The sequence below is a fragment of the Lepisosteus oculatus genome, chromosome 6, assembly GCF_040954835.1.
Source record: "Lepisosteus oculatus isolate fLepOcu1 chromosome 6, fLepOcu1.hap2, whole genome shotgun sequence".
Taxonomy (NCBI): Eukaryota; Metazoa; Chordata; class Actinopteri; order Semionotiformes; family Lepisosteidae; genus Lepisosteus; species Lepisosteus oculatus.
This window is the reverse complement of record NC_090701.1, coordinates 41733534-41872509: the sequence shown is the minus strand read 5'-3', so window position 1 is coordinate 41872509 and position 138976 is coordinate 41733534. Positions and strand designations below refer to the sequence as shown.

The 138976-nt window shown below is 50.5% G+C and overlaps 7 protein-coding genes, 1 long non-coding RNA gene and 1 gene segment (V, D, J or C); 4 read left to right on the top strand and 5 right to left on the bottom strand.

Moving 5' to 3' along the window:
- Nucleotides 1-13641: 13641 nt before the first annotated feature.
- LOC138239460 (uncharacterized) lies at nt 13642-23544 on the bottom strand. Its single transcript, XM_069191665.1, has 6 exons — nt 23225-23544; nt 22502-22668; nt 19957-20099; nt 17222-17408; nt 15371-15427; nt 13642-14592 (listed from the first exon to the last, which is right to left on the bottom strand). Exons 1-6 carry the CDS (start codon nt 23542-23544, stop codon nt 14498-14500), a joined length of 969 nt encoding a protein of 322 aa, XP_069047766.1. The 3' UTR covers nt 13642-14497.
- A 1438-nt stretch (nt 23545-24982) lies between these two features.
- On the bottom strand, nt 24983-28091 carry LOC107078177 (Ig kappa chain V region BS-5-like). The segment is given in 2 exon segments: nt 24983-27149; nt 27927-28091. Coding segments are annotated over 2 exon segments (495 nt in total).
- A 12668-nt stretch (nt 28092-40759) lies between these two features.
- Nucleotides 40760-46231, top strand: selenoh (selenoprotein H). Its single transcript, XM_069191328.1, has 5 exons — nt 40760-40882; nt 42508-42625; nt 43186-43331; nt 44552-44663; nt 45861-46231. The coding sequence occupies exons 1-4, from the start codon at nt 40861-40863 to the stop codon at nt 44647-44649; spliced, it is 384 nt and encodes a 127-aa protein (XP_069047429.1). The 5' UTR covers nt 40760-40860; the 3' UTR covers nt 44650-44663; nt 45861-46231.
- Nucleotides 46232-48297: 2066 nt separating this feature from the next.
- Nucleotides 48298-49887, bottom strand: LOC138239426 (uncharacterized). Of its 2 annotated transcripts, none has more exons than XR_011189905.1 (2): nt 49844-49887; nt 48298-48521 (listed from the first exon to the last, which is right to left on the bottom strand). It is a non-coding gene; the product is annotated as an uncharacterized lncRNA (long non-coding RNA). The 2 variants fall into 2 exon arrangements; XR_011189906.1 differs by lacking the exon at nt 49844-49887 and adding an exon at nt 49135-49417.
- On the top strand, nt 49883-58380 carry clp1 (cleavage factor polyribonucleotide kinase subunit 1). Its single transcript, XM_069191327.1, has 6 exons — nt 49883-49983; nt 51860-52107; nt 52662-52769; nt 53041-53298; nt 54157-54402; nt 56971-58380. Coding segments are annotated over exons 1-6 (1323 nt in total). The 5' UTR covers nt 49883-49982; the 3' UTR covers nt 57433-58380.
- Nucleotides 58381-59291: 911 nt separating this feature from the next.
- zdhhc5a (zinc finger DHHC-type palmitoyltransferase 5a) lies at nt 59292-89966 on the top strand. Of its 9 annotated transcripts, none has more exons than XM_069191325.1 (13): nt 59292-60287; nt 69342-71121; nt 73643-73819; nt 75125-75246; nt 75469-75626; nt 76241-76413; nt 76875-76977; nt 80240-80331; nt 80728-80860; nt 80953-81076; nt 82245-82357; nt 85188-86216; nt 87972-88059. In XM_069191325.1, the coding sequence occupies exons 3-12, from the start codon at nt 73686-73688 to the stop codon at nt 86193-86195; spliced, it is 2160 nt and encodes a 719-aa protein (XP_069047426.1). In that variant the 5' UTR covers nt 59292-60287; nt 69342-71121; nt 73643-73685; the 3' UTR covers nt 86196-86216; nt 87972-88059. The 9 variants fall into 9 exon arrangements, with proteins under 9 accessions (XP_069047426.1, XP_069047425.1, XP_069047422.1 ...); XM_069191324.1 differs by having other exon boundaries at nt 59293-60287; nt 69342-69870; nt 73679-73819; nt 85188-86191; nt 87972-89966; XM_069191321.1 differs by having other exon boundaries at nt 59293-60287; nt 69342-69870; nt 85188-86191; nt 87972-89966.
- Nucleotides 89967-90403: 437 nt separating this feature from the next.
- Nucleotides 90404-97116, bottom strand: tmx2b (thioredoxin-related transmembrane protein 2b). Its single transcript, XM_069191326.1, has 8 exons — nt 96790-97116; nt 95623-95683; nt 94621-94734; nt 94088-94164; nt 92772-92878; nt 92485-92550; nt 92165-92294; nt 90404-91930 (listed from the first exon to the last, which is right to left on the bottom strand). The coding sequence occupies exons 1-8, from the start codon at nt 96976-96978 to the stop codon at nt 91763-91765; spliced, it is 912 nt and encodes a 303-aa protein (XP_069047427.1). The 5' UTR covers nt 96979-97116; the 3' UTR covers nt 90404-91762.
- Nucleotides 97117-98934: 1818 nt separating this feature from the next.
- On the top strand, nt 98935-105461 carry med19b (mediator complex subunit 19b). Of its 2 annotated transcripts, XM_069191316.1 has the most exons (7): nt 98935-99023; nt 99142-99326; nt 100661-100783; nt 102294-102427; nt 102813-102909; nt 103270-103364; nt 104665-105461. In XM_069191316.1, exons 2-7 carry the CDS (start codon nt 99227-99229, stop codon nt 104731-104733), a joined length of 618 nt encoding a protein of 205 aa, XP_069047417.1. In that variant the 5' UTR covers nt 98935-99023; nt 99142-99226; the 3' UTR covers nt 104734-105461. The 2 variants fall into 2 exon arrangements, with proteins under 2 accessions (XP_069047417.1, XP_069047416.1); XM_069191315.1 differs by having other exon boundaries at nt 98979-99326.
- A 499-nt stretch (nt 105462-105960) lies between these two features.
- Nucleotides 105961-133731, bottom strand: slc43a1b (solute carrier family 43 member 1b). 2 transcript variants are annotated; one of them, XM_069191314.1, is made up of 15 exons: nt 133429-133731; nt 126419-126573; nt 125926-126097; nt 125726-125781; nt 122883-122959; nt 117108-117200; nt 116535-116668; nt 115271-115425; nt 114279-114425; nt 112946-112981; nt 112639-112774; nt 111993-112122; nt 110795-110868; nt 110483-110606; nt 105961-110154 (listed from the first exon to the last, which is right to left on the bottom strand). In XM_069191314.1, the coding sequence occupies exons 2-15, from the start codon at nt 126570-126572 to the stop codon at nt 109975-109977; spliced, it is 1668 nt and encodes a 555-aa protein (XP_069047415.1). In that variant the 5' UTR covers nt 126573; nt 133429-133731; the 3' UTR covers nt 105961-109974. The 2 variants fall into 2 exon arrangements, with proteins under 2 accessions (XP_069047415.1, XP_069047414.1); XM_069191313.1 differs by having other exon boundaries at nt 133454-133731.
- Between the last annotated feature and the right edge of the window lie 5245 nt (nt 133732-138976).

Below are 138976 nucleotides of genomic sequence, written 5' to 3'. Positions count from 1 at the left end.
GATGAGCGAATTAGGCTGAAAAAAATTGAGCCAATGAGGTTTCAAGTGATGGAAGGGTGACCTCAGTGCTGTGAAGTAGCAGGTGTCTGTCCCTAAATCGAGAGGCAGTATCACACCCCTCTCCCTGGAGCACTCTGGAGCTCGACAGGCTGTGTCCCGCCCGGCTGCAGATTGCCGTGGGCGCCAGTGATTGTGTAAGAGTGTCAGTGTGTCAGCCTCTCAGTGTGTTACAGTGTCAGTTTGTCAGTCTGTAAGTGTGGCAGACTGTCAGTGTGTTCCTCAGTGTGTCAGAGTGTCAGTGTGTCAGAGTGTCAATCTGTCAGAGTGTCAGTATGTCATTCAGTGTGTCACACAGATCACCAGAGCGCCATTAAACTGAGCGCAGTCCTATTGTTGACTTGTTCACTTTATAAAATAAAGCTGATATTTTGGGAAATTTGCTGCAAACCAATTTATTTTAAATTTCCATGCAGCTGTTCTTTATGAAACCATGTTTGGGAGGTTTTTGATCAAGAAACCCTTGTGATCTACCTGGTCTTCCTCCACGACATCCTGAGAATCAGTTTCTCCCTCTGTAGACCGTCTCACCTGTGAGTGTAACCTCACATAGGAGCAACTCCACCAATCACAGCCCCTGGCTTCTGTTTGTTTTTGTTGGAAACATCCTTGAAAAGCTTTTCCAGCTCCCAGGTTCTCACCTCCTGCTCCGGGGACACAACAGTGAAGTCAAGCTGAGGTCAGCTGATCCCTGTGCTTCTGCTAGACCAGGCTGGAGCTGAGAGCTCGGTGGGGAGCTGAACACTGGAGACTGGAGCCCGGGAAGGGAGTCAACAGGACCGGAGCAGAGTCTGGAGGGAGGCAGCCAGCCGTCCCCGATCCCGTCACATGCGCGATCCCCCCTCTCTTCCCACGTTTCGCTCCCCTCCACCTGCGGCGGCCTGTGAGCGGGGCCGAGCTCTGTCTGATGTCACCGGTCTGGAATGAGAGACAGGAGGGGTGGGTGTGGGTGTGTGTGTGTGTGTGTGTGGGTGTGTGTGTGTGGGTGTGGGTGGGTGTGTGTGTGTCCCAGCCCCGTCCCGCCTCCTTCCCTTTATAGACTCACTATAAAGCCCCGAGCTTCCTGGAGCAGCAGACTGAGCCAAACAGCCCTGCTGCTCGAACGCCTGACTGAGCACAGAGCCTGCTGATTTCAGGACGCGGGAGCCAGGGGTGAAGACAGGGGGGGGGGTGGGTCCTGAGTCCACCTGCCCACCCTCCAGCATGCCTCTGCATCAAGACCCCCTCCCAGGGTCTGCGCAGCACACAGCACACAGCACACAGCACACAGCGGCTTTTCCTTCTGCGGCGCGGTAAGCTGGGAGCTCAGGCACGGCAGTCTGACCCACAGCCACTGTGAAGGTAAGCCAGCGGTCTGTACACCCAGACCCTTTTCGCGCCCGGGTTCGCCACGCCCAGGCAGAGGGGACAGGAGAGCCATCTCTGTGTCGAGCAGGAAGGCAAGAATTCAGCTTTAGCTGGAGGGCCGAGCAGCTCCTTGCACAGTGCCACCACCCTTGGAGTCAATTCGTGCCGCATGTTTTTAGTGCAAAAAAATGCTTGTGGCTCACAAGCAGCGTTAGGAAGCTGGAGATCAGCTCTCAGGTTGTCTAACCCCTAAAGCTCGGAGGCTGGGGCAGCACTCGCTGCAGCTCTGCGATGAGTGAGCTCTTTGCTTCCGTGTGCGGCGAGTAGCTGTCTGCAGGGCGTAAGACTGACTGCAGCAGACACTGTCTCAGCCGCTGCTGGTGCTCCTCAGCGGTTGTGCTTTCTGAGTGAGGACATCATTATAGAAAATCAGGGTGATCCTTCTTCGTCATGTTGTATAGTTACAGTACTCCAGCTTGGACAAAAAAGGCCTCTCAGGAGGCTGTTGAAAGCCTCTTGCTGGATACAGTGCCCAGTTAGTGGCTCTGTGCCTTTTCAGCAGGGGGCCACAGAGGCCCCTGGTCTTCCCCTGACTGTGGCCCCCTCCACTACAGACACAGCCTGGAACACAGGAATGGCACAGAGTTGACAGCAATAACAGTGAGCTGAAAAAAACATTGAAATGCACACCTAGAATAGAGAATTGCCATTCATTTACCAATTACTAAGAACTTGTTTTGATAAGGACAACAGAAGACCTGGGAGTCTTCCAGCCTCATGGCTGGGAAGCATGATGAGGCAATGCGATTGCGAGACACCGAGCCAATGAGATCGCGAGATATTGAGCAAATGAAGTTGTGAGCCAATGGGGCTGAAAGACAATCAGCCAATGAGGTTTCAAGTGATGGAAGGGTGACCTCAGTGCTGTGAAGTAGCAGGTGTCTGTCCCTAAATCGAGAGGCAGTATCACACCGCTCCTCCCTGCAGCACTCTGGAGCTCGGCAGGCTGTGTCCCGCCCGGCTGCAGATTTCCGTGGGCGCCAGTGCTCTCCTGCTGAGCTGGAATGTGTCGGGAAGGTGTGCGTGTCTCACATGAGTGACCACACTTCCCCTGCAGACAGATTCAGGACGGGGGAGCTGAGCTTTTCCACTCGCGCTGCTCTGAGCTCGGCGCTCACGGTGGCGTTCCTCAGTGTGAAAGAGTGGGGCAACAGTGGGGACTGTTTTCCCATCTTGGACATTTCCATGTGTTTGTCCTCACTCCAGAGACATAGTGGTGTTTTTTTCCAGGTAGGAGGATAGAGGAGCATGAGCATGTCTTCAGGGGAGAATGCGAAGTCATGGGCTGGCAAGGAGTCTGGCACAGAGCTGGGCAGTCTGACTGAGTCTTTTCCCAGGTAAGAGAGTGAGAGCAGAGCAAGCAGCACATCTGGATCACACACTCTGTACACAGTACAAGCAGCACACCTGGATCACACACTGTGTACACAGTACAAGCAGCACACCTGGATAACACACTGTGTACACAGTACAAGCAGCACACCTGGATCACACACTGTGTACACAGTACAAGCAGCACAGCTGGATCACACACTCTGGACACAGTACAAGCAGCTCCCCTGGATCACACAGTAGTATACTGCAGACAGACAGGCTATAAACACACAATTGTATACAGGTCTACAAATCGACACAAATATGGGTAATGACTTCTAGTCTCTATAGCAGAATTATATAAGAGAGTTAGAAAGGTTTGCTATGGCCTTCCGGCATGATGTGTTACTGTTTTTCCCTAGATTACATAACAAGAAAAAACATCAGACAGGTCAGAAATGAGAAGAGCCTGTTTAGCCTGTTTGGTTACTAGTAGATTTTTTTTTATCTCAGAAACTCATTCAGCTGTTTTCTGAAAAAAGCCAGCTTGTTCCACACTCCCACATCCCTTTGTCTACAGAATGTATATTTTTTTTTGACTGGGGGTTCACAGGTAAGGTGCCCCCTGTATGGACACTGCTTACATGCAATGTGCAGAAATGCTCTATGAACACTCTCTGTCCAGGTGGGCTTGACGATCTATCTGTCTTTAAACAGCCTCGCAGCCGGCCTCTGGAGGAAGGAGTCAGAGCCAGGATCAAGGACCAGATCTGGCACGAGGACGTTGTGGAAGTCGTCTTCCATGGAGTACCCCCTTAATTTCTGCACTGGCACTGGAATCGGTGGATAGGTGCTTCTGGAGTCAAGGCCAGCTGCACAACTGTACCAGGTTATTTTTCTATTTGCTTCACTGTAACAGTCTTTGTCCACTAATCCCACACACCCCACCCATATGTTTTTGGTAGCCTTTTTATCCTTAGAGGGCTGTGGACTGCTGGACTTTGAGCCAATAGCACAGGTCCCAAGGAGGGATAGACACTGTGCAGCATGCCAGTCCTGACAATGGTCTGCTCTGAGTGTGTGTGAACGTGTGTGTAAATGGACTGGTCTGAGTGTGTGTGAAGGAGTGTGTGAACGGTCTGGTCTGAGTGTGTGTGAAGGTGTGTGTGTGAACGGTCTGGTCTGAGTGTGTGTGAAGGAGTGTGTGTGAACAGTCTGGTCTGAGTGTGTGTGAAGGTGTGTGAATGGTCTGGTCTGAGTGTGTGTGAAGGTGTGTGTGTGAATGGTCTGGTCTGAGTGTGTGTGAAGGTGTGTGTGTGAACGGTCTGGTCTGAGTGTGTGTGAAGGTGTGTGTGTGAATGGTCTGGTCTGAGTGTGTGTGAAGGTGTGTGTGTGAACGGTCTGGTCTGAGTGTGTGTGAAGGTGTGTGTGTGAATGGTCTGGTCTGAGTGTGTGTGAAGGAGTGTGTGTGAATGGTCTGGTCTGAGTGTGTGTGAAGGTGTGTGTGTGAACGGTCTGGTCTGAGTGTGTGTGAAGGTGTGTGAATGGTCTGGTCTGAGTGTGTGTGAAGGTGTGTGTGTGAATGGTCTGGTCTGAGTGTGTGTGTGAAGGTGTGTGTGTGAAGGGACTGGTCTGAGTGTGAGTGTGAAGGTGTGTGTGTGAACGGTCTGGTCTGAGTGTGTGTGAAGGAGTGTGTGAACGGTCTGGTCTGAGTGTGTGTGAAGGTGTGTGTGTGAATGGTCTGGTCTGAGTGTGTGTGAAGGTGTGTGTGTGAACGGTCTGGTCTGAGTGTGTGAGTGTGGTGTGTGTGTGAATGGTCTGGTCTGAGTGTGTGTGTGAAGGTGTGTGTGTGAATGGTCTGGTCTGAGTGTGTGTGAAGGTGTGTGTGTGAATGGTCTGGTCTGAGTGTGTGTGTGGTGTGTGTGTGAATGGTCTGGTCTGAGTGTGTGTGAAGGTGTGTGTGTGAATGGTCTGGTCTGAGTGTGTGTGAAGGTGTGTGTGTGAATGGTCTGGTCTGAGTGTGAGTGTGGTGTGTGTGTGAATGGTCTGGTCTGAGTGTGTGTGGTGTGTGTGATTGGTCTGGTCTGAGTGTGTGTGAAGGTGTGTGAATGGTCTGGTCTGAGTGTGTGTGAAGGTGTGTGTGTGAATGGTCTGGTCGGAGTGTGTGTGAAGGTGTGTTTGTGATTGGTCTGGTCTGAGTGTGTGTGAAGGTGTGTGTGTGAATGGTCTGGTCTGAGTGTGTGTGAAGGTGTGTGTGTGAATGGTCTGGTCTGAGTGTGTGTGAAGGTGTGTGTGTGAACGGTCTGGTCTGAGTGTGAGTGTGAAGGAGTGTGTGTGAACGGTCTGCTCTGAGTGTGTGTGAAGGTGTGTGTGTGAATGGTCTGGTCTGAGTGCGTGTGAAGGAGTGTGTGTGAACAGTCTGGTCTGAGTGTGTGTGAAGGTGTGTGAATGGTCTGGTCTGAGTGTGTGTGAAGGTGTGTGTGTGAATGGTCTGGTCTGAGTGTGTGTGAAGGTGTGTGTGTGAACGGTCTGGTCTGAGTGTGTGTGAAGGTGTGTGTGTGAATGGTCTGGTCTGAGTGTGTGTGAAGGTGTGTGTGTGAACGGTCTGGTCTGAGTGTGTGTGAAGGTGTGTGTGTGAATGGTCTGGTCTGAGTGTGTGTGAAGGAGTGTGTGTGAATGGTCTGGTCTGAGTGTGTGTGAAGGTGTGTGTGTGAACGGTCTGGTCTGAGTGTGTGTGAAGGTGTGTGAATGGTCTGGTCTGAGTGTGTGTGAAGGTGTGTGTGTGAATGGTCTGGTCTGAGTGTGTGTGTGAAGGTGTGTGTGTGAAGGGACTGGTCTGAGTGTGAGTGTGAAGGTGTGTGTGTGAACGGTCTGGTCTGAGTGTGTGTGAAGGAGTGTGTGAACGGTCTGGTCTGAGTGTGTGTGAAGGTGTGTGTGTGAATGGTCTGGTCTGAGTGTGTGTGAAGGTGTGTGTGTGAACGGTCTGGTCTGAGTGTGTGAGTGTGGTGTGTGTGTGAATGGTCTGGTCTGAGTGTGTGTGTGAAGGTGTGTGTGTGAATGGTCTGGTCTGAGTGTGTGTGAAGGTGTGTGTGTGAATGGTCTGGTCTGAGTGTGTGTGTGGTGTGTGTGTGAATGGTCTGGTCTGAGTGTGTGTGAAGGTGTGTGTGTGAATGGTCTGGTCTGAGTGTGTGTGAAGGTGTGTGTGTGAATGGTCTGGTCTGAGTGTGAGTGTGGTGTGTGTGTGAATGGTCTGGTCTGAGTGTGTGTGGTGTGTGTGATTGGTCTGGTCTGAGTGTGTGTGAAGGTGTGTGAATGGTCTGGTCTGAGTGTGTGTGAAGGTGTGTGTGTGAATGGTCTGGTCGGAGTGTGTGTGAAGGTGTGTTTGTGATTGGTCTGGTCTGAGTGTGTGTGAAGGTGTGTGTGTGAATGGTCTGGTCTGAGTGTGTGTGAAGGTGTGTGTGTGAATGGTCTGGTCTGAGTGTGTGTGAAGGTGTGTGTGTGAACGGTCTGGTCTGAGTGTGAGTGTGAAGGAGTGTGTGTGAACGGTCTGCTCTGAGTGTGTGTGAAGGTGTGTGTGTGAATGGTCTGGTCTGAGTGCGTGTGAAGGAGTGTGTGTGAACAGTCTGGTCTGAGTGTGTGTGAAGGTGTGTGAATGGTCTGGTCTGAGTGTGTGTGAAGGTGTGTGTGTGAATGGTCTGGTCTGAGTGTGTGTGAAGGTGTGTGTGTGAACGGTCTGGTCTGAGTGTGTGTGAAGGTGTGTGTGTGAACGGTCTGGTCTGAGTGTGTGTGAAGGAGTGTGTGAACGGTCTGGTCTGAGTGTGTGTGAAGGTGTGTGTGTGAACGGTCTGGTCTGAGTGTGTGTGAAGGTGTGTGAATGGTCTGGTCTGAGTGTGTGTGAAGGTGTGTTTGTGATTGGTCTGGTCTGACTGTGTGTGAAGGTGTGTTTGTGATTGGTCTGGTCTGAGTGTGTGTGAAGGTGTGTGTGTGAACGGTCTGGTCTGAGTGTGAGTGTGGTGTGTGTGTGAACGGTCTGGTCTGAGTGTGTGTGAAGGTGTGTGAATGGTCTGGTCTGAGTGTGTGTGAAGGTGTGTGAACGGTCTGGTCTGAGTGTGTGTGTGAAGGTGTGTGTGTGAATGGTCTGGTCTGAGTGTGTGTGAAGGTGTGTGTGTGAACGGTCTGGTCTGAGTGTGTGTGAAGGTGTGTGAATGGTCTGGTCTGAGTGTGTGTGAAGGTGTGTGTGTGAATGGTCTGGTCTGAGTGTGTGTGAAGGTGTGTGTGTGAATGGTCTGGTCTGAGTGTGTGTGAAGGTGTGTGTGTGAACGGTCTGGTCTGAGTGTGTGTGAAGGTGTGTGTGTGAACGGTCTGGTCTGAGTGTGTGTGAAGGTGTGTGTGTGAACGGTCTGGTCTGAGTGTGTGTGAAGGAGTGTGTGAACGGTCTGGTCTGAGTGTGTGTGAAGGTGTGTGTGTGAACGGTCTGGTCTGAGTGTGTGTGAAGGTGTGTGAATGGTCTGGTCTGAGTGTGTGTGAAGGTGTGTGTGTGAATGGTCTGGTCTGAGTGTGTGTGTGAAGGTGTGTGTGTGAAGGGACTGGTCTGAGTGTGAGTGTGAAGGTGTGTGTGTGAACGGTCTGGTCTGAGTGTGTGTGAAGGTGTGTGTGTGAATGGTCTGGTCTGACTGTGTGTGAAGGTGTGTGTGTGAATGGTCTGGTCTGAGTGTGTGTGAAGGTGTGTGTGTGAATGGTCTGGTCTGAGTGTGTGTGAAGGTGTGTGTGTGAATGGTCTGGTCGGAGTGTGTGTGAAGGTGTGTGTGTGAATGGTCTGGTCTGAGTGTGTGTGAAGGTGTGTGTGTGAATGGTCTGGTCTGAGTGTGTGTGTGGTGTGTGTGTGAATGGTCTGGTCTGAGTGTGTGTGAAGGTGTGTGTGTGAATGGTCTGGTCTGAGTGTGTGTGAAGGTGTGTGTGTGAATGGTCTGGTCGGAGTGTGTGTGAAGGTGTGTGTGTGAATGGTCTGGTCTGAGTGTGTGTGAAGGTGTGTGTGTGAATGGTCTGGTCTGAGTGTGTGTGTGGTGTGTGTGTGAATGGTCTGGTCTGAGTGTGTGTGGTGTGTGTGATTGGTCTGGTCTGAGTGTGTGTGAAGGTGTGTGAATGGTCTGGTCTGAGTGTGTGTGAAGGTGTGTGTGTGAATGGTCTGGTCGGAGTGTGTGTGAAGGTGTGTTTGTGATTGGTCTGGTCTGAGTGTGTGTGAAGGTGTGTGTGTGAATGGTCTGGTCTGAGTGTGTGTGAAGGTGTGTGTGTGAATGGTCTGGTCTGACTGTGTGTGAAGGTGTGTGTGTGAACGGTCTTGTCGGAGTGTGTGTGAAGGTGTGTTTGTGATTGGTCTGGTCTGAGTGTGTGTGAAGGTGTGTGTGTGAACGGTCTGGTCTGAGTGTGAGTGTGGTGTGTGTGTGAACGGTCTGGTCTGAGTGTGTGTGAAGGTGTGTGAATGGTCTGGTCTGAGTGTGTGTGAAGGTGTGTGAACGGTCTGGTCTGAGTGTGTGTGTGAAGGTGTGTGTGTGAATGGTCTGGTCTGAGTGTGTGTGAAGGTGTGTGTGTGAACGGTCTGGTCTGAGTGTGTGTGAAGGTGTGTGTGTGAACGGTCTGGTCTGAGTGTGTGTGAAGGTGTGTGTGTGAATGGTCTGGTCTGAGTGTGTGTGAAGGTGTGTGTGTGAACGGTCTGGTCTGAGTGTGTGTGAAGGTGTGTGTGTGAATGGTCTGGTCTGAGTGTGTGTGAAGGTGTGTGTGTGAACGGTCTGGTCTGAGTGTGTGTGAAGGAGTGTGTGAACGGTCTGGTCTGAGTGTGTGTGAAGGTGTGTGTGTGAACGGTCTGGTCTGAGTGTGTGTGAAGGTGTGTGAATGGTCTGGTCTGAGTGTGTGTGAAGGTGTGTGTGTGAATGGTCTGGTCTGAGTGTGTGTGAAGGTGTGTGTGTGAATGGTCTGGTCTGAGTGTGTGTGAAGGTGTGTGTGTGAACGGTCTGGTCTGAGTGTGTGTGAAGGTGTGTGTGTGAATGGTCTGGTCTGAGTGTGTGTGAAGGTGTGTGTGTGAACGGTCTGGTCTGAGTGTGTGTGAAGGAGTGTGTGAACGGTCTGGTCTGAGTGTGTGTGAAGGTGTGTGTGTGAACGGTCTGGTCTGAGTGTGTGTGAAGGTGTGTGAATGGTCTGGTCTGAGTGTGTGTGAAGGTGTGTGTGTGAATGGTCTGGTCTGAGTGTGTGTGTGAAGGTGTGTGTGTGAAGGGACTGGTCTGAGTGTGAGTGTGAAGGTGTGTGTGTGAATGGTCTGGTCTGAGTGTGTGTGAAGGTGTGTGTGTGAATGGTCTGGTCTGAGTGTGTGTGAAGGTGTGTGTGTGAATGGTCTGGTCGGAGTGTGTGTGAAGGTGTGTGTGTGAATGGTCTGGTCTGAGTGTGTGTGAAGGTGTGTGTGTGAATGGTCTGGTCTGAGTGTGTGTGTGGTGTGTGTGTGAATGGTCTGGTCTGAGTGTGTGTGGTGTGTGTGATTGGTCTGGTCTGAGTGTGTGTGAAGGTGTGTGAATGGTCTGGTCTGAGTGTGTGTGAAGGTGTGTGTGTGAATGGTCTGGTCGGAGTGTGTGTGAAGGTGTGTTTGTGATTGGTCTGGTCTGAGTGTGTGTGAAGGTGTGTGTGTGAATGGTCTGGTCTGAGTGTGTGTGAAGGTGTGTGTGTGAATGGTCTGGTCTGACTGTGTGTGAAGGTGTGTGTGTGAACGGTCTTGTCGGAGTGTGTGTGAAGGTGTGTTTGTGATTGGTCTGGTCTGAGTGTGTGTGAAGGTGTGTGTGTGAACGGTCTGGTCTGAGTGTGAGTGTGGTGTGTGTGTGAACGGTCTGGTCTGAGTGTGTGTGAAGGTGTGTGAATGGTCTGGTCTGAGTGTGTGTGAAGGTGTGTGAACGGTCTGGTCTGAGTGTGTGTGTGAAGGTGTGTGTGTGAATGGTCTGGTCTGAGTGTGTGTGAAGGTGTGTGTGTGAACGGTCTGGTCTGAGTGTGTGTGAAGGTGTGTGTGTGAACGGTCTGGTCTGAGTGTGTGTGAAGGTGTGTGTGTGAACGGTCTGGTCTGAGTGTGTGTGAAGGTGTGTGTGTGAATGGTCTGGTCTGAGTGTGTGTGAAGGTGTGTGTGTGAACGGTCTGGTCTGAGTGTGTGTGAAGGAGTGTGTGAACGGTCTGGTCTGAGTGTGTGTGAAGGTGTGTGTGTGAATGGTCTGGTCTGAGTGTGTGTGAAGGTGTGTGTGTGAACGGTCTGGTCTGAGTGTGTGTGAAGGTGTGTGAACGGTCTGGTCTGAGTGTGTGTGAAGGTGTGTGAATGGTCTGGTCTGAGTGTGTGTGAAGGTGTGTGTGTGAATGGTCTGGTCTGAGTGTGTGTGAAGGTGTGTGTGTGAATGGTCTGGTCTGAGTGTGTGTGAAGGTGTGTGTGTGAATGGTCTGGTCTGAGTGTGAGTGTGAAGGTGTGTGTGTGAATGGTCTGGTCTGAGTGTGTGTGTGGTGTGTGTGTGAACGGTCTGGTCTGAGTGTGTGTGAAGGTGTGTGTGTGAATGGTCTGGTCTGAGTGTGAGTGTGAAGGTGTGTGTGTGAATGGTCTGGTCTGAGTGTGTGTGTGGTGTGTGTGTGAACGGTCTTGTCGGAGTGTGTGTGAAGGTGTGTGTGAATGGTCTGGTCTGAGTGTGTGTGTGGTGTGTGTGTGAATGGTCTGGTCTGAGTGTGTGTGAAGGAGTGTGTGTGAATGGTCTGGTCTGAGTGTGTGTGAAGGTGTGTGTGAATGGTCTGCTCTGAGTGTGTGTGAAGGAGTGTGTGAACGGTCTGGTCTGAGTGTGTGTGAAGGTGTGTGTGAACGGTCTGGTCTGAGTGTGAGTGTGGTGTGTGTGAACGGTCTTGTCGGAGTGTGTGTGAAGGTGTGTGTGAATGGTCTGGTCTGAGTGTGTGTGTGGTGTGTGTGTGAATGGTCTGGTCTGAGTGTGAGTGTGGTGTGTGTGTGAACGGTCTTGTCGGAGTGTGTGTGAAGGTGTGTGTGAACGGTCTTGTCGGAGTGTGTGTGTGGTCTGTGTGCGAATGGTCTGGTCTGAGTGTGTGTGAAGGTGTGTGTGTGAACGGTCTTGTCGGAGTGTGTGTGAAGGTGTGTGTCTGCCGTGTGATCTCACTGCTCTTTATCGCCTTTCCAGCTCTGGTTCTGACCTGGTCATCCCTCCCATCCTGAGAGCGCCTGCATGGAAAGAATCCGACACCGGGGGCCTCTCCCAGCCCTGCCCTCGAACCCGCTGCTGCCTCTGGACTGGCTTCCCACTCCACCATCCCACCCGGTTTTCCCAGACCCGGCACCTCTGTGTCTTCTCGCTCTCACTGGGACCGGACTCTGGGTCACAGTACCGAGCCCTTGCGGGCCTCGCCGACACGCCGAGCAGATCCAGATGTCTCCGCTGGTGTTCCTGGTTGCAGGGCTCGAGATCGGTGACATCACTGACCCCGGCTGCTGACCTCTGACCTCTGACCTCTGACCCCTTGTTCTGCTCAAAGGCGAGGGGGCAGAAAGGCAGGAGGGGGATAGCAGCATCAGGCAGGGGGCATTTCCGTCTGGATGAAAAACCACAAACATTGCTTCCCTGGAAATCTCAAGTCTAGAATCTCCATGCTTCCAGCACGCAGGAAGGACTAATTATGTGAAACTGATCTCTAATTGAAAGAACTCAGCTGGAGCAACAGAGGACACTGAACTTCTGAGTGCGACAGTACGGGTGGAACCAGGACCAGGAATTTTAGCCCATCTGAACCTGACCAGCAGAAGGACACAAGCAAGTTTGGGATGGGCTTTGAGATGGTGAGATGGAGGGCTGGTTTGGTTTAGGCTGAGGGAGTCCAAATGGATCTGGGCAGTCCCCTGTGTAGAGAGCAGTCTCACTGTCCCCACACTGTGGTAGGGCTGCAATGACCAGGGGCTGCCACTAGATGGCCTCAAGCACTAGGTATGTGAATACAGTATGTGCTTGTTTTTAATACAGCTGTGGGCTGTAGCTGTTCAGTGGGATTGTGGGGACTTACACATGGGTGCCATTTGTATAAAAGGGTATATTCAGGTCTATTCTTAGCGTAGCTACTGACAAAGCTTGGAAAGACACAGTCGAGCTGCCCGAAACATGGATGCTTTACGGGACTTTTTCACCTCTGGCTCATTTCATCCCCCCTCTCTCGGCCCTGGCACCCGTGTGAACGAGTGTGTTAGTCTCACGGGCGGCCTCTCGGGGCAACGACGAGAAGCTCTAATGAGCAGACCGTTTCCAGACGGACGTCAGTTTTAAATGGAAAGACCACACAGCAAACAATTTCACATGCCACTCATTTCAGTCTGCTGCACATGTGTCACAATAGTTACACTGTGTCTGCAGGAGGCTGTGACTGTAGTAGAGTCCTTTCTGAGTAACGCCCACAGTAGAGTAGAGTTCCTTCTGAGTAAGGCTTAATGCAGATTGCAGTACCTTCTGAGTAAGGCCCACAGTAGAGTAGAGTTCCTTCTGAGTAAGGCTTAATGCAGATTGCAGTGGCTTCTGAGTAAGGTACACACTAGAGTAGAGGACCTTCTGAGTAAGGCTTAATGCAGATTGCAGAACCTTCTGAGAAAGTTCCACAGTGGAGTAGAGGACCTTCTGAGTAAGGCTTAATGCAGAGTTCAGTGGCTTCTGAGTAAGGTCCACACTAGAGTAGAGTACCTTCTGAGTAAGGCTTAATGCAGATTATAGTACCTTCTGAGTAAGGCCCACAGTAAATACCTTCTGAGTAAGGCTTAATGCAGATTATAGTACCTTCTGAGTAAGGCCCACAGTAAATACCTTCTGAGTAAGGCTTAATGCAGATTATAGTACCTTCCGAGTAAGGCCCACAGTAAATACCTTCTGAGTAAGGCTTAATGCAGATTACAGTGGCTTCTGAGTAAGGCTCAGAGTAGATAACCTTCTGATTTAGGCTCACAGTAGAGTAGAGTATCCATTGAGTAGTCCTCTCAGTATAAGTAAAGAACATAAAACATTCATATTGAATGAGAGGAGCTGTCAGCTCACCCGGTCCCTTTGGTAGTTAGTATTTAATTCCACACTCCCACCACCCTTTGTGTAAAGGAGTGCCTCCTGTTCTTAGTTTTAGAAACTTCCATGTAGTTTCCACTTGTGGCTTATGGATCGAGTCAAGAATCTCAGACTTTGTAAATGCGAGGGTCTCATCCAGAGCAAATCCCACCTGTGTCCATACAGCACCAGCTGGAAGTGAAGATGGCCTGTCAGTGCACACCTGTGTAAGAGTCAATAACAATAAGAGTGTGTGTAAGTGTGGGTGAGTCTGTGAGAGAGGGTCTGTGAGTGTGTGTAGGTGTGGGTGAGTCTGTGAGAGAGGGTGTGTGAGTGTGTGTGAGTGTGTGTAGGTGTGGGTGTGTCTGAAAGAGGGTCTGTGAGCGGATGTAGGTGTGTGTCAGTGATAGAGTGAGAGTGATAGAGTTCTCACAGTAGGTGTGGCTGTGAGAATTTGTGTGAGTGTGTTTGTGGGTGTGAATGAGTGTGTCTAAGTGTGTGTGAGTAGGTCTGGGTGTGAGAGTTTGTGAGAATGTGAGAGTTGGTGTGTTTGAGTGTGTGTGAGTAGGTGTGGCTGTGAGAGAGTGTGTGTGAGAGAGTGCGAGTGTGAGTGTGTGTGAGAGAGTGTCCTATAATTTTTTTCTCCTCGTCAGGCTGCTTTAGAAGAGAACCTCCAGACCAGAGGTAATGAAGACTCAGGCAGACTGCCTTTGCATATATAATTGTGTACAGTGAAGAAATAATTTTGTTAAAGTGATATTTTCATAATCTGCATTAATTCATGGTGCATTAATTCTTTATTTTGCAAAGCAAAACAATTTAAGCATGCATATTTACTTTACCTTAAAGTGTAAAAAGACATGATTGCTCAGAAAGTTGGTTTCATGACTTGATTGTGGCAAAGATATGATAGCCAATAGAAAATAATAAAAAAATAATTAAAATAATTGCGTACACTTATATAGCGCTTTTCTGGACACTCCACTCAAAGCGCTTTACAGGTAATGGGGACTCCCCTCCACCACCAGCAGTGTGCAGCCCCACCTGGATGATGTGACAGATATATATACAGTATATATGATAACTATTAGGTGTGCTTAAATATAAATATTTATCTGATATTTATATTTACTGTTTGTGTGATATGATATAAAGGTATGGTACCTATCAGATGGGATATATCCGTCTGCGGTGATATCTCTGTGATATACATACAGTATGCCTGATATGACGTACAGGTATGATATCTATCAGCTGTGAAAGGTGTGTGATTTACACCTCGAGAAAGTGACGGCTCACTCCTCACACCCTCCTGATGCTGTGAGTACGGTCACGCGGAGGGGTAGGGATGCTGTGCTGTGTGGCTCCAGGGTGACGAGGCAGGTGATCTGAGGGGGGAGCTGAGTCTGATCATCTCTGGGGGAGGGTGGGGAGACACCGCTGGGGGGAGAAACTTGTTACAATGTTCTTGCTTATTTTGGTGACTGTTCTGATGTTCTTTGTTCAAACCAGAATACAAATTTGATCAAAAATGAGACGTGATCGCGTCGTCCTTTTCTCTTTTTCCCCAGCCTGTATTAGCACGTTCGCCAATTTAAAGAAAAAGCATAAATCAAAGCCAAAGGTGGTCCCCTTCAGCCCAGGTGGGCACAGGTGGGCCCGGCGTGTCCCTGTGTCTGTTGCTCACGGAAGCCGACCCCTACAGTGACTTCCTCCACAGCCTGGCGCCCTGGGGGAGAGAGGGGTGGAGGTCACTGACAGCACTGAGGCCTGGTCATGTGTTAGACTCGGGTTCTCCAAGCTCCCCTGACCTGACTGATCAAACCCACACCAGCTAGAAGGACATACACAGCTCATCACTGAGGCTGCAGGTCTCGGAGGACTTTCAAGCAGGACAGTCGTCTTCAGTGTGTCCAGTGTGGAACAGCTTTACAGTGGTGTTCGGCGTGTCCATTGTGGAACAGCTGTAGAGTGGTGTTCAGCGTGTCCATTGTGGAACAGCTGTAGAGTGGTGTTCAGCGTGTCCAGTGTGGAACAGCTGTAGAGTGGTGTTCAGCGTGTCCAGTGTATAACAGCAGTACAGTGGTCTTCAGTGTGTCCAGTGTGTAACATCGGTACAGTGGTGTCCAGTGTGTCCAGTGTGCAACAGCTGTACAGTGGTGTTCAGTGTGTATAGTGCATAACAGCGATACAGTGGTCTTCAGTGTGGCCAGTGTGTAACAGCGATACAGTGGTGTGCAGTGTGGCCAGTGTGTGTCAGAGGTACAGTGGTGTCCAGTGTGTACAGTGTGTAACAGCAGTACAGCGGTGTTCAGTGTGTCTCAGCGGTACAGTGGTGTTCAGTGTGTCCAGTGTGTATAGTGTGTAAAAGCGATACAGTGGTCTTCAGTGTGCCCAGTGTGTCTCAGTGGTACAGAGGTGTCCAGTGTGTCTCAGCGGTACAGTGGTGTTCAGTGTGTACAGTACCTGCAGGACGTTGATAAGGCAACAGTACATCAGGCTCTTACACAGCATCAAAATGAAGGACAGTTTGGTCACGTTCAGAGTTGGCCAGATGAAGTTTTCTGGAAACACACAGATCACAGTGATTTGTCATCAGCACCATCACCGTAATACTCTTCTTATTATTAAAGTTAACATCCATCCAATTTCTAATCGCTGCTTCTAATTCGAGGTTGTTATGGAGCTGGGAACCTATCCCAGCAAGCAACGGGTGCAAGCCGGGACACTCTCTGGACAGGACGTCAGTCCATTATAAGGCACACACACAAACACAAACACACAGACACACTCTCATGTGAAACAGGGCCAATTTTCCCAGAAGCCAATTGACCCACCAGTATGTCTTTAGACTGTGGGAGAAAACCTGAAGGGAGAACATACAAACTCCACACAGACAGCACCCAAGGACTTGAACTCAGACCTTAGCACTGCAAGGCAGCCATTGTGCCGCCACGATTATTATCAGTAGCAGTGTCAGAAGCAGGATCACCAATAGCAGTAGAAGCTGTAGCAGCAGTAGGAGCAGTAGCAGTGTCAGTGTCAGTAGCAGCAGCATAAGCAGTGTCAGTAGCAGTAGTGGAAGCAGAAGAAGTTGTAGCAGTAGCAGCAGTAGGAGTTGCAGTAGTACTAGCAGTAGCAGCAGTAGCAGTGTCAGTAGCAGTAGAAGTTGTAACAGTAGCAGTAGCAGTAGTGTAGTGTCAGTAGCAGCAGTAGCACTAGCAGTAGGAGCAGTGTCAGTAGCAGTTGAAGTTGTAGCAGTGTCAGTGTCAGTAGCAGTAGGAGTAGTAGCAGTTCGAGTACAAGTAGGAGTAGCAGTACGGGTACGGGTAACAGCAGTTCGAGTACAAGTGGCAGTAGCAGTACGGGTAACAGTTCGAGTACAAGTGGCAGTAGCAGTACGAGTAGAAGTAGCAGTTCGAGTACGGGTAGCAGTACGGGTAACAGTTCGAGTACAAGTGCCAGTAGCAGTACGAGTAGAAGTAGCAGTATGAGTAACAGTACGAGTCGTAGTAGGAGTAGCAGTGTCAGTGTCAGTAGCAGTAGCAGTGTCAGTGTCAGTAGCAGTAGCAGTGTCAGTAGCAGTAGAAGTTGTAACAGCAGTAGCAGTGTCAGTAGCAGTAGAAGTTGTAGAAGTAGCAGTGTCAGTGTCAGTAGGAGTAGCAGTGTCAGTAGCAGTAGAAGTTGTAGCAGCAGTAGCAGTGTCAGTAGCAGTAGAAGTTGTAGAAGTAGCAGTGTCAGTGTCAGTAGGAGTAGCAGTGTCAGTAGCAGTAGAAGTTGTAGCAGCAGTAGCAGTGTCAGTAGCAGTAGAAGTTGTAGAAGTAGCAGTGTCAGTGTCAGTAGGAGTAGCAGTGTCAGTAGCAGTAGAAGTTGTAGCAGAAGCAGTGCCAGTGTCAGTAGCAGTAGCAGTGTCAGTAGCAGTAGAAGTTGTAGAAGTAGCAGTGTCAGTAGCAGTAGAAGTTGTAGCAGAAGCAGTGTCAGTGTCAGTAGCAGTACGAGTAGCAGTAGCAGTTCGGGTAACAGTTCGAGTACAAGTGCCAGTAGCAGTACGAGTAGAAGTAGCAGTTTGAGTAACAGTACGAGTCGTAGTAGGAGTAGCAGTGTCAGTGTCAGTAGCAGTGTCAGTGTCAGTAGCAGTAGAAGTTGTAGCAGCAGTAGCAGTGTCAGTAGCAGTAGCAGTAGAAGTTGTAGCAGTAGCAGAAACAGTGTCAGTAGCAGTAGCAGTAGAAGTTGTAGCAGTAGCAGAAACAGTGTCAGTGTCAGTGTCAGTAACGGTAAAGGTAACGGTAGAAGCTGTAGCAGCAGTAGCAGTGTCAGTAGCAGTAGCAGTATCGATTGTGACTATGGCCTGCACACACCTGGGGCTGTGATGCTCCTGACAACAGGCTGGCTGAGGCTCCTGTGCTGGACTTCACAGGAGAACGTCCCGCCCCTCAGCCACACCTTCTCTGGCACCGTCAGTCTGGCAGTGGTGGAGAACAGCCTCGCACTCCCACCTGCTGCATTTCTGATTGGCTCTGCCAGGTGAGTCCCCTTGTCAATCACCTTCCCCACGCAAACACAGACACAAAGACAGGTCACACATGACAGAAGGCCACTCAGCCCATCCAGCCTGTTTGATAATTAGTAACTATTTGATCTGAGGATCACTTCCAGCTGGTCATTGACAGAAGTCAGGGTATCAGCTGGACAGCTGGTTACACACACCCACCAGCCTTTGTGTAAAGAAATGCCTCCATTTCCAACTGGAGGATCTCATCCAGCTGTGTCTGGAAATAATCCAGGGCATCAGCTTCAACAACTTGTGTGAGACAAGCTGACATTTACTGGAATCAGTTTACTATAATAATAAAGAAGGTGCTCCTAAGCACAAACCAATGCCTTTATTTATTGTTGTTATAGCACAAAACGCCCAGCAGGTGGCACTGCAGCAGCACTTTCGCTAGCATCACAATGAAACATTCATTAAAAGAATGACACTGGTGGAACAGGAATGGCAGGAACAGAGCACCGCAGCCAGACCCTGGCAGTGCCCCCCGCACACAGAGATGGGCAGCAGCATTGGCACCCTGTTGCCTGGCTGGGTCGGGTCATGAAGCTGAGTAAAACTGGGCCTGGACAGTCCTGGGTTTGGGCACCTCAAGGCAAAGTCAGGTTTGCTGCTGTAACCAGTGCTGGCCGACCAGCAGGTGGCACTCTTCCAGCCGTGTTGTGCGGTCTCTCCATCACTAGAGGGCGCTGGTGAGCCAGCAGCACAGGGGCCTAGCGGACAGAAGACTCTCGCTGGCTCCTGTGTGTTCTGTGAGGCACGAGGCCTCCGCAGCTGCCTCTGTCCTGCCCGTTAACCACAGAGAACCGGCCAGGCTAACAGCGGAGAATTCACCCAGCGCTACACATAGCCCCTGCATGAATAAACCCTCTTACACCCTCAGTTCTGCAAACTGAGCTGGGAGCGTGGGCGATGCACGTTCTGCAGTAGCGCCAGAACCTTTGAAAATCACCCTGTTGACATCACACAGGTCTGCAAAGGAACAGGTGAAGGTTTATTGCCCACTGAAAAGAAACGCAGCGGTTTGGCTGCAGAGCCCCCTGCGGGTGGGAGAGAGAGAGGAAAGATGGCAGCTGATAAAGCAGGGAGAAGGAAAGGCGGGAGTGGAGAGGAGGCGGGGGGCAGGAGAGACGCAGAGTGGGCACTCCGGGGGTGTGAAGTCGAAACCTGCAGATGAACAGATGGAAACGAGTCTCTTGTTGAGAGACAAGGGGGAAGCTGTGATCCTCCTCTTCACTCCCAGCTTCTTCGGGCAAGACATCCTGAAAATTATCCTGAAACTGGGATCACACTTCACACCACCTGAGTGACCCTGGAACTCGGATTGATCACCTGAGTGATCCTGAAACTGGGATCACACTTCACACCACCTGAGGGATCCCGAAACTGGGATCACACTTCACACCACCTGAGTGATCCTGGAACTCGGATTGATCACCTGAGTGATCCTGAAACTGGGATCACACTTCACACCACCTGAGTGATCCTGGAACTCGAACTGATCACCTGAGTGATCCTGAAACTGGGATTGCACTTCACACCACCTGAGTGATCCTGAAACTGGGATCGCACTTCACACCACCTGAGGGATCCCGAAACTGGGATCGCACTTCACACCACCTGAGGGATCCCGAAACTGGGATCACACTTCACACCACCTGAGGGATCCTGAAACTGGGATCACACTTCACACCACCTGAGGGATCCTGAAACTGGGATCGCACTTCACACCACCTGAGGGATCCTGAAACTGGGATCGCACTTCACACCACCTGAGTGATCCTGGAACTCGGACTGATCACCTGAGTGATCCTGAAACTGGGATCACACTTCACACCACCTGAGGGATCCCGAAACTGGGATCACACTTCACACCACCTGAGGGATCCCGAAACTGGGATCACACTTCACACCACCTGAGGGATCCCGAAACTGGGATCGCACTTCACACCACCTGAGTGATCCTGAAACTGGGATTGCACTTCACACCACCTGAGGGATCCCGAAACTGGGATCGCACTTCACACCACCTGAGTGATCCTGAAACTGGGATCACACTTCACACCACCTGAGGGATCCCGAAACTGGGATCACACTTCACACCACCTGAGGGATCCTGAAACTGGGATCACACTTCACACCACCTGAGTGATCCTGGAACTCAGACTGATCACCTGAGTGATCCTGAAACTGGGATCGCACTTCACACCACCTGAGTGTCGACACTGCTGGTTTTCCTCTCTCCCTCATACCTAGAGAAGGCTCCACAGCCGAAACCTTGTCTCTTTTCTTTTCCTTTCAGCAGGGAATAAACCTTCACCTGTTCCTTTGCAGCCTACGGATCCTGACGCAGCTCCCTGCTGGATCTTCACCACACAGGTCCGTGCCAGGAGACCGACTTCACTAACCTCACCGGCGGCGGCGGCAGGGATCCAGCGCCTGCTCGTACCCTTGACCGCCAGCCCAGTGACAGCAGCCAGGGGCGGGATCCGAGCCCAGAGCCGGCCGCAGGTGAACCCCGCACTGCCGCGGCCGGCACCCTACCTTGCTGCCGATCCTCCACACCACGCCGATGGCCTCTGGGTAGAAGTCCGTAACGATGCAGACCAGGGTGAGACGCTGCCGGTCCCGCAGCTCCCGGCAGGAGGGCGGCAGGAGAGACACCGAGGGGGCGCTGTCCTCTCCCTCTGCAGCCGGGGGGGGGACAGGAGGACAGGAGGCAGTCAGGGCGCGGAGACAGGCAGGAGACGGGTTCGAAACTGCGCTTCCTCGGTGTGTACCTTCCGGATTAACCGATCCACTGAACTGGCAGTTACCCCGTCAGAGCTGTCTGGACTGCTCAGGATTGCTTGTAATCATCTTCATCCTCATCATCGGAGCTCTCTATTCCCTGCTCCGAAACATGTGGGAGCTTTAACCCTGGATTAGTCCCGCCCCTGAACGCAGTGCGCTCGCTGTTGGCTCCTAGGTTTCAGATTCACCGTCCCGAGGACACAGACACGAGTGGAAATTACACTGTAGCCTACATCAGTACTGCTGGTCCTCAGGCTCCGGACACCGGTTGTTCGTATGTTTCAGATTCACCGTCCCGATGACGGCCGAGACACAGACACGAGTGGAAATTACATTGTAACCTACACTCTTATAAATTGCATCAGTACTGCTGGTCCTCAGGCTCCGGACACAGGTCATTGAAAACACACAGATGTATGTGTCAGCTCCTTTCACACACGTACAGCTCATTTTATTGTGGCTGGTTCATTTTTAAGACAACGGGTGTTGACGTTAAAGCGGGTTTCAAAGCTTCGCCCGAGCGCCTGGACTGGCCGGGTGCGAACGCGTCAGTGACCCGGGACCGCTGGGGAGACGCGCCGGCTCAGTCAGTCGTGGGCGACAGGACGGGGCTGGAGGCGGGCTCGATTGGGTTTCTGGTAAAGTAGTATAAAATACGAGCGCGCCTCCCACCCGTAAAATGCAGTACACGCCATTCTTCATCAAGACACGCGGGACTCCGCGACTCAGTCACGCTTGTAAACCTGAGTGTTTTTCCCAGAGAAGTCGGAGTTTTAGTTATAGAACTTTATGCAAATGTTAAGAATATAAATATATATTGAAAGAGTTAGTTTCTAACACCGGTCCCGCAGATCTTCAGCTGGTTCAGTCCGAATCTCATCAGTCTCCTTCATTGGGAAAGAGAGAGAGGAGTTTATTTGCCTTATGTGCAGTACAGGCGCGCGCACTGGGGTTCTACTCGCGCTGTCCTCTCTGGACAGCAGACAACGCCGAGGTACAGAAACACGGGCTTGAAGTAATTAGTTCATGAAGTAATTAGCTTGTGAAGTACGCGAATTGCTCGTTTAGTCAGGCGAACTCTGGCACTGCGGGGCTGAAGAGTCTTCAGTATTTTATCTCTCATTAACTCAACACTAACTAGTTGATCACCTCCTCCCGGTTCACGGATAAGACTCCGAATATGAGATGTATATATGACAGGTATGAATATTAAATAAACCTTAGTCTGTGTATATTCTCAACATAATACATTCATGAGTGTGGTTGTTTTACTATATTTATTCTTTCCTTTACATTCCTAAGAAAACAGAGGGTGGTGTTCAGTTCCATATCTACTATTGTTTTACGGTATTTTTCACAATATGTCAAATCGTAAACATGTCAAATTCATGTAAATGTTAAGTTGATCGTTATGAACGCAGTTTTCGTCTGGAGGATTGTCGATCGGTTGTGACGAAATCTCCCGCGGAATGAATAATGGAATCGTAAACGCGCCATCTGAGCCGAGACCTTCCTCAGAAGCGCAGATGACCGTTTAACTGGGAAATAAAACCAGGAATCTGTCTGTTTAAAGCGGTCTCGGACAATGTTTCTTTTCAGAGAAACATACATTTAATTACAATGGACAATCTGATTATAAATTCAGCTACATCTAGTCCAAATAATAATAATAATAATAATAATAATAATAATAATAATAATAATAATTATTATTATAATTATATTGTTGTTGTTGTTGTTGTGCTTTTACATGTAAAGAGATTCGATTGTGCTCAGCTACACAAGACGTTAATATCAAATCCCTCACTTGACAGAGAGCAGGACAGGGGTGTTTACATTATACAATAAGCGTTTAATATCAGCTAATCTCAATTCACAAATTATTTTTGCAGTCCACTTTCACAGGGGTACTCCGGATTTCTGGTTAGTAAAGCATGTTTCAGTCCAGCCCTGGTTTTTGAAGCTGACATTCCACTCCATTCGAGTAGGTGACGATTAGCGTCCTGCTCTGGTTGTTGGGATGATGTCTGTTTTTAACTTTTAAAATGGGTATTTTTCCTAGCAATACAGAGGCGCTAACTGATGTTACAGCTTCTGATAAGGAAACAGTCGATGTGTTCGGAGCAGCGAGTCTGCTCCGGAGTACGGCGTATCTACTCTCTGAAAGACGTCATCGATTTCTCTAAACTCGTGGGTCATCCCCCTTTCGGCCACGCGCCGGGGTGGGTGACCCCTGATTTGACCCCACGCGGTCAGGGGCGCGGGTGCAGTGAGGGGTCGGACAGGAGAAACTCACCTGTGACGATCAGACGAGTGCCGCTTCCGAAGTAGGCAGGACACGGTGAGTCGCGCGGGGAACCCGGTAGCACAGAAACTGCCTCCGTGGGCTTCCACGCGGAACGACAACCCGCCCGCGCTTCCCACCCGTGCACAAACCATCCCCAAAGTGGGAAATCGTCCTGTTTTTAGCTGAAACGTCCCCACGTGTCGCCGGGAACAGAAGGCGGAGACCCCGCAAGGGATATTTCACTTTTTGGTAGTTTTTGACACTCGAGACTTATTGTAAAGCGCGATATCGCTGTGCTGAGTTGTTGACACGCTAGGAAGCCGTGTTACAAAAACTGGGACGCGTTGCGGGTCCATGAAAATAATATTAAAACCCTCAGTTGTAAAAAAAATTCCGCGTTTCCTGGGGAGCGTTGGAGCAGGACACCCGCTTGAGGAAACATTAAAAGAATATTGACCCACCAACTAAGACACTCGAGTCTACAGTCGTATTTTGTACAACCCGCATATCAAAAGACTGACGCGCCTTTTAGTGCAGAAAAGCGTCAAGATGTCTTTAAAATCGAACATCTGGGGCTCTCTCTCCCTTGTTTGTCTGCGGATAGCAGCGAAGGCTGGTGTTCAGCCGGGCTGTGTTTGTGTTCTCCGACCCGAACGGGGAGAAAACCGGACCGGGCCGATATTGCACGGCGGGCGAGTTGAAGTGAGTCACCGTGCTCCCCCCATAACCCACCGTGCTACAGCTCGTGACAAAAACGCCCGTGTGTCTGGCGCGGGCGCGGGAGAGCTCCGGCGGCGACAGGACACGAGTCCGGGTCTCTCCGCGTGTCTGCGTGTGCGGCGGCGATCCGGACAGCTCGGCGCGGAGGCGCCAGGCGGGTCTGACGAGCTCCCGGACCGCAGGGAAGCGCCTGTTCGACTGCGCCCGTCTGCGGGCGTGCTATCCAGCTCAGTCTCCCCCGGAGACCTGTACCCCCCTCTGTAGCGCACGCCCTCATGCGAGCTGTAAACCTCCCCAGCTTGTATGATGACATAGGCGGCTCCCGCCGGCATGTTTGTGCCTTGGCTTGTTAGGATGTGGATAACAAAAAGGAGCCTGTTGCGTTGTTCGCGTGTGTTTATGTCGATTTTCTTTCTCGGTGTATCTCATGCGTTTGCTAGAACAACTGTTAAAAAGTACCGTCACGTAAAGGCAAATCTGAGGCAGGGGAGCCCGAAAGAGCGCACACCAAGGCTCTGCGAGCCTTTTATGCTTATGTGTCACTTGTAAATCGTTTTATATGTGGAGGCTGAGAAAACCAAACTGTCGTAACATGTCGGGAGTGGGGAGGGGGAGGTGGGGGTGATGTGATGCAGATTTCCAGGGGAGACAGAACTGGGTGCGACACCTTCACCGAGTCCGTCAGTTCAGACAGACATGTGCAGAATCGACAGGAGGATACACAAGACATGAGGAATACATGGGCAAGGACAGAGAGAGGAGATAACAGGGGGCTACAGACAAGTACAGGACAGGACAGGAGACACAGAGAGAGGAGATAACAGGAATAGAGCAGGTGATACAGTTAGACTACAGGACAGGAGAGACAGGGGAGATAACAGGGGAATATAGACAGGTACAGGACAGGAGACACAGTGAGAGGAGATAACAGGAATAGAGCAGGTGATACAAACAGGCACAGGACAGGAGACAGTGAGAGGAGATAACAGGGGAATATAGACAGATACAGGACAGGACAGGAGACACAGTGAGAGGAGATAACAGGAATAGAGCAGGTGATACAAACAGGCACAGGACAGGAGACAGTGAGAGGAGATAACAGGGGAATATAGACAGATACAGGACAGGACAGGAGACACAGTGAGAGGAGATAACAGGAATAGAGCAGGTGATACAAACAGGCACAGGACAGGAGACAGTGAGATGAGATAACAGGGGAATATAGACAGATACAGGACAGGACAGGAGACACAGTGAGAGGAGATAACAGGAATAGGACAGGTGAGACAGACAGTTACAGTACAGGACAGGAGACACAGTGAGAGGAGATAACAGTGAGCCCATCCATTTTCTAACCATCTCAGGGTTAGATTCAGGGTCGAAGAGGCGCTGAAGGCTGTCCCGACGAGCTACAAGCACAAGGCGGGTCACTCCCTGGGCAGGACGCCAGTCCATGGCAGGGCACACACAGACACACACACTCACACAAGGGTCAGCTTCCACAGAAGCCAATTAACACACCAGTAAGTCTTCAGACTGGGGAGAACATACAAACTCCACGCAGACTGCACAGGGCGTCCAACAATAGTTATTCTTATATTGATGTTTCACAAGAATCCCTTGAAGTGCTGAGTAGCAGAAAAGTGGTTGAAGATTGAAATAAATACATCTGGGAAAAAACTGCAGGAACAGGAAAATCTCAATCAAAGAGGCACTGAGAAAAAAATCACTTGTATATAATTAAATTTAAATAAACACAAACAGGTAGAATGCAATTTACACAGTATTTAAAGTTTAATTTTATTTCTGTTAACAACAAATAACACTGTACTGGGCTACTGAGTCATTACTGGGGTACTATGGTACTGTACTGGGGTACAGAGTCAGTACTGGAGTACTGTACTGGGCTACTGAGTCAGTACTGGGGTACTACGGTACTGTACTGGAGTAGAGAGTCATTACTGGAGTACTGTACTGGGCTACTGAGTCAGTACTGGGGTACTATGGTACTGTACTGGGGTACAGAGTCAGTACTGGAGTACTGGGCTACTGTTCTGGGGTACTGGGGTATCAGTGAAGAGAGAAGTAGAACAATCTAACTCTGATATCAGAAGGCAGATATCAGGCTTTGCCTGGGTTTTATCTGGACAGTAATGTGCCTGACAAGCAGCTGGAAGAAAAGGTCTCAATCAATAACCCCCATATGTCTCATCTCAGCCTTCCAGGTACTGGAGAAGCCACAATGGGCTCTATCACGAACTGTTTGTGTTTTTAGGTTTCAGAAGCACCGGTTTCAACTGTGCTTAACCTCAAAAAGACGTCTGTTTTTTCATCAGATACTGTGACTGACACTTACCTGGTGTGACAAATTTAGCTGACTATCACCATGGCGACGCAAGTTCACCTAAACGTTTCGAGCAGCAGCCCCAGGGGCTCCACATGAAGACAAAACACTGAAGGGGAACATATAGACTCCACGCAGGCACAGGCCTCGAACATTAATCGAACCCAGGACTCCATAGCTGTGACACAGTAGTGCCGATCCCCACCTTAGATATAGGTCCTCTACACTGTGTCAGTCCTCACATGATGGGATCACCTCCAAGAGAGGAACACAGCTTCTAAACTGCTACATTCATGTACAAGTGTGTTCCCACCCAGATATCTGAGAAGAGACTGAATGATCTGCACATGACACTACAGTGAACTAACTGCATGTACTGTACCACTCACTCTCCAGTTAACACCTACAGGAAATAAGAGACATGCAAGCACATGTACAGTAACTGACTTACCTGGTAACATAAAGGATCAGGTGTGAAAAATAGTAACATACAGTACAGGACAGGAGACACAGTGAGAGGAGATAACAGGGGAGTATAGACTGTTTTACAGTACAGAACAGGAGACACAGGGAGACGAGATAACAGGGGAATATAAACTGTTCTACAGTACAGGACAGGAGACACAGTGAGAGGAGATAACAGGGGAATATAGACTGTTTTACAGTACAGGACAGGAGACACAGTGAGAGGAGATAACAGGGGAATATAGACTATTTTACAGTACAGGACAGGAGACACAGGGACAGGAGATAACAGGGGAATATAGACTGTTTTACAGTACAGGACAGGAGACACAGGGAGACGAGATAACAGGGGAATATAGACTGTTTTACAGTACAGGACAGGAGACACAGGGAGACGAGATAACAGGGGAATATAGACTGTTTTACAGTACAGGACAGGAGACACAGGGATACGAGATAACAGGGGAATATAGACCGTTTTACAGTACAGGACAGGAGACACAGGGAGACGAGATAACAGGGGAATATAGACTTTTACAGTACAGGACAGGAGACACAGGGAGACGAGATAACAGGGGAATATAGACTGTTTTACAGTACAGGACAGGAGACACAGGGAGACGAGATAACAGGGGAATATAGACCGTTTTACAGTACAGGACAGGAGACACAGGGACAGGAGATAACAGGGGAATATAGACTTTTACAGTACAGGACAGCTGCTGTACTGGCTCACGTGCTCACGATCCCCGAGCACCCTCGCTCTTATCTGCACGCCCCTCCCGCGCGCCGGCAGCGCTGTGTCTCGGCTCGCGCACAGGTACAGCGCCGAGTCGTTCCCCAGCAGCCCGGACAGCGTCAGGTTCACCGACCGGTCGCTCAGCCGGACCGAACCGATCCGGGACCCCAGGCTGGGGTCCTGCGACTTCTCGCTGGCTTGTTCTTTGTCATAGGAGTAGAACTCCAGCAGCGGTACCAGCTCGGCCCCGCCAGGAATCTGGCGGTACCAGAAGAAGTTATAGTTGGCCTGGTTCACGGTGCACGAGAAGCTCACGGAACCGCCGCTGGGCTCGGTAACGGCGGACGCGGGGAACTGAGAGACCAGGACGTTCGTCTGGGACCGACAGGCTGTAACATAAGCAGGGGGGGGAGTTGGGGAGGACAGAGACACACCGGTGAGAGATTATCGGGGTACAGTGAGTGAGAACCGGGGGACAGACGGTGTAAAAGCTGGCGGGAAAGGGCAGAACCGACACGCGAGACGACTTTGGGTGAGGAGAGTTTTCCCTCCAGCCTGTTAATGAAGAGCCGTGCGCCTCTTCTTGTTCCTCCGAGTTTATGTCCGAGTGAAGCCTCTTTTTGTTAAAAAAGAAAAGAAAACGCGCCCTTTCCCCTGTCGCGAGCGGCGCGGCTGTTCCTGCACGGACCCGCGCCGCTCTCGCGCCGCCGTGCGTCTCTGGCTGCGCAGTAGTACCACGCGCTGTCCGCGGGCCGCAGGTCCTTCACGGTCAGGCTCAGCTCGGCTCTGGTCCGGACGGACTCGATTCGGTCCCGCACGTCCTGCGGGGCGTCCTTCAGCTCGGTGTCGGAGGTCGAAGTGTAGGAGAAGGACAGCAGCTCCAGCCCCGTCGCTCTGCCCGTGTCGGGCCGGCGGTGTCGGTACCACATCAGGCTGTTGCTGTCGGACTCCGTGCTGCACTGGAGCTTCATGCTGTCGCCGGGTTTGAGCAGCTGCGGCCCGGTGGGCTTCTGCGTGGCGCTGACTTGCTGCTGGCCGCCGGCGACTGAGAGAGGACAGCGCGGAGAGACACTGAATAACCGTCGCGACCGCTCTGAGCCTCGGCAGACACCCCGAGACACACAGGCCGGCGCCTCCGGGGGATATCCGCCTCGCGGGATACTTACAGGGCAGCGCGAGCAGCGCCGCGACCGCGAGGAGCAGAGCGCGGGTCTGGTGCGAGCCCGTCGTGGCCATCCCGGGTGCGCGATCAGGTCTGCTGGGAACCTCTTGCTTCTCTCAGTCTGTCTCTCTCCGTGGGTGTAAATCTGCTGTATGTCCCCCTCCCTCTCTCCCCCCCCCCGTCTCGCGGTCTCTCTCTCTCCCGCGTAACGGAAACTGCGCAGGTGCTGAACCCGCGCGCTCTGTTTCAGGTCGACCCACGCGCTCACTCACCCGGAGACACACAGAGAGAAACAGATAACCTGGTCCTGCTGTCGCCCACAGCCTGGCACTGCTGGAGCAGTACTCTCAGACCCGGGCACTGCCAGTCCATCTGGACCCAGAGCAGGGGCTTCAGTAGAGCCTGGCACTGCTGGAGCAGTACTCTCAGACCTGGGCACTGCCAGCCCATCTGGACCCAGAGCAGGGGCTTCAGTAGAGCCTGGCACTGCTGGAGCAGTACTCTCAGACCCAGGCACTGCCAGTCCATCTGGACCCAGAGCAGGGGCTTCAGTAGAGCCTGGCACTGCAGGAGCAGTACTCTCAGACCTGGGCACTGCCAGTCCATCTGGACCCAGAGCAGGGGCTTCAGTAGAGCCTGGCACTGCTGGAGCAGTACTCTCAGACCCAGGCACTGCCAGTCCATCTGGACCCAGAGCAGGGGCTTCAGTAGAGCCTGGCACTGCTGGAGCAGTACTCTCAGACCTGGGCACTGCCAGTCCATCTGGACCCAGAGCAGGGGCTTCAGTAGAGCCTGGCACTGCTGGAGCAGTACTCTCAGACCTGGGCACTGCCAGTCCATCTGGACCCAGAGCAGGGGCTTCAGTAGAGCCTGGCACTGCTGGAGCAGTACTCTCAGACCTGGGCACTGCCAGTCCATCTGGACCCAGAGCAGGGGCTTCAGTAGAGCCTGGCACTGCAGGAGCAGTACTCTCAGACCTGGGCACTGCCAGTCCATCTGGACCCAGAGCAGGGGCTTCAGTAGAGCCTGGCACTGCTGGAGCAGTACTCTCAGACCCGGGCACTGCCAGTCCATCTGGACCCAGAGCAGGGGCTTCAGTAGAGCCTGGCACTGCTGGAGCAGTACTCTCAGACCTGGGCACTGCCAGTCCATTTGGACCCAGAGCAGGGGCTTCAGTAGAGCCTGGCACTGCTGGAGCAGTACTCTCAGACCTGGGCACTGCCAGTCCATTTGGACCCAGAGCAGGGGCTTCAGTAGAGCCTGGCACTGCTGGAGCAGTACTCTCAGACCTGGGCACTGCCAGTCCATTTGGACCCAGAGCAGGGGCTTCAGTAGAGCCTGGCACTGCTGGAGCAGTACTCACAGACCTGGCCACTGCTGGTGCAGTACTGTCAGTACTGGGCATTGCCAGCCCATCTGGACTCAGAACACAGGCTGCAGCAGAGCTTGGCACTGCTGTCCGAGCAGTGATGGCACTGTGGGGACTGAAGGAGACGGCACTCAGGGCTTTCTGCTTCATTAGAAGCACTACAACATCAACCCGCCCCACCCCCATTAACATCTGCCGACGAATATCTGAAAGTGTGATCCAACCCATTTCTCTATATAGCAGAGAAGTGTGGGGTTACAGGGCCCTACACAGACGACGCACACTAGCCGAGTATCGGAGCAGGGTGAGAGACAGCAAAGAGAAACAGACCCTGACGAAGTACAGCCTGCCTGTCCAGGATAAAAACAGAAAGCTGTCCGAATCTGAAGGACATTGAACTGGAGAGAGGCAGGGAGGGAGACAGGGGCAGGGAGAGAAGGCGAGAGGGGGCAGACAGAGAGAAACAAGCAAACGAGCCAGAGAAGAGAACACACAAAGACAGAGACCCGGTGACCCTGTGTCAACTGTAAAGAAGTGCAGCGTGTTACACTAATAATCTTGCAAAAGGTCTCTTGGGAATAAAATGATTATAGCCCACCTGGCCGTACACCTGTGCGCAAGAGACAGAATTCAATTAACCGCATTTAACTACTTTTTATATACCTTATGTAAGAAGTGTCACCTGCATCGTAATGCATTTTTAACGTAACTATATACAGTAAATGAATAGTGCAAGAGTTTGAATAGGAGGCTGCAGTGCACAGTGCGAGTATATGACATAGAAAATTGAGTTCTTCTGTTGCACGTAACGCAGCCTGAAACATAAATGCTCCCTTTCATTCTTATGAAGAGTGTAAGTTGCAGGGTCCACCGCAGACTGTGCGCGCTCGCAGCGTATAGTCTGTTATCTGTGTTACGCAGAAGATCACACAGCTCGAGCGCGGTTAAGCGAGCCAGTACGTCATCGCCGTGTGGTTACAGCTGGCCCGCGCGCGGCACCTGCGCAGCGAGCTCGAGGCTCCGCATCCTGTTGTTCAACAAACCGCTTCCCGTCTCCAGCAAAAACACCGCGCCTCTTCGGTGGGGGCGAACACAAAAACAGCTCAAACAGAAAGCAACTTGCTAAAAGAAGCTTAAAAACATCTACTGACGCAGCTGTCGACACCTGACCCACATTGCGAGCGAGGAGACCTAACGGCTCGTGTATCTGAAAATAGAGCAGTACTTTGGTGACCTGAATACGCTAAAGATATTAACAAGTCAGAAGACGCTGGGACACTTCAACAGATCTGTCAGTTTAACAGTACAGCGCTACTGGTCCTGCTGCTACTACAACCACACTGCAATTACTACCATTACAGTTACTACCGCCACTACTGCTAGTCTTGCTACCACTAATACCGCTAAACGTCCTACTGCTAATACTACAATTACAACTACCAGTTACTACCAATCTACCAATAAATCTATGAATTGGCTACATTACTCTGCTCTCCTCCCCACTGATAGCTGATGTGTGGTGAGCGTTCTGGCGCACTATAGCTGCCGTCGCATCATCCAGGTGGGGCTGCACATTGGTGGTGGTGGAGGGGAGTCCCCATTACTTGTAAAGCGCTTTGAGTGGAGTGTCCAGAAAAGCGCTATACAAGTGTAAGCAATTATTATTATTATTATTATTATTATTATTATTATTATTATTATTATTATTACCACTACTACTATGACTACAATTGCTAGCACTAATACTACAATGACCCCTGAGTTCCACTGCTACAATGACCACCTCTAGCACTACAGCTACAATACAGCCGCCGAAGCGTGGGAGCAGGTAGAACTGTGGTTGTTTGAGATGTGAAGACTTGGTCGAGCCCGCTCGGCTGAGGGCCAAGCTCCCGGCCCCTGGACGGGGAGGAGAGGGCCCCCTTGTGACCGAGGAGGGGGAGACGCGACACGGAACACGAGCGAGGGAGACGAGAGGGTGACGTGTGGTATACATGCAGACTGAGCGCTGAACGCGAGTTGCAGCAGCTGAGTTTAATTAGTCCGGCTGCCTTCATCCCTCCCGAGCTTCCGTTAAAAACTCCATTACCACTGATACTACAATTAGTACAGCTACTATAATTTCTTGTAATTTCGAGAAGAGTAGGGGTGTTACCCCGGTGTCCTGGGAAAATTGTCCCCTGGCCTTTACCCATCATTGCCTCCTAATAATCCCCCTCTCTGAAGTGGCTTCATCACTCTGCTCTCCTCCCCACTGAGAGCTGGTGTGTGGGGACAGTACTGGAGCATCATCCAGGTGGGGCTGGACGTTGTGTTTCTGTTCTTCTCTTTTCAATACTGTACCACTATAATTACCGGCACTGATACTACCACCACTGCGTTCTGAATAGAAGAACTCGACAGCGGTCGATCTACATTTCATCTAAACTCGAGCAGCGCTGTTTGGGTTCAGCAATGATCCGGGATAATGAAGTGCTTAGCGGTCACCAGTGGCTCCGAGGTGAGGCTGGTTAAATGCTGCAAAGAGCATGAGTGCTGATTAATACTCTTTCAACAACAAACATATTTATCCCAAGGACAAACTTGTTACCCATTGGGAGAAGAAGTAAAAATATTAATATTTAACATGTCCGGTTCCACGAGGTAGGCACGGGATTCGCGGGAGTTCCGCGTCACTTCTGTTACCAGGGTAACCGTCCCGCTCGCTGACAAGGGACTTCGTCTCTCGCGGCACTTACCTGTCACCCCGAGAAGCTTAATGTCTATAAGCTTATTACATGTAAACAAATATTCCAGGAAAGTATATTAAGCAAAAATTGGATAGGAGCGCAATGTGATTCGGCTAAAAAAACAGTAAAAACGAGCAGGGCTCTTTCACCAGGAAGGGACTCGACCAGGTCTTACACTTTCAATCAGGTTTTGTTCCGGAATTGTCCTACATCTGCGGAAGCAAATTGTTATATTGTCTGTAGCTCAAGATTTAAATATTGTCCGTAGCTCAACATGAAGCGTGTGGACGGTTACAAACGAGAGGCCATTTGGTTTTCAGTTGCTAATTGAATCAAGGATCTCATCTAGCTGTTCCCTGAAAGAAACCAGGGTATCGGCCTCAACAATATGGCTGAGCAGCTTGGTCCACACTCCCACCACCCTTTGTGTAAAGACATGACTCCTGTTCTCAGTTTTAAGTGCTCTCCCAAGTAGTGTTTTCAAACATAAGGGCCTTTTTACTGGGAGAGTCTAGTTTCTCTGCTTTCTTCTGATCTGAGGGATTTGAGATGCTGTAACCTCTTACACAATGAAATTTGCGATTTGCAGTGAGATTAAAAACAACCCCAACCCCGTTTATATAAAAAATATGAAAATATGTGAAATGACATCCGCATACATTACTACCTAAAAACGGTGCTCCCAGCGGTGCAGCCTCTCCTTCCTCCAAAAGTGAGCTGGCACAGCTCGAGCGCTCCCTCTAGCGGCGGCTCCGAAACCCTGCAGCCACGCGCGATTCCACGAGACGACGGCGCCGTGCGGTTCAATGAGAAATAAGTCGAAATCAGGGCCCGGGATCATTTCAGACCTTCACCGCCCCAGCATCTCCTTCCAGCCCCGTCTCTTCAACAGAGTGGGCAGGCCAGGAAGGAACGGCCGCAGTCCTGGACCTTCAATATGGTACCTTTCCACTTTTGGAAGGCTTCTGATCAAGTGCCCCGTAAAACACGAAATCTCACATTCCAGGCAGTAGGCTTTCAAGGTAAAGCACGGATCTGGATTTTGAAATGGTTAGTGGACAGGAGATAGGGGTGAATGCCCACTCTGGGGTGGCATCATTCGTTAAACAGCTGGATGAGATCCTCCAGTCAGGACAGGAGGCTTTTCTGTACACAAAGGGTGGTGGGGGTGTGGAACAAGCTGCCAAGCCACGTTGTTGTTGAAGCTGATACCTTGACATCTTTCAGGAAACAGCTGTGATAGATCCCTGGACTACCTGTGTAGGCTGAATGGCTTCTTCTCATTTCTTCTGTTCTTAAAGATTTAAGGTAACGGGTTTTCAATTTGTTCAAAGAAGGAAATAATTATATACTATTCATTCCCTGCATTTACATTTTTCTCTGAATGTTTTTTTTTCAGTCGAACAATTTGTGTTTGTGGTCGTGAAATTATTATGAATGATAAGTACAATAAGATACTGGATTTATTTGGGGGTAATTTTCTGCACACTTGTGATCACAATAGAACAAACACATACTTTGTGCTCATCCAGGTGATTTCAAGTGGAGTCCTAGGAAATCTTCACAGTAAGAAAACGCAGGCTGAGTTAGGAGGAGAATGGCACCTCTCAATGACAGCACAGGACATGCACAGACACACACAAAACACTCACAGAACAGGACACACACAGACACACAAAACACTCACAGGACAGGACATACACAGACATACGGGACCTGCACGGAAACACAAACACATTGACAATAACCTAAACATACACAGGGTGTGCAAACACTGCTAAGTGGAGGCAAGCTGGTTAGTACTTTCACACGATAAAACGGATTCAGATGTGTCTGTTGAGTCTGTAGCATGTGGTAACAAACCTGCCCACAGGATGGCAGCCCACAGTAAGAGACCGGAGGACTGGCTGCGCTCTGCGGCCTGTCTCGATCGCTGTCTGTGGGTGGCTCAGGAAGACGTGGCAGTGATGGGACAGACGTTTCCCTCAAGTATCTCCTGGGCACGATCAGAGGTACGACCGCCAGCTGCCCGAGTCCACAGGGACATTCGCGCGCCCGAGATAATAGCATGCGCCCGTGCAGGACCCAACAGTCTGTCTCCCTCTGCAGCGCTTCTCGCCACAGTCACTCTCACAGCAAGTTCTTCCATGTGCACTCATTCACACACATACACACGCACACACAAGTGCACACAAACATGCATGTGCACTGACGAGCACACAAACATACACAGGTACACACACGCATACAGTGCACTGACGAGCACACAGATGTACACACAAGGTGCAAACACATACTGTACATGTGCATTGCTAAGCACACACACACAAACACAGGTGCACACAAATACATGCTGTAATGGAAAGTTACTGAGAAAATGATGTTTTATCCTTAAAAATGTTCTTTACGGGCAGAGCTGTGTTGCAGAAGCAGCTGGATTCTTAGAACAAAGTGTGATAGCACCCAGCTCGTCAAGGGCACGGGATGTTTTAATAATGTTTATCTCTGCTGCTTGAAAAAGGGAGTACGAGAAACTATTTGAATAACTACTCTTTTCTTTGCTTAAAGCAGAAACCCATAAGGAATGGAAAATTACTGCTTCGCCTGTCCTTGAAGTGTTGCATGAGCTTAAAAAAGATAGAAAACAAGGGGCTCTCCCTGCTTGCTTTTGAATCAGCCTTCACTTCCCTGCACAGACCAGTGATGTCTTTTTCCCATATTGCAATATGAATAAAGACCTTTCTGAGTGAATGAGAATACCTCTCCGGGCTCCCCTTTGATAAAATTCCACGACAATGTGCACTGACATGCACATGCACACTGAAATGAGGAACTAGTGAAGACACAGAAGGTAAAATAATGTTGATGTGTGACATATCCAGCAGTCAAATGCTGTTAGACTGCTGTAAGTAGAGTAACAGTACAGATGTGTGACTGTCACACTGGTCCTTGAAATGAGCAAGACTGCTTCCTGTCGTGCTGAGTGACGGATTTGGACACAGGTGCTGAAATCCAGGAGCGCTTCTACGCAGATGAAGGTGGCTTCAGCCTGACCAAGCAGAGAGCTGCAGTAGATGTGCAGGGACAGCGAGGAGGTGCACCCTCTGAGAATACTGTAGCCTGAGAGTCTGAGGGACACACAAAACAGGCCATGGGTTAAATTCCTGGACGTGTCACACACTCGCCTTGCTCAGCCTTAGTATGGATGGTGTGGACTGGAACAGTGTGCACATCCATCCTGCACTAGTACTGCACCAGTTCCCTTCTGCACACCCACGGTGCACGTTTGTGACCACCCTTATGCGCAGGTCACCCTCATCCAAACCACAGACGAAGCATGTGAAGACAACGCAGCACAACAGTCCCAGGGCTGCTGGGAAGGACACCCTTCCCAGGCTGCCTTGCAAACAAAGACATGGGATATGATGTTGACGTGAACATTGTGGCCACATGCAGAAGAACAGCAAGATGGTTGACAGCTTACTGTCTGTTTGATCCGTGTGTTTACACTATATACATGTTGATTTGTGGTATTTGTGCATTACCTGCATTCGAAGAGATCCTTGGATTGATTTGCTTGAAAACACGACTCAAGTACAGTTTACTGTGTTTTGGAGCCTATGATTTTGTGTTTGACAAACCAATTAACGAATCAACCTTTTTCTTATTTTGTATGAATTATTAAAATGTATTGTGCACAGTTATTACTGTTCTGATACAATTCATTTCATTTACAATATAAACTAATATGACTGAATTCAGCACTTCCAGTTTGCGCTGGTTATAGAATTTTGTGGCCAGTTTAAATAGTTTTCTATTAAGAGTTTTGCACATAAGACGAGTGTTGTGGATAATGAGTAAAACTATTTTATAACCCAAACATGTTTACCAGAGAAAAAGCAAAGTACAGGTAAGGAGGGAAAGCTCAAATTGGGGTGATGCAATTAGTGGGTACCAGAGGGGTCTGCACTGGAACCGCTGGTCTTCTTAATTATATCAATGATGTAATTAGCGGAGTACCACAGGGGTATGTACTGGAACCACTGCTGTTCTTAATTATATCAGTAATGTAATTAGTGGAGAACCATGGGGGTCTGTACTGGGACCAGTGCTGTTTTTAATTATATCAGTAATGTAATTAGTGGAGAACCACAGGTGTCTGCACTGGGACCAGTGCTCTTTTTAATTTGTATCAATGATATGGATGCTGATATTGTTAGTAAACCAGTCAGGTTTGCAGGTGATACCAAATCAGTAGGATTAGCAAAAACTGGAGAAGCAGCAAATGAATTCCAGTAAGTTTTAGATGGGACACACAGTTCAGTTCATAAATATTAAAGCCACACTGGTCAATACAGCTGCTGATTCTGCGGGAGAGATAAAGAACGCAAACAGGAAACCAAAGAGGAAGCAAGAAGAGTAGAAAAAAAAAGTCTGTTGCAAGCAGTCTAGCCTGTGTTGAGCTGTCTCACACCCACAACCAGGGTGTCTGTAGCCCTGCTGAGACTAAGGTTTAGAAATTAAAATGAAAGATTTGAACATCCAAAACTTAATCCCCCATAATTTATCCTAGGACACACTGACTGGACACTACAGGACATTAACACTGCACTTAGAGAGAGGGGTTAATACAGTCCAGACACACTGACTGGACACTACAGTATATTAACACTGCATTGAGAGAGAGGGGTTAATACAGTCCAGACACACTGACTGGACACTACAGGACATTAACACTGCACTGAGAGAGAGGGGTTAATACAGTCCAGACACACTGACTGGACACTACAGGACATTAACACTGCACTGAGAGAGAGGGGTTAATACAGTCCAGACACACTGACTGGACACTACAGGACATTAACACTGCACTGAGAGAGTCATTGAGATAGGAAAGTATCGAGATGTGTGTGCATTCTTATACCTTGTAGTGCCCTAGTGCTCTCAAGTCTTAGTGATATAAGAGTATAATATTTAATTGTTTATACATTATGAAAGGACATGATACAAGATGATGAGACAAGACAAAAATGTCTACAGGAAATCTTTTATTCCCTGTGTAATTGGCATATTAAACACAGCTAAGTGACTGTTTCCTGTATTGAGCTAGCGGATTGTGTGTAATGAGAGTGTGATGTGTGTTTATGTGTTGTTGCATGTCTATGATTATTATTTGTTTTTAATCTCTATTTTGAGTGTTGTTTTTTGTAGTTTTGTACGGTCATGCCAAAGAAAAATCTCATATCTCATATCTCAACATTTTGTCTCATACTGGTTCCCCACACCGTCTCGAAGATGTAAATTAGATCGGTGGTCCCAGTACAGATCTCTGGGGTACTCCTCTAATTTCATTACGCTAATTAGAGTATTCACCTCTTATCTGTTCCCTCTGTTTTAGATTTAATAGCTAATTCTCTATCCAGACACATTTCCCTCAATGCCTACCACCTTACAACTTGAGAATTAATTGTTTTTGGGGAACTTTACAAAAGTGCTTCTGAAAATCTTAACACTCCATACCAAATGCCCTATGTGTATCTATGTGTATCTGTTGCTGTTGTTGCGAGTTCAAAGATCTCTAACAAGGTGAGACAGGAGCTACCTTTTCTAAATCATTGCTGAGTATATTTCATCCAGGTCCTCTAGTTCAGTTCTAATGTTTCCATTACTTTACATGCAAGAGGAGTCGGATGTCTTGGTCTACAAGCACCTGGTTCAGTTTTGTCTCCTGTCTGCTTTATGAGAAAGGAGTTACAGGAGCTATTCTCCAGTCTCTGGGTCCTGTCTCTGTGTTTAGGGACTGTTGGAAGACCACTGCTCTTCTCTCATTGCTTGGAGACAATAATGGTGAGATCCCACCGGGCCCTGGGGAATTATTAACTCTGGGGGCTTCTGGGACTGAAACTCTTCCTTTTCGCCGCTGTACAGTATATCAGTCACGTGACTCTTCCGCCATCGCAGGGGACCTGGGTGACGTCACACCCTGAAGAAAGAAGACGCAATATCTTGATAACGAAACGTGTTTCAGCTTCAGAAAGCGGCAGAAACGCGACTTTCAGCAGCACAACCCGGCACAGACAAGTGACGTTGTGTATGCTGGTTGATATAAAAAGCTTCACGGAGCTCTGGGCTGCGTTAGGACATAAACCAGAAATTCCGGGTGTTAGTCTCGAGGGAGGCCAGTCAGCTATCAGACCGGATCGTCGGGAGTGGCAAAGTCACACCATGTCGCGAATTCCTGAGATGCAATGGCGAGCAGGGATGTAGACTGTATATTATATTCTAGATGGATCACAGGGAGTGTATATTCTAGCTGGACTGTAGACTGTATATAATATTCTAGATAGATCACAGTGAGTGTATATTCTAGCTGGACTGTAGACTATATAATATTCTAGATAGATCACAGTGGGTGTATATTCTAGCTGGACTGTTGACTGTATATAATATTCTAGATGGATCACAGGGAGTGTATATTCTAGCTGGACTGTAGACTGTATATAATATTCTAGATAGATCACAGGGAGTGTATATTCTAGCTGGACTGTAGACTATATAATATTCTAGATAGATCACAGGGAGTGTATATTCTAGCTGGACTGTAGACTGTATATTATATTCTAGATAGATCACAGTGAGTGTATATTCTAGCTGGACTGTAGACTGTATATAATATTCTAGATAGATCACAGTGGGTGTATATTCTAGCTGGACTGTAGACTGTATATAATATTCTAGATAGATCACAGGGAGTGTATATTCTAGCTGGACTGTAGACTGTATATAATATTCTAGATAGATCACAGTGAGTGTATATTCTAGCTGGACTGTAGACTATATTATATTCTAGATAGATCACAGTGGGTGTATATTCTAGCTGGACTGTAGACTGTATATTATATTCTAGATAGATCACAGGGAGTGTATATTCTAGCAGGACTGTAGACTGTATATAATATTCTAGATAGATCACAGTGAGTGTATATTCTAGCTGCACTGTAGACTGTATATAATATTCTAGATAGATCACAGTGGGTGTATATTCTAGCTGGACTGTAGACTGTATATAATATTCTAAATAGATCACAGGGAGTGTATATTCTAGCAGGACTGTAGACTGTATATAATATTCTAGATAGATCACAGTGGGTGTATATTCTAGCAGGACTGTAGAGTGTATATAATATTCTAGATAGATCACAGTGAGTGTATATTCTAGCTGGACTGTAGGTCGCATGTGTCACACCTCCAGATAGACTGTCCATCTCACCTCGTTCCGCAGGAGCGCCGGACGCCGGGGCCAGAGGGAGGCCGGAGGGCCGCAGCCGCTGCACAGTGGAGCGGACGGTGCGGCCCGGAGCTTCCCTCCAGGACTCTCCCGGCACCGGAGAGGTGCGCGCCCTCGTCCCGCCGGAGGCCGGCGCCCCGCTCCCGCGGGCAGTGTCCAGGCCATCCGGAAACGGGAGTGCGGCGCCCTGCAGTCATGGCCAGAAGCTCTCCCGGCTCCAGCAGGCCGCCGGTACGGCCGTCATCCGCGCAAGCTCCGTAGCCGATCTGCTGATCCTGTCGTTGGGTCCCGGGATCACCAATGACCAGAACGGACCCGCTGATCATCCAACTTCATCCTCCTCCTCCTCAGGCCTGTCAAACATCGTGGAGGACATCGTCACTGGGCTGCTCTGGACAGTGGCCCCGGCGTGCACTCCGCCCGACTCGGCCCTGCTGGAGAGCTGGACAGGCCGCCCAGCCTGCTCTGTGTGTTCCAGTTACCTCAGACAGCGGCAGGACAGGCCCAGGAGGAGCGTCCCGGGGACACGCCTGTGGGTAAGTCCTGTCCAGAGCCGCAGCCCAGCCTGACTGCGTCCCTGACTCCACACTCGGGCAGGAGGGGGCTTCCTACCTCCAGAGTCACGGGCAGGAGACTGGGGCCGGTGTGCAGCTTTGATCGAGGCTCCTGGGATTGATTCGGCTCGTTTGATGTCAGCTGATAACGCGCCTGTCAGGCTCTCAAAGGCCCACGCTTGAGGGGTCAGGCCCGGCTGCCCAGGTTTAGAGCACCAGTCTCCAGGCGGCCCCCCTCTCCACTCTTCTCAGATCTGTGAGGCGATTCCAGGGTGCGGGTGTCGGGGGGGGGGAGTTTTTGGGGCACAGTTTGTGCACATGCCACATGGAATGTGTGTTTACACTTTTCTGCACACTGTTAAAAGCACTGTCACATGGTTTCTACTTGTCTTCAGGCATCAAAACGATTCTCTAATTGAACAAACAGGTTGCCTGACAGGAACCTTTTGAAAATGTTTTTTCTGCTCGGAAGCTGAAGACGTCTAAGTGATTTACGAAACGTAGTGATTGAAAGAAGACCTCCCACATGTGCAGGGGCTGAATGTCTAAAAGAGCTCAAACAATTAAAGACCTCAAATTAGTCCTATTATTAGGTTAATTAAGGGATTAGTTACGTCATAGGTCACCCTGCTGGAGTGGGGACATTCCGGTGATGGGGGACCCCACCCCAGAAACAAACCACCAGCCGGGCACACGCCCCGTTTCTGAACCCCGATCACTCTCACCAGGTTATGAGCAGAACCAACCCAAATGTACTGAATTCTGTAAAAAAGTACCAAGTAGTCAATATTGTGACGTCACAGTCCGTATTCCGCTAAATGAAAACTACAACAACGTGTGCGGCGCGGTTTTCGGGACAGAAAAGCGTGCTCCCCCGGTCTTCTAATTTAATTTAAGCCTTGAGGATGCAGTGGTTTGCTCCGTTCCTCTACCCCCCACCTCCCCTCTCGTGTTGGTAGGCTCCAGCCTGGGCAGGGAGCGCGCGACTGAACGCAGCGATGGCGCCTGGTACCAAATCAGGTAACTTTTATAAGCATGCAAACGCCAAACGACTGTATTTTTTAGGGTATTTATGAATGCCTTTTTTAAAAAAGAAGTTGTTGTTATGCATGCTGTCGGATATGACTTGTTTACGTTGTTTCACGCATCGGACGAGGTATCTGTTGCCTGGTTCTGCAGCTGGGCTGTTTTGGAATTTTTCAGACGTGTTTAAGTTAAAACGTCTTCTCACGGCTCGGGTTTCTACTTGTGACTGGTGCCCGTCTGGGCTCGCAGGCAGGAAGGAGTCTATGGACCGCAGCCAAATTTCGGGCTCCGCGGTTTTTTTTTAGGGGTGAGTGTAGTACCATGAAATGGGTTTCCTCATTAGTGCAGTGTCTTCACGTGTAGGAGGTCTGTTAGTCTCCTCCATCTGTACCTCTGCTCGCTCTGTACAGGCTGAGGGGGGAAAAGGTTTTATCGTTACGTGATTTCGACTCCTAAATCGGGTTCCACCCCAGCCATAGAAGCCCCCTGCTCTATAAGTCCTCTCATAGTCGGTGGTCCAGCGTTCCTGACGTCACCATTATAAACTTATAACGACGGTTCACATGATTTTTAAACTGGTAATTTGATAGTCCCTTACCACTTGAGGTCTATGGGACTGCGGTTCTCTTTGAGTCCTGTCCCTGAGGACCAGAGTCCAGCAGGAGTGAGTATCCCTGGAGTAGAAACACAGGTGCACAGCTCCAGAGTCCAGCAGGAGTGAGTATCCCTGGAGTAGAAACACAGGTGCACAGCTCCAGTCCCTGAGGACCAGAGTCCAGCAGGAGTGAGTATCCCTGGAGTAGAAACACAGGTGCACAGCTCCAGAGTCCAGCAGGAGTGAGTATCCCTGGAGTAGAAACACAGGTGCACAGCTCCAGAGTCCAGCAGGAGTGAGTATCCCTGGAGTAGAAACACAGGTGCACAGCTCCAGAGTCCAGCAGGAGTGAGTATCCCTGGAGTAGAAACACAGGTGCACAGCTCCAGAGTCCAGCAGGAGTGAGTATCCCTGGAGTAGACACACAGGTGCACAGCTCCAGTCCCTGAGGACCAGAGTCCAGCAGGAGTGAGTATCCCTGGAGTAGAAACACAGGTGCACAGCTCCAGAGTCCAGCAGGAGTGAGTATCCCTGGAGTAGACACACAGGTGTACAGCTCCAGTCCCTGAGGACCAGAGTCCAGCAGAAGTAAGTATCCCTGGAGTAGACACACAGGTGCACAGCTCCAGTCCCTGAGGACCAGAGTCCAGCAGGAGTGAGTATCTCTGGAGTAGACACACAGGTGTACAGCTCCAGTCCCTGAGGACCACAGTCCAGCAGGAGTGAGTATCCCTGGAGTAGACACACAGGTGCACAGCTCCAGTCCCTGAGGACCAGAGTCCAGCAGGAGTGAGTATCTCTGGAGTAGACACACAGGTGTACAGCTCCAGAGTCCAGCAGGAGTGAGTATCCCTGGAGTCGACACACAGAGACCGGCGGCAGAGATACTCAGTGGAGTGGGAGTCTAAGCGGTTCTCCAGGTCTCTCTCCGCCATCATCCTAACCTTTGACCTCGGGAGGAGCAGAGGTGGGAGGGGGAGCTGTGCCTCCTGTCCCTGTGACGCCCCTGTTCCTCTCTCTCCAGCCTCACGGGGGCGCAAGCGCAAGGCGGAGCCCGAGCCCCCGACCGTGCCGAGGGAGGGAGAGGAGCCCAAGAGGGAGAGGCGGGAGGGGGCAGGCCGGAGGGTCGTCATCGAGCACTGGTGAGGAGGGGCTGCTGGGATAGAACCGTAGTCGCCACCCCGGGCATGAGCTCTTCACCCCACTGCCCTCAGGCAAGAGATATAAGAGCATACGGACACTGACTACCAGATTCCTCAACAGCTTCTATCCACAAGCAGTGTGATTGGTGAACACATTTAGCCATCCCCCTCGGACCACACCTACACCCTCTACCTCAATATGATTTCTTATTTATTGCACATCTCCAGTCATTGTTTACACGTCTGTATTGTTTACATTCAAACTGTTTACTTGTACATTGTCTACTGTTTGTTTGTATATTGTCTTGATGCACTGTTTGCACTTTGTGTTTTTACACTTGTTTTAACAATCGAGAGACTTTCTGTGAGTAAGAATTCCATTGTACCAGTACATGTACCGGTTACATATGGCAATAAAGTTCAAGTTCCTGCGTCTGTCGCTCCAGACCCCAGCCCCGCGGGGCTCTGCTGGGGCGGAGGGGTCGTTCTACTGCCACCAGGGTCCTGGAGCGTGCCTGACCGCGGCCGTGTGTGTGTGTGTGTGTGTGTGTCTACCACAGCAAGAGCTGACGAGTGTACGGGCGCCAGGCGGAGGCTGTGCGAGAGGCCATCGCCGGACAGCACCCCGACGTCGCCGTGGAGCTGAACCCCGAGAAGCCCCGGCGGAACAGCTTCGAAGTCACCCTCGTAGACGAGAAGGGGGAGAGTGAGTTCCCGCCGTCCGCTCCTCCCCCCCGGTCCCCAGCGGGTCGGCCTGCAGCTCCAGAGTCGCACCGAGCATGCGTATCGCAGGGGCTCTGGGGTCCCCTGCCTCTGCTAGGGTGTCATTCTGTCTGGGCCCTTAATTACTGCCAGCAGTAATAGCACTCTGCAACTCGCAACTGGCAGCCCGCTGGAGCTAGGAGGGGAGACTCCTGGGAAAGCTAAGGCTGCTGCTTAGAGGTGTTAGTGGGGCCAGCAGGGGGCGCTCACCCTGCGGTCTGTGTGGGTCCTAATGCCCCAGTATAGTGACGGGGACACTACACTGTAAACAGTCGCCGTCCTTTGGATCCTTCGGATAAGACGGAAAACCGAGGTCCTGACTCTCTGTGGTCATTAAAAATTCCAGGGTGTTACCCCGGCTTCCTGGCCAAATTTCCCCCTGGCCCTTACCAATCGGCCTCCTAATAATCCCCCTCTATGAATTGGCTACATTACTCTGCTCTCCTCCCCACTGATAGCTGATGTGTGGTGAGCGTTCTGGCGCACTATGGCTGCTGTCGCATCATCCAGGTGGGGCTGCACATTGGTGGTGGTGGAGGGGAGACCCCAACCTTTAAAGTGCTTTGAGTGGAGTGTCCAGAAAAGCGCTATATACGTGTAAGCTATTAATAATAATAATAATAATATTACTGTACTGGATTGCTGCTGGTATTTGGTCCACTAGGTTAGACTGTCCATGGTATAAGACATGCCCACACTGGGAGGGGCCTTGTCGAGAGCCCACTCCCACAGTGGGAGGGGCTCCGTGGCAAATCCTGAAACTAATTACAATGGAGTTCCTTCCTTTAAAGATCTGCAAGCAAACATTTTAAAAAGCCATAAAATGTAGAATTTGAATCGGCATGGGCTGATAACTGAGAACTGGGGTCGAACAAATACCCGTGTCTTCTGATATCACCAGGACTGGAACCCTTAACTTAGATGTTAGATGTTAGATTTAAGCAGTCTCAAAGACCTTACACAGATGTCAGTGTGTCTGGACTGTATTAACCCCTCTCTCTCAGTGCAGTGTTAATGTCCTGTAGTGTCCAGTCAGTGTGTCTGCACTGTATTAACCCCTCTCTCTCAGTGCAGTGTTAATGTCCTGGAGTGTCCAGTCAGTGTGTCTGGACTGTATTAACTCCTCTCTCTCAGTGCAGTGTTAACTTCTTGTCTTCTCTGCAGAGATCTCTCTGTGGTCTGGTATAAAGAAAGGGCCGCCTCGCAAGCTGAAGTTTCCTGATCCTGCTGTAGTGCTGTCTGCGCTGGAGGAGGCGCTGTAGAGCATGTGACTCAGGTGAGCTCTGTCTGAAAGTCTAGTCCTGAGGGTCACGGCTCTGTTCTGCCGGTTCAAGAATCTGGCAGCTTTTCCATGTTTCCTTATGTTCTGAACAGCTGGACACCTGGAAATAGTTTAGAAAAGATCTTAATCAATGGATCAGTTTATCCCTTAAAGGAGAGCTGCAGTCTGAATTTCTCCGACTGGTTATTACATCTCGGTAACAAAATTAATTAATTGATGTTATAGGAAAAAAATTACAAATTTCAGATTAAGCACAAAACTGCTCATTGTTATGGGTTTAAAAGAGATGGTAAACAAGCAGGCTTGTTTACCATGTCATAGGGCCGCCACATGTCACCGGAAGTTTTGTTGCCTTTTTCTGATTTGCAGAACATGGTGCCGTGCATAACTGGGGAAGTTTGGTCTATTTTGTGATGTGACAAGTACCCAGTAACGTGTATGGGAGGTTTTACAGATTACTGTGTATATTTTACTTTTAATGCAGATTCAGATGTACTCATCAATGCTTGTTCTTTCTGACCCTGAAATATGAAAATAGTATTGCAGTTCTGTTTTAATCAGAGCTTTCTGCTGCTGAAGATTACAGACATGGAAAAATCCACTGGATTCTGGAATTAGTGGACCAGGGTTGGGAATCACTGGGAATAGTGAAACAGTCACAGACAGACATCCCCTGCTGTAGACACAGCGCCCCCTCCAGGACTGGGACTAGACATCCCCTGCTGTAGACACAGCGCCCCCTCCAGGACTGGGACTGGACACCCTGCTGTAGACACAGCGCCCCCTCCAGGACTGGGACTAGACATCCCCTGCTGTAGACACAGCGCCCCCTCCAGGACTGGACACCCTGCTGTAGACACAGCGCCCCCTCCAGGACCAGGACTGGACACCCTGCTGTAGACACAGCGCCCCCTCCAGGACTGGACACCCTGCTGTAGACACAGCGCCCCCTCCAGGACAGGGACTGGTTTAGTACAAAGCTGCTGAGATCTGATCCCTCTTGCACAACTGGCCTCTAGTGTATCGGCTTGATAAACGTATCCTACCTGTTCATGGTAATAACTGTAGGAACAGTATTAAATTTACTGACGATCGAGAGAGTACCTGTGTAGGACTCAAATTGTTCTAATCGAAAATTGAATTGGTTGTAGAGACTGACTGACTGGACTTTTTTTTTTCCTTCCCTTATAGCCAAGTCACCTCCAGAACCGCTGTTGCTGGCTGCATTATGATGAGGACGGACCAATGGGGAACCAGCCCAGTTTTTCCTCGGATGACCTTGCTGCCCTGCCTGCGGAGCTGGCTGTGTGGCGACGCACAGCGATCACAAAGCTCAGTGCTCAGTGCTCAGTGCTCAGTGCTCAGTGCTCAGTGCTCAGTGCTCAGTGCTCAGTGCTCAGTGCTCAGTGCTCAGTGCTCAGTGCTCAGTGCTCAGTGCTCAGTGCTCAGTGCTCAGTGCTCAGTGCTCAGTGCTCAGTGTACACTGGTTCTTTTTTTTTTTTTAATGCTTGTTGCAAACCTTGTGTTTGGTATTCTGCGCCAATAAATCTTCTCTTCGTTCATTGGTGGTTTTGCTTTATTTTTCCAGTCCGAAGGAAAGCACAGCATGATGTTTTGGGCAGCGGGACAGGAGAGAGGAGCAGCCCCTGGGTATCTGGTGCTGGTCACTAAAGAGTGTCCAGCACTAGTGTCCAGTAGTCTGCGGTCACTCTTTTCCCCCGGCGGGGCCAGCGATCGCGCACACACCTCCTTGCGGGGGAGTCATCAATAATTCAGTGTTTTTCTTCCCAGTCAACATGCTCTTCCTTCCAAAAATAAGTCGGTAAAAATACAAGTTGCTTCCAGGACAGGACGGGAGGGAGAGTACAACAGTATCCTCTCTCTGCGATACTCGAGGAGGACGATCCTTCCCGCTGTCACCCTGGTTCCCGCCAGTGCTGATCTCGGCGAGAGTTTAAATGATGGTAACAGCCGTCAGCCACACGCAAAACAAGGAAGAGGTTCTAGGATCCAGTTTTAAAATGATGGAATCCTAATTTCGAACCGCTGGGGCGTTTTCTTTTTAAACCGAAGGCATGCTCCACTTCAGTACGGTCCCAGCTGTAGGAGCCTCTGGGGGGGAAAGTGTTTCATGGCGCCAGACCGATACTACGGAACAAGGAAGTCTTACTGGAGTTCAGAGATACTCGACAGCGAGAGACACTGCAGTGGAGGTGAAAGATCACCCGCGTTACTCTTACACCTGGAGCTGCAGGGGTGTCTCGGCTGTTCTGCACCCCATTTTTGTAGAGGATTTTTAAATTGATTTGATTCCCCCCCCCCCCATTATTTTGCTGCTTATTTTCACCCAATTTTTGACCGATTGCAATTAACATTACTAATGTTACCCAACGAGCTGGCGAGACAGTATGTTAAGATGCATGAAGTGACACGCAGAAAAGTCTCAATATAGTCCTAACTTAAAATAGCTGAGTTTCCTGACGGGGGGGGAAAGGTCTCTTTTGGCCTTTTCATGAATCGTGTCACATCTGTCCCATTGCAGGTTTTTGGCTATGAATCCAGTCCCAAGTGCTTGTGGTCTTTGACACTGTTTATTAATTAGAGCAGTGTGGAGCAGTGTTGCATTTGAACTAAAATCATTGACCAGTTCCTTGTTTTCAAGAGGTAGCTCCAGGGAGAAGTCATCATGCCATTTAGTAAAATTATTTAAATGGGGTCCCCTATAATTTTCTGGGTTCGTTAATAAGCTGATTAGGGCTTCTTGATAGGGTCGTCAGCAGACTGAATGAGATGTTTGCTCTTCCAGTCTCCGCAGCGAGGGACAAGACAGCTCTGCGGGGAGCCGGGGGCAGTATGGTGAATGTCAGATAACCAGTTCCCCAATTTGAACTGCTGAGAGCTGTTTCTTGAGATGTCTAGGACCCATTTGATCGAGTTACTGTTTACATTGAAGTGGTTTTGTATTGAAAGCCGAGGGGAAAAAATCAACAAATAAGATCCTTAAAAAAAGTCTGTACTTGGTCAAGACGCTGACAGACCAGATTCACGGATGTGCGTGTTGCATCGTCCGCTCCCCTCCTTTCTCCGTGTGCGTCTGCAGGGGGTCAGTCAGGTCCTGTGTTCTCTGTGATGGGCTGCTTCACACTGCTCTTCCCAGACTTTTCACTGGGAGAGACAGCATCTGGCCTGGCAGCTGCAGGAACGGAGGGAGGGGATGAATTTGTAAATCTAAGGACATCTGAAAAAGCAAGCTTAAAATATCTCACCCGGATCACCACAAGATTGCCGAACTCTTCCGCACACAGTATCTGGACTTCCATTTTTCCTTACATTCATTATCCCAGACCACCTGGGCACCTCCAACGTGTCCATTTTTATCATCTCTCTGGATAGGTGGAGATCAGCACTATTAGCTGAGGTGGCTGGGGGTTTTAGTTCCAAACTGAAATATAAAACCACATTCAAATCATGTGCCAGCTGTTGCCCATCCCTGCCCCATAGCACAGGTACAGCTGCCACAGATTGAATGCCCTGTCATGCCCTCTGGTATCCCCCATACAGCCATGGCATTCTCCAGTGCGGATCCTTGGCTTCAGAACAAGGACAAACCACACGGAATGCAGATGGGTCACATGATCTACACCTTTATTGTTTTTACGCTCGATCTACGTGACTGTTCCCGAATCGGGTGCTCAGTTTCCGCGAGGCTTGGCTCTTCAGTTTCCCCGAGTCCAGTCTGGCTCCCCCGGGGCTGAGCAAGACCCCGGCGCTGCTGACCGCGGGAGAGGCGGCAGAGCCTGCGGGCGCACAGGAGTGCCGGACTCTCCGCCTGCCGCCCGCTGTCATCCCCGCCTGGAAGGGAAAGTGAACCGTCTCTGCTCTCACTTAAAACACAGACACAACGCTGAAGACGGAACGTTAACAAACACGTGTCGTTTCTAAAACAAGACATAACCGGGTGTTTCCTTATATTTAAAAAACGATCTAGAAACATTTCTGGGGTGGGTGGTTACCAGACAATATTACAAGTGTGAGTTAAATGAACTCGGCAATTTGTTTTCCCCAAAGCAGAAAACAGTCCTGGCCCTGGAGCCCTGCGAGAGGTTTTACTGAGAGACAGATGTGACCTTGAGCTCTCCTGTGATCCAGGGCAGGACCCCAAACCTATGAGTTAGCAGTTAAGCCCTCAAGACCTGTTTCACTGTTCTGTGCATGTCCAGCTGGCCTAGCTTTCCCCAAGCTCTCCTGAGTGGAGGTGTAACTCGTCTGTGCTACACTGGGGTTAATAACATGAAAGGGAACAGGGGTCTGGGTTATTCGCCCACGTCCCTGTTTATACCTTATATTCTAACAAACTGTTACTGACCAATCATAAAAATGTTTATGTATGAACATTTTGCTCATCTTCAAGAACAAACGCCTGCTGCTGGTCTCATAAAAGGGCCTCTACCAGGGGGCCACTGACCTCAGTGGTCAGCTTGATCCTCTCGGGTTTGAGAGTCCAGCTGGCACAGCTAGCAGCAGCCATTCCGGCTGCGTGTTTTTCGCAGTCTGAGTGGTAAACAAAGGCATTGAAAAAGATCTCTGAGGTAAGGCCAAGGGTGACCGATGCCGCTCACTGCCGCCTTCGATATAACTTGCATACATATACACAGAACTAATCACTGCAAGACACACGTGTGCACCATTGCTGCATTCCCGCTTGCTGAGCGGCTGTTTTCAAAAACACCACGATACGCGGTTGGGCGTCCTGAAAGCAAACAAAGCGTTTGCGCATGCACTTCTGTCTCTTGTTCGCCCAATCAGAATTGGAGCCCGTGGCAACGTCATCCAAACAGATTGAACGAGTTACGGAGAGCCTTCTGGGAAATGTAGTAGAGTACCGCCTTTTCTAAACCGTTTTTCTCAATTAAACGTTAAAGTAACTTGAAAGTTAAATATTTATGTAAAGTACAGATCTCAGAACACTGTACTTAGTGTAATGTAGAGAAGTTTTTCTATTTCATTACTTCGCAACCTCAGCATACTTGTGTTTACTACTCCTTATGAAGAGGTTACCAACATTAACTCAACATTTATTTATTTAAGGTTATCAAAATTGTAGTACACAAGAAAGATTTAGCACGCCTGACTAGCATGAACACTCAAATCCACTTTCTAAATTCAACACCAACCTGCAGCAGCCTCTGAACACTGGTTGGTCTTTGTGTGTGTCGTCATCATCATGCGACGGAACGTGCTGCAGAAGGTGGCTCGAGGTGCTCTTCGGTTGTTTTTAAACAGCGGCGTGGGGCGCTAACGGCAAATTCATGAAGTAAGATTTGATTTATTGATATTTTATAAGTACTTTTCAGATGATTGTTATACAGGTTTTTTATCTTGCTTTCCTGTCAAGTATCATTCAAGTCATAGAAATTATTAAAATGTTGACTAGATAAACGCTGCGTTTAATCGTGACCTGTCTTTACTGAACTCAAGTTACATTTTGATTATCTTTAATTGAGAAATCCAGAGTTTTTAGGCATACCAAAGATGACCTTTCGCTTGTAAATTATGGAATAGTGTCTTGGTCGATATCATGTAGAACTAAGCAGCCAGATATTTGATTCTTGTCGCCTGCGCTGGAACCATAAGTATTTCCTACTCCAGTCATAGGTGGCTGTAGAGGAGCCGGGGACGAGGATCTGTATAAAAAATATTTACACTCGCTCTGTACCTTGTTTTTGTGAACGGAACTGCAGTTACATAAAGTGAAAAGACGAGGTCTTTCCGTGACTTATAGGAATGTTTTCTTGTGAATGGGTTTATTGCTGCAGTAAGTTGTATGAGCCACGTACATTGACGTGAGCGGACGGAGACAGAACGCGAAGTGTCTAGTTGAACTCAAAAACACGTATCAGTTACTCGTATACGTGTAACAACACCCTTGGAGAATCTGCATTCACTGATGTTTATTGAGCAGGATCAAATCTTGGCTACAAAGTTAAAACTAGAGGTTAGTTTCACTCTGAACAGTTGAAAAAATAACATTATGGGTGTCACGCCTTCTTCAGGTCTGTCTCTGTCCAGTGTCTGTACTGTATTAACCCCTCTCTCTCAGTGCAGTGTTAATGTACTGAAGTGTCCAGTCAGTGTGTCTGGACTGTATTAACCCCTCTCTCCCAGTGCAGTGTTAATGTCCTGTAGTGTCCAGTCAGTGTGTCTGGACTGTATTAACCCCTCTCTCCCAGTGCAGTGTTAATGTCCTGTAGTGTCCAGTCAGTGTGTCTGGACTGTATTAACCCCTCTCTCTCAGTGCAGTGTTAATGTCCTGTAGTGTCCAGTCAGTGTGTCTGGACTGTATTAACCCCTCTCTCTCAGTGCAGTGTTAATGTCCTGTAGTGTCCAGTCAGTGTGTCTGGACTGTATTAACCCCTCTCTCTCAGTGCAGTGTTAATGTCCTGTAGTGTCCAGTCAGTGTGTCTGGACTGTATTAACCCCTCTCTCTCAGTGCAGTGTTAATGTACTGAAGTGTCCAGTCAGTGTGTCTGGACTGTATTAACCCCTCTCTCTCAGTGCAGTGTTAATGTACTGGAGTGTCCAGTCAGTGTGTCTGGACTGTATTAACCCCTCTCTCTCAGTGCAGTGTTAATGTACTGGAGTGTCCAGTCAGTGTGTCTGGACTGTATTAACCCCTCTCTCTCAGTGCAGTGTTAATGTACTGAAGTGTCCAGTCAGTGTGTCTGGACTGTATTAACCCCTCTCTCTCAGTGCAGTGTTAATGTCCTGTAGTGTCCAGTCAGTGTGTCTGGACTGTATTAACCCCTCTCTCTCATTGCAGTGTTAATGTCCTGTAGTGTCCAGTCAGTGTGTCTGGACTGTATTAACCCCTCTCTCTCAATGCAGTGTTAATGTCCTGTAGTGTCCAGTCAGTGTGTCTGGACTGTATTAACCCCTCTCTCCCAGTGCAGTGTTAATGTCCTGTAGTGTCCAGTCAGTGTGTCTGGACTGTATTAACCCCTCTCTCTCAGTGCAGTGTTAATGTCCTGTAGTGTCCAGTCAGTGTGTCTGGACTGTATTAACCCCTCTCTCTCAGTGCAGTGTTAATGTCCTGGAGTGTCCAGTCAGTGTGTCTGGACTGTATTAACCCCTCTCTCTCAGTGCAGTGTTAATGTCCTGGAGTGAACAGTCAGTCTCTCTCTCTCCCTCAGTGATGACCGCAGAAGGGGAGCGGGGCAGTGATGAGAGTACTGGTGTGCGCTTCGAGTTGGAGCGAGAGACGGAGCTGCGGTTCGAGGTGGAGTCCGGAGAGCGGGTGCAGATGGAGCTGCTTTCTGGTCTGGCTGAGGTGTTTGGGTCAGAACTGAACCGCAACAAGAAGTACAGCTTTGGGCCCGGCTCCAAGATCGCAGTGTTCACCTGGCAGGGCTGCACCGTCAGCCTCACTGGCAAGACTGAGGTACACCAGCCTGTTCTGCGGTTGTCTGGGCTGATACTGAAAGGCCCTCAGGAGCCCATTTACAGCAGGGTGTCCAGTCCTGGTCCTGGAGGGGGCGCTGTGTCTACAGCAGGGTGTCCAGTCCTGGTCCTGGAGGGGGTGCTGTGTCTACAGCAGGGTGTCCAGTCCTGGAGGGGGCACTGTGTCTACAGCAGGGTGTCCAGTCCTGGTCCTGGAGGGGGTGCTGTGTCTACAGCAGGGTGTGCAGTCCTGGAGGGGGCGCTGTGTCTACAGCAGGGTGTCCAGTCCCAGTCCTGTAGGGGGCGCTGTGTCTACAGCAGGGTGTCCAGTCCTGGAGGGGGCGCTGTGTCTACAGCAGGGTGTCCAGTCCTGGAGGGGGCGCTGTGTCTACAGCAGGGTGTCCAGTCCTGGAGGGGGCGCTGTGTCTACAGCAGGGTGTCCAGTCCTGGTCCTGGAAGGGGCGCTGTGTCTACAGCAGGGCATCCAGTCCTTTGTGAAATTTTGTACAAATTCAACTGAATTGAATGACCTTTTCTCTCCTCTCTGTCTCTCAGGTGGCTTATGTGTCCAGGGACACTCCGATGCTGCTGTATCTCAACACTCATGCTGCGCTGGAGCAGATGAGGCAGCAGGCTGAGAGAGACAACGAGAGAGGGCCCAGGGTTAGCCTGTCTGTTTCTGTGTATTTCTTTACATTTCACATTAAAACATCATTTATTCATCTTCATACAGTATTTACAAGTTTTTGAGTTGACACAAGTGTGTCTGTACTGTATTAACCCCTCTCTCTCAGTGCAGTGTTAATGTCCTGTAGTGTCCAGTCAGTGTGTCTGGACTGTATTAACCCCTCTCTCTCAGTGCAGTGTTAATGTCCTGTAGTGTCCAGTCAGTGTGTCTGGACTGTATTAACCCCTCTCTTTCTGTACCTCTCAGGTGATGGTTGTCGGCCCCACAGATGTTGGGAAGTCCACTCTGTGCAGGCTGCTCCTCAGCTGGGCGGTGCGGGTCGGCCGGCGCCCCACGCTGGTGGAGCTGGATGTGGGTCAGAGCGGTGTGTCTGTCCCTGGCACTGTGTCTGCCCTGTGCATTGAGAGGCCCGCCGACATCGAGGAAGGCTTCTCTGTCCAGGCGCCCCTGGTCTATCACTTCGGCTCCACCACTCCCGGCACCAACATCAAGCTGTACAACAAGGTAGGTGGCTTCGTCAGCACCTGCAGGTGCACAGTGCTGCCTGCTCTTAGCTGTCCACCTGGATGTTTACTGAGCATGGGTGTCTCTGTAGATGCTGCGCTGTGCTGCGTGCTTCTCTCTGTAGATGCTGCGCTGTGTGCGTGTGGCTCTCTGTAGGAGGTGTGCTCGTGGCTCTGTCGGCCCTGTGCTGTGTGTGGCTCTCTGTAGATGCTGCGCTGTGTGCGTGTGGCTCTCTGTAGGAGGTGTGCTGTGTGCACGTGGCTCTGTCGGTGTTGTGCTGCGTGTAGCTCTCTGTAGATGCTGCGCTGTGTGTGGCTCTCTGTAGACTCTGTGCTGTGTGCTCATGGTTCTGTAGACGCTGTGTGTGTGGCTCCCCAGTCCTGTGTGTGTATGTATGGGGGTGACCCTGTCTCCCCAGTCCTGTGTGTGTATGTATGGGGGTGACCCTGTCTCCCCAGTCCTGTGTGTGTATGTATGTATGGGGGTGACCCTGTCTCCCCAGTCCTGTGTGTGTATGTATGTATGGGGGTGAAGTGTCTCCCCAGTCCTGTGTGTGTATGTATGTATGGGGGTGAAGTGTCTCCCCAGTCCTGTGTGTGCATGTATGGGGGGTGTCCCTGATTCCCCAGTCCTCTGTGTGCATGTATGAGGGGTGACCCTGACTCCCCAGTCCTGTGTGTGTATGTATGGGGGTGACGTGACTCCCCAGTCCTGTGTGTGTATGTATGGGGGGTGACCCTGATTCCCCAGTCGTGTGTGTGTGTTTTAGTGTGGGGGTAACCCTGACCCTCTCTCTCCAGTCTTGTGTGTGTGTATTAGTATTGGGGTACCCCTGACCCTGACCCCCTGTCCCCCCAGCTGACGTCCTGCCTGGCGGAGGTCTTCTCCCAGCGCTGCGAGGTGAACCGGCGGGCCAGCGTGGGCGGCTGTGTCATCAACACCTGCGGCTGGGTGAAGGGCGCGGGCTACCAGGCGCTGGTGCACTGCGCCTCTGCCTTCGAGGTGGACGTGGTGCTGGTGCTGGACCAGGAGCGCCTCTACAACGAGCTCAAGCGGGACCTGCCGCACTTCGTCAAGGTGGTGCTGCTGCCCAAGTCTGGGGGGGTACGTCTGCGCCGACCGCTGGCTTGCCACCAAGAGTCCTCCGTCATACCCCACTCTCTCTGGGGCGGTCTGGTATTGCCCCAGGAGTCCTCTGTCATACCCCACTCTCTCTGGGGCGGTCTGGTATTGCCCCAGGAGTCCTCTGTCATACCCCACTCTCTCTGGGGCGGTCTGGTATTGCCCCAGGAGTCCTCTGTCATACCCCACTCTCTCTGGGGCAGTCTGGTATTGCTCCAGGAGCCTCTGTCATACCCCACTCTCTCTGGGGCTGTCTAGTATTGCCCCAGGAGTCCTCTGTGATACCCCACTCTCTCTGGGGCTGTCTAGTATTGCTCCAGGAGTCCTCTATCATACCCCACACTCTGCAGGGAAGTCTGGTATTGCTCCAGGAGCCTCTGTCATACCCCACTCTCTCTGGGCCAATCTAATATTGCCCCAGGAGTCCTCTGTCATACCTCACTCTCTCTGGGGCAGTCTAGTATTGCCCCAGGAGTCCTCTGTGATACCCCACTCTCTCTGGGGCTGTCTAGTATTGCTCCAGGAGCCTCTGTCATACCCCACTCTCTCTGGGCCAGTCTAGTATTGCCCCAGGAGTCCTCTGTGATACCCCACTCTCTCTGGGGCTGTCTAGTATTGCCCCAGGAGTCCTCTGTGATACCCCACTCTCTCTGGGGCTGTCTAGTATTGCCCCAGGAGTCCTCTGTCATACCTCACTCTCTCTGGGCCAGTCTAGTATTGCCCCAGGAGTCCTCTGTGATACCCCACTCTCTCTGGGGCTGTCTAGTATTGCCCCAGGAGTCCTCTGTGATACCCCACTCTCTCTGGGGCTGTCTAGTATTGCTCCAGGAGTCCTCTGTCATACCCCACTCTCTCTGGGGCTGTCTAGTATTGCTCCAGGAGTCCTCTGTCATACCCCACACTCTGCAGGGAAGTCTGGTATTACCCCAGGAGTCCTCAGTGATACCCCACTCTCTCTGGGGCGGTCTGGTATTGCCCCAGGAGTCCTCGGTGATACCCCACTCTCTCTGTGGCGGTCTGGTATTGCCCCAGGAGTCCTCGGTGATACCCCACTCTCTCAGGGGCAGTCTGGTGTTGTTCCAGGAGTCCTTGGTGATACCCTGCACTGCGGGGAAGTCTGGTATTGCCCCAGGAGTCCTCAGTGATACCCCACTCTCTCTGGGGTGGTCTGGTATTGCCCCAGGAGTCCTCAGTGATACCCCAAGTGTTCTTAAAAACAGGGAGTGCCGTTCCACTGAGGATGCCCAGGGGCAGTGTTCTTACAGGGCTCTATTTATGGCTCTGTAGTGCTTCCTTCAGAGCTTTTCGCTGTGGAGAATAGGAGTTTTATTTTCATTTCTGGAGTGTGGATTTAATCCCCGAGTAATTCTAATTTTGTTGCAGAATTCAGTGTTGCAGCACTGAGCCCAGCAGTGCGGGGAACTAGGCAGAGGTTATAAACACTGTGCAGGCCCAGGGCCCAGGGCTCAGGAGGACACACTGACAGAAAACCACTGTAGGAACGAACTGCACTCACGGCTTGACTTCGGGCAATTTTCATGATTATCGCATCACACCGCTGGTGCTCCAGTGCTGCTTCAGTGCTCATGCACCCCAGTGGGAGTATTGTAAGAGTACTCATAAGGCTTTGGTGATGCCTCTGGGATCTATGATGAAACCCATTTAATTTATTTTCCCCTGTCATTGTCCTTTAAGCCCAGGAATATAAGTGGCCACACTGCAGTGTCAAAGTACTTTAAATGGGGCCTCTGTGGTCCGCTGTACAGTCTTGCTTCAGTGTGTGATAATTGGAAACAAGCTGACCAGTCAGGCTGCCCACTCCGTCAAGCTGTCCTGACTTCTTTCAGGACGCAGCTGGACGAGATCCTCCAGTCAGGACACGAGGCACTTCTTTACACGAAGGGTGGTGGGAGTGTGGAACAAGCTGCCCAGCCGTGGCGTTGAAGCTGGTACCTTGGCTTCTTTCAAAACCCAGCCGGATGAGATCTTTGGATCAATTTGTCATGAACTACCAAAAGGGCTGAATGGCCTCCTCTCATTGTTGTTATGGTCCCTCGATGTAAATTCTACACTTCTGGCGACATGTCCTCTCGCTGGGTAACTGCTGGCCCACGGTGGGAGATGGTGGTGGTGTCGACACCAAGGGCTGTCTTTCTCAAAAGTAGCCTCCTGTATCTCGGCGTCCTCCCTGCTAACACGAGCGTGCTCAAGCAGCAAGAGAGTCACGCCAGCGTGGCCAGGCACTCGCAGCTCGTTAACATAACATAACATCACTTTATTGGCCATATACAATTTCTTGCTTTAGGAATTTGTCTTTTCGCATACCCCAGCTTGCTCTCCATGAGACACACAGACAGGGAGAGAGAAGCTGGGGGTCAGAGCGCAGGGTCAGCCATTTATACGGCGTCCCTGGAGCAGCTGGGGTTAAGGGCCTTGCTCAGGGGCCCAACAGAGTAGGATTTGACGTTCCAGCCACAGGCGCACATCCTTAGCCACAGAGCCACTGCTCCTCCCCAATAACTCATTAACTACTTAACCCCTCTCTTCCAGGTGGTGGAGCGCTCCAAGGAGTGCCGTCGCGAGGCGCGAGACGAGAAGATCCGGGAGTACTTCTACGGCTTCCGCGGGGTCTCCTTCTTCCCCCACGCCTTCGACGTGCGCTTCTCGGACGTGCGGATCTACAAGATTGGCGCCCCCTCCATCCCGGACTCCTGCCTGCCGCTGGGCATGTCCCAGGACGACACGCAGCTCAAGCTGGTGCCCGTCACGCCCGGGCGGGACCTGGCGCACCACGTGCTGAGCGTGAGCTGCGGGGGCGAGGAGGGCGGGGCCGAGGCGGGGGGCGGGAAGGCGGCCGGGGGCGGGATCCTGGACAGCCCCGTGTGCGGCTTCATCGTGGTGACGGCGGTGGACACGCAGAACCAGGTCATGACCGTGCTGTCCCCCGCGCCCCGGCCCCTCCCGCGCCACGTGCTGCTCATCATGGACATCCGCTTCATTGACCTGAAGTGAGCGCCGGGCCGGCTTGGCTCAGGCGGTCTCGCGCACGGACAGTGACCGTTTTAAAGCCCGGTTTGGGGGGTTGGGGGGGGGGGGGGCGGTTCCCAGGAGCCCCTGCAGCAGCTTGACGTCCAGGGGCTTGAACGGAGACAGAGACGTGGAGCCAGCAGTGACCTTGCCCCAGTACTTTCATGACGGGCTCTGAGTAAGTCAGCGGAGATTGTGTTTTTTATCATCACCCCACCCAGAAACACATCCAGGAGCTGCCACGGTTTCTTACTCAGCAGCGGGAAATTCTGTTTTTTGTCTTTCCTGGAAACAGCTCTTTTACAGATTTGGCACTCTGACTGCACAAATCAGAAGGTTTGCTTGTTTTAACAAAGCTGATTTTTTTTTCTGGAGTATTTTTAATAAAAAAATTATTTGCTACAAAAAAGCTGTTCATTTTGCATTAGTGAGAGGTGTAGCAAAGTCACTGTTTGAATCAACCGATTCAGGAGAAAGGCAGTTGAATGCCGTTTTATACAGTTTTTAAGACGGGTGTTGAGAGTTCTGTGCAAAAGCACCAGATCAGAAAAACACTTCTAAACTAGAGGATCAGTTCTAAATTGCGGCCCATCTAGGCTGATTGATAATTTATCTAATAATCTCATTCATGTGTCTTGAAAGAAACCAGACAACAACGTGCCTGGGAAGCTTGTTCCACACTCCCACAACCCTTTGTGTAAAGAATGGCCTCCCATTTTTGGTTTTAAATGCTCTTCGCTGTAGTTTCCATTGGACTCTTCTTGTTCCTGTTTATCTGCTGATTCTTCTAGGTTAGAACTGTCAATGTGTTTTTCAGGATTGTGAATACTCGTATCAGGTCTCCTCACGGTCCAAAAGGCTCAATTCCTTTGGCCTGTCAAGTTAGGACATTCCTTTCAGCTGTGGAATTAAAGAGTGTTGGTCAGCACATCATTCAGTGTCTGTGCGTTTGTCACACTGGGAGTCAATAATGGTCACTCAGACTCTGTTAGTCCTTCACTTTGTCACATTCAGATTCGAAGAGCTTTATTGGCCTGACTGATGAGTTATAGCAAATACAGATATCACTATTTATACACATTTACAGTACAAATATATTATTGGACATTTATGTACAACACATAAAACATTCTTGTCCGTTCCTGAGATCACATACTGAAGTGGTCACTGAGCCTGTCCTCTCTGGACAGACAGGTCTGTCTGTGTCCAGTTTCTGTGTCCAGGCTGTGGTCACACAGAGCTGCACAGGGTCTCTTTCTCTTTGCCTGGTTAGGTGCTCATCTAGTGTGTATCACTAAGGGTTCTATAGCATTCCAGTTGTTGTTATGTTTGTGTGTGAGTCCCAGTGAGAGGGGTAGTGTTGTTTGGCTTGTGTTGTGATTTGGTTGACTGATTCATGCTGTTTTAGCTGTGCTGGCGTGAGACAGGTTGGTGTCAGTGAGCCTCAGGACCAGCTGGCTGAGGGGGCTCTTCTCTGGGCTCAGCAGGGTCTTGTGGTTTTAGGAATTCTGGTTACAGAATTAACACAGCTGGTTGTGTGATCCAACATGTTTGCTAAATGTGACAGTCCTTCAGTGTGACAGGCACTCATCACAAACATCTGTTATGAAAAACCAGTATGATATTGGATCTGCATATGTAGTTCAAGTAGATAGCTGCGTCAGCATGTGTAGGCTGCAAAGGAACAAGTTAAAGGTTTATTCCATGCTGAAAAGAGAAGAAAGGAGACAACGTTTCGACTGTGGAGTCTTCTTCGGTTGTGACATTTATATGTTTAAATGTATATGTAATAATTAACTTCTTGACAGAAAATGGTCTACACATCTATGTATTTTGAATGTTATCACACCCACGTCCCCGAAGTGCACACACATCACATTAATCATGGAGTGTGAACTGAATCAAAGTGGGAGGGATTAAGGTCACCTATTTTCTTAACCCATTTGGCTGTCAGTCGCAGCGCTCCAGGCACCTCACTGGCTGTGTTGTTTTGGAGTGACGAGCTGGTTCAGCCAATGGCAGCTGCGGGGAGGCGGGGCTTCCAGCGTGTCCTCGGGAGTTGAGCAGAGGGGGGGGGGGCGAAACCTGAAGTGTTGCTCGTGCCGGATTTTCTGGGCTCGTTTTTTTTTTAAACCAGCGGAGTGTCGCGCACGAGCCCAGCGGCCGATAACCGCAGATTTGAAGAAAAGCTCCGCTCCCGCTCTCCGCTCGTTTCGAAGAGCGGATCAGAGACGAGACCGGGAGGGACGACTGCCTGCGGAGGGGAGGACAGTTCGTTGATGAAACCCAAATAAACATCAATTGGAAGAGACGGCGAGTGGCCCCCCTGAGCTTGGACCGGGACTGTCGCGTCTCCTTCTTCGAGTAACAGAATCTGTTCAAGTCCGCCTCGGCGAGACGGGCAGGAGGAAGAGCGGGGCTCGGCCGAGGCTCAGCGGCTCCTCCGGCGGGTTGTAGCCCCGTCGTGTCGGGTGTTTCGGGTCCGGACGGGACGTGTGGAGAAACCTGCCCTCTTCCTGCGGGGGGGGGGCGGCCGCACACGGGGTTGTTTTGCCGGGGTCTCGGTGGATACCATGAGAGGGAAGACCCGTCTGTAAGCTTCTGGGGCATCATCCCCACCTCCCGGCATCGTCAGCCGAGGCCCCCCCGGAGTCCGCGGGCTGTGCGGCTTGGCCCAGCCCGGCGGCGGGGCTCGCACGCCGGCGGAGAACGTCGAGGAGAGCTCGGGGATCAGTCCCGGGGCCTTCGTTCACTGCCACTCGGAACTGCTCATAGACGGCGACACACCACCAAAAATTAAAGAAAGGTCACCCGGCGCCGCGGCGGAGGGGCGAGAGGAGGTGAGCCCGTTTGTTGTTACGCTGTTCTCTCGTGTGTGTCTACCAGACCTTGTGTGTTATTGAGCCCAGGCGGCAGGGCGCACAGTCCCGGCTCGGGACGGCCTCTGCCGCCGGTGAGGAGCTGGGAGTGGGGTGGTGGGGGCAAGCCGGGCGGGAGGTGTCGGTTCTGCTCGGACAGCTCAGCCCGACCCGGTTTGGACCGCGGCCAGCGTGTTAAGGTCGGGGGTTTGGGCGTCCCGGGTCGCCGCTCGGACCTGTGTGGGCTGTGTCGGTGCCACGGCAGGCCGTCAGCTTGTTTGTTTTCTGCTCCCCTGGGATGGGAAGGGAATTCCCCCGGCCGGGATGCCGGAGGGGTCCCGGCTGCTTGTGGGAGCTGCTGGCGAGGAGGGTGGCTCTCTGAAGAGCTTGCTCTGGACCTATGACGTGTGGACTGGAGTGGAAGTGGGTTTCAGCGGCGTGTCTGGAGTTGTGCTTCTCTCTCTCTCTCGTGTGTGTGTGTGTTTTTGGCAGGGATCCGCAGGAAGACATGCGGGGCGGCGTTCAGACGAGCTGACCCTTGTGACACAGGTGTGGTGTCTTGACCCCCGTGTCAGATGGGAACGCTGCTCTCCCTGATCGGAACCAAATTCTCATTCAGCCAGTTAGCTCAGTGCCCCCCACCTCCCTCGTCCCCTCTCCCCCCTTTTTTGTGAGATGCTGTGGGGATCTGCGAGCTCAAGAGTAACTTCAGTAACTGAGTGGTAAAGTGGGAGTCAGCCGTGATGTGGGGGTGGGGGGTCCCACTCTTAGATGAGGTGAAAGCTGCAGTCTGGGGACCTGCGGTTTGTTATAACCTGAGGCCACCATTAAGCAATTAACCTCATTATTTTTTTTAGCCATATAGGACTCAAAGTCCTTTACACCTAATTAATTTTATGACAGCTACCAGCCTGACCCTGGCGCTGGTGGGGCCAGTGTATCTGCAGGTTTTCAAGCCAAATCAGCCTGAGCTGGACTGGGTGGTTACTTGTTCAACTGGGCCACTTCAGCAGCGTCTCCCAACTTTTCTGCTGCCGGTGCTGATGTAAGGAGACCTTGAAACCCCCTCGACAAGTGTCCCCTCCGGGGCTGCGGTTGTAGTCTGATTAATAAGTGCCGCAACGTGAATTTTATTCATTAATCTTTTTATACCCTGCCTTTTGTGACATACTTCGCAGTGACGGAAAGGCAACACCGGAGACGCGCGCAACACGAGTAAATTAAACGGAGGGAAAAGCCGTAGTGCGAAAGAGACCTCTGAGAGGCGTCGGGGAGAGCGGAGTGACTTGCGCAGTTCCGCTGAGGGCTGGGAGCGCTGGGACGTGAGAGCAGAGCCGAGTCCGAAGAGCACAGGTGTATAGGGTGTTGGCTGTAGTCAGGGGCCCAACCCTTCAAGCCCTCAGCAGGATTTTCAGTCCTGTTCTGGAGTAAAGAGTGCGGGAGGCTGCAACACGAAGGGAGTGCAGGAGGGGGCTGTGTGTCTCCCAGGTGGGGACGCTGGTGCAGGAGGGGGCTGTGTGTCTCCCAGGTGGGGCCGCTGGTGCAGGAGGGGGCTGTGTGTCTCCCAGGTGGGGCCGCTGGTGCAGGAGGGGGCTGTGTGTCTCCCAGGAGGGGCCGCTGGTGCTGGAGGGGGCTGTGTGTCTCCCAGGAGGGGCCGCTGGTGCAGGAGGGGGCTCCCATTGCCACTGATGAGTAAATTAAAAAGACGAAGAGGTAAAGAACGCTTGTCATGGTGCTTTTGTCAGGTTTCTGTAGATCAGGTGAAGCTCACTTGCATTGAAATGGGCCAGGTTTTTAGTCTTTCGACCACCAGCTGTCTCCAGTCACCATTCGTCGCGGGCGAATCGCGAATCCCGGCGGGGCATTCCTGTGCCAGGGCTGGTGGGGTTTAAAACGAGCCGGGCGGGACTGGGTCTCAGCGCAGGCCTGTACACCCAAGACCTCGGCCGTGCTGGATGTGTCAAACGGGAATCCCGCGGTTCCTGCTCCGGGGTGCCGTGACACGGCCTGCCTGGAGGTGTGAACGCGGCAGGGCCCGCGTGCAGCGAGCTCGCCGAGACGCTCAGGACCTCACCAAGTGATTCACAGACACTTCAGTGCTCCGCGCGGCTGAGTGGAGAGCTGGGAGAGGAACCCACTTTGCTCTGTTGCTATGACTCACAGCCATGCTCGCACCCTAATTCGATAGGTTGCTAGGGCGCTGCGGAAGCAGACCTCTCCGCTGGGGACTGGGGACTCGGAGTTCATGGCTGAACAGATGAGCCTGAAAGTAAATTCCAATTTGATTTTTTTTTGCCAGACAAGAGACGGTTGAGTGTGTGCAGATTTTGATTAGAGGGGCGTTTTTATAAACTTGGAAGGGAAAAAGAAACGGAAGGTGTTGTTGACACACGTAGGCTTATTTGTGTTCCCGTAACAAAGAACATAAGGTTAGAAGTGAGAGTAGGCTGTTTGGCCCACCTGGTGTAGAAAAATAGCTTTTTTTGACTTGAGGATCTCATACAGTTGTTTCCTGAAGGAAGCAAGGTTATCGGTTTCAGCAACATGGTTGTTACACACTCCCGCCACCCTTTGTGTAAATAAGTGCCTCCTGTTCTGACTGGAGCTACATGGCTGCAGTTGTAATGAGCCGACGGCCCGTGTGTTAACGTTCCTGCCTAGAGAATAATTCGCCACCATGTCTGTGCCCCCGAAGAGTCAACTCGTTTTTGATTTGGGCTGGCTGAAAAAGATCAGGGGCGGCTAAAAGCTGTGGTGGGTCGTGTTTCCCCACAAGCGTGCGGGGAGCTCCCAGCCGTGTGTCAGCTGGAATCGTATGACACACTGGTAAGGTCTCATGTCCTCGTCTTGTAGAAGAGACATTGCTGCTCAGGAATCGGTCCGGTTCAGAGAAGAGCAGACGGGCCCATTCGTGGGCTGAAGGGAAAGTCCTCCCTTGACAGGCTGGAGGAACTGAATCTCTTCAGTGTTCAAGATCCTCAAAGTCAACCCAGCAGATTTCATTCAGAATGATCAGTGAAACATGAATTGGAGGCCACAGGTGGGGAACCCCAGGGAAGAACATTTAAAACTTAGAACATTAGGCGCTTCCCTACACAAAGGGTGGTGGGAATGTGGAACAAACTGTCCAGCCATGTTGTTGAAGCCAGTATCCTGGGCTCTTTCCAGGAACATCTGATTGCGATGTTAATCAGTCAGCTGATTGGCACCTAGGAAGCACAGCTGCTTGGATGTCTTTTCCACAAAATGGGTTCAGTGAAGTCATTAAGATGTGAGATGTAAAGAAAACCAGAAGCAAATGCAGCTGCTCTCGAAGCTGCTACCCCCTGCTGCATCCCAGTTAAAAGTTATCAATACAAGGCCGAGAACATCTTCAGAAGTTACAGCTGCAGTAATATCTCCTGTTTGGTTTTAACACTTTGTCGGAACTGATGCTGTAACATCCCTTAAGAAAGAGCAGCACTCAGTCAGGGCAGAAGGTACTTCTTTACATAAGGGGTGGTGGGAGTGTGGAACAAGCTGGTCAACCATGTTGTTGAAGCTGATATCCTGGCTTCTTTCAAGACGCAGCTGGATGAGGTCCTCCGGATGAGTCAGGCCGATACCCTGGCTCGAAAGAAGCCTGACTAGAGTTTTCAGCAGCATAACTATGGGCAGCTTGTTTCACACTCCCACAGCACTTTTCTTTCAGAAATCCCAGTTTCGTTTTGAATGGCTCTTCTCCATCTTCCTTTCCCTCTTCACTCTCATCCCTGAGTGAATCTGCTGGGAATCAGCAGCTGAAGGAGGGGATGGAGCAGGGAGGGTCCAAGAATGGATAATTCATTGTTCGTTATGAATTTCAGGCTGTGAGTGTTTTAGTTTTGCCCGTGTCTCCGTGTGTCTGGGGTCCTGGTTTTGCAGAATTGCCCGCTTGTCTCACCCAGGCCCCTGGGAAGGTACAGCCTAGGCGGACGTATTTGATTCACATTGGAATGGCACTCTGTCTCTCGGCGGGAGAGGGGAAAGGACTTTGTCCTGTCATTGTTCCCAGGTGTTGTTTCGGTTCTCAAGGTATCCAGGTCTGTTCTTCTTAATCTGTAACTGGAGCAGCTTCACGTGGAAGAGGAATAACTAACGCGAGTAAGTGGACCGTGAATAACTGTGTCCAGCCCCGCTCCTGTAACTCGAGCTCTTGAGCTCTTGCTTCAGGACAGCAGTCCGCAGGCAGCAGTGGGTTAACACAAGGGAGGGCAGTCCTGGTCAGGTCGGCGTGTCTACGGGTTTTCCAGATCTCTTCAAGGTGCCAGCCCCTCGAGAGCCGAGAACGGCTGTTAAACTGGTCCCAGTAAGCCAATAATGAGCTGACTGAGCTTAGGAGGTGAGCTGGAATGAAAGCCTGCAGAGAGACGGGCCTCCGCGAGCAGGATCTCCTGCGCCTGGCTCACAGGTCCTTACAGGGGGAGTGTCGAGTGCGTGCCACCTTCTGCTTCGTGGGCACAGTTTGACTCATCTGACTCCTCTGGAGTGAGGTGACGTGTCTGAGCATACGTGGTGCAGAACCCTGTGTGGTCTGGACAGGGGGCGTCTCTGAGTACCTGTGTAGCGGCCGTGCCAAGATCAAGGAATTGCTCATGAGGGCGTCGCTGTACACATGATCGTGATGGGGGGGCTCAGGGCTGAAGGACAGAAACTTTGAAGAGATTGCACAGGCTGATCCCCTGTGCTGTCCTTCTCTTCCAAGACTCGTGGCTGTGTTTTCCACACCTTCCCTGTTCTCTTGCTCCCCAAATATCTCCCTGCTCCCTCCGGACTTACTTCCTCCCACTCATTCTCGCTGACCGTAACCTTGTCCACCTTCACGGCCTTCCTTCCACTCGTCCCTCGCTCGTCTCCCTTTTGGAATCGGTCCACGCTGTCCTCTGGGATTCTCGGGTTCCCACCCTGTTGCCAGTCCTTGTGATAGCTGGCCCTTGTGCAGGTGTTGAACCGAGTTGTTCTCGGAGAGTCTCCTATGCTGTTCAGAGTGCAGTTGTGTGGAGTGGGAGCACGATGCTGACTGGCTCTCTGGACTTCTGTGAAACTGTGTGACAGAGTGCAGCATACTGAGCATCAGAAGAAACTGATCTCTTACACTGGTAGCATTCTCCCACATTGAGCATCACAGACATGAGCTTTTTCAGTTATGGTCAGGTCAGTGTGTCTCCACAGTACGCCGCTGTCACTCTCTGCTCTCTCAGGACAGGTGTCCACTGGGGCTCCAGTCCACAGGATCACTGTCACACTGCTCTCTCAGGACAGGTGTCCACTGGGGCTCCAGTCCACAGCTTCACTGTCACAGTGCTCTCTCTCAGGACAGGTGTCCACTGGGGCTCCAGTCCACAGCTTCACTGTCACAGTGCTCTCTCTCAGGACAGGTGTCCACTGGGGCTCCAGTCCACAGCATTACTGTCACACTGCTCTCTCAGGACAGGTGTCCACTGGGGCTCCAGTCCACAGCTTCACTGTCACTCTGCTCTCTCAGGACAGGTGTCCACTGGGGCTCCAGTCCACAGCTTCACTGTCACTCTGCTCTCTCAGGACAGGTGTCCACATTTGGCAGTTGTTTCTAGGACGGATGTCCAGTGTAGCGCCTGTAGTCAGGTCCCCATCAGTCACTGGGGTTAGGGTCGCTGGCACAAAGACATCGCTCCCTAGAAAATTGCGACACATGCTGTGTCCTTCCTGTGTTTTTTTTCTTGATTTCGATCAATTAGTAAAGGAGGTTTAAGCCCCTACTCACCTGTCCCCAGATACTCTCACTAATGCTGTAAACTCACTTCTGCTGTAATTAATAATTGATTCATTAAATAATTAGTTGTGTGGGGACCAGACTGTATCAGACAGCTTACCTTTGATCCACACCATGTTCTCCCCCCCCCCCGAGAGAAACAGGTGCTTTTGAGGAACCCCACTGCTGTCCTGGCAGTGTGGAGCTCACTCCCGTTCCCAGCCCCTCCAGCGATAATCCAGATTACTGCCCGCCGCGCTCCCGTCTCCTCTTCATGGGGCAGCTCAGCGGAAGGCGCCATATGGGGCATTGGGAGGGATTTTGTCATTGCTTTGTGTGAGGATTGGGGGCACCTCTGGAAATGGGGCAGATGGTCAGGGAGGGAGATCTGAGATTTTAGCAGTCGCTCCCAGTGCTCTTTGTCTCCCGGAGCCTCTTTTCTCCTGCTGCTCCCTGCTTTCAGGACTCTTGTCTGGATCATTCTTGTATTCCCGGTGCACCGGCATGTTCTGTGTCTTCTCTCCTGCGCCTGTGGTTTAGCGCTCGACTCTTGACATCACATTACCTCGTCCTGTTCCCACGGCCTTTTAGGAGCGTGCTTCCTGTGTGGCTTCTGCTCCAGCCCCCTCCTGTCTGCTTACTGTACCGTTCTGTGACTGCAGCTCTTGGGGCAGGGTATGGAGGAGTGATCGGGGCCATGTACTGAAGGGTGACGGGTTCGAGGTGCTTCTCTTCAGTCACTGTCCTCCTCTGAAGTCTACGTGAAGTGAGCCCGAAGCACATCCATCTCAGTCAGGAAACAATACTGCAATGTCTTGAGGAAATTCGCAGTGCAGAGGGTCTCTTGAAGGAAGTGCCAGTGTTAAAATAAAGAGTATTCTTGAGTTTGAAGCCTGTGTTGTACCGATCAGTAACAGAATAAATTGTAGGTTCAGTGGGCTTCTTATAAGCAGTTTGTCAGAGTTGACATACTATTGTCTTTCTTCATACAGTGTTCATTTGTTGTGCGCTTGCCTCAGAGCAATAGAAACCACTTAGTGAGTGCAGGCAACTTGGTTTCTACCCAAGTTCCTTGATGTTCCTCACTCTCCTGTATTCATGCCTCTCGACATTGGGATTCCGGGAAGACCTCCCTATTTCCAGCAGCGTCAGTGATGATGGTCCCAGCGTGCTGTGACAGTCATATTGCTGTGTGTTCGCTTCTAGTCTGTCTACATGTCCGTCAACCAAGACTGGTCCTTGTAGAGTAGTCCTCTGCTGGGAGGAGAAGAGCGGTTTGTGAAATATAGAAATATATAGAATATGCTGTGTCCAGCAAAAAATCTTTCATAGCAGGAGAATAGAGCAGGTGACACAGACAGTTACAGTACAGGATGGGAGACACAGTGAGAGGAGGTAACAGGGGAATATAGACTGTTTTACAGTACAGGACAGGAGATCATGAGGGGAGATGACAGGGGAATATAAACAGCTGCGGTACAAGGCAGGGGAGGAAAGACCAGGGAGAGTGGCATGAATCACTGTAGCTTTAATCAGGAGATGGTTCATGAGCATCAGGAGTTGGAGCAGTGTGAGCTGTTCCTGCTCGGAGCTTGTGTGAGAGGCAGCCTGGTGAACAGACACACCCTGTTACCACAACAGACATGATTGTACTCGAGGACTGGATTTTCAGGTCTCCTGCAGGCAGTTAGATAAGTTAGAAAGCAAAAACATTTTTACTATGTACTGACACAAGGTAAATGCATAGTTTGCATACATCTCCACACCAGAACTGTCTGGGAAAACGATCAGTCGGCCTTCGACAGATTGTTGTGCCCAATATGTGCTGGTTATCAAGTGCTGCCTCCTGTCTTTACTGAGCAGAGAGGCCACCAGGAATCCAGTGGCAACTTTGAAGGACTGCAGGGCTTTACGTGGAAGACTGGTCAGTGTGTACATGTCGCAACACTATCCCAGGCCCTGCACAAGCCTGAGCTGTACGGGCAAGAAGAAAACCACAACTCCAAAAAGCCCAGATTGAGTCATGTGAGAGGTGTGCCAAGCAGCACTGTGGTGAGGCCTGTGTTTTTATGGTCTGATGAAACCAGGATGGGACTTTTGGTGCTAAATGCAAAACATCCCATTCAGAAAAAACTCAGTACAGCTCCTCACCCACAGAGCACCATCTCTGCAGTAAAGCATGGTGGAGGCTGCATTCTGTTATGGGGGTGTTTCTCTGCACCTGGGACTGGGGCTTTTACCAGGACAGAAGGGAAACTGGATGAAACCAAATACAGATAACCTGCTGCCCTCTGCTAGGAAGCTGTGTGATTTCTGGGGGGGTGGCAGCTGAGGAGTGTGCTGTGTGATTTCTGCCTCTGTCACCCCCCCAGAAATCACACAGCACACTCCTCTGCTGTCACCCTCCAACAGTCTGCCCCAGTGAGGTGTGTTTAATGTCAGTAACTTTAAACATTACGAACAAGAGGCCCGTATGCTGCTTGTTCCACCCAGACCCAGCTCGTTGTCCTGTGGCCTGTGAGTGAAATGCCTGGAGACGCTTGTTCCCTGGTTTCCTGCAGGAGACAGAACAGAGGAAAAGAAGTCAGTCACGCTGTTAGGGGAAGTGGCTTGTTTGTGTTCCGCCCTAGGTTGTGATTCTGTTGGCACCTTGTCAGTCTTAGTGTCTCAGGCTGTGTTTGCAATGCAAACGTGGTAAACTGGGTGAATTTGGTTTGCTCATCAGGGAGGGGCTGGCCAATTGGATGAGTTCACTGAACAGCAGAACAGCTGTCAGGCTCTGTTAATTCAGGCAGGGGAGGGAACTGTTGAATTGACAAGCTCCTTTCATACACCACAGCATGGACACCTGCAGAGTGCAGCAGTTATACAGCCTGCCGTGTCTTTCAAGAGTTAACTCTGTGTCCTCTGTGTCCAGAACAGTCGGACACTGCAGGTCTGAGCACGACTGGGACTGGGACTGGTTTTAGAACACTCTTTATCTCTGATGCACAAACAGGGTGCGATCCCAGCGTCCCTGTGTGCGTTTCTTCAGGTTTTAGTTATTGTTTTGCGTTGCGCAGCTGTGCGTGATGTCTGACAGAACTGTGCGGCCTCAGTGCCCAGTAGAAACGCACAAACACAAGATCCTGCGCGTCTCGCATGCTTCTGGGAGACCGGCCAGCTGCTGGCCACGGACTGTCTCTATTCGCTTTCACAGCCAGTCCAGTGAGTTAGACTCCGCTGTCGACAGGGAAGCTGCGCCCCATGTTTCCGAGGAAGAATAACTCGTGTGTTTTGTGTTGCAGGAGCAGTGTCGGGCCAGAGGGGTGCAGAGTGGATTTTACTTCACAACCAAGAGGAACAAACTTTTACAACCAAAGCTGTGCTTTTTAAATCGTCAGTCGAGTCGACTGAATATTCGACTAAGTGGAGTCTACAGTCTGCTAAAACGACACAGTCCGCACTGTCGCATCCTGAGGGCAGAGTGGACCTCCCCTGCTCTGCAGCTGAATCCCGTCTCCCTTCCCGCTGAAGGCAGCAAGCGCAAGGTTCTCAGGAAGGAATTCCGAGTTTTTTCCGCTCCTCAGGATTCCTTACAGGGAATTGAATCTTTTGCCCCCTCTTAGAAATTCCTGCTCCAGACTGCCCATTTCTCCGGGAGTGTGGTCCCGGAGGGAGACGGGAAGGCCGCCTGCAGCCGCGATCGCTTGTGCCCCGTCGCCATGCGGGCGGGCGGGTCTGACCGCCGGGGCGACGCCACTGTTGATCCGGCTCCGGAGACGAGCGGGGGTGCGAGCGGGCCTTCGCGGGTGTGAATGCAGTCGGATCGGCCAGGTACCGGACCTCGACCCACACTGTGCGCGGGCTCTCCCTGCGTCTATTTCGAGTGCACCGCCACTTTCCAAGACCGCCCGTGAACTGTTCTCACACCAGTGCGATAGACGAGAGGGTTCGATGAGGCTGGGCGGCGTTCCCCCCGGAGCCCTGTAGGACTGCTTCTGATACCACTGGCCTCGAGGGAGTCTGTGCTCGTGTCTGCAGCCTGTGGGTAATCAAAAGCCCCTTCACCTCGTCTCCTTTCTTCCCGATTTAAATCAGAACGTTGACTCTGTCGTAGAAACCTGCCTCGATTTCTTCATGTTCAGAGTCCTTCGGGCCGATTCAGGGACACTTGGTTATTTTTTTTAACTGGAAGCGAAAGATGGGTTGCCTTTGAAGAAGGCAGGATCTCCCGCTGGTCAGATTGTCACTGGATCACTGTCCGTGAAGAAGCGCTGTTGTGCTTTCAAAGGTTGGGCCTCGGAGGAGTACCCTGCATTTCCCTTCTTCCTGGCTATGAAAATACGTGAAAAACACACGTATAGCTACTGTGCGTGTCTTTGGACTTTTCTTAGTTCTTGGAGAGTGTTCCGGGTGTGCTCACCACGTATTTAGCACACTGTGCTGTTCTCGTATGTTTCTCAGCAGCGTAGTTGAGCCTCGGTCATGTCTTCAGCACTCTGGACTCCGGTTTCCTAAGATTTCCCTTAGTTCTGCACACCTAAGCACTGTACTGTTCCGCAGGTGCGCCCAAGAGCTTTAAGCATCTCGGCGTCCCCATCTGCGGTTCTGAACCTCTCTTAGGCTCTGCATATCAAATCCCACAGCTTTGGATCAGAAGTCCTCAGGACCTGAGGCTAAGTGGCTCTGAAAGGACCACGACGCTCTGTGCCGCTGCGTGAGGGCGCCGGGGGACCCTGCGTGTGGTAGAGGGGTCGCGCCGCGGATAGTCCGGCCCCATTCGGCACGCGGCTTCCCGGCTAGAAAACAGCGCACGAGCCGGGGAAGCACGACGCCTCGCACTGGCGCTGCCTGCCCGTCTCCGGACTCGTCCACTCCGCCTCTTCTCGTTGTTCACCTCCAGCGAAGGGCTCTGCCCCCGAGCTCCCCCTCTCCGGTCCCAGTTCCTTTGCGTTGGGGAAACCGGGACCTAAATCCCGCCCCTTGGGTTTCCAGACAGCTGGGAAGGGCCACCACCGCCAGCGGGGACGTGCCAGGGCTCGAGCAGCACTCGGAGCGCTAGGAAACCCGATCGATTTTCAAAAAGTAAGTTTTCTTTTCATGTATATAGATATCCACTTATGTATATATGTCAAAAGAAAACTTACTTTTTCCAAATTGTAGACCGGCCGGAGGCTCTAGGACAAGGTCTCAGTGAACGCGTTACAGCGTCGCCGTGATCCTACGCAAAGAGAGACTTGATTCTCCGAAGTGCTTGACGGCAGAGATTTTTAAATTGTTTTTTAGCTTGTCTAGTAAGAGAGCTGGCCCCGTACACTAAGGAAAAGCCACACGTGCGGATCGGCCTCCGGGCTCCAAGAGCCATTCCAGAGCCGATAGCCTAGGGACCTCGCCTGTCTCTGCCCGCCTTCCCTCCTCCTCGCGACTCCGGAGGGGGCGGACGGGTCGCCCTTCGTCTACCTCCCCTCGGCCCTCTGTCCTTCGGGCTCCGTTGACCCCTTTCCCCACCAGATTCTCCGAAGCCTTTCCGTTAATCTTCCGAGGCCCCAAAGCGTTCGCGATAATTGCGTCTCTTTTAAAAAAAGGTCCGTTGTACTTCAATTGGCCGTAAACATCCGCGTCACTTCAGAGGGTTCCTCGCCCGGGCCTTGTGTCCTGTGTCCGGAACACGTTTCTCAGATTCGAGCCCCTTATCCCTCACTCCAGGCTGCAGGGACTCAGTCCTCCCGGTGGAGCCTGGACCGACTGTTGTCCAGAGCATGGTAAGAAAAGGTGGATGAAGCCCAGTGTGCTCTTTCTCTGAACACTGAAGGATAGACGAGCCTTCAGTTCAAACATACTGCACAGTCGCTATTTCCCAAAACGTTTAAAACCCAAACTCTGTAAAGCACGCTGCCACCGTCTCGTTTGGGTTCTACCCTTTCACCTTCCGGCTGGGTAGGAGAGATTTTTCTTTCGGAAAAAGACCGTAAGAAAATTAGTGCGCTACGTTCAGTTTTGTGGTCCATCCTGCCTTTCAAGTCGAAACGGCAAAACCCTTTCTTGAGAGAACAGACATAACGGGAAGAGATGATCCCTTAAGGCTTGCTAACTCCTCTCAAGTAATGCGCTGTTAACGGCTAGACCTGGTCGTAGTTGAGCTGCCTTTGACGGCAACATCACACACTGCTTGCTCTACACTTCAAGTGTTTTTGTTCGTTTGGCTTGGTAATCTTTTAGTAGTTGGATGGACTTTCAGGCAGCCCTGTAATGTGCTGCGTGGTAGTGGGAGTTTTAGGAAGGCCGGATAGGTGCTGTGCTTGTTAACGACAAGCAGAGGGGTCTTAGCCTGGACCAGTGCAGACAGCTGGGCTCCAGACTGCAGGGAAATTAAAGCACAGGCACTTGAAAAAGAGATTTCTTATTTTAGAGTGTATATATCTTATTTAAAAATCTGGTTGACTTGTAACCTTTTACGCACCAAAACCGCAAGGAGAGAAGCCATATTTTCAAAAGTAGTTTGCTTTTTCTTTAAAAAAAAAATACACCTATTGAACATATATTTTTGTATCACAGCCTATCTCTACCAACATATACTTTTTTTTAAAAAGATATTAAAAAGGGCGGTTTTGTTGCATCAGTTTCCATTTGATATATGCAGAAACCATAAGCCTCTCGTGAGTTCTTCCTGTGCGTTTCTTGTTCATAAGTCAGGTACATCCTACAAATAAAAAATAAATAGGTTCACCCCTACTGCATCTTCTGTTTGCACGTCTACAAGGAGATTATAAATTGGTCTTCACTGCTTTATTAGGGAGTTTTTTTACCACCACAATCTGTTCTTCTGTAAAAAGTCTCATTTTGGGAAACCTGTCACTTGACACAAATCACATTTTCATTTGGTCAGTGCACCTTTTCCAAAAAAACTCCCATATTCTGGTCGAACTTCAGTGCATTTTCTCTGTAGTTAACCGACTGAATCCAGATCAGGTCTCTCATTGCAGCAGAGCGGCTGTCGGTCTGTCCTGGCCTCCTTTACGATACACAAATTAAGGTTTTCTTTCTTTGGTTCCAAAGACGAACGAAAGCAAGTTGCTGGGTGGACTCCAGTTGTATTAAAGGAAAGCAGTCCACTGTTGTGCTGTGCGCGGGACGTTCCAGAAGTATCGCCCCTTCCCATCTCTCCCTAGTTCAGCGAACCTCTCCCTGACACCTCTTCTGCCTTGAGCCTCTCGTTCCCAGATTGCCTGGTACGCTCCTCCCGTTTTTTAACCCTCCCCTCCTGACGGGCTTCTTTGCTCCTGTTTCCTGCCAAGGAATCTCACGCCACGGACTCTACAATACCTCTGAAAACTTGGGAACGCCTCTCTCCTTGGGCCTGTGAATTTTCTCCCTCCCCCTCGTCTTGACAGCAAGTTTCTCTCTGTGCTCCCTGGGACTGGTGCTCTCTCTTCTTCCTCCTCCTCCTCCTCCTCGCTCCCTGCCTCTGGGCTATGTTGACCCCTGGGGGCTCCCCCTGTCCTGCGAGAAGCCAGCGCCCGCCCGCCCGTCTCTGACGAACGCCTGCTCAGCGTGTCCTCTCTCCCTTTCCCTCTCTCTCCCCGCTCCTCCCCCTGCCTCTGCTCAGGAGAGCCAGGCCCTTCCACCTCTCTCTCTTTCCCAGCGGCAGTATGCCCAGCGTCAACAAGTCCCCCGGCGGGGCTGGCTCCTCCTCGTCCGCGAGCCTCAAGCCCAGCAAGTACATCCCGGTGTCAGCCGCCACGACCTTCCTGGTGGGCTCCACCACCCTCTTCTTCGCCTTCACGTGAGTCTCCCTCGGCCTCCGGCCTGCGCCTGTCCTTCTCCTGGGTGTGAGTGTGTGTCTTCCTCCCCGGCTGCTTCTCTTCCGGGTCTGAACTGGAGCGTGTATCCGTGTCTGTGTGTGTTCCTCTTGTGGGCTGTCTGGATACTGGTATACCAGTTCACCTGCGTGCATGTCGGACCCACTCGATGTTAGACATCACTAGTGCTATTGCTGCCTCCTGCCTTTTGCAGTTGGAGCTGAGTGTTTCTTCTCTCTTACTTAGCCGTTTTAATTTTCTAATGTTTTCTTAATTGGTGAACAATAGAAGTGTATGCTTGTGTGGTACAGAGGAAAGAGCTAATTTTACGGTATTAACCCTTCTCTCTAAGTGCAGTGTTAATGTCCTGTAGTGTCCAGTTAGTGTGTCTGGACTGTATTAACCCCTCTCTCTCAGTGCAGTGTTAATGTCCTGTAGTGTCCAGTCAGTGTGTCTGGACTGTATTAACCCCTCTCTCTCAGTGCAGTGTTAATGTCCTGTAGTGTCCAGTCAGTGTGTCTGGACTGTATTAACCCCTCTCTCTCAGTGCAGTGTTAATGTCCTGTAGTGTCCAGTCAGTGTGTCTGGACTGTATTAACCCCTCTCTCTCAGTGCAGTGTTAATGTCCTGTAGTGTCCAGTCAGTGTGTCTGGACTGTATTAACCCCTCTCTCTCAGTGCAGTGTTAATGTCCTGTAGTGTCCAGTCAGTGTGTCTGGACTGTATTAACCCCTCTCTCTCAGTGCAGTTCTTAAGCCCATCCTCCCTCTTTTCACTGTCTCTCCACCCCTCTGTCTTTGTGTCAGTCACTCATTTATCCCCAGATTAAAGAGAAACAACAAGCGCAAAAACTAGGCCAACATCTGTCACCCTTAATGAAATGCTCGCTCGCTCGCTCGCTCTCTGTATATCTGCTGCTTTTGACACTCTGAAACAGTTAATCAGTTATGTGTTTTTCAGTTTTTCAGTCTTCTTATTGTCATTTTCTTGTTTTGTAAAATCCCTCTGTATTTTATCACAGCTTGTGTGGACTTGCTGTGCACACTGTGTAGCACAGGGTGTTCTGCTCTGTGCTCCCTCTCCTGTTCTTTTTTATGGTGTGTTGGGAATATTGTGTTGCATCTTTCCGTGTGTCAATGACGAAGGAGAATAACCAAATCGAGGTTCTGCAGCACCACGGTTGCGAGCCCCCTGATGTATTGTGATCTGGAAGAATAACCAGTTTAGGGTTCTGGTTTGGGGACCCCTGGTCTAGACTGTTTCTCTTCCATGCTGTATTCCCCCATTCAGGTGTCCCTGGTTGACGCACCAGTTCTCTATGGCGATCCCCATCTATAATGGCGTCATCTTCCTCTTCGTTCTGGCCAACTTCTGCATGGCCACCTTCATGGACCCTGGCATCTTCCCCCGAGGTAACTGCTGACCGGAGCGCCCTGGTTGTCTGTCTGTCTGTCTCCTCTCCTCCTGTCTCTGGGCAGTATTGGTGCAGCGTTGAGCCACCTGTCCTCCACAGTGCTGTTCCTGGAGTCCTGTGTTGCCAGATCGCTTTTCTTCCGTCTCGGCGCCTGTCACGCTGCAGGCTCCCAGCCCGCCTGTGCTGTGTCTTAATTATTCCCATCTCTTCCGGCCCCCAGCGGAGGAGGATGAGGACAAGGAGGACGATTTCCGGGCCCCGCTGTACAAGACGGTGGAGATCCGAGGGATCCAGGTGCGGATGAAGTGGTGCTCCACCTGCCGGTTCTACAGACCCCCCCGCTGCTCCCACTGCTCCGTCTGCGACAACTGTGTGGAGGTACGCCGACTGACGGGTCGGGACGGGCTGCCTGTCCATTCGGAACGGCCCTAGCAGTAACTAAAGGGCTATATTTGCTAGATATTCCAAAGACTCAAAATGAATGAAACTACAACCTTTATAGTTTTATACCACTAAATTCAAATGCATTGCTGAAATGTGACTAAAAGCGAATGCAGCTACAAGTAAGTGGTTTCTGTAATTTTAGTTGGTTAGACCAAATTAAGCATGTGACTAAAATACGACTAATAGACATTTTAGCTGACTTAACTGAAACTGCTCTTACCCTTGTACTGCATTCTGGTCAACTTCTGTCTGTCACACTTGCTGCTGTACCAAGTGTTTTACGTTTTGGGATGATTGAGCCAATTAAGCCTGCTTTGCAGTGTGTAGTCCTTCGCTGCACTATACTGTTTTACTGCAGTATATCATCGTACCATCCCCTTGTCCCCCACTGGCATGTATTTCCTTTACTGTATCGCAGGCTGTTGTTTGCAATAATATACCGGGGGCGTCGCAGTTTCATTCCCTTTTCCAGTGCTCGCTGCGTTCGTTCCCTCTTCACAACCACGCAACGCCCACAGCTGCAACCTCTCGCTCTCTCTCCCCTGCAGGACTTCGACCACCATTGCCCCTGGGTGAACAACTGCATCGGTCGTCGCAACTACCGCTACTTCTTCCTGTTCCTGCTGTCCCTCACCACGCACATCATGGGCGTCTTTGGCTTCGGCCTTCTGTTCATCCTCTACCACACCGAGGAGCTGGGCAAGATCCACTGTGCCGTCACGTATCCTTCAGTGCCGATGCTCTGGTCCTGTAATGACCGTCTGGGATATCGACCCCTGACCCTAATTACCTGATAAACTACCTGATTTTCTGGTTGAGAAGTACCTTTAAAACCTGCAGGACTTAAATCCTGGGCTGCCCATCATGGGCATTGGCCCATTACAAAAGGTAAGATCACGCCCCATCTCCTAGCTCCCCAAAACTGAGACAGTGCACCTCCCTCCTGCTGCAGGAGAGGGGAAAGAGAAGTGTGATTATGTCCCAGTAGGGGGCAGGGCAGAGCTGTGGCTGACCATCACACGCACTGTAGGTGAACACTGCCCTCTCTTCAACATCTGATCTTCTCTCTCGGGTCTGCTGGGCAGAGGCACGGCCAGTCGTTGTCCTGTCTTGGCATGTGACAGCAGAGCTGGCCTCCCTGGCGGTGTAGGTGTGTTTGTCCTTGACCCTCTCCCTGTCCAGGATGGCGGTGATGTGTGTGGCTGGGCTCTTCTTCATCCCAGTGGCTGGGCTGACGGGTTTCCACATTGTACTGGTGGCCAGGGGACGGACCACTAATGAACAGGTGAGAGCAGGAATCATTTCACCATCTTCTGATCAGGTCCGTCTCGCTGTCCTTTTCTCTGTACCGTGTGTCTTCCGGAGAGCCCCTGTTTCACAGTTTTCATCAGTGCAAGTCTGTCATTGTGTCAGTCGTGAGGCATGTTGGTAAGGTTGGTGGAGGTGCTCTGTAAGTTACCACCTTGTGGTCAGATGAGCCCAGTCACTACCAGGATTAAGTGTTTTGCCGTGTGTTAAGCAGGTGGACCAGTAGGAGTTGCTGTTTCCTCTGAACCATTTTCCCAGCCAGTGTTCTGATATGGTGACCAGGTACATTGTTCTATAGAAGGTGCTGTCATTTGGATGAAATTAGAAACTGTGGTCCTGACTGGAGGTCCACTCTGTGAATAAAGTTCGCTCTGCTCCTGGTTCAGTAGTTTCTTTCTCCTCCCCCTGACCTATGAGCAGTAAGTCCGCGGGTGCAGGAGGGGGCTGTGTGTCTCCCAGGTGGAGCTGCTGGTGCAGGAGGGGGCTGTGTGTCTCCCAGGTGGGGCCGCGGGTGCAGGAGGGGGCTGTGTGTCTCCCAGGTGGGGCCGCGGGTGCAGGAGGGGGCTGTGTGTCTCCCAGGTGGGGCCCGCGGGTGCAGGAGGGGGCTGTGTGTCTCCCAGGTGGCTGCACTTCAGTGGGGGAGGAAATTAGTTCCCTTCTATATGTGTAAAGAGCTTTTGGACCCTTTTTGATTGAAAATGCTTTAAAAATACAAGAAACTGTTTAACTCTGTTACAGTGGCTGAGTTAATGGCTATGTGTTGATTTTACTCAGAAGAATCAGACTGATCTCTGATTCAAATGCTGTTCATTTAAAGTAGAATTTTAAACACCTGAAGTGCCCTGGCAGGGAGAGGGGCTAGTTGTGTGACTGCTATTTCAGTCTACCAATTAATATCAGATGACTAATTCCTATTAATGAAAGATCCAATGGCAAGCACATTCAGTCCAGTGTAATTAAAAGAGAACCGACACCACTGTATTTTTTATGGGAATAGCCCGGAAGACCCCACAGAGCTGGTCTGTTAGCGGACAAGTGCACATGGCGTCCTGTTCCCTACAGAAACAGGTGGTGGGCGGAGCTGTAGAGGAGTGGAGGACTGCACTGTAGCGCAGGTCTGAGCTTTAGCAGATTCACTCCAGTCCAGACACAAGAAGGCCAAAGAAATAAATACAGTGTAGAATTAGAGAGCAAGAGATGGAATCTGAGCCTAAAAGTAATTGACGATATAGGCCTGTGTCCTACTGTTGGCCACAGATACAGAGAGGGTGTGAACAGTACAGCACTGCAGTAATCCTGGAGCACTAAAACAGGTTACAAATGAGAAGGCAATTCGGCACATCCAGCCCATTTGGTAGTTAGCATTTCCCTTTTCTTCAAAGCCAAGGTTATCGGTTTCAAGTATATGGCTGGGCAGCTTCTTCTAAACGCCTACAAACCTCTGTGTCCTAACTTGAGGATCTCTTGCAGCTGTTTCTTGAAAAAAACGGGGCTCGCAGCTTCAATAGAATTACCGTTTCATACTCCCGCCACCCTTTGTGTATAGCACATATTGGTATTATAGATGTTGCTGCCAGAAACTTAAATGACTGGTGTAGCTAAACTTTACTTGGCCTATGTGTGTGGTTTGGACAGACAGCGCAGCAGGTGTTCCTCTCTCTTCCCTTGGATCTTGTCGCCACATCCTAGTCAATTTGCATAGATCTGCTTTAAGAAAGTGTCATAAAAACACTTAATCAAGAATGATGAGGTCCCTGTAAGTTAAGGGTGAGAATTATACCCAGTTAGGGATAAGGTTAATATCGCCCCAACCACCAAAATTATAGGTTTTGTAAAATCCAAGCATTCGTGAGACAAGGCTCAGCTTTTGTGCTCATTCTTCTACTGTATCGTTAAGTGCCCCACATGTCTAAATCCTGGAGTCAGTTGTCATCATGCTTACCCTAAGGTCATGAGCACTTAAACATTAAATGTATGTGAAAATGAAATATGATGAACCCTCCAACTTGCCTGCTTGAAAGTGTACTCCACAATCCTTTGTCGTTTTGGTCAGTATCATGCTGTGACCTGACTCCAGACTCCCGGTGTCTGATGTGTTCCACATGCCATCGGTCAGTTGTGGCCTGTCTGTGTGTGCTCAGACAGTCGGACAAATGCCTGTCCAGTGAAGGACACAGCTTTGATTGGCCATAGGGCAGGCTCAGAACACGTGGCTCATTAAGATAAGCACAGATCTCCAGACTGGTGGCAGGGGAACAGGCACTCTCTGGCCCACTTGATTCCAGTCTGGGCTGTGCACCAGTTCCCAGTGGGATCGCATCACCAAGGTCCGGTCCACGCCGGTCCAAGCAGGATTCCACCTGCGGAGGAGGGAGACTGACTGCTGAAGCCTGTTTTCTATGCTGTCACCCTGAGGGCCCTGGCTGTCACACACAACAAAGAGAGGATGAAAGTGTGCGTCTTAGGGTTGCAGATATTTAATGCAGTATGATGATAAACTTGTGGTTTGGTTTAGAAATAGTTAATCCAAATTTATTTGTAATCCTTCAGATATGACCTGTATAAGCTCCCCTCCCTCCAATCCCCTCCCAAAATCTGTTATGGGTTATGGTTAAAAACCTATAATCCTGTCAGCACAGCAAATTAATACACAGTCTGTCGTTGCTCAGCGTGCAACAACACACTCCTTAATCTGCATCTGTAACCCCAGTGTCTGTTGGTAACAAGCTTGCTGTCTGATGTATTATACTGGAGGGCATTGTGTGGCTTTATCTGTCTTGCTGAGTCCCCCTCCTCCACGTCTCTCGGGGAGAAGCCATGAGTCTCTGCACTCTGTGAAATCAGGTGCTCATGTGTTCCACCAAAGAGAGACTTCACAATCGCGTCCCCGTATGTACCACTGATGAGAGCCTCTTTAGTCAGATTCTTCCTGTGTTTCGTGGCTCTCTCTGTCCAGTCAGTGTTTGTCCTGTCAACCAGCTGTCTGACTGACGATGAACAATTAATGTGCTGTGGTGTCCACTTGATTGCAGTGCCTGTGTCTGTGCAGCGTTATCCAGTCCTTATTCTTGGTGGAGCTCAGGCTAGGGTCTTGGAATCATGCTGTCCTGTCATAAGCTCGCTTCTTGGTTACAGTAGTCGCTCTGTGCTGTGTGAATGTCTCTCTCTTCCTCCGCCTCCGAGTCCAGTGTTCCTGTCCTGTGGGGTTGATTAGCTGTTTGACTCTCTCTTTCTCTCAGGTGACGGGTAAATTCCGCGGAGGGGTCAATCCCTTTACGAATGGCTGCTGGAGGAATGTGTCTCATGTTCTGTGCAGCTCGCAGGCCCCCAGGTGAGTCCATTTCCACTTTCGCTGTATACTCTTCCCCTGAGACCATGCACTCTCTCCGTATAACTTTGTCCATAACAGTCTCTCTCAGTGCAGTGTTAATGTCCTGTAGTGTCCAGTCAGGGTGTCAGGACTGTATTAACCCCTCTCTCTCAGTGCAGTGTTAATGTCCTGTAGTGTCCAGTCAGTGTGTCTGGACTGTATTAACCCCTCTCTCTCAGTGCAGTGTTAATGTCCTGTAGTGTCCAGTCAGTGTGTCTGGACTGTATTAACCCCTCTCTCTCAGTGCAGTGTTAATGTCCTGTAGTGTCCAGTCAGTGTGTCTGGACTGTATTAACCCCTCTCTCTCAGTGCAGTGTTAATGTCCTGGAGTGTATTAATTCCCCCTTATTCCCTCAGGTACCTGGGCCGTCCTCGACAGGAGCAGTCAGTGCTGATCAAGCCTCCCTTTTTGAGGCCTGAGCTGACGGACGCCCAGCTGGGGGTGAAGATCCTAGACAACGGCATTCAGGGAGACTTGCACTCCTCTAGGGTAAGTGGGGAGGGTGTGCAATCTGTGTGCGGTGTATATACAGTCTGTGGTTACCAGGGTATTACAACTGACTGGTGTCTCTCTTTTTCCAGTCCAAAGGCAGTCTGGAGGTGATGGAGAGCCAGTCAGCTGATGCAGAGCCACCTCCCCCTCCCAAGCCTGAGCTTCATAGATACCCTGGGCTGAGGGCCCAGATGTCACTGGGGCATACTGAAGGTAATACTGTGCTGGAGACTGCGGTCACTGTACACTGCATCAAACACTGGCCACACCCCTAGCCTGGACTGAGTCTAATACTGTGCTGGAGACAGTGTACTGCGGTCACTGTACACTGCATCAAACACTGGCCACACCCCTAGCCTGGACTGAGTCTAATACTGTGCTGGAGACAGTGTACTGCGGTTACTGTACACTGCATCAAACACTGGCCAAACCCCTAGCCTGGGCTGAGGCTAATACTGTGCTGGAGACAGTGTACTGCGGTTACTGTACACTGCATCAAACACTGGCCAAACCCCTAGCCTGGGCTGAGGGCCTAGATGTCACTGGGGCCTACTGAAGATAATACTGTGCTAGAGACCGTGCCTTGTGGTCACTCTACACTGTATCAAACACTGGAGATATCCCTACCCTTGACTGAAAGTCTTAGTGTACTAGAGAGGGTATACTGCAGTCCTTCTACACTGCATCAAACACTGGAGATGCCCCTAGCCTGTACTCAAGATAATACTGTGCTAGAGACTGGATGTTAATTTTGGTCACTGTACACTAGACATGCCACTAGGCTGGTTTGAGGGTAATACTGTGCGAGAGAGGTTGATCACTCACATGTTGCTTACTGTGTGTCTAGACTGTGTACAGTCCAGTCTAGTCCAGTTCACACTCCCAGGCCAAACCGTAGCTAGTCTGAAAACACAGCGACCACAAGCGACTCAGTCATCATCAGACGGGTCTTTGTCTGTGGTTCGTGCAGAGGTGGAGAAGTAATCACCTCGGGTACTTTTCCCTTCTGCTTTGCTTTCAAGTAGGAAAACCTCACCGAGTCTGACTACACAATCATGAAATCTCTTTAATAGATTTTTATGAGCAGTCTGTATTAATGGTAACTGGGGGTGTTATCAGTAAGTGCCTGCTGAACACTGATGCTTTTTTACAGATCGTAGAAATCTGTGCTTGTGCTCTTGCGGACTGCAGTGCATTTCCCCTGTAGCCGGGGGCTCGGCAGCTCGGTCACAGTCCTGCTGAGCCGGCCTCGTGGGGACGTGACCCCTGCTGCTCCTTCCGAGTATAAACTCCAAACGCCACGGTGCCGATCGCTCTGCCTCCGCGAGCTGTGCCAGTGCTATAACCCCCACCCCCCCCCCATCTCTTTTCTCCCCCCCAGAGAGCAGCCTGCTCAACGAGGCCCCGCCGACGCCCACCATGTACAAGTACCGGCCCAGCTACAGCAGCCCGGGCAAGAACCACACAGCCCTCGCTCACGCCTCCGGCAACAAGGTACCGCCGCCCCGCTGCCCGAGCCCTGCTGTAGCGCGGCGGCCGCCCAGCCGCCGGGAGGAGCCCGCGCAGGGCGCTTCTCATAACCTGATACAGGTGTGCCTCTAGGGTCGCGGGGAGCCCGGACACTGGCCAGCTTCAGACGGAGCAGGGCCTTCCTGTCCCTCTTCCAGCACGTGTGTGTGCGTGCCTGCATGGCATGAGGTCAACGGCCTGTGTAGTTGTGCTTCATCACTAGTACTTATTGTGCTGTTCCGTCTTAGTGATATTAACTTGTGACCCACTGTTTTTCTGTCGCTATACGTGACTATTTTTTGGGGTTTGTTTGTGTGTTAATGCCTTCATTCCTTTTTTTTTTTCTTTTTTGTGACTCTCAGTGGCAATCGATTGATCAGTAAGTCTTACTGGGAACCCCCCCTGTGTTTGTGTGTGTGTGTAGCCAGCGTTATTACTACAGGGGTGTATTCACTCGTGCAGGATATATCTTCTACACAGACCACGGCAGTGTAAAATGGGGCTGGATCTGTAGGTTCTATAGGTATTAAGAAGGTATCTCGGATCCCTCAAGTTAGTACAGGGGTCTCCGGCCCCAGTCCAGTTAGTAGAGGGGTTTCCAAATCTGGTCCTGAGAGCCCCTTTCAAGGTGGTCACCTGCTTTTGAAGACTGGAAACATCTGTCATCTTATCGAATCAAGCAAGTCATCTGTTCAGTTAAGAGAACTCGTGTTCTTGACTGTTGAAGAGTATATGCTAGTCCTCCTTGATCTCTATTTAATACACCATTGCTGTACTTGACAGTTTAGATTGTTCCATATCTTTGGAAATGGTCTGTAGATCTTGCAGAGAAAACGCCAGCTGTTTCAGGAACAGCCATGTGGGAGCTCACGGGCAGTGTGACAGAGTCACACTGAAGTTTCCACAATGCCTTGAGCCCTTGATGTCGCTAGGCAAATAAAGAGACCATGTTGGTGTTGTATACAGGTGAAATCCAGTAAATGGGTTATGCCAGTGTAGGACATGAAATGTGAGTACAAGGTTGTAGGTCTCCTCACTCGGTCACACCAGATCACGATAGATCTTCAGTTTGCTTCTTCCACTAGGTTCCTTTGTGTTTTTATGTTGGAAGAAGCGGCTCCTGTTTTCTTTTTCATGTACTTCATTTCAACCACCCACCCACACCCATCCAGTTGTGTTTGTGTGTAGTAGTGTCTCCCACAGCGTTGTGTAATTCACGTGATGCCGAGACCGAGAGTTGTCAGGGGTGTCAAACATACAGCCCCCAGGTGAATCCGGCCCGTGGGGCGGCTGTGGTCAGACCCATCAGCCAGGATGCAGCGTGTGCCTTGTCTGAGCCCAAATAGCCCACACGTGAAACAGGCCCCCTTGGTGATGTCAGTCTCGTACAACGCATCCCCCTGCGGTGCCCTACCGCTGCGGCCCCGTCTGATGACATCACATGGCAACACCACGTGTGTATAAATATGGTGGGGAAGGAAATTGACCATCAAAAAGCGTATGCCCTTCCGCCAATACCGGAGCAACTTCAATCACCTAATCGCCACTGGTAGCACTGAAGTCATACCTAGTGTTTTTTTTAATGGTCTCAAAAGAGTTTTGAACATCACAAATAAAATTATGTGGTTCAAGAAAAGCAGAAAAATCTCTCTCTAGAGGCAAATGTAAGGCTGACATGATTGATGTTTACATGAAGCTGTTGCCAAAGAACTATAGTTGTTGAAGTTTTTATGTTGCTGATATCTAGCGAATAGTGTTTGCATTTTCGGTGTATTTTTTGTCACAGGAAAGCACTTTAAACTGCCTTTTGCTGTGTCCCAGTTAAAAGCTCTAATTCTACTACTACAAAATCAAAGGCTGTTAATCACTATCATCAGTCTCTATAGCAGAGTTTACAGGCTGATCACTAATCCCACTGCAGTAGCTCACATCTCTGATTTATGGTTTATCAACAGATATCCATATACTCTACACACCCATCAAAAGGCAAATCGTTCTCAGCAACGTAATGTGAAACGTGACGTACAAAATAATTCAAATCCCATCGTGTGCCCAATATTGCCTGTTCTTACTATCTCAAGAGTCCTGTCACGGTCAAAATAAAACACTTCTGAATGATTATGAGAATTATTCCAGTTAATTTACAAGACCAGATACGTAAAAATTGTGAACTGTTGACCAGTGAAGTTGAAAGCAGTCCAAACGTCTTTCAATCTTATGCCTTTTCCCATCTTATTGCTTCCAGTACTACAGCCAAGAGAGGAATGTTCTCTTTATTTCTTGGCTTTTGTAATACTGAAAGCGCTGGCAACATGCCATCACCTCCTCTTCGTCCTAGTGTACAATCACAACTGTGATCATTCAAATGACGCTTCTTACAGTAAAAAAACCCAGGAGACTGAGTAACTTGTGCTGCATTTTCATCTCATGAAGACTAACTGCAGATGGCATTTTAAAGGGATGTACTTTATTGTAAAAAAAAATACCAAAAGTCGTGCGTAGTATTTCAATTATTTGGGGTATGAAATTTTTAAATGGCATATTATGTATTTAAGGAATTGAAATATTCGGTTTTAAATGATTAAATGGGAAACAGATCTGGCCCTCCTCAGCAAGTGAGTTTGACACCCCCACTGCTCCCCGGCCCTCGTTCTCTCTGGGGCTTGCTTCTGTGGGCGTGTCGGAGTCCCGTGTGTCCGTCCTGTCTCCTCCCAGCCCTCTCTCGTCTTGTGTGGGCGGTGTTGCCGGCTCGGCGGAGAGGTCGCAGTGATAGTGACCCTTCCTCCGTGTCTCTCTCTCTCTCTCTCTGTCCCAGATGAGCCGGGGCGACAGCCTGCAAGAGCCGCCCTCCATCCTGGAGTCCAGCCAGCACCCCAGCTACCGCTCCGAGCCCAGCCTGGATGGAGGAGGCGGAGGAGGGGGCCCGGGTTTGGGAGCTGGGGGCGCGGCAGGCATCCCGGGCTACTCCCTCGGGGGCCGCTCCTACCCCTCCTTCACGGACCCTGTGGTCCATTCAGGGGGGGCGTCCCGCTCTTCCAGCCTGCGCTCCACCCACACGGCCCACAATGCACTGGGCACCTTGCACTCGGAAGGCACCACGTCCACGAGCTACAAGAGCCTGGCCAACCAGACGCCCCGGAACGGGAGCCTCTCATACGACAGCCTGCTGACGCCCTCCGAGAGCCCCGAGTTCGAGTCCGCCGCCCCCGAGCTGTCCCCCCCGGGCCTGCCTCACCAGAAGCCCCCGCCGCCAGTGGTGGGTTACAGCTCGCCTTTCCTCTCGGCCCAGATCGCCCACCAGCGCGAGGCCGAGCTGCACCAGTCCTCCTCCCTGCTGCTGTCCTCGACCTCTCCCCCGCCGCCTGGCTCCTCCTCCTCCGCCGCCTCCTCTCCCCCTCCCCAGAAGCCTTACCTGAGGGCCGCCTCCGGAAGCCCCCCTCCGGAGCGGGAGAGGTTGCTGCAGGAGCACGACACCTTTTCTCAAGCCCACCCCCGCCACCACCCGCGCTACAGCCGCCCCCCGCTTCTGTCCGACGGCTCAGGGGCCCACCTGCACCATCACCCCCCCTCTGTCCGTATACGCTCCTTAGGCTCCCCGGATTTACAGCCCCCGGCACCACCTGCCCACTCTTCCCTCTCCGCCCACACTGGCCCATCGGCGCCTCCTCCCTTGGGCAAATCCCTCTCCTACAGCAGCGCTGCCTCAACTGAAGTGCAGTACCGCCACAAGCCAATAGTGGGCAGCAGCTTGTCCAGCACGGAGGCGCAGTACCGCACCAAGGCAGCAGGGGGCGGCAGTGGTGTCATCCGCGCTCCGAAGTGAGTAACGCAGCTCCTCTTCTCTGTGAGTGTCTCCTTTATTCTTCCTCTTTTACTGTGTTTTTGTCCTTCTTCTAATAAATTCTTTTCCTATGTGTTTTTAACAGCCTTTCCTTCTTGTTTTATGTTTGTATGTGCATCCATTTTCTTCTGTATGTTGTATGTTAATTGCAGTGTTGGTAGCACATTACTGTTACTAATATCAGAAGTACAGTTGCCTTTTCTGCCAGGGATTGAAATAAAACGAATTCTGCACTAGTTAAAGGTGTGCTATATTTTGTTAGCTGCTGTCTCGTATGTAATTTAACACCAGCTGCTAAACAATACTATTGGAGATAGCAAAGTAAAGAGATAAAATCAGGGTGCTACTACAAGTCATATTCATGGACCCATTACAGACCCAGGACAGTGTCAGTGAGAGTAGGGGTGTTGACCCCAGTGTCCTGACTGCTGGTCATGACAGACCCAGGACACTGTCGGTGAGAGTAGGGGTGCTGACCCGCAGGAGGGGGCTGTCTCTCCCCCAGGTGGGGCTGCTGGTACAGGAGGGGGCTGTGTGTCTCCCAGGTGGGGCTGCTGGTACAGGAGGGGCTGTGTGTCTCCCAGGTGGAGCAGCTGGTGCAGGAGGGGGCTGCGTGTCTGCAGGTGGGGCCGCTGGTGCAGTAGGGGGCTGTGTGTCTCTCAGGTGGGGCAGCTGGTGCAGGAGGGGGCTGTGTGTCTCCTAGGAGGGCCGCTGGTGCAGGAGGGGGGCTGTACTATACTGGGAGAGGAAATGGTTCCCTGCTGTCTGAAGCCCTTTATTGAAACCTTACATTAACACAATTATAACTGATAGTGCATTCTGAAATACAGGGTCCATGCTAAAGCATGTATAGGTGGTTTTGTGATTTCCGTCGGTACAGTTATTACCTGAGCCTGAATCCGGAGTCGGGGTTCTTTCTCTAATCCACAGACCCTTGGCTGTCTGTAGGGTGGGACAGTGCTGGTTCTCACTCGTTATTCTTGTCTGCAAGGGTGGCACAGTGCTGTCTCAGCTCTCAGGTTCTGTGTTCACCCAGGACAGTGCCCAAAATAGTAAGATAATAACTAAGGTTAATTATCAAAAAGAGGCTGTTCAAACCTAGGTTTAGTATTGATTTTTCAAGAACCTTTTTTTTTAGGATGTCATAAGAGCACTTGTACAATAATAAATATGACCAATGAGTGCACACCTTCTCCACGGAGCTTGCATGTTCACATGGGGTTTTCTCTAGGTACTCCAGTACCCTGCCTTCTGAAGATCTGCTAGCTGGGTTCATCTGAAATTATTAAGGTTAAATTGTATGCATTTGTGCGCGCCCAGCGATGGACTGGTGTCTTCTAAGATAGTGAGGTGGTTCACCCATTGGGAAGCCATTCAGCCCGTTGGGGAGTTGATGAGATTCTCAGATTGATTCTGCAGCTTGTTGAAAGAAGCCAGGTTATCGGCTTCAACAACAGGGCTGAGCAGCTTGTTCCACTCTCCCTTCGCACCTAGTGTACGTTATTGTAACGTTTTATTTAAATCTGGACAGGCTCCATTGGAGAATATTGTTGCAACCTAGAAAATTGCATTGCCTCCTTGGTGAATTGAACAATGTGTATAATTAATCATTTTTTGACTTCCTGTTTTCATTTATCCTTTCTTTGCCTTTCCTTGTTCCCCATTTCCACCACCTGCCTTGTTCTGCCTCCTTTTCTCCTCCCCTTTCCTCTGTGATCTGCTTCCTGCCCCTCCTCCTCCTCCCCCCTCTCTTCTCAGGGACGAGATACAGATGAAATCCTTCAGCAGGTCCAATGGGCAGCCTAAGACCCACCCCTCCTCCTCCTCTCAGCCCCGCCCTCTCTCCCCGCCTCACCCAGTCGGCTCCACTGCCCGGCCGAGGGAGGGTCCAGGGCTGGCCAATCACAGCGCTCCCCTCAGCCCAGCCCACAGGCCGCAGGGGGGCGGAGTGAAGAAGGTGACGGGTGTCGGAGGAACCACTTATGAGATCTCTGTGTGAGAGATGGACAGGTGGGCCTGCCAATCACAGCGCAAGGAGCCCTTCTAGAGCCTTCCTCCCCCTTACTACAGAGAGTCTTGTAAATGGAAGAGCAGCAGCCGGGCGAAAGCCAGAGGGATGGAATTTGTTTTTTCTTTACTTCTCTCCTCCTCAAGGATCAAGGCTGAGGAAGGGGGTGAAGGGGAGCACTGACTGATGAGACTGTACTAAGCAGAGAAAAAAAAAACGGTTTCTTCACGGACGCAGTGCGTGCGGTTTTATTCGGACCTGCAGTTTCATTCAGGGGCAGAACAGCAGGCGGACCAGGGCTGCGACCCGGAGGCGCCTGGAAGCGGCACTCTGTCCTCCACGGACCAAAGGCGGACAAGGACACTCGTTCTCCCTCTGCGGCCGGCGCCGGCGTGGGAGAGAGCCGAGAGAGCTCGCCGCCAGGGCTGGGCTGTCGAGGCCTCGGTGTCGAATCTGTGACTTGATGACAAATGTCCAAACAGGCCTTTCGGCTAGCGGGTGGCCGCGGGGATGGAGACGGGACTTTATTCCAGAGAGCGCACTCCTCACGGACCACGCTCGCTCCCCGGCCGGCCCGGCCCGGGACAGACCCATTAGTAGGAACTTTCTAAAACGGTTTGAATTCGATCACCTATGGATTACAGGGAAGGATTTTGTTTTTATTTTTTACAAAAATATTTTATATAAATATGTAACTCCTTTGGCGGCGTCTCCTCAGTAGGGACAGTAACAAAAGCAAGCCCTTTGTCCATCTGGATCGACGGCTGAAGCAGGCCAGTCAGGGGGTCGGGGGTGTTTCGGGGGTGGCGACATCGGGTCAGTGTGCCGGTGCGGAAGTCTGGGGTCCTCTTTCTCAGGCTGGGCAGGAGGAAGAGGAGGAACGGACAGTCTGGCTCTGACACCGGGGTGCTGTGTGAGCTGCTGGAGGAGTCGCCCTGTGTGACGTGGACATGTGGTCGCCCAGGGTCTTCTGTTTCCTGGTGGCCGCCAGCCCGGTGCAGGCTCACGTGAAAGCCCGTCTCAACACAGCTCGTTCAGGCCTTCTGACTGGCCGAGCGGAGGAGTGGAGCTGCTCCAGGGGGACTGTGGGAGCCACCCTGTGTGGTACAAGGAGCAGCCCTTTCCCATTCGTGCGGGAGAGCTGGCGCCCGCCTGCGTCTCTCTGGGAGGGACAGGGCCCCCGCCCGGCTGGAGGGACTCGACAGCGGTATGCAGGAGCGCGGGTGGTGACTCCAGAGCAGTGACCTGCGTGTAGGAGCGCAAGCATCGGTGTGGCACCAGCCACCACCAGTAACCAGTGCCTTTACTGGTTGCCACTGGGAACCTGGATCAGGAGGGCTGCTGGGAGGTTTGTAGTTAAGCCAAGCACTGATTTCTGTGCAGGTAGTCGTAGTGCACGAGCAGCTGCGCTATGTTTCTAGACGTGGCTCTGTGTGTGTGGGTGTGAGAGAGTGGTCACTGTTGCCTCGCTGGAAGTGTGTCCTACCAAAGATCACCAATGACCTGCCCAATTCAAAGCTGACTGACACTAGGGCAGCCATGATGGAAGTCCAGCTCTTGCCCAGGCGGAGTATGGATTCAGACTGAAGCGAGAGAAAATCAGGCGATGTGGTCGTCGTCTGTAAAGACTGTCAACAGGGCCCCATGGGGCGTGAGTGAGGGGGGACAAGAAAACTACAATAATGGTTATTAATCATTTATCCAGGGTTGAATAAAGATAAAGAGTCTAAAGAAGTGAATTTTAAGAGGAGCTGTGTTGGATATCTCTGTCATTGCTTTCTTATTGCGTCCCTGAGGCTATTTCTACTGAGTAAGGATGCATGTTTCCACTTCACCAGCAGTTAATGGTCCTTGTCCACCACTGCCACCACTGGTTTCTGCACTGTGTCCCAGTGCAGCTATCCCTTTACCTACCAGGACTTGATCCTATGCAGATTACAGGCACAAGCAGTGTCTTTCTGTAGACCGTGGACAACTTAAAGATTAAACACTTAAAAATCAGTTCTCTGCAGCACACCATTTAATGGATTCAGAAAGGTGTGGGCAATGCTATCCCAGTACCAGCCCTGAAATGGCACAGAGGCTAGAGAAGCAACACCCATCCTCCTCCTCCTCCTCATTCAAGCTGCCACACCTGCATCCTAACCTGCAGAGAAGGAGGGAGAAAGAACCACGCTGCACATTTTCTTCAGGGTTACAGTGTTTTAATTTCCACAGAATTATTCCCCCTGATCCACACTTAACATTAAACAGCCTGGCCTACATCACAAGAGCTGGCAGCCTGTTGTGCGCTATAAGCTAAACAAGGACTAAAATCTAAAAAAAGTGTGATAAATTAGAAAAATGCATATTGGAAAAGATGGCAAAAACAAAATCCTTTAAGACTGGACTGCTGAAGTCACAAAGGATGCTGGGAAGGGGGCGATGAAAGGTGGCCAAGAGCTAGCCTCTCCCAGCATACCTGGGGGGGAGCAACCGGCTGCCTTCCACCATCGCCCTTCATCATCCCTCTCTTTTCTTTAACTCCTCTTATCAACCACAAACCACTTCTAATACTTCATGTTCCATTGTCAGTGACTTTGGGAGGCATTAGACAGGAACACTCAGTTAATGAGTTATGTTCTAATATGTTCTTAACTAATCAAACTATTCATGATCTAATAAAATATTAGTGTTTTTGCCCTTACAATTGAGCATGGTTTCAATCAAAACATACCAGGACCTCCTTCCTGGAGTGGGGCCACAGCTAAGAAACGGCAGCAGGGCAAAGCAACTCGCAAGGCGATGCACAAGAGATCTGCGACAGGGGGCACATCCTGGACTGGGGTGGATCGCCGAGGCGCTACAGGAGGGGTCCAGATCCCTGCAAGAGCTGCTTGGTCATCTGTGCTGAGGAGCGGGGTCTCGGGGGAGACTCGGAGATGGAGCTTCAGGCCTGGACTCGGACAGGTGAGAGCCAGCAGTGTGTCTTGACACGAGGACACAGGACCGGACTCCCAGAGTAACACAGACAGGCAAGAGGCAGCAGTGTGTCTTGAGACGAGGACACAGGACTGGACTCCCAGAGTAACAGACAGGCGAGAGCCAGCAGTGGCTTTAACACAAGGACCCAGGCAAATGTACACAGCAGTATTTCAAGCAGAGACCTAGAGAATAAGTTTGGCCTCCCTCTTGTGCTCCAACCCCCCTTCCCATCCCAGTCTCTCTTCTCCCTCAGTCAACCCTCTCATCCCCTCCAAAAAGATCCCCTCCCTGCAGCAAAAACCTGTTTCATTTTAAAACAAGTCAGGGTAGGGTGGGAGAGGGTTGGAGCCCTTGATGACAACAGTAAATTTTATTTCACCAACTCAATTTAAAAACATCACACAAAATACGTCTGTTCACATAGGAGAGCATAGCTAATAATAAAAGTTTTAAAATAGGAAATAAAACATCCTCTCCTGTTCAAGAGGTTCCATCTCAGTGGTGCTCCTCTCCTTCCCACTCCCCAGAACCATCTGCATATCCCACCCAGTCTTTGTGAGGTCATCACACAGGGGCTCTACTTGTCCTTCTTGCTCTCAGTCTCCGCCCCCTCTTCCCCTGTCTCTGTGGCGCCCTCCTCTGGCACTGTGGGGAACTGCGTCTCCTGCTTCTCCTCCCGGTTCTTCGACAGTTTCTTGGATTTCTGGTACAGCTCATTCAGACTGAACTCCCGGATAATGTTCTCCTGGATGGATAAGAGTAGCGCATAAGTGCACAGGGCCTTTGGATGCAGAGCAGCTGTGCTTTAACAGAACCCAAGGGGAGTGAGACGAACACCAGAGGACCCGCTGGTGCCCAGTCTGCCAGGCCTGCAGGGGTACTGGGCTCAGAATCTACCTGAAGAGTGACACACGGAGTCTGAGCCACAGGACTCAGAGCCTCCTGATCATGAAGCCGCTAGTGCCTGGACCTCTCTTACCTCAGTGAAGCTCCAGGACACGGCTCTCCCCTTCTTGTCGATCTGGGGGCGCCTCATGACCTCCTTCCCCCCCTGGAACAGGACGAGAGAGGGCAGCTGCTTTGTCAGAGGAGACGTGCTGACTTTATACCTGGACACACAGAGAGAGAGGGGTTAATACAGTGCAGACACACTGACTGGACACTACAGTACATTAACACTGCACTGAGAGAGAGGGGTTAATACAGTCCAGACACACTGACTGGACACTACAGGACATTAACACTGCACTGAGAGAGAGGGGTTAATACAGTACATTAAAACTACTCATATATACTCACTTCTTTGATACTTCTCCATATCGGCCAACATCAACTTTCCCAAACTTCAATCCTGCACAATTATACCTGAGAGACAAACAGGAGAAAGAAAAACAAGCATTTAAGTGGAGGACAGATTGTTTCATATACTAACATTTTGATCAACAATTTGAATGTTTCCATTAGCAGCACTGATCCTATGCTGTGACTGTCATGCCAGTGTCCATATCGGAGCTGTAGCTGACACCACAGGGATGTGCAGTTCCCAGGAGTGCCTGTACAGTGAGGGGGGCGCTGTGGCGTCTTACTTGAGCGACAGGTCCGCGTAGACCGAGGCAAAAGACTGGCACTCCGGAGACCAGTTGGCGAAGAACTCCACGATCCAGGTCACCCGGCTGTCTCTCTGCAGCTCCTCCTGTCCCCAACCAATCGACAAGCTCGTTAGCACAGCAATCGGCACTCGTTAACACCAATCAAAGGCTCTGCACTGACAAAACTCTCTGAGCCCCTGAGCCTCCGCGTTCAGAATAAAACCACCAGTTCCTAGAGAGCCGCTGCTCTCTGCAGAGAGGTGCCAGGTCACTCACTGGACAGCTCACCTGCAACAGGAGCCCAGGAGGACAGCAGGCTAAGCTGACTCCAACCAGCATGAAGACCCAGGGCTGAGACAGAGCTAGGAGGACAGGCCAGTTCGGGGATGTAGCTATAGGTGATCAGAGCACCTAAGTGTCCCCGTTAAAGTCCTATAGATTAGAGAACCCACTCCAGTTAGCCTTACAGATCAGGGTCCTCACTGCAGCTAGTGTGTGGTGTGTGAGAGGAGAGAGAGAGTGCTCACTCTCGTTCAGCGGTCTGATCTCTGAAGTGTGCGGTGTGTGAGAGGAGAGAGAGAGTGCTCACTCTCGTTCAGCGGTCTGATCTCTGAAGTGTGCGGTGTGCGAGAGGAGAGAGTGCTCACTCTCGTTCAGCGGTCTGATCTCTGAAGTGTGCGGTGTGCGAGAGGAGAGAGTGCTCACTCTCGTTCAGCGGTCTGATCTCTGAAGTGTGCGGTGTGCGAGAGGAGAGAGTGCTCACTCTCGTTCAGCGGTCTGATCTCTGAAGTGTGTGGTGTGCGAGAGGAGAGAGTGCTCACTCTCGTTCAGCGGTCTGATCTCTGAAGTGTGTGGTGTGTGAGAGGAGAGAGTGCTCACTCTCGTTCACCGGTCTGATCTCTGAAGTGTGCGGTGTGTGAGAGGAGAGAGAGAGTGCTCACTCTCGTTCAGCGGTCTGATCTCTGAAGTGTGCGGTGTGCGAGAGAAGAGAGAGAGTGCTCACTCTCGTTCAGCGGTCTGATCTCTGAAGTGTGCGGTGTGCGAGAGGAGAGAGAGAGTGCTCACTCTCGTTCAGCGGTCTGATCTCTGAAGTGTGTGGTGTGCGAGAGGAGAGAGAGAGTGCTCACTCTCGTTCAGCGGTCTGATCTCTGAAGTGTGCGGTGTGCGAGAGGAGAGAGAGAGTGCTCACTCTCGTTCAGCGGTCTGATCTCTGAAGTGTGCGGTGTGCGAGAGGAGAGAGAGAGTGCTCACTCTCGTTCAGCGGTCTGATCTCTGAAGTGTGTGGTGTGCGAGAGGAGAGAGTGCTCACTCACGTCAATGGTCTTGTCGCTGAAGTATTTGATGTACTCGGGTCCCATGTAGAGAGGAGGTTTACATGTCATCAGGAAGACTAGACGAAACAGCACAAAGAACAACATGTAGCAGAGTTAGTGTTGGTAGGTCTCCCATCATCAACATCTTTGCTGGATTAATGCCAACAACCACAATACTGTATATGCTATAATAGTAGGCGCTGTGAGCAGCATAATCAACTCGGAAGTGGAAGGTTGAGGGTTCGAATCCCAAGTGAGACGCTGTTGAGCCAGGTGCTTCACCTGAACTGCTCCAGTAAGATACACAGCAGTAAAATGGCGGCAAATAGAAGTCTCTTAGCATAAAAAACATAAGCCATATATATTACTTAGTAATAATTCCTGGAGTGATTATTCACAGCGTACAGGTCCACTGACTTGCTCCAGTTTAATAAGGATTATTGAACTGCAGTTCCCCCACCCTGCCTGTACAGAGTGAGGGGACGCTCTAGAGTATTAGAACCGGCAGTACCTACAGTAGCTATCTGACTGACCTATGCACAAAGTGAGGTACAGCAAGCCCATCCTGATGTCCAGTCTGAAGAACAGGATGACGTTGGCCACCTTACTGAACAGGAAGATGTTCCCCACGTGCTGCTCCACAGTGACTGGAGAAGAGAAAGGGTTTTAAACACAGTTAACAGGTTTAACTGCAAGTGTATAGCATATTATACCTACACACATTATACACTATATACCACGTGTATGCCCCTGCTGACACTGAATGAATGTGTATTTCAAGTGTGTGCACAGCCCAAATGTAAGAACACAGGCATTCAAAACAATTATTAGGAGGCCATGACTAGTAAGGGCCAGGGGAAAATCTGGCCAGGACGCCGGGGTAACACCCCTACTCTTTTCAAGAAACACCCCGCGGTTTTTAATGACCACAGAGAGTCAGAACCTCCGTTTTACTTCTCATCCTCTGCACTAAATGTGTATAAAGACCAGTAGTCAGGACATTGGGGTTAATGCCCCTACTCTCACTGACAGTGTCCTGGGTCTGTAATGACCAGCAGTCAGGACACCGGGGTAACACCCCTACTCTTTTCAGTCAGGACACTGGGGTCAACATCTGAATGACAGCATGTCCTACAGCATAGTGCTCCTGTTCCCCATTCTGAGGCTTGGCTTGAAAACTCTGGTCTAGAGGGAAGGGCGCCACCTACCGGTTGCCCACTGGCCATCAGTACATTATTTGGGGTTTGCATGCATCAGGACAGGGGTGTCAGACTCACTTCCTTGAGGGCCTGATGCCTTCTGGTTTTCCTACCAACCAGATAGGATGTTCCTTAAGCTGAATAATCAGCTTTTAAACAATACACTTCATTAAAGGGACAGTTCATTACAAACACCTCAGAGCCAGGCTCCACATGTTACACTTCAGCAGTTTGTGAAAGAATCAGACCCACTGCGCGCCTGAGCGCTCAGGCTGCTAGAAAGCCGGACGCGCCCGGAGCCGAGACGAGCGCCCCTGTGCGACTGGAGTGTCTTACTGGCTCTCCGGTTCTTCATCATCACGATGGCACTGAGGAACATGAGGATCTCCACTTCCCTCTGGGGGTAGAGCACACAGCACGTCAGGGCGACAGGGACAGCACACTGACACGCACCAGCCCACAGCAGCCATTGCTACCACTACCAATCGCAACACAACCAACACCCAACAGACTGCTCAGAGGGGTACGGCACACGGCACACTCTCCCACAGCACCCCACACTCACCCACGGCACCTCACATTCTCCCACTGCTCCCCACACTCTCCCACACCCACCCACGGCACCTCACATTCTCCCACTGCTCCCCACACTCCCTCCCACCCCCACCTGCACCCTCCCGCAGCTCCTCACCCTACATCACCCCAGGCCAGTGGCCGCCCTCAGCCCCCTCTCCCCCTGTGTGTACAGTAAACACATCAGGGCCAACGGACACACCAGCTGCCTGCTGCCCCAGTGCTGTGTGCAAAACAGTACAGGGGTCTCCAGCCCTGGGCCTTGAGAGATCCTGTCCAGTTAGTCCAGGGGTCCCGAGCACTGGGCCTTGAGAGATCCTGTCCAGTTAGTCCAGGGGTCCCGAGCACTGGGCCTTGAGAGATCCTGTCCAGTTAGTCCAGGGGTCCCAAGCACTGGGCCTTGAGAGATCCTGTCCAGTTAGTACAGGGGTCCCGAGCACTGGTCCTGGAGAGATCCTGTCCAGTTAGTCCAGGGGTCCCGAGCACTGGGCCTGGAGAGATCCTGTCCAGTTAGTACAGGGGTCCCGAGCACTGGTCCTGGAGAGATCCTGTCCAGTTAGTACAGGGGTCCCGAGCACTGGTCCTGGAGAGATCCTGTCCAGTTAGTCCAGGGGTCCCGAGCACTGGGCCTGGAGAGATCCTGTCCAGTTAGTACAGGGGTCCCGAGCACTGGGCCTGGAGAGACCCGGTCCAGTTGGTACAGGGTTCCCACCCCTGGCCCTGGACAGACCCGGTCCAGTTAGTTCAGGGTCCCCAGCCCTGGTTCTCCTCGTCCTCTCCAACACTCTCCCTGTCCTAACAGTCCCCTCGCCCTCTGTCTCCCCACTTGCCCTATGACCAACACCTGAGCTCACTGGCGAGTGTCTCTCTCTACCAGCCGGTCAGTCGCGGAGGTACCGGCCTGCTCTAAAATCACAACCCTGGACTCACCCAGTCGAAATCGCAGGAGTTGCCGTCCTCTCTGGTGGTAGACAAGTGCTCACAGATCCCCGGCGTCTTTCGCACCAGCAAGAAAATCACCGACAAAAACACTGACGCCACATAATACGGCTTGAGCAGCCACTTGTACACCCGGGGAAGGTGATACAGAAACGCCAGGAGGGGAGTAAGTAACGCCATTTTTATAACTCTCAAACAAGAGTGCCACTATATATATGCGGCGGATTGCTGGTGCAGACGAACATGCACACAGAGGTCTGTCCGCCGACAAATAATAACAGTCTGCGGTCGCAGGGAAGATTTAAAGGGGAAGTGAAGAGAGGTCACTGCGGACAAACAACAGACATAAAGCCACGCCTCTTGCGTAATCGGATTGGTTAGCTGTGGAGACATCTTGGATATTATTGGATATTACAGCTGTCACTCTTCTTTGCAAAGGGATAGGACTTTTTCGGTTGATCGGGCATTGTGACATACACTGTAAGGCCCTTGTAAAAGGGAAGTTTTTGAATGAGCTTTATTGATACGTAAAATTAGCCTTTTATTGTACCGTAAAGATGAGAAACTGTACGCCTCTAAATTTGGTGTCGGCTGTTAACATAAACAGTCAAATGAACACAAAAGCTTAAACCTAAATAAACAATTCTATACACTTATATACGAGTATTATTAGTGTCCAGAAAAGCGCTATATAATAATGCGCATTATAATAATAATGTATGATTATTGTTATTATATAGCACTTTTCTGGACACTCCACTCAGAGCTCTTTACGGGTAATGAGGATCCCTACCAGCACCAGTGTGCAGCCCCACCTAGATGATGCTCCAGTCTGCTCACACACACCAGCTCTCAGTGTGGAGGAGAGCAGAGTGATGAAGCCAGTTCAGAGATGGGGATTATAAGGAGGCCATGACTGATAAAGGCCAAGGGGAAATCTGGCCAGGACACCGGGGTAACACCCCTACTCTTTTTGAGTTTTTGTGATGACCACAGAGAGTCAGGACCTGAAGGACACCGCCTTTTTACAGTGTAGTGACCCCGCCATTATACTGGGGCATTAGAACCCACACAGACTGCAGGGTGAGCGCCCCCTGCTGGCCCCACTAACACCTCTTCCAGCAGCAACCTTAGGTTTCCCAGGAGTCTCCCCTCCAGGTACTGACCAGGCTCACACCTGCTGAGCTCCAGGGGGCTCCAGGGGGCTGCCAGCTGGGAGCCGCAGGTGCTGGTGTTTTGACACATAGTCAAAATACATGGTTTGACACCTACTGTCAAAATACCAAATAAGAAGTGTTATACACAAAAATACCAAAGAAATTACTGTAAAAAACAAAAGGCGATTCAGACATGACCGCAGCTCTGTGCTGAGACAGAGAAAGGGAAAGTGGCTGAGTCCCTGAGGGAGCACTGCGGTTCGGGCAGCAATGGAGGAGAACGAGGAGAAGGAACAGCTGAGTGACCAGCAGGACAGGAGATGGGTGGGTGGGCAGTAGGACAAAACCTTCACAAATCAATTCTGTTTGTGTGACACCTGTGACCCTTTCCACAAAGTGGTGAGAGTGTCAAACAACAGTCTAGCTGTTGAAGCCGATACAGTAACGTCTTGCAAGACACAGCTGGATGTAATCCTCCAGTTAGGAGAGGAGACGCTCCTTTACACAAAGGGTGGTGGGAGTGTGGAGCAAGCACCCCAGCCGCGTTGTTGTTGAAGCCAGTGCAGTGACAGCACTGGAGGAGATCCTCCAATCAGGACGGGAGCTTCTTCTTTACACAAAGGGGGGTGGGAGTTAAGAAACAGCTGGATGAGATCCTTGGATCAGTTGTCCACCTAGTGCCAAACAGGATAGACGGGGCAGATGGACTACTCTCAGCTGTTTAAGAATATTACATTTCTCCATAATGGATAATAGTGAAGAATACAGGTACTTAAGTGGAAGAACAACGCCATTAATAATATTCGCCTGCTCACTGATGTGACACTGAATTTAGACCGGTGATTCCTAAATGCTAATTAATTATACAGTATTTAAATAAAAACGAGAATGCGTCACTAAACGTCTGCACCATTGTAATTGCGTCTGGTGTGCAAATTTGATCTGAATCATGCAACAGCGGTTCACTGCTTCATTTTGAGTCTCCTATATATGAAGAAAGACGGTAGCGCCCAGTTTGCTTTGTCGTACGGAAGCTCACGGATTCAGAGCAAAACAACGCGAAGCACGGTGCGGTGGTTTGGTAGTATTTGTGTTAAAATTGCCAAGATTTATTTATTTTTTTTATTTCTTAAAATTAACATTTTTCTGCATCGATGACGGAAATTTTCTCTTTGTTTGGACAAAGCGACTCTCAAGGTCCCCCCGGCTCCTCGACGCTGGGCTACGGGCCGGGTAAACAGCCGGGGCCGCCACCCCAGAATCAGGTGTCCATGGCGGTACAGATGCCACCACAGCTCGGGGATGAGGGGCCTCCTCTTCGGAAGCCCGCAGCGATGAATGAGCCTTTTTATTTACTTCGGGAACTTCCAGGTAAACAGACTGCGCTCGCCCACATAGTCATCTTCGATAAGACTTTGCGTTATAGACGAGGAAGTAAAATATTCAGTATCATTCAATAGTTTCTTTTTTAAGTCGGTAAAAGTATTCAGAGATGTATTGTACAGGGCACAGCAGTGCAGAGCTTGAGAGGATGAATATAGTGTCCGAACTGTGCTTGAAACTAAATACGTCTCGTTGCTGTTCCGTTTCAGTTGTAACTTTGTGTGCTATTGTCCTGTAAGTTAGTGTATTAATCCCTCTCTCAGTGCACTGTTAATGTACTATAGTGTTCAGTCAGTGTGTCTGCACTGTATTAACCCCTCTCTCTCAGTGCAGTGTTAATGTACTGGAGTGTCCAGTCAGTGTGTCTGGACTGTATTAACCCCTCTCTCTCAGTGCAGTGTTAATGTCCTGGAGTGTCCAGTCAGTGTGTCTGGACTGTATTAACCCCTCTCTCTCAGTGCAGTGTTAATGTCCTGTAGTGTCCAGTCAGTGTGTCTGGACTGTATTGACCCCTCTCTCTCAGTGCAGTGTTAATGTCCTGTAGTGTCCAGTCAGTGTGTCTGGACTGTATTAACCCCTCTCTCTCAGTGCAGTGTTCATGTCCTGTAGTGTCCAGTCAGTGTGTCTGGACTGTATTAACCCCTCTCTCTCAGTGCAGTGTTAATGTCCTGTAGTGTCCAGTCAGTGTGTCTGGACTGTATTAACCCCTCTCTCTCAGTGCAGTGTTCATGTCCTGTAGTGTCCAGTCAGTGTGTCTGGACTGTATTAACCCCTCTCTCTCAGTGCAGTGTTAATGTCCTGTAGTGTCCAGTCAGTGTGTCTGTACTGTATTAACCCATCTCTCTCAGTGCAGTGTTAATGTCCTGTAGTGTCCAGTCAGTGGGTCTGGACTGTATTAACCCCTCTCTCTCAGTGCAGTGTTAATGTCCTGTAGTGTCCAGTCAGTGGGTCTGGACTGTATTAACCCCTCTCTCTCAGTGCAGTGTTAATGTCCTGTAGTGTCCAGTCAGTGGGTCTGGACTGTATTAACCCCTCTCTCTCAGTGCAGTGTTAATGTCCTGTAGTGTCCAGTCAGTGTGTCTGGACTGTATTAACCCCTCTCTCTCAGTGCAGTGTTAATGTACTGTAGTGTCCAGTCAGTGTGTCTGGACTGTATTAACCCCTCTCTCTCAGTGCAGTGTTAATGTCCTGTAGTGTCCAGTCAGTGTGTCTGGACTGTATTAACCCCTCTCTCTCAGTGCAGTGTTCATGTACTGTAGTGTGCAGTCAGGCAGTGTTCCTGTAGTTTCTAATACAGCTATTATCTTTTGCCCTTCTTTCAGTGGGGAATGAACTGACTGGGAACACTAACCTGATCACCCATTATAACCTGGAGCACGCCTACAACAAGTTCTGTGGGAAGAAGTTGAAGGAGAAGCTCAGCAATTTCCTGCCTGAGTTGCCTGGTAAGACGTGGCTGGGGTTACATCACTCTTGCTGTCTTGCCTGTCCTTTCCTCTGTCTCTCTGCTCTCGGTTCAGGCCGAGAGACTCTCCGGACGTCACCATGTGCACAGCATCCTCCCTCAGTCATGGCAGAAAACTGGAGTATTTCAGTACATGTAGGCGAAGAGAGGCGTATTACAGATGAGTAATTATGTCCTATTTATTACTATTGTCATGGGTAAAATCCACTAGTTTTGCCTTTTAAATTGAGGTTACACAGTGGAAAACCCCACGGTGCTGTTCTGGACGCCTCGTCCCCTGCTGGCTGAAGAGCCCCTGATTTTGGAAATGTTTCTTTCCCGTCGTGCTTCCTTGAAACCGCATTACAACGTCTTCCCAGCCCTGGAGAGACATCTTGACAACTTCAGTGTGAGAAAGAACAAGCGCTGCAATTAAATCTGCTGACTGGCAGGAGCAATCTGTCCAGTTTTGGATAATAATGATTCCTGACACTTAAACAGCGCTGTTATGGACACTTGGTTCAAAGCGCTTTATAGATAATGAGGATCCCCTCCACCACCACCAGTCTGCTCACCACACACCAGCTCTCAGTGGGGGGGAGAGCAGAGTGATGAAGCCAGTTCAGAGATGGGGATTATTAGGAGGCCATGATGGGTAAAGGCCAGGGGGAAATTTGGCCAGGACACTGGGTAACACCCCTACTCTTTTCAAGAAACACCCTGGGACATTTAATGACCACAGAGAGTCAGGACCTCGGTTTTACATCTCACCCGAAGGACAGCGCCTGTTTACAATCTAGCGTCCCCGTCACTATACTGGGGCATGAGGACCCACACAGACTGCAGGGTGAGCGCCCCCTGCTGGCCCCACTAACACCTCTTCCAGCAGCAGCCTTAGCTTTCCCAGGAGTCTCCCCTCCAGGTACTGACCAGGCTCCCTACTGCTGGGCTCCAGGGGGCTGCCAGCTGGAAGCTGCAGGGTGATATGGCTGCTGTCCATTATACTGTGTGCCCTCCCTGTGCGGTCAGATATCCGTCTCTTGTATGGCATGCCGGAGGAGGCAGGTGTCTGAGCTTTCCAAGAGACTGGTCCGCCAAGCGCATTGAGCGCCAGAGGGTACCAGTCTGAGGGGATCTGATGCTGCAGGATGAGGGCCGGGATGTTTCAGGTGTCAGGAGAGGCTGACACCCCTCTCTCTCAGTGCAGTGTTAATGTCCTGTAGTGTCCAGTCAGTGTGTCTGGACTGTATTAACCCCTCTCTCTCAGTGCAGTGTTAATGTACTGTAGTGTCCAGTCAGTGTGTCTGGACTGTATTAACCCCTCTCTCTCAGTGCAGTGTTAATGTCCTGTAGTGTCCAGTCAGTGTGTCTGGACTGTATTAACCCCTCTCTCTCAGTGCAGTGTTAATGTCCTATAGTGTCCAGTCAGTGTGTCTGGACTGTATTAACCCCTCTCTCTCAGTGCAGTGTTCATGTCCTGGAGTGTTTAAATCCTTCTCGGTTTCTCCCAGGGATGATTGACTCTCCAGGCTCTCAGGATGGTAGCTCTCTTCGCTCCCTTATTGAAAAGCCTCCGGTCTGTGGCAACTCCTTCAGCCCCCTCACTGGAGCCCTGCTCACCGGCTTCAGACTGCACACTGGCCCGGTCAGTCTGACTGTGTGTGTGTGTGCGCGCGTGTGTCACTGTTGTTGTGTTGTCACATTGTCGGTCAGTCTGTATGTGTTTCCCAGCAGCCCAGTGAGTGTCTTGTTGGCAGTGTTGCTGATCGGGACACTCGTTCTCTGTACACACTGCAGATCAGGGTGGCCCAGAGGAAGATGAGATCCCAGTCGTAGCACAGGCACTTGGATTTGCACTGCTCTTCAACACCAAGAAGCCTGCAGAGTGTACAGACGAAATGTAATCTTGTGGAGTCTTTTGCGCTCCTCACAGCAGGGAGTCATGCTCTGCGAATGAAACAGGGCATCGGGCTTTGTCTCAGAGCTGCGTCTGTCTGTCAGCGTGCTGACTTTCTCTTCTTCCACGCCAGCTGCCAGAGCAGTACAGACTGATGCACATCCAGCCACCAAAGAAGAAGAGCAAGCACAAGCACAGACACCACCGCCCCCAGGACCCCCTCCCGCCAGGTCAGTGTCCTGTCCTGACTACCCTCCCCCCCGCTGTCCAGACTGACCCCTCCCGCCTGGTCAGTGTCCTGTCCAGACTGACCCCTCCCGCCTGGTCAGTGTCCTGTCCTGACTACCCCCCGCTGTCCAGACTGACCCCTCCCGCCTGGTCAGTGTCCTGTCCTGACTACCCCCCGCTGTCCAGACTGACCCCTCCCGCCTGGTCAGTGTCCTGTCCACACTGACCCCTCCCGCCTGGTCAGTGTCCTGTCCACACTGACCCCTCCCACTGTCCAGACTGACCCCCCCCCTGCATGGTCACTGTCCTGCACTGGACACAGGTCCTGCACTGTCCTCTCACAGTCCCCCATCTCTTTCCAGAGACGCCCTCCGACTCTGACCACAAGAAGAAGAAGAAGAAGAGGGATGACGATCCTGACCGCAAGAAGAAGAAGAAAGATAAGAAAAAGAAGAAGGTGAGAAGACCATCTGTTACCTTTTTATGTTTATTAGTATTACCTGTCAGGCCATTTTTTATTTTTATAACCATTGTACCAGGGACTCAACTGCCTCCCAGTGCAGACACTTGCAGCTGTTGAAAGAGAAACCTTTCTGATCTAAATTACACGTTTATAAGTGTATTCAACCACAGTGTCTTTAGTGCCTGCACTATTTTTTTTGTCATATTTCCATCTTGTGCGGAGCTGCCGTTTGTGTTTTCCACACCTCGGCTAGCAGCTGTGAACCCCGTGACCGCACACAGGGGAGAGTGAGGAAGTGGGGGGGTGAGAGTGGGCTTGTCACAGGCAGCACAGCCTCGTACCGGAGGATCAGAGCTGATTGGAGGAGAGGGTCATCCCTCGCTGTTGGCACCATGTGTCTGCAGGTATCTGGGTAGCCACAGGGGGGCGCTGTATCACCCAACGAGCCCTGGCTGACTAATCCCAACCCACCCTAATGCCGGTGTCGCACTACACGACTTTTCCTAGGACTTTCAGTCGTAGCCTGCTTTTACATAATCGTTAGAAAATCGCAGCGAGTTGTAGAGAGTCGCAGCGCACGCCCGATACCGTCAGTTGTGTAGTGCGACACCCCCAGCGCTCTTAACAGCCCCTACGGCTCTCTGGGACAGGTTTGATTTTCTCGTAGCCAGTCACAAGTCGCAGGGGTGGGCTCTTGTGTCTGGGGCAGTCGCAGCTGATGAGCGCTCAGATGGAAGTACAGCGCAAACGATGTGGCCGCAAGGGAAAAAGGGAAGCGGGTGATTAGGGCTGTGCAAATGGAGGAGAGGCTCGTCGAACTCTGGAGCCAGCACACATATCCTTTCGATGTTTCGTGGTTGTTGTCTACTTTCGTGCGGTGCTCCTCTTCCTATTCCGGTGCGCTCCACCTTGATTGGCTGCCCGAGCGAGGCGACCTCGCGGTACTTCCGCGGCGCACGACGAGATTGGGAACCGTGATGGAAAGTCGTGAGGGAATCGTGTGATCGGTCACCCCCTGCGCTTCCTAGTCATACAATCTGCCACCCTCAGGACAGAAAAGGCAGTGAGATTCAGCAACTGCAGTCGATAAATTTGACATGCTCTCCGACCAGAAGTCGTGTAGTGTCGTGTAGGGTGACGCCGGCTTAAGCAACGCTCAATCTGTTGCAACCCAGGCTCGAACCTATAACCCTAGAGCTCAGCCAGCCGGGTGCCCCCGAGGCCCGTCACAGGGAAAGAGCTTGCCCTTTTTTTTTTTGTAAGCCGTTTCCTTTTATGGTGTCTTCTGTTCCAGAATCGGCACAGCCCTGATCACCCTGGACTGGCTGGATCTCAGCCCAACAGCAGCAACAGCCTGAGATAGTGAGCGAGACTGCCAGTCACCACTGACCTGGCTCTGACCTAAGCTGGCTTAGGATCGACTGCTAACAATGACCCCTGAACTCTGACCTCTGACCTCTGACCACGTCCATGCCAGGGTGCATGTGCGCACCCCCGGGTTTCAGGGTTTGTGCATTTTCTGTGGGCCCCCGCTGAAGACGGCTTCCTCAGAGCGCGGGTGGCTGTGCCATCGGGCTGGGACCCCCGAGCCGACTCACCCGGGGCCGCCCGGCGGGGGGGCCGGCCCGAGTCCGTCGGGACATCCTTGGTGTAATGGGGGCTGTGAGCAGGTCGCAGGAGTGACGTCGCCCGTGTTAAACCCTGCAGTGGCGGACCGGGTTCGAATCCCTGCAGGAGCAGGGAGAGCTGCCCTCGTCTCGCCGCCGTAAACCCTGGAACCCGCCGGGCTCCGGAGCTCCGGCTCGCGCCCGTGTGAGCAGCGGTCCGCAGCCATCGCCCCCCTCCATGCTGCTGGACAGCGGGCTCCAGATCTGGGCCGAAATAGTTTTCACCATGACCCCCGGGGTAAAGGATTCTGGTCATTTTTAATGTCCCCCCTCCTCCCCCCCCACACTAATACACCTTCCTAACCAGTAGTGTTAACGTGTGCATTGCTGAGCCCGTGCCTCGTCCTGTGTGTTGTTTTCTGGAACAGTACACCTCAGAAAGTACATGCCCTGTTTTTGAAATCAATAAAGCCCGTTTGTTACAGAGTGGTCGTGTTTATTCTGGGGTGTGACTCGGGCGGCGGGGTGCGATCAGGACGAAAAGCAGCCCCAGTTGTGTGGATCAGCGTTTGCCAGACTATTGCCCTTTCTGCCCCTGGAGCTGACCAGGGCCGCCAGCCGGGGCTCAGGCTGCGCGTCTGCCAGGCGCAGGGCAGCGGCTGGGTCGGCTTGAACAGGTTCTCCCGGAAGAGAAGGCCCGCGGGCAGGCCTTTTCAGGGGCTTGGTCGTGGTGCAGGTTTCGGTGTTCATCCAGTCCAGTAAAGCCTGTGGTGAGCTTGTTAAAAGCTGATCGGGGATGAAAACCTCCAGCCCTGGTCTAAATTGTCAAGTGGCCGTTTTTGTTTTGTTAATCCTGTTGCCTTGCTGTGTGAAACCGCACCGCTCCTCGCGGCTGGCAGACATGACGAAGCGAGGGGCTCGTCTGTGCTGGTCTCCTTCCGATAGGCCAGGGCTAAAGAACAGCAGCTGAATCACAACACAGCTGAATAACACCCTTTGACTTTTATTGCATTTCAAAGACAGTTGAGTGTTCATTTTCATGACAGCACCGCAAAAAGAAACACAAAAATACAGGTATATAATACAGTTTACACGACGAACCTGCAAGGTATTCTTTACCAAGGGCCGTCTCCCTGCATGCTGCCCTGCTGACACACCGCCTCCACCAGGGGGCACACCTCCTGGCCTGGGGCCCAGAAACTTTCTGGTCTTACTTCCACTTGCTGAACCGGACAAGTTGTAGCCTCTCCTTGTTCTTGGGAAGCTGGAGATTTAGAGAGACGTATAAACCCTGCTGGACAGCAGCCCTTGAGGCCTTGGAGCTCTCCTGTACTATACTCGCAAGAGCAGCGCAGTGGGAGAGCGCGCCTCCTAGCTCTGTTCAGGCTCAGCAAGGCACGCCCCTCCCAGTAATAATTCACGGCGGTCACAATGAAATTCTTTGAACTCATGCTCCCTGAGGCATTATTTAAAAGTATGGAAAGGAAATGTGACTAAAAAGGAGCCCTTGACTTTGCACCACTTGTACTCCTCTGTTTTACAAAGGTGTACACCTGCTTGCTAAATTGAAGAGATAAGACAGTGCAAATATTTGTGGAAATGTTTGCCTTTTATCAGGTCCGCTGCTGTGACGTCAAGTGTAAGGTTCTTATGCAGCAGTGCATCATGGGATCTATCGATTTTATTGCAGAATGATTAAGGCACTGATATTACAGACACTTCCTGATTTTACCATCACAAAGTTATTAGGGGGAAAAACACAACTCCCATGAAGCTTCCCTGCCAGCTCTGCGGTACTGTAAATGGCTCTGATAAAGGCTTTACAGATCTACACCAAAAAAATCAACAAACATCTAATCAGCAACCCATCCCTGGAGGCTGTGGCACCACAGACCTCCTGTCTGAGTGTGGAAAAGGTTACCTTGGTGGACCATGGGAGTTATATGTCATTCAAAGCCCTTGGAATTAAATGTAAAACAACGAGTTTATATTGCCACAATACTCCTGCCTTTTATGACTATATTACCCCTAAACGCATTTTTAGTTCTGATACTGGCTTACCCACTAATTTACCATCTTAATGACTTACTGATATACTGACTGACTGAGACAGTGACTTACTGACCGACATACTGACTTATATAGGGACTTACTGAGACACTGACAAACTGACTTATATAGTGACTTACTGACATACTGAATTATATAGGGACTTACTGACACACTGACTGACACGCTGACATACTGACTTATATAGGGACTTACTGACTTACTGACATACTGACTTTTATAGGGACTTACTGACACACTGATTTACTGACATACTGACTGACTTACATACTGACTGAAATACTAACTTATATAGGGACTTAGCGACACACTGACTGACTGACTAGTGTACTGACTCACTGACTGATGTAGACTGATGTACGGATCACTGATCACACTGACGATATCAGCAGAGGTGCTGTAAGTAGTGACTCCCTTGCATAGAGCTGTATTCTCCTGCCACACACCTCACACAACAGAAGCATAGATGCCTTTACTTCATTATGTACCTTTAGAACTGATGTTGCTGTTACAATGAATGTGAAAATTGGGCAACATATTTCTAGAATGGGTAATGAAAACATAAAAAAGTAACAGAAAATGAATACATAGTGAATAAATAAAAACTAATTCTAAAGCAAATCTTTTAAGAACAGAAATATATAAAATAACACTTTTGAAGTCTTTGGCTTTCAAGTTGAGTATCTGAATTTAGTGTGAAATTAAATTGTTCGAGCAAAACAATCCAAAATGAAAGCAAATTTGGTAAAGGGGTGCCCTCTCACAGGTGGAGAAGAGGAACTTCAGCTTACAGTGATGATGATAACAGCCCCATTAAATTCATTTGCTCCCTGAAGTATGATGTGAAAGTCTAACGGACAAAATGTTAAAAACTACATCTTCCATGAGTCCCCGCAGCCACCATGAGGCAACAGCCTCCAGTGTCCTATGAGAGTTGTAGTTTTTCTATTGTAGGTGGCTAAGGCACTGATTATATACAAGGCATATATAACAAATATTAAGGTCCAAAAATACATTTTATGGGACTCTCCCATCACAGTCTTTACGACCCTAATGAGCTTTTCTTTGGGATATTTCAATGCAAGTGATGCAGGCTATAGTGCTCATTTTATAACAGGTTTGCTTGCCCACACATCCCAGTGCTGACTGGTCAGTATAACCATCGCCATGGTGAATCTGGACCAAACCACACCACAACACTGGAGGGGCACAAACACAACATAGTGCTCATTGGTCCATGTCAATGTTACCATGGTGAATCCCGACCAAACCACACCACAACACTGGAAGGGGGCATACACATCCCAGTGCTGACTGGTCAGTATAACCATCGCCATGGTGAATCCAGACCAAACCACACCACAACACTGGAGGGAGGGCAAACACAACATAGTGCTGATTGGTCCATGTGACTGTCACCATGGTGAATCCAGACCAAACCATGCCACAACACTGGAGGGGGGCAAACAATATATAGGTCCATGTCACTTTTACCATGGTGAATCCGGAACAACCCACGCCACAACACTGGAAAGGGGCACACACATCCCAATGCTGACTGGTCAGTATAACCATCGACCACAGACCAAACCACACCACAACACTGGAGGGAGGGCAAACACAACATAGTGCTGATTGGTCCATGTGACTGTCACCATGGTGAATCCGGACCAAACCACACCACAACACTGGAGGGAGGGCAAACACAACATAGTGCTGATTGGTCCATGTGACTGTCACCATGGTGAATCCGGACCAAACCACGCCAGAAGGAGGGGGGGCACAGGAGGGAGTGGGTGGTGAGTGCTACATGTCTGAGGTCCACCAGATCTCGATTCACATTCGAAATGAGTTGTTCTGGTTGTGCGGCACAGAGCAGAGATTAGTGTGTCCTGTTCCTGAGTGAATTCAGTCTCTGAGCAGGACAGAGTGATGAGGGATGATGATCAGTGTGTCCTGTTCTTGAGTGAATTCAGTCTCTGAGCAGGACAGAGCGATGAGGGATGATGATAAGTGTGTCCTGTTCCTGAGTGAATTCAGTCTCTCTGTGCAAGACAGACAGGAGGGATGATGATTAGTGTGTCCTGTTCCTGAGTGAATTCAGTCTCTGAGCAGGACAGACAGGAGGGATGATGATCAGTGTGTCCTGTTCCTGAGTGAATTCAGTCTCTCTGTGCAAGACAGACAGGAGGGATGATGATCAGTGTGTCCTGTTCCTGAGTGAATTCAGTCTCTCTGTGCAAGACAGACAGGAGGGATGATGATCAGTGTGTCCTGTTCCTGAGTGAATTCAGTCTCTGAGCAGGACAGACAGAAGGGATGATGATCAGAGTGTCCTGTTCTTGAGTGAATTCAGTCTCTGAGCAGGACAGACAGGAGGGATGATGATCAGTGTGTCCTGTTCCTGAGTGAATTCAGTCTCTCTGTGCAGGACAGACAGGAGGGATGATGATCAGAAGCACACTGACTGATGTCTCCGAGTACGGATGCCACAGAGTGCCAGACTACAGCGTACAGCACTGGTGCTCGGAACAATTATCACTCTCCACTGCACCACAGAACACAACCCACTGCAAAAACGTGAAAAACACTGCTAAAACTAAAACCTATTGTTAAATGCTTTAAGGGGTAGGGAATAGTAACAAAATAATGTTTTGTGTTCCAGTCTAGCATGCGTATGTTTCTATCTACAAAAGGTCTTTGGCTCAGCTTTGGGTTGAATAAAAGGATTTGGTAGACGTTTCCAAAACCCTGTCAAGTGCCACTTTTCCCATTGCTTGCAAGTTCTGAGCCTTGCATTTTGTAGGTCTTTGGATATGTGTGTCCCAGTCTGATTCTCAGTCCTGGAGCTGCCAGATGCAATTTCACGTCCTGCTTCTACTATTATTTTCCATATTCCTGAATCCTTCTTGAAGGCTGTCCTTTCCTTAGGCGTCTCCTGTCGCTATTTGCCCGTTGCTGTGGTGCTTGAGACTGCTGCTCTCCGACAGGCCAGCAGCACCCCTCTCTTGCTCAGCCTTCTCCCGGATGAGGTTCCGGCGGTGATAGTAGAGGTAACCAGGCAGCAGGAACCCAGTCAGGGAGAAAATCAGGAGACCCAAGTTGATCTGTGATCGGGAGGAACAATAGAGTCAATGTTCATGCAAATAGATCTCACAGGCTCATCCTCTCTCAGTGCCGTGTTAATGTCCTGTAGTGTCCAGTCAGTGTGTCTGGACTGTATTAACCCCTCTCTCTCAGTGCAGTGTTAATGTACTGTAGTGTCCAGTCAGTGTGTCTGGACTGTGTTAACCCCTCTCTCTCAGTGCAGTGTTAATGTACTGTAGTGTCCAGTCAGTGTGTCTGTACTGTATTAACCCCTCTCTCTCAGTGCAGTGTTAATCTCCTGGGGTGTCCAGTCAGTGTGTCTGTTCTGTGTTAACCCCTCTCTCTTACCCAGTAGGGGTTGCCATGCAGAGGTCCCACCATGGCGATAAACAGCAGCTGCTGCAGGAGAGCGAAGACGGCACTGATCAGGGACTGCAGCCCAGTCAGAGTACCGAAGTGATTGGAGGGGTACCTGGAAGAGAACGAGGGATGAGAATAGTGGAGAGCAGACACCGATCCGCTCACTGACCGGCAGGTATACTGACACACCGACCAACGTGCCCACTGGTGCAGTGCCAATCTCCACAACCCTCACGTTACAAAACAGTCCAGTCCCCAGCGACAGAGACGCAGGGGAAACCAGCCGGCTGGAGTACTCACACCGCAGCGTACAGCCCCCCACAGCACGAGTGAATGAAGCCCCTGACCATCGTGTGAAGGATGAAGGAGACGATCTGTGAACGGAGAAACACGAGGGGTCAGCCGGTGCAGTAAAACACCCCCCGCATGAGAGCCTCAACTTTGCACAACACGGTAAGTGTCAAGGGACCGGTGCGTTCTCCTTCTGCAGTGCTCTGGAGGAGCAGCGTAACGTTTACCGCGGTAAAAGGGACGGAGTTGTGATCGAGTGTTTCACGATGGGCAACAGTGTTAGTGTGTCATTTCACCGCCGTTTCCATAGTGCCACGGCAAAAAACGAGCACTTCACAGTGCCTCGGGGTCTTCCGCGGCCTGCTAAGGCATAAGGAGCTTCATCCGATTACAGGTCAATGACAGGTCCACTGAGCTCTATGCCACTGCCTTCGGCTGTCGACAATTTACAGAGACATGGAAACGTCTGCTTGATTCAGGAACCAGGCGAACGGGGGAGGGAACGGCTGGTCTACCTTGCCACCACCTGCAGCTGAATTAGAGAAAGACAAACTGATTCTGCAGTCCTGACAGGGGGGGTGTTTCACTGTCCCCCACAGGGGTCGTAAGAGCACTAGCTGATATGCACTTGTCTTTGGAGTTTCAAATGCACATTAACTGAGACACAGGTGTGTCAGTGTGCTCACATTTACCTGTGCAGATCAGTTCTGTATGAGACAGGTGTGTCAGTGTGCTCACAGTTACCTGTGCAGATCAGTTCTCTATGAGACAGGTGTGTCCGTGTGCTCACATTTACCTGTGCAGATCAGTTCTCTATGAGACAGGTGTGTCAGTGTGCTCACAGTTACCTGTGCAGATCAGTTCTCTATGAGACAGGTGTGTCAGTGTGCTCACAGTTACCTGTGCAGATCAGTTCTCTATGAGACAGGTGTGTCAGTGTGCTCACAGTTACTTGTGCTGATCAGTTCTCTATGAGACAGGTGTGTCAGTGTGCTCACAGTTACCTCTCCAGCTCAGTTCTGTACGAGACAGGTGTGTCAGTGTGATCACAATTACCTCTGCAGATCAGATCTGTATGAGACAGGTGTGTCTGTGATCTCACATTTACCTACAGGGATCAGTTCTGTATGAGACAGGAGTGCAGTGGGCAGTATTGTTAAAGTGCAGGTAGACTGTCTGAACAGAGGTATGCCAGAATATTCTTTACCTGTACAGGCAAGTTGTCTATGAGGCAGGTGATTCCAAAGAGAACGAGGAGGATGTTGGTAAAAATGAAGGCTCTCATGGCATTGGTCAGCTTCTGGATCTTGCTGTCTCTCCGTGGGGGTTTGGACACGCTGTGAAGGACACAACGATCACATGGAACTGGCACTCAGTGAGCACAAACAGATTTAACTCTGGATGTTCCTACTATACAACACCAAGTTCTTAACAGTAAGTGCACAAGGACGGTGAGTCAATACTGTATTAACCCCTCTCTCTCAGTGTAGTGTTAATGTACTGTAGTGTCCAGTGTGTCTGGACTGTATTAACCCCTCTCTCTCAGTGCAGTGTTAATGTCCTGTAGTGTCCAGTCAGTGTGTCTGGACTGTATTAACCCCTCTCTCTCAGTGCAGTGTTAATGTCCTGTAGTGTCCAGTCAGTGTGTCTGGACTGTATTAACCCCTCTCTCTCAGTGCAGTGTTAATGTCCTGTAGTGTCCAGTCAGTGTGTCTGGACTGTATTGACCCCTCTCTCTCAGTGCAGTGTTAATGTCCTGTAGTGTCCAGTCAGTGTGTCTGGACTGTATTAACCCCTCTCTCTCAGTGCAGTGTTAATGTCCTGGAGTGTCCAGTGTCCACTCTTTTCCTTACCACTTCTCCCCCTCTATCTCACTGCTCTTCTCCTCCACACACTCCTTCAATCTCCAGTCCATGATGTATCCAATGAGGGGGCATGTCAGCAGACACAGGAGCTGCAGAGTCCCAAAGATCGAGGAGTAGAACCCCACTGAAACACAAGACCCCGCGATGTGAGTCCCAGCAGCGCAGGGGCACCACCAGCAGCCCCCAGAGCCCTCTAGCGAACACACTGAGGGAGCCTCGGCACGTGACGGCAGTCCAGAGGCTCATGGGAAACGAGCGCGATGGGAAAGCAAGGCCGCGGAAGGAGGAGACTCACCTTGCTCTGTCGCCTCTTGGGCTAACGCTTCAGGGGCTGCAGGAGGAAGAAGGACACAGAGGGGGGGTCAGGTTCAAGTCTTCTGGGAGGATACACGAGAGGGATTGGGGGGGTGCGGCAGGTGATAGCACGAGTAATTCATTCTTAAGAATGTAAGACAGCTACACGGAAGAGAAGATTTTTCAGCCCCCGTACGGGCTATGTGACAGTACATAATTGATCGGAGGATCTCCTCCAGCTGTTTCCTGAAAAAGCCCCTGGTATCGGCCACAACACCACAACTGGGCAGCTTGTTCCACGCTCCCACCAGCCTTTGTGTAAAGAAATGCCTCCTGCTCTCAGTTTGACATGCCTCGCCGTGGAGTTTGCACCGGTATCCCCTTGTTCATGTTTGAATGGCGATTCTGGAAACGTCCACTGGCTTGACCGTGAAACTGACCTGTGTCAGCTTCAGTGTCTATTGTGTGTCACAGACAGAGCAACATCCATTTCAGCAGCTGGGTTAGATCCTACTGTGACAGAGGGATGAGCTGTGGCAGTGCCGGATTTCCCATGAGGCACTGTAGGCACAGTACGAAATGTTTAGGGCCTACGAAAGGAGGGAAACACTAGTGACTCGTGGAAGACGAGCTGGAACAACAGGCTTGCGATCGAGTCTAGGGGCTCCAAATCAATACGCTCTCCAGCGGCTGCTCTAGGCCTGCGGATGGGGAGGCAGGGAGGGGCGCAGGAGAGACACACAAGAGGAAGGGCTGGGTGCGAGACTTGTGCATACAGGCAAGCGAGACGAGGATCTCACCATCCTCACGAGCGTCTGCGAGGAACACCATTACGAGTTGACCAAACCTACTACAATCTTGCGCCGTGCATGAAGGCCGAATAAGGTCTTTTCAGCGCACTGTATTTCGAACACTGAATCGCTGGATTTAAATCTCCACTTTTATTCTCATTCCACACTATCTCCTGACATTTTGTTTGCTTTTTTATGGCTTTTCCACGCTGCCATGGGTGTAGTGTGTGTCCTATGGGAATGTCAGAAAGGTTTCGAGTGGAGTCACGATGTCTAGATATTTCTCCGGCTGGTGTTTTTGTCCAGCTCCACTTACGTGTGCGCCGATTTACACCGCGGGGTGTTTCACTGGGCCGGCTGAGGGGAAGCACCGTGCTGAAGGGCACAACAGCAGCGTCACAGCTGGGGTTTGAACCTACAACCCTCTGGTCACCGAGCCGCGGCCCGCGCTGCGGAGGCCAGGCCGCCGCTGTGAAGCTGTGACGGGCGTCAGGGCGTGTGTGGTGTGTCACCGTGTGGCGGTGTTCCTGCGGAAGTGCTTACGGTGCTCTTCTCCTCGGGTGACCACGAACTCCAGCATCTTGTTCATCGCCCCCATGAAGAAGATGATGCGCAACTGAGTCATCGCCATGGTGATCAGACTCCACAGAAAGATGGGGGAACACACTGAGCTACGAAATGACACTGGGTCTATGGGAGAGAGAGAGGGGTTAATACAGTCCAGACACACTGACTGTGTGATAAAGTGTGTGTGACTACAGCGTGTGTGAACAGTGAATAAAGTGTGTGTGAGAACAGTGAATACAGTGTGTGTGACTACAGTGTGTGAGTAGTGAATACAGTGTGAGTGACTACAGTGTGTGTGACTACAGTGTGTGTGAGTAGTGAATACAGTGAATACATTGTGAGTGACTACAGTGTGTGTGAGTAGTGACTACAGTGTGAGTGAATACAGTGTGTGCGACTACAGTGTGTGTGAGTAGTGAATACAGTGAATAGTGTGTGAGAGCAGTGAATGCAATGTGTGTTAGCAGTGACTATAGTGAATACAGTGTGTGTGACTACAGTGTGTGTGAGTAGTGAATACAGTGTGAGTGAATATAGTGTGTGTGAGCAGTGACTACAGTGTGTGTGACTACAGTGTGTGTGAGCAGTGAACACAGTTAATACAGTGTGTGTGAGCAGTGAATACAGTGTGTGTGAGTACAGTGTGTGTGAGTAGTGAATACAGTGTGAGTGAATACAGTGTGTATGAGCAGTGACTACAGTGTGTGTGACTACAGTGTGTGTGAGCAGTGAACACAGTGAATACAGTGTGTGTGAGCAGTGAATACAGTGTGAGTGACTACAGTGTGTGTGAGTAGTGACTACAGTGAATACAGTGTGAGTGACTACAGTGTGTGTGAGTAGTGACTACAGTGAATACAGTGTGTGTGAGTACAGTGTGAGTGAATACAGTGTGTGTGAGTAGTGAATACAGTGTGAGTGAATACAGTGTGTGTGACTACAGTGAATACAGTCAAATCCTCCCTCACTCTGTGGCTCTGTTCTGTGGTCTATGTTCTCTGTGGAGCAGTCCACGTCCCTGTGCTTCTGGCTCAGCCTCTGGCCCACAGTGGTGACATGGCTGTAGAAGCGATCTCCTGTCACCTTGTGATCCAGAGCCAAACCACTCAGCTTGATCTTTTTCCTGCAAGAGGCAAAGACAAACTGTCGGACATCAGGGGAAACATGAATCATTTTTGTATCTGGACATCCCCCTAAATATATATATTCTATATATAGATCTCCCCGATAACTTTGCTGATACAGATAGGAAGGGCAGAGCGAGACACTGGTTTATCTATTCATTTACATGAGTTCAAGCAACACGAAGTGAATACAGTCCACTATAGCACTGCAGTGACTGTCATAAGGTCAGTGGGTAGAGGAAAGGCAACTGAAGAAGAAGAGTCCACCTAGAACCCATTCCTCCACTATTCAGCATCACTTAAATCCACTGAAGAACAGCACCCAAGAAGACTGTAGTTTATTTATATTAACCTCTCTCTCAGTGCAGTGTTAATGTCCTGCAGTGTCCAGTCAGTGTGTCTGTACTGTAGTAACCCTTCTCTCTCAGTGCAGTGTTAATGTACTGTAGTGTCCAGTCAGTGTGTCTGTACTGTATTAACCCCTCTCTCTCAGTGCAGTGTTAATGTACTGTAGTGTCCAGTCAGTGTGTCTGGACTGTATTAACCCCTCTCTCTCAGTGCAGTGTTAATGTACTGTAGTGTCCAGTCAGTGTGTCTGTACTGTATTAACCCCTCTCTCTCAGTGCAGTGTGTAGTGTCCTGTAGTGTCCAGTCAGTGTGTCTGGACTGTATTAACCCCTCTCTCTCAGTGCAGTGTTAATGTACTGGAGTGTCCAGTCAGTGTGTCTGGACTGTATTAACCCCTCTCTCTCTCAGTACAGTGTTAATGTCCTGTAGTGTCCAGTCAGTGTGTCTGGACTGTATTAACCCCTCTCTCTCAGTGCAGTGTTAATGTACTGTAGTGTCCAGTCAGTGTGTCTGGACTGTATTAACCCCCCTCTCTCAGTGCAGTGTTAATGTCCTGTAGTGTCCAGTCAGTGTGTCTGGACTGTATTAACCCCTCTCTCTCAGTGCAGTGTTAATGTACTGTAGTGTCCAGTCAGTGTGTCTGTACTGTATTAACCCCTCTCTCTCAGTGCAGTGTTATTGTCCTGTAGTGTCCAGCCAGTGTGTCTTTAAAGTCCTAACACCCCTGTACTCCCTTCCATCCCTCCATCTCAGTACTGACGTGTAGCTGATCTCCTCAGGTGCTGGGAAGGACTCTACTGGCCAGTTCAGGAAGCAGTTGAGGAAGACGAGACAGGCCAGCCCGGCCCACACCCACATGATGATTGTGAAGGGCACGCCTGCGTCATACACCAGCTGAGAGAGAGGAGAACAAGGTGAGGCAGTGCTGGCACAGTGCTCATGGAAGTCAGAATTGGGTACAGTAGAGAAACACTGAAATTCACAGTGGGACACACGTGAGAGAGAGCAAGGTCCGCACACTGGCAGAGACAAAGCCTCAGAGACAGAGTCAGACTGCGAGACAGAAAGGTCAAAAGAGTGGATACTAATAAGAAAAGGCTAGATGGCCCATCTATCCCATTTTGTACTTGGCATTTAATTAATCCGAGGATCTCATCCATCAGTTTCTTGAAAGAAGCTACAGACATAGAGATGAGAGGCAGGCACTTTTCAATCCGAGATCCTGTCCTCAGACTGAAACACGTTCCTTCTTCATCTGAGCTCCCGTCTTCGGGTCCTCAGCCCTGGACCTGCAGACACACGGACTAAGTGACCCAAACAGACACAGACAGACCTTGACTCCAGGGAAGGTGACAGCGGAGGAGGCATAGGAGCCAATCATGAGGGACATCACTGTGGAGCGCAGATTTCCGAACATGTTGGGTAGCTGTGTGAGAGAGAGAGGTATACAAGGGGTTAATGTGGCACTTCATTGATCATACATTAAAAATCAGCTGGAAATCAACCAATTACAGAGCACCATTTGCTGCTTCTTAGGATAGTGCACAAAGTGCTCAGTTATATTCATGCGGCATGAGGTGTTAATACAGTCCAGACACACTGACTGGACACTCCAGGACATTAACACTGCACTGAGAGAGAGGGATTACTACAGTCCAGACACACTGACTGGACACTACAGTACATTAACACTGCACTGAGAGAGAGGGGTTAATACAGTCCAGACACACTGACTGGACACTACAGGACATTAACACTGCACTGAGAGAGAGGGGTTAATACAGTCCAGACACACTGACTGGACACTCCAGTACATTAACACTGCACTGAGAGAGAGGGGTTAATACAGTCCAGACACACTGACTGAACACTACAGGACATTAACACTGCACTGAGAGAGAGGGGTTAATACAGTCCAGACACACTGACTGGACACTCCAGGACATTAACACTGCACTGAGAGAGAGGGGTTTATACAGTCCAGACACACTGACTGGACACTACAGGACATTAACACTGCACTGAGAGAGAGGGGTTAATACAGTCCAGACACACTGACTGGACACTCCAGGACATTAACACTGCACTGAGAGAGGGGTTTACATAGCACAGACACACTGAGTGACTAGGCACCACATTACTAATATTGTCTGTGTACATTAACACAGAAGGACAGGGAGATCAACACAGCACATTACGAAAGTCGTTACGTATCTCACTCAGGGACAAACAGTGTCAAGGATAAAACCACAAACTGTGAACTACTGGACCAGTTCATTATTATTCCTGTATTACTTTGGTTACTATTCTAATACTGAATTGTTACCGATTTCATTACTTTGGACAAGTTTCAGTGTTTTATATCCTGCAGTGACACACACTGACCACAAGGTGGAGGGATGGAGCTGACCTTACATCAGTATAACGCAACCTTACATCATGCGCCTCTAAAATTAGCTGCAGCCAATTAGATTCGGAGTTCCAGACCAGCCTCTCTCTCTGTCTGCCAGTGTTTCTCCTCCCATACCTCAGCTCTGACCTCTATCCTCAGCTGCCTCCCTCCCCCAAAGATTACAAGCGGTGTGTTCCACACACACAACCCTCCCCCTTCTCTCTTCCCAGCATACAGAGGGTCAAATCAGGACGCCTGGCCCCCATGTCTGCCCGTATCTCTCTCTGCCTCTCACCAGTCCACAGCCCACTAGCCTGCACTTTTCAAAGCCCTCAAAGTCACTGAAAAAGTCAATTCAGAATCAACAGTGAAACACTAATCAGAGGACACGAGTAGGAACTACAGGGAAGAGCATTTAAAACAACAGGAGAACAGGAGGCACTTCTGTACACAAAGGGTGGTGGGAGTGTGGAACAAGCTGCCCGGTCATAATGTGGAAGCTGAAGCCCTGGTTTCTTTCAATGAACGGCGTGTTCTTACGTCTTCTCTTTTTTAGTCCTTCTTCAACCTCTCCTGTCTCTCTTTTTCTCTACCTCTTACACAAATTCAGATTCAAAGAGCTGTATTTGCATTACCAATGAGTTACATTGTTGCCAAAGCAAATACAATTAAGACAACGTTTACTCACATTTACAGTGGAAACGTAATTTGACAATTGCACACATCACATAAAACATTATTGTGAAACAGGCTCACTGTCTGCTCCTCAGGCTGTGTCAAGAGATCACACACTGTATTACTATTGTTGTTGCTGTTCTTGTGAAACGGGCTCACTGTTCCTCAGGCTGTGACAGGATATCCCATACTGAGCTGCAGCTCTATCGAGCTCCCTCCCCCAGTAGGATGGGAATCTGTGCCGATAATGGCAGGTGTTGGGAATTAATTCTGGGATTAGATTTATTTTAGGGAAGCATGTTTGTCTAGTGAGAAGAGTATTTCTCACAGTGCTACAGAAAGTGCATCTCAGTCTCTGCTTCTCCCTGCTGGCAGTGAGAGTAGAGCCTGCTCTCTGTGTCCAGTGTCTGTGTACAGGCTGTGGTCACTGAGCCTGTCCTCTCTGGACAGTCAGGTCTGTCTGTGTCCAGTGTCCGTGTACAGGCTGTGCTCACTGAGCCTGTCCTCTCTGGACAGTCAGGTCTGTCTGTGTCCAGTGTCCGTGTTAAGGCTGTGGTCACTGAGCTTGACCTCTCTGGACAGTCAGGTCTGTCTGTGTCCAGTGTCCGTGTACAGGCTGTGGTCACTGAGGCTGTCCTCTCTGGACAGTCAGGTCTGTCTGTGTCCAGTGTCTGTGTACAGGCTGTGGTCACTGAGCTTGTCCTCTCTGGAAAGTCAGGTCAGTCTGTGTCCAGTGTCCATGTACAGGCTGTGGTCACTGAGCTTGTCCTCTCTGGACAGTCAGGTCTGTCTGTGTCCAGTGTCCGTGTACAGGCTGTGATCACTGATCTGTCCTCTCTGGACAGTCAGGTCTGTCTGTGTCCAGTGTCCGTGTACAGGCTGTGCTCACTGAGCCTGTCCTCTCTGGTCAGCCAGGTCTGTCTGTGTCCAGTGTCCGTGTACAGGCTGTGCTCACTGAGCCTGTACTTCATCAGTACCTGTAGCACTGAGCCCTTTGCATTCCAGTGCATGTTGTGTTTCTATGTGTTCTGTGGGGGATGTTTATGGGGGGTTAATATTGTAGATCCTTCTTCTAATGGAACAGAAAGCTTTCTCTCTCCAACTTCCTCTCCCTCTCCCTTCCTTTCTCTCCCTTCTTCCTCTAGCAGGGAAGGAGGAAATGTGCCCAGCTCCCTACCAATCAGGCTCTTCAGACTGACTGCTCCAAACACAGCTGTGAAAATAATTACACCCCACATCAGCGTCTTTGTCTTGTATTGCAGGCTTGTGACCACGAGTCCTAAAAGCAGATAATGATACCGCACAGGCGCTGATGGCACAATGAAAATTAAGTATTGCAATTGAGGACGATAGTTTGAGGCACCACACAGACAACAGCATTAATTAGGAAATAATATATCGCTGGGTAATGCATTTATTCAGAGCATTCCTTCGTTGTGAATATGAGGGCGACTGCAAATATATTCCCATTTTCTATCTGCTTATCAGTTGATTCCCACCCCCAAAAAACTATTTTATCTGCATCTGGGACAGAAAACATCTGTGTTCTAAAATATAAGGCAGAGGAATCCACCGAAAAGGCAGCCATCTGATAAGAACCGTCCCCCAGGGCTGGAACACAGACCAGGACATTGGCTTCCCTCAGTTGGACATTCCCTTCCTGCCCCGAGGTCACTGTCCCAGTGGAGACGACACCTGATCCTAATCGGTCACCAGCTGTGATCTCGCGCCGTATATTCTGTGGGTTGGCTCACATCTGTCTGGACTCCTCTCACTGTGCCTCCTGTCCTGAACTGTGACACTGTCTGGATCACCTGCTCAACCCTCACCACCTTCCAGTTATTCAGAAAACGCATGTGTCCTGCTGGCCATGATATTTCTTTTTATCAGTCTGAGAGAAAGGAGAGAGGTAGAGAAAAAGATGGAAAAGGAAAAAAGGACTGGAGAGAGAGATGGGGGGGGGGCTGTCGACCCAGGCACAGATTCGGCCACACTTTCTCGTCATGCCGGCACAGCACGGCTGAATTCAAGAAACGGGCAAGCGAAGGTTCAAAAATCGGAAAGGAGAAACACTTGGCTCGGTTCCGCCTGCAGCAGCAGACGCATGCTGACGCACGTCCCGGCCCGGACAAACCTGAATGAAGCCCAGGGGAGGAGAGAGAAAGAGGGAGAGGTCGGAGGGAGGGAGGGAGGGAGGGTGCTCTGGTGGGTTTAAAGCAGAGCGGCGCCCTGCGGGAGGGTGTGTGGGTGGTGCGGCGCTCTGATTGGGCAAGGGCGCGTTCTGGAATTCTGGACTGGAAGTCATGTGCTAGCTTTTATCGTAGGGCCCCCATCCGCCGACATGAATGCACCCGCGCTGACATGAGCCCAGGGCCATTGGAGAGCACGGGAGCCTGCGGCGTGACGTCCACCCCAGTGAGCCCCGCTGTAGCAGCTGCCGGGTACTGCACCTGTTCGCAGGGGGGCTGCCTGTCTGATGCAACTGTCCTGAGCAGCGCCGAGCCCTCGGGCAACGCCTGGCATCGACCACAGCTCCCATCGCAACACTCTCCCACAGTCTCCAATCCCCGCTGCACTCATCACTATCCACCTTTCGCCCTGAGACCCGGGAGTTACCCTTCACAGCAGCTCTTCACATTAATAAGCACTACAGCATCTCCCTCTTCTCCAAGCACCACATCTAGATCGGCAACCGCTAATTCCACCCCCAACCCGTCTGACTCAACCGGTTGATCCTGTTTGGCCAGGAACAGCCCCCCGGTGCCCCTGACGCTGCAGCAGCCGGTCTGATGTTTTCTCAACAATCACAATCCAGCGCCGCCCGTATACATAACCGCTGAAGCGGGAGGGGAATCGGGAGTCCTCCAGATTCCCACCCCCCTCGTCTATGAGGAGGAGCACGTGGAAGCGCTGGCCAGCGACGCCCAGCTCCTTCAGGCCCTAACGCCTCCCATCAACCCGGTCCTCTGCAGTGAGCCTGGACACACAGCCCCCTGTCCAGCACCTGTGACGGTGTCCTGAGCACCTGTGAGCGCCTTGGCAATCGTCGCCGCCTTCCTTGGCACTTCGGCGCCTCGGTCACGCCAATAAAGCTCTCCGAATTTGAACACCTGCAGGGTAGACCTGCAGGGTTTGGATAACAAAATAGTCCTTTCCCACTCTTTTCAAGAAGTCACTTTCTGGGATCTTCTTCTTTTTTTTTGTTACATACTTTTGTAGCCCCGACGCACACAACCCAGCTTGTGGTCATGTACAGTACGTGGTGAAAACTAAGAGTCTGTCGGCTTGGCTGGGCTCTTGCAGGATCAGACGGAGGGTGTTTCCAGTGCGGACACACCCTCGCTCTCCCGGGGGGCAGGTACTGAGTGCAACTGCCCTGATACTGCACCCCTGGGACTGTCGGGGAAGGTGAGCGTTAGTCAACAACCTAAATCCCGCTACACTCAAGCCAGTATTACTCATCTTGCAACATTGAGGTGGAATATGTCTGAACAGATAAAACAATTTAACAGTTAAAAAAATTTAAATTGGTGAAGCGGATTTTTATAGCTATTTCACTGCTTAAACCTACATAGCTCTGTCATTGTTGCATCACAAAGCAGGACACAGATTACTGGAGCTGTGCACTGTTAACTAGACAGATTAACGTACTGTGCCCACTGCAAATTAACTCTTCTGTGGGAACAGACAATTAAATTATATCATCCACTCATGGCACCCAAGACGAAGCAGACAGTGGGAAAGTTCTGTCTGCGAAAGACTGCAATTGAATATAATCGGCCTCAGGAAACAGCGTATCTACAATGTCTATTTGTCTGGAATACATCAGTGTTGTTTCTTATTATTTCAGTTCTACAATTTACTCAGGTTAAAATCACCACAGGTGTAATATTTCCCCATGGGTGTAACATCATTGCTGAACGTCGGGGTGGCGCTGGCCAGTGTGAAGTATGCTGTCTGTCACCCAATGCCTCCGGGTCTCATACTGATACATCACTCCCAGGCCCCTTTCTCTGTCACACGTCCCTTTAATTCTCTCACCGTGAGCGAGGTGAAGGTCAGGCAGATTCCTCCGAAACCATTGAAGGACAGAGCGAGGAAGATGAGAGCAGAGAGGACTGCAGAGAGAGGGAGAGGATAAAGGATTAATATAGTCCAGACACACTGGACACTCCAGTACATTAACACTGCACTGAGAGAGAGGGGTTAATACAGTCCAGACACACTGACTGGACACTACAGGACATTAACACTGCACTGAGAGAGAGGGGTTAATACAGTCCAGACACACTGACTGGACACTACAGGACATTAACACTGCACTGAGAGAGAGGGGTTAATACAGTCCAGGCACACTGACTGGACACTCCAGTACATTAACACTGCACTGAGAGAGAGGGGTTAATACAGTCCAGACACACTGACTGGACGCTACAGGACATTAACACTGCACTGAGAGAGAGGGGTTAATACAGTCCAGACACACTGACTGGACACTACAGTACATTAACACTGCACTGAGAGAGAGGGGTTAATACAGTCCAGACACACTGACTGGACACTACAGGACATTAACACTGCACTGAGAGAGAGGGGTTAATACAGTCCAGACACACTGACTGGACACTACAGGACATTAACACTGCACTGAGAGAGAGGGGTTAATACAGTCCAGACACACTGACTGGACACTACAGTACATTAACACTGCACTGAGAGAGAGGGGTTAATACAGTACAGACACACTGACCTACAGGACATTAACACTGCACTGAGAGAGGGGGGTTAATACAGTCCAGACACACTGACTGGACACTAAACACTTAAACAGATCAGTTAGGTACAGAAACACACGGAGCAGATACAGACACACAGATCACACAAACAGACAGACACTTATATAAATCAGTTAGGTACAGACAGACACACTCACAGATCAGACACGTACACAAACACATGCATAGGAGACAAGTACAGAGACACACAAAGTTCAGAAGTACACACATTTGTATTCCTAACTCTGTTGGGATGTCACATTGAGTCTTGTATTATAGTATTTACTGTTCCAAACTCCACTCAAATAAAACTCAACGGGGTAAAATAAGATCCAAAATAAATATTTTGGGTACTTTTACGATTGATAGATAGGCAATAACAGAACATACAGATACTAATAAACACACACAGGGTGCTTGCTCAGTTCCCATAGACCAATTCCAAGCTTCTTTCAGACTTCTTCCATGAAGCCTTTAGACATTTTCAAAGCCCATCTATAACGTTTGTGTCTTTGTGAAACGTATGCATGCTCCGTTGACATTTTTCTTGCGATGAATTATACATTTCAGCGAATAAAACCTCAGATAATTCACGAACACAGAATAAATATTCACACGACAGTTTTCCTGCCTTTTTTATGCGGCTTGACACAGAAAACTAACAGAACAGAGTGCAAGAAAACAAACCCCCTTTGGTTTAGATATTGTTGGAATATGGTGCACAATATTAAAAATTATCCCAGTTGAAGAACGCAGTTTGCACTGACAAATCTTCCCTCATATTACTGAACTCTGTTACGTGCAAGTTCATTAATAACAGCCCTTATAAAAACAGTGTCAGAATTCTGCCCTGCACTTCTAGAATTCCCTCCCCTTCAGCATAAAGGCTACAACGCCTTTTATCACGATCAGAAACCCAGCTGAAAATGAGAGCTGGGATATAGCTACAGCTAGACTTTCTTTGACATTGTGAAAATTATCTGGCTTTGATTACAATTACTTCCATTACGACTTTTCTAATTCACTCATGTTTTTACCTATGGATAGACAGATATTTCCAGATTTATGCAAAACAAGATTATCTGGCTCATTACGACATTTTTGTCGTTAGCATTTTTTAGCATTACTTTTTCAGAACTGTGTTATGTAACTCTTGTACTCAAACACTGTCTGGTCAGGTCGGACCAGTACACCTCAGGTTTGTAACTATAATTATCGTTTGTGCCATTTGTGTCACAGACATGTCACTGTCGATTTTTATTGTTAGCTATATATCTCGAAAGTGTACAACGAACGCTGATTGCATGTTCAGTTTGAAATAGCAATTGCTTAGCGTGACTGACTCTCAGAGTACAGCTGAGTTCGGTTCTGTATAGGTGCTTAAATCCTGTGTTTATGCCCACCTGAACATGCTCACCTGGCATGGATACAATGAACTGTCGAACACATTTAAGTGTTGTTAAGAAAAGAGCTGTGAAGACTGATGGTGCATAAGTGCAAAGCGTGTCCATATAAGGTTGCTAAACAGAAAGCACTGAAGACTAGACAGGACAGGACTGCTGCACCATGATGAGAAAACTCCTCCCCCGAATAGACTGCATCTGTGATGTTCGCTGCAGAGACCAGTCCACTGTGTTCACACACAGTATGTGTGATCGTGCCCGTACCTCAGAGTTTTCATTCATCATTTTAATATTAAATACATAGGAACCCAGTCTTACCAAAATCACAGACCGGAAATGAACTCTTTCCAGTTCTGCCTCCTAATGTTGTTTTAACACGGGTAGATTTCAGTTCAGCTGGCTGAGCCACTATCTGACACCCAGACAACTGCTGCCTCAGACGAACACGAATATCCGCTCACTGTTTTTCACGAGGCCGATTTCGGAAGCACGCAGGAGGTTAGCACGTGTGTATTCTTGTTGAACACCAATAAATTTGTGTGAGCTTCAAGACGTCATTTTCCATTTCCAGACTTTCCCGAGCTGCACAAGCACCCTGTCGGACAGAGACAGGCAAACGCACCCACACGGATCAGAGAGATACTGACAAACACGCACGCCAGAGAGGACAAGAACAACAGATGGCCTCAAAATCAGTGTCACTTACTCTTAGGGTCGTAGGCAGAGACAGCAATCATGGCGCAGGAGAAAGCAAAGCAGGCACTGAGAAAGAGAGGGAGGGGTGAATATAGACATCATGACAGACTAGACCCATGGCGCTGCACAGCCCCTGTACAACACTACAGAAGACAGCGTCACATGCTCTCCTCCGTCCTCTCTCTCACCCCTTCCTCCACCACGTCTCACCTCCCAAGCAGCCTCAGCGGTCGCGGACCGTACTTGTCCATCAGGATGCCCAGAGGAAGAGTGGCCGCACTCAGGAGGAAGGAGCCGATGGTGAATCCTAGATTCAGCATCTCCTCCTGCTCCACACAGCTGAGCCAGGTACTGTTCGCAACAGACACTGAGGAGTTACCTTCTAAAAGAGAGAGAAGGAGCTAAATACACATCAGACATCCTGACCCACTAGACACAACAGGATATTAACACTGCACTGAGAGAGAGGGGTTAATACAGTCCAGACACACTGACTGGACACTACAGGATATTAACACTGCACTGAGAGAGAGGGGTTAATACAGTCCAGACACACTGACTGGACACTACAGGACATTAACACTGCACTGAGAGAGAGGGGTTAATACAGTACAGACGATTCTGACTGAGCAAAAAAGAGGTCTACTGTTGCATATACAGTGCAGTGGGTGTGAATACGGTGTAACAGAGAATTGTAATGAACCTTTGCAGAGGTGGGAGTAGAAACCCTCATTCTTCAGCATGATGAGCAGGGAGCCCCAGCCCAGCAGCACAGCAGAGAACAGCAGGTTCTCTACCACTGCAGACCCTGCCATCCACCACCTCCGTCGGTATGCTTTAGAGAGTGAGGGAGCCATCCTGTGAGAGAAAGAGAGAGAGGGGTTAATACAGTACAGACACACAGACTGGACACTACAGTACATTAACACTACACTGAGAGAGAGAGGGGTTAATACAGTCCAGACACACTGACTGGACACTACAGGACATTAACACTGCACTGAGAGAGAGGGGTAATACAGTCCAGACACACTGACTGGACACTACAGGACATTAACACTGCACTGAGAGAGAGGGGTTAATACAGTCCAGACACACTGACTGGACACTACAGGACATTAACACTGCACTGAGAGAGAGGGGTTAATACAGTACAGACACACTGACTGGACACTACAGGACATTAACACTGCACTGAGAGAGAGGGGTTAATACAGTCCAGACACACTGACTGGACACTACAGGACATTAACACTGCACTGAGAGAGAGGGGTTAATACAGTCCAGACACACTGACTGGACACCCCAGTACATTAACACTGCACTGAGAGAGAGGGGTTAATACAGTCCAGACACACTGACTGGACACTACAGGACATTAACACTGCACTGAGAGAGAGGGGTTAATACAGTCCAGACACACTGACTGGACACTACAGGACATTAACACTGCACTGAGAGAGAGGGGTTAATACAGTCCAGACACACTGACACTACAGTACACTGACCATATACATTAGCAGAGAGACATTTTCAGTGTGTGCTGCCTATGTTGCTGTATATCATAAGTAAGAGTACACAGTCAGCGTGTGTTTGTGTGTACACAGAATAACTGGAAAAGAAAATTGTCATTTAGCCAATGAGTTTTCTGAAGAGAGCTTTGAGACACTTGGAGGCAACAGCGCCAGGCTATCTCACACAGAAAGTAACACTGGAAAACACATAGCAAGGATCATCCTATAACAGAATCCCAGCCACAGCGTGACACCAGTGTGTGTATCTAGACTGGGCTGACTCTGCTACTGCTAGGACTAGCTGGCAGGAGCTACACAGAGAGAGCATTTTCAGTTGCAGTGTTGCCCGAATTAGAGTGAGGTGAGGTCATATTCACACTCTGAGCCGTGACCACAGTCTGATCACTCCAGGCCAGCCTGCTTCTTTACTCCCTGAACGGACACAGATTCCCTCTTTACTCTGAGAGACACTTTACTCCAGACACTGAGAACGACTCTCCGAGCCCATCCTGCCCTCTGAACGAGCCTCCGAGCCCATCCTGCCCTCTGAATGATTCTCCGAGCCCATCCTGCCCTCTGAACGACTCTCCAGGCCCATCCTGCCCTCTGAACGACTCTCCGAGCCCATCCTGCCCTCTGAACGACTCTCCGAGCCCATCCTGCCCTCTGAACGACTCTCCGAGCCCATCCTGCCCTCTGAACGACTCTCCGAGCCCATCCTGCCCTCTGAACGACTCTCCGAGCCCATCCTGCCCACTGAACGACTCTCCGAGCCCATCCTGCCCTCTGAACGAGCCTCCGAGCCCATCCTGCCCCCTGAACGACTCTCCGAGCCCATCCTGCCCTCTGAACCAGCCTCACACAGGGTCCAGTGGCATCGCTGGGCAGGGGGCAGTGCACCGCCTCTCCCCTTCGCTGCACAGCGCTGAGGCGAGACTGGCCCGCGCCGAGGGTCCAGCCAGGAGCCCCCTCCTCGCAGCTTTCCGGAGGCGCCGATCCGCCCGGGAATCCCTGATCCCGCGGAGCGGTGATGGGCGTCGTCGCCCCGGGGTTCTGCGTCAGACGTCCCCAGAACAGGCCGCAGCGCCTCGGTCACCGCACGCCCCGCGGACAGCGGCTGTCCGGCGCGGAGCCGGCGCGAGGCTGAGAGACGCAGGCCGGGCAGGACCGCCCCACGCTGGTCTCCCCCTTCACAGGCGCTGCGGGGCCTGCTGGCGTGTCCCTTTCTCCGAGCGCAGACTGTCCCCGCTCTCTCCAGCCCCCCAGGCCTGTCCCCTGTCCCCCTGTCCCCCTGTCCCCCGGGCCGGCAGCGGCCCAGCACGTGTGGCCGTCAGTCGGCCGCGCAGGGCAGGCGCAGCCACGCGGGGGGAGTGTGTGTGTGTGTGTATCAGGGTCAGTCACTGTGTAATCCCATTACAGGCACTTCCGCAGCTGTCTTTGTGCTCACTGAGCTGCTCTGATTGGGGGTGCTGGGCTGTAACTGATACTGAAGCACACACTACTCTCACAGCATCCACAAGCAGGGCTGTACCGCTGCTAAGTGTGTCTGGACTATAGTAACCCCTCTGTCTCAGTGCAGTGTTAATGTCCTGTAGTGTCCAGTCAGTGGGTCTGGACTGTATTAACCCCTCTCTCTCAGTGCAGTGTTAATGTCCTGTAGTGTCCAGTCAGTGTGTCTGGACTGTATTAACCCCTCTCTCTCAGTGCAGTGTTAATGTCCTGGAGTGTCCAGTCAGTGTGTCTGGACTGTATTAACCCTTCTCTCTCAGTGCAGTGTTAATGTCCTGGAGTGTCCAGTCAGTGTGTCTGGACTGTATTAACCCCTCTCTCTCAGTGCAGTGTTAATGTCCTGTAGTGTTAATGTGCTCTGTGTGTACTGTATTAATACTGCACATCTTTTTTTATCTTTTGCTTTCCCAGTCCCTTTTCTTTGTCCCTCCCCCTGTGTTGTCTCTGTTTCCCGCCAGCTTGCTCTGTAGCTACTTCCTGTGAGAGACACACACATCTGAGTAATGCGATACAGAGGCCCCTCCCAGAACTCATACAGTAGAGACACACAGAGCAGAACCTGCTCTTACAATACCACTGCTGTGCGGTACAATAAGAATGCCCAGAGGGTTGTGATGTGCTAGTGATAAAAACAAAGTGACGATAATTTCTGTGCAAGCTATATACTGTATAATGTACTGTCAGTGCCTTAGCCGTAATTCAGCTAGATGAAGCACCTCTTTATGGAGCAGAACAAGGTTATATCTGAGCAGACAAAAAGAGCTAGGGTATTATCTAGTATATAATAACTGAGAGAGAGGGGTTAATACAGTCCAGACACACTGACTGGACACTACAGGACATTAACACTGCACTGAGAGAGAGGGGTTAATACAGTCCAGACACACTGACTGGACACTCCAGTACATTAACACTGCACTGAGAGAGAGGGGTTAATACAGTCCAGACACACTGACTGGACACTACAGGACATTCACACTGCACTGAGAGAGAGGGGTTAATACAGTCCAGACACACTGACTGGACACTACAGGACATTAACACTGAGCTGTGAGAGAAAATGACACCGCACATTAGGTAACACACAGGTGTTAACCCATGTCAGTAAACGGTGACGTGGATTTGAGAGTTTCTGTGAAACAGAAAACAAGACTGAATGTCAGGGACAGAGAAAAAGATTTAGAGATTCAAATATGAACTTGCATTTCAAAGAGGTGAAGAATGGGAAACTACTGCTACTAATTCAAACAACATTAATGAGGACATGCTTGTACAACCAAGGGCATGCCTCTCAGGGTGATAATAACAGCAACAAGGGCATGTTTATTAACACACGCTCAGCTCCAGCAGTGTTTACCAGAAAAAAAAATCTAGAGCACTTCACCTTGAGTTGTACTTTTTAACCTGGGAAGTATCCAACGTATCTGAGGGCCTGGCATTTCCCAGCCTGCCGACCTCCAATCGAACCCGTACAGCGACAGCACGGGGGGCAGGCATGCCTGGCAGCTCCAGGCACTCCTAAAGACAGCAGAGCCTCTCCCACCCGCGCTCCGGAACTGCACATCCGGAAAACCCGGGCTGTGCCGGCATTCCAAGGATCGCACCGATATTCAAACACACACAGACACTGAGAGAGAGACACTTCCACCATAGAGAGCTGTCATGTCACTCCGTACAACTGCTGTCTCTTTAGCAGATCACACGACCTTAGAAGAATACTGTGTGTGATCTGTTCTCCGGCTGTTGTTAGAGAAACAGAGCTGGACAATGAGAGAGAGACAGGACAGCATCCAGCAGGGAAAAACAGAGACACTGCACTGTGACAAATATATGGGGATTAGAGAAACATTCTTCCCCAAATTAACAAATCTAACCCCAGAATTCACACACCTGCCGGAATCACAAGTCCCAATCCTACTGGGAGAAGGTGGAGGGAACTCAGTTGAACTGGCAGCCCAGTATGTGATCTCCTGTCCCAGCCTGAGGAACAGACAGTGAGCCTGTCTCTCAATAATAATAAATCAGTGTGTGATCTCCTGTCACATCCTGAGGAACAGTGAGCCTGTCTCTCAATAATAATAAATCGGTGTGTGATCTCCTGTCGCAGCCTGAGGAACAGACAGTGACCCTGTCTCTCAATAATAATAATAATAATAATAATAATAATAATAATAATAATAATAATAATAATAATAATAAATCAGTGTGTGATCTCCTGTCCCATCCTGAGGAACAGACAGTGTACCTGTCTCTCAATAATAATAATAATAATAATAATAATAATAATAATAATAATACAGTGTGTGATCTCCTGTCCCAGCCTGAGGAACAGACAGTGACCCTGTCTCTCAATTATAATAAATCAGTGTGTGATCTCCTGTCACCGCCTGAGGAGCAGTGAGCCTGTCTCTCAATAATAATAAATCAGTGTGTGATCTCCTGTCCCAGCCTGAGGAGCAGACAGTGAGCCTGTCTCTCAATAATAATAATACAGTGTGTGACCTCCTGTCCCAGCCTGAGGAACAGACAGTGTACCTGTCTCTCAATAATAATAAATCAGTGTGTGATCTCCTGTCACCGCCTGAGGAGCAGTGAGCCTGTCTCTCAATAATGCTCCATATGTTTGTACATAAATGTATTACGATATGTCTGTATTGTAATGTCTGTAAATATCTGTAGATGTCGTGTTAATTGTATATGCTTTGGCAACACTAATTTATTCATTGGCAATGCCAATGAAGCTTCTTGAATTTAATTGACAGGAGGAGAGACAGAGGGACAGGAGGAGCAGGACTGAGAGAGAGACAGGAGGAGAGACAGAGGGACTGTGAGAGAGAGAGACAGGAGGAAATGGAGGAGGTGAAAGCATTCAGTCTCCCGTGTACAGGTGCACGTGTTTTGAAATGCCTTTGACCTTGACAGCAGTTTCCATTCAAAGTCACCAGGAGAGAGAGTGGTGCGGCCACAGTGGGAACCTGGCAGGTCCCCCAGGCACACTGTCCTGCCTGACCAGCAGCTGGACGTGAATGTCAGCAGGGTCTCCTACACCTCTGGGGCCAGCTCGACAGCCTCACCCCCTTCGTACGCTTCTGCTCAGAGTATCTGACAGCGTTATTTAGGGTTTGGGCTTCATGGGGGCCTGTGCAACAGGCCCGCTCACCAACCAAGGCCACAAAAACACAGTCAGGCCCCATGGAAACCTGTGCACCCCCCTAAACCACAGCACCTCCAGCTGATACCAGCACAGCCCTGCAAGGTCAAGACCTAAGACCAGAGAAGAGTCCTTTCGGTCACACGGCCCCGAAGCTCACTGCTCTGAGCCACACCGACACCGAACCAGCGTCGGGACACTACGGCTGAAATACTGCCAACCGCCGCGGGAGAGAGAGAGGAACAAACTGGAGTGCCGTCGGGCCCCAGTCAGAACCAGCCGTCCACGACACGACACACGGACAGGTCCTGGTCAAGCCCAGCTCCCCAGTCAGAGAAACACTCCTCCCAGCCTGTGTGCAGTACACCTGTGTGTGTTCATGCTGTTACACCGAGACACACTCCCCAGTCAGAGAAACACTCCTCCCAGCCTGTGTGCAGTACACCTGTGTGTGTTCATGCTGTTACACCGAGACACACTCCCCAGTCAGAGAAACACTCCTCCCAGCCTGTGTGCAGTACACCTGTGTGTGTTCATGCTGTTACACCGAGACACACTCCCCAGTCAGAGAAACACTCCTCCCAGCCTGTGTGCAGTACACCTGTGTGTGTTCATGCTGTTACACCGAGACACACTCCCCAGTCAGAGAAACACTCCTCCCAGCACGAACATGTAGGCCACGAGGGTTTCTGGATTTGAGTGTTAGTCATTTGAATATTAACAGCTATATAATTTTCATTATAGAAAACATAACTACAATTGAAATATTAAAATTAAGTAATTATCTTTAATATAAAAAACTCAACCCAGACGTTTGAGTAATAATATGAAGAAGAAGAATTAAATGTAAAACATTATTATTAAAAAAAGTATTGGTAGTATTATTAAATCTATTATATCACTATGATGATAAAAATATGATGATGATGATAATGAGCGAGAGCGGGACAGGAATCTGTACGATACGAGACTAGGTGAGGTCTCTGTGTCGTATCACGGCAGGGCAGGAGAGAAAGGAAGAGCTATGTAGGACTCGGGAGATAAACGAGTGTGTTTAAAGGTTTTACAGTAATCACACAGGTCTGGGTGTGCAGCACAAGTGTAAAGAAGAGAAATATAAGTGATACTGTGAGGAAGCGGAGTCCGCCTCTGTGGGACCAGCTGCACCCGCGACAAGACCAGCACCGGGCCGGTCCGGCCCGTCCCGACAGAGTTCGTCGCCGCAACTCTGACGAGACTCTTGTGCCTCATCACCTCCGGCTCCCCCGGGTCAGGGCGGACCGACACCGGGTCGGCAGTTTGAGCGCCGAGAGGCCTCCGACCTTTCAATGGGTCTGGCTCGGCTGCCACGTGTGTGATGCTCGTGTCGGGTTTCTACGGTGCGCGCAGAGCCTACACGTTCAGCGGCGGCGCTCGAGCTCAGCCCGCCCTCCCTCTCCAGTCCCGTCTCGAGCTCAACTTTACCGCGCGCCGCTCGGGCAAAACGCAAGCGTTCAGCTCGGGACACTCACAACACGCAATATTACACTACAAACTTACACTAAAGTTCAGAATAACCACTCACGTGGAAAGATCCCGCACTTCGAAAGGCGTCTTCAGGTGGGGGAAAAATGAAAAACGTGTCTGTTCCCTCACTTGTTTTATTAATATAGAGAGGCAGAAGTCTTCCCCGTTCTTGCTCTCCTTGGCTAAACAGGTAAAAACGTACGATATGATATGATCGGTTACTATATAAACAACCACGCGTTTCCTTTCTGCAACAGGCTCGTCCAGTTTTCAGTTAAAGACTCCACTACCACACTCTTAAGTTTGTCTCCTCCCTCTTTCTCTCTCGCTGTCTATACAAGGCTCCCAGTTTTACAGTCCTCCTCCCCCCTCACAGACCCTCTCTCTCGCTCAGTCACTCACACGCCTCATGTCATGAGGAGTGTATTTAAACGTCAATGAGAGCACTGTTGTGCCACAGCTCACCCTACTGACTAAATACACACAGGGCTCAGTACAGACACCTCCACTGCAGTACAGACACACAGGGCTCAGTACAGACACCTCCACTGCAGTACAGACACACAGGGCTCAGTACAGACACCTCCACTGCAGTACAGACACACACGGCTCAGTACAGACACCTCCGCAGTACAGACACACACTGCTCGGTACAGACACAGGGCTCGGTACAGACACCTCCACCGCAGTACAGACACACACTGCTCGGTACAAACACACAGGGCTCAGTACAGACACACAGGGCTCGGTACAGACACACAGGGCTCGGTACAGACACCTCCACTGCAGTACAGACACACAGGGCTCAGTACAGACACACAGTGCTCGATACAGACACCTCCACTGCAGTACAGACACACAGGGCTCGATACAAACACACAGGGCTCGGTACAGACACCTCCACTGCAGTACAGACACACACTGCTCGGTACAAACACACAGGGCTCAGTACAGACACCTCCACTGCAGTACAGACACACAGGGCTCGGTACAGACACCTCCACTGCAGTACAGACACACACTGCTCGGTACAGACACACAGTGCTCGATACAGACACCTCCACTGCAGTACAGACACACAGGGCTCTTTACAGACACACAGGGCTCGGTACAGACACCTCCACCGCAGTACAGACACACACTGCTCGATACAGACACCTCCACTGCAGTACAGACACACACTGCTCGGTACAAACACACAGGGCTCAGTACAGACACCTCCACCGCAGTACAGACACACAGGGCTCTTTACAGACACCTCCACTGCAGTACAGACACAGAGGGCTCTTGCCATATGTAACCGGTACATGTACTGGTCCAATGAAATTCTTACAGAAAGTCTCTCGATTGTTAAAACAAGTGTAAAAACACAAAGTGCAGACAGTGCATCAAGACAATATACAAACAAACAGTAGACAATGTACAAGTAAACAGTTTGAATGTAAACAATGTAGACGTGTAAACAATGACTGGAGATGTGCAATAAATAAGAAATCATATTGAGGTAGAGGGTGTAGGTGTGGTCCGAGGGGGATGGCTAAATGTGTTCGCCAGTCTCACTGCCTGTGGATAGAAGCTGTTGAAGAATCTAGTGGTCAGTGTCCGTATGCTCTTATATCTCTTGCCTGAGGGCAGTGGGGTGAAGAGCTCATGCCCGGGGTGGTGACTGTCCTCTGTGATGACCAGAATTCTACCACGGCAGCGGTCCTCATAGAGCTCTTTAATCTGGGTGAGAACGCAGCCGATGATCTTCTGGGCCATATTGACCATTCTCTGCAGTGCCTTTCTTTCTCGCGAAGAGGTGTTGCCATACCACACGGTGATCCCGTTGGTGAGGACGCTCTCGATGGTGCAGCGGTAGAAGTTCACCAACACATGTATTGGCATCCCCCATCGCTTGAGGCACCTCAAGAAATATAGGCGCTGCTGAGCCTTCTTCATGATAGAGTCAGTGTTCACAGTCCAGGTTAGATCTTTAGAGATGTGAATTCCCAAAAACCTAAAGCTGGTGACTGTTTCCACTTCTGTTCCATCAATACTGAGTGGGCTGTGAGTGTGTGGCCTGTGTCTCCGAAAGTCCACTATTAGCTCTTTCGTAATTAGCTCCACCGCAGTACAGATACACATGGCTCGGTACAGACCCTTCCACTGCAGTACAGACACACACTGCTCACTACAGACACCTCCACCACAGTACAGACACACAGCTCAGTACAGACACACACAGCTGAGTACAGACACCTCCACTGCAGTACAGACACACAGGGCTCAGTACAGACACTTCCACACTGTACTGCAATGTGTGCAGTACAGACACACACTGCTCGATACAGACACCTCCACCGCAGTACAGACACACAGGGCTCAGTACAGACACCTCCACTGCAGTACAGACACACAGGGCTCAGTACAGACACACACAGCTGAGTACAGACACACAGGGCTCAGTACAGACACACAGGGCTCAGTACAGACACACAGGGCTCAGTACAGACACCTCCACTGCAGTACAGACACACAGGGCTCAGTGTAGTAAAGAGATTCAGTTCCTCCAGCCTGTCAGTGTAAGACATGTTTTTAAGATTGTGATGCCACAGGTTGTGGCCACTGCTTCTGAGCGCAGAGCAGGCATACCCACAGTAGCTAACGTGCCCTCACGTTCTGGGGAATGTCACGTCACTCGTCCGGGCAGCTAGGTCACGGTTCCTAACATTTTATTTCCTCACGCTCACTCCGTGTGAGCTGCTCCACATCTCAGGCGCAGGCAGTCTCAGCACCTTCTGAGCCCTCAGCTTGCAGACTCTCTATGCCCAAGAATCTCTCACTCCTGACACATCTCCCTCAGTGCCACCTTATGAGACTTGGGAAGAGAGATATGGCGCTCACACATTTTCTCTCTCTCTCACTCCTTGGGCCTCTCGTGACCCCCTCCCAGGCCATCTCCCTCAAGGTCAACTCGCGGCGCTGTGTTCTCGGCTCAGCTCGGCTCGGCAAATCTCACTCCTCTGGTTCTTGCTCTCGCCAGCTCTTCCTTTCCGGGGAGTGACAGTGGGAGACCCTCTTTACTGCCCTCTTTACCTTACAGGCAGGCAACAACTGTTGCTTGTTAGATCCTATGGGAATGCCCACAGCTGTTGTTGTTCCGCTTTAAATTATACAGGAATAGCCACAGTTGCTGCTCGTAAGATCACAAAGGAACACAAGCTGTCGCTCATTAGATCGCTTGGGGAATGCCCACAAATTTTGCTTGTTAGATCAAGTAGGCCTATTAAAATACATGGGACCGCCCACAGCTGTTGTACATTAGATCACAAAGGAACACGTACAGCTGTTCCTCGTTAGATTGCATGGAAACGTCCACAGCTGTTCCTCGTTAGATCACACAGGAACGCCATAGTTGCTGCTCGTTAAATCACACAGGTAACGCCCACAGCAGTAGGCCTATTAAAATACATGGGACCGCCCACAGCTGTTGCTAATTAGATCACAAAGGAACACGTACAGCTGTTCCTCGTTAGATCACATGGAAACGTCCACAGCTGTTCCTCGTTAGATCACACAGGAACGACCACAGCTGTTGCTCATTAGATCACACAGGAACGCCCACAGAGGTTTCTCATTAGATCACAAAGGAACACGTACAGCTGTTCCACATTAGATCACATGGAAACGTCCACAACTGTTCCTCGTTAGATCACACAGGAACACCATAGTTGCTGCCCGTTAAATCACACGTGGAACACCCACAGCAGTAGGCCTATTAAAACACAGGGGAACACCCACAGCTGTTACTCATGAAATCACATGGGAATGCCCACAGCTGTAACTAGTTAAATTACAGAGATTCGACAGCTGTGGTTACTTAGCAATGGGCCCTTCTATAACAAGAAGCTCCGCCCTTCAGTAGCCCCACCTCGTACGGCATTGCAGTATGAAAAGTACAATCCCTCTCCTCTCTTTCAGACATGTTGACGGATTCAGTTGTCCAGAGTTGTCAGGTGGTTTCTGGCCCGTCCTGTTACAGGCAGCTCGTACCCTGGCCTGTGTGTGGGCCCATGCAGCTGGTCTCCAGTCTGCAGCGCAGGTCAAGGAACGGTCCTCTGGGGATAGCTCTTGGCCCTGCAGAAGTGCGACTCTTTCGATGTGTCCTCGGCGTGGGGAGAGCAGCAGCAGCTGCACCACTGGCTGCTGAGGCACAGCTGTTTCCTGGAGCACAACAGGCAGGATCCCACCGGGCCCTGGGGATTTATTAACACCCAGAGCTTCTGGAACTGAACCTCTTCTCCCTCTGCTCTCCTGACTCTGTTTAATACAGAACCTTGTCCTTCTGCTGCCTGAGTCATGGTGCTGGGAATCCTTTGTCCCTCCTAATCTGTCCCCCAGAATCCTCATAACTACCTAAAACTCTGAAACCCGGCTTGTCCAGCATCCCAGAAATGAGCTCGCTCAAATCTCTCTCGTCTTCTGGTCTCACCAACCGAGACAGCTCTCTGGCGCCCTCTTGTGTCTGCGACGTGTATGTACTGGACTCGGCTAGTATCAAATTCTTACTCTCAAGCAGGGAGCGTTTAGATTTGCTCCACTTCCCAACGTGTCTGCTCAAATTCAAATTTAAAGAACTTTATTGGCATGACTAATGAATTACAGGGTTACAAAACTAATACAATTAATACAACATCTTTATACGTTTAAAGTACAAACATATGATTATATATTTACATACATAAAACATTATTGAGAGACAGGCTCACTGGCTGCACCACAGGCTGTGACAGGAGATCACATTCTGTTTTATTATTATTATTATTGAGAGACAGGCTGTGTCTTTGGGTTGACTCAGTGAGTTGTGTTATTAAACAGGGCACACACAGGCACAGACACACACACACACCCCACGGACAGGACGCCTGTCCATCACAGGGCACGCATGCACACACACACACACACACACACACACACACACACACAGGCACATTTGCCCCACAGCCTATTTTCTCAGGAGTCGATTACCATGGAGGAAACCTACACGAACATGGGGAAAGCATGCAAGCTCCACACACACAGCACCAGGTGTGGAATCGAACCCAGGGCCCCAGCGCTGTGAGGCTGCAAGTCTAACCTTCTGTGAGTTCATATTCTCTAGAATGTCTTTAAGAGTGTATGAAGGGAATGAAACATGTTATATAACTTGCTCTTATCTGACAACATTCATCACATTGAACAAGTCAATGAAAAAGCTCATTAAAAGATGCATGGATTATAATAATAATAACAGCAACATTATTGTTTTTATGTATTACAGAGGAAGGGAACATTAAACGAATAATCAATGAATCATAAATAATTAAAATAACTTTTTGACCAGGGTTTCAATTCGTTCGGGAGGAGCATGGCTGAACTTGCATGCAGTTGGACAGAGGGGCCACAAGGCGGCGCTATTGCCAAGAACTGAAGCCAAACATAATGACGTTGCTCTCACAGTCCTTTTCTCTGCTCGACCCATAATTCAGAATACAGGTGTCTTAAACGGTCTGTGGTCCTATAGCGAGAGGGTCGCTCTGGAGAGCAGACAGGACCAGTG

Excerpts from the sequence above, each read along its gene's own strand:
- clp1 (XM_069191327.1), top strand. Across the intron at positions 53,299-54,156 it reads ACATCAAGCTGTACAACAAG|CTGACGTCCTGCCTGGCGGA; the intron begins GTAGGTGGCTTC and ends CTGTCCCCCCAG. Across the intron at positions 54,403-56,970 it reads TGCTGCCCAAGTCTGGGGGG|GTGGTGGAGCGCTCCAAGGA; the intron begins GTACGTCTGCGC and ends CCTCTCTTCCAG.
- LOC138239460 (XM_069191665.1), bottom strand. The coding sequence starts at position 23,544 with ATGCCGGCGGGAGCCGCCTATGTCATCATACAAGCTGGGGAGGTTTAC. Across the intron at positions 20,100-22,501 it reads CACTCGTCTGATCGTCACAG|AGGGAGAGGACAGCGCCCCC; the intron begins GTGAGTTTCTCC and ends CCCCGGCTGCAG. Across the intron at positions 17,409-19,956 it reads TGTGGAGGATCGGCAGCAAG|GTGATTGACAAGGGGACTCA; the intron begins GTAGGGTGCCGG and ends TGCGTGGGGAAG.
- zdhhc5a (XM_069191324.1), top strand. The coding sequence starts at position 73,686 with ATGCCCAGCGTCAACAAGTCCCCCGGCGGGGCTGGCTCCTCCTCGTCC. Across the intron at positions 80,332-80,727 it reads TGCAGCTCGCAGGCCCCCAG|GTACCTGGGCCGTCCTCGAC; the intron begins GTGAGTCCATTT and ends TTATTCCCTCAG. Across the intron at positions 86,192-87,971 it reads GGTGTCATCCGCGCTCCGAA|GGACGAGATACAGATGAAAT; the intron begins GTGAGTAACGCA and ends CTCTCTTCTCAG.
- tmx2b (XM_069191326.1), bottom strand. The coding sequence starts at position 96,978 with ATGGCGTTACTTACTCCCCTCCTGGCGTTTCTGTATCACCTTCCCCGG. Across the intron at positions 92,879-94,087 it reads TCAGCGACAAGACCATTGAC|GAGGAGCTGCAGAGAGACAG; the intron begins GTGAGTGAGCAC and ends GGTTGGGGACAG. Across the intron at positions 92,551-92,771 it reads TACGCGGACCTGTCGCTCAA|GTATAATTGTGCAGGATTGA; the intron begins GTAAGACGCCAC and ends TTTGTCTCTCAG.
- med19b (XM_069191315.1), top strand. The coding sequence starts at position 99,110 with ATGACGGAAATTTTCTCTTTGTTTGGACAAAGCGACTCTCAAGGTCCC. Across the intron at positions 102,428-102,812 it reads TCAGACTGCACACTGGCCCG|CTGCCAGAGCAGTACAGACT; the intron begins GTCAGTCTGACT and ends CTTCCACGCCAG. Across the intron at positions 103,365-104,664 it reads AAGATAAGAAAAAGAAGAAG|AATCGGCACAGCCCTGATCA; the intron begins GTGAGAAGACCA and ends CTTCTGTTCCAG.
- slc43a1b (XM_069191314.1), bottom strand. The coding sequence starts at position 126,572 with ATGGCTCCCTCACTCTCTAAAGCATACCGACGGAGGTGGTGGATGGCA. Across the intron at positions 122,960-125,725 it reads CTCTGCCTACGACCCTAAGA|TCCTCTCTGCTCTCATCTTC; the intron begins GTAAGTGACACT and ends CTCTCTCTGCAG. Across the intron at positions 114,426-115,270 it reads CCACAGAACAGAGCCACAGA|ACCCAGTGTCATTTCGTAGC; the intron begins GTGAGGGAGGAT and ends TCTCTCCCATAG.